Source organism: Artibeus jamaicensis, unplaced genomic scaffold, assembly GCF_021234435.1.
Source record: "Artibeus jamaicensis isolate MK-2021 breed Jamaican fruit bat unplaced genomic scaffold, CSHL_Jam_final scaffold_474, whole genome shotgun sequence".
NCBI lineage: Eukaryota > Metazoa > Chordata > Mammalia > Chiroptera > Phyllostomidae > Artibeus > Artibeus jamaicensis.
The window spans coordinates 3635883-3771875 of record NW_026522046.1 but is presented as its reverse complement, the minus strand read 5'-3'; the positions used below and the strand labels follow the sequence as shown (position 1 = coordinate 3771875).

General features: G+C 43.6%; 2 protein-coding genes and 1 long non-coding RNA gene across 7 annotated transcripts; 2 read left to right on the top strand and 1 right to left on the bottom strand.

Moving 5' to 3' along the window:
- Positions 1-2550: 2550 nt before the first annotated feature.
- Positions 2551-5020, top strand: RTP1 (receptor transporter protein 1). The gene is made up of 2 exons (XM_037131735.2): positions 2551-2828; positions 4501-5020. Exons 1-2 carry the CDS (start codon positions 2551-2553, stop codon positions 5018-5020), a joined length of 798 nt encoding a protein of 265 aa, XP_036987630.2.
- Positions 5021-14555: 9535 nt separating this feature from the next.
- MASP1 (MBL associated serine protease 1) lies at positions 14556-74290 on the bottom strand. 4 transcript variants are annotated; one of them, XM_037131770.2, is made up of 17 exons: positions 74200-74290; positions 67413-67454; positions 67075-67306; positions 48446-48623; positions 47524-47655; positions 44802-44998; positions 43267-43414; positions 41890-42008; positions 40832-40910; positions 34363-34500; positions 33438-33512; positions 25074-25211; positions 21674-21787; positions 20622-20807; positions 19577-19644; positions 18276-18375; positions 14556-17834 (listed from the first exon to the last, which is right to left on the bottom strand). In XM_037131770.2, the coding sequence occupies exons 1-17, from the start codon at positions 74202-74204 to the stop codon at positions 17644-17646; spliced, it is 2142 nt and encodes a 713-aa protein (XP_036987665.2). In that variant the 5' UTR covers positions 74205-74290; the 3' UTR covers positions 14556-17643. The 4 variants fall into 4 exon arrangements, with proteins under 4 accessions (XP_036987665.2, XP_036987662.2, XP_036987663.2 ...); XM_037131767.2 differs by lacking the exons at positions 14556-17834; positions 18276-18375; positions 19577-19644; ... (1 more) ...; positions 21674-21787; positions 25074-25211 and adding an exon at positions 26971-29415; XM_037131768.2 differs by lacking the exons at positions 14556-17834; positions 18276-18375; positions 19577-19644; ... (2 more) ...; positions 25074-25211; positions 67413-67454 and adding an exon at positions 26971-29415 and having other exon boundaries at positions 74200-74280.
- LOC119039110 (uncharacterized) lies at positions 73864-87721 on the top strand. Of its 2 annotated transcripts, none has more exons than XR_008390161.1 (5): positions 73864-74104; positions 74703-74852; positions 76561-76651; positions 85436-85498; positions 86451-87721. It is a non-coding gene; the product is annotated as an uncharacterized LOC119039110 (long non-coding RNA). The 2 variants fall into 2 exon arrangements; XR_005080552.2 differs by lacking the exon at positions 73864-74104 and adding an exon at positions 74499-74587.
- Positions 87722-135993: the final 48272 nt, after the last annotated feature.

Genomic DNA, 135993 nt, shown 5'->3' with positions numbered 1-135993 from the left:
AGGGCAGATGTGACCACCTACTCTAAATCTTCACTGAACAGATGAACAAACTGAGGCCAAGAGAACTGAGTTGCCCAAGGTCACAGAACCAGCCAAGGACAGAGCTGAGACATATATTCATATCTTCTGACTTCCAGTTCAGTGCTCTGTACAGTGAACCAGGATGCCTGTCATCAAGTGATTATGGCTTTGCAGAAATGGTGAACCTAGAGATGGCTTTATGCACTGTATAGTCTTTGGTAAGATTTCAAGTTGAATTTTCGTTTCAGCTCTAAAATACTGACACTGCACATCAGGAATCTGTGGACTCTGTTGCTCCCTTAGGTTCAGCAGCGGAGGTGGCATAATAGGAACAGGGAGCCTGACTAGTCAAATATAGCTCGCTCCTCTTCCTGGGGGCTACGGTCTCAGCATGGCCTAGTGAGCCATTTGCTGAATGGATACACGTTTTAATTTTTGGAGTCTGGAATGACAATATCCAGCTGATGAAATGTAGAAAGATACATTTATTTAGCACATATTTTTAGATTCCATGCTGGGCAGTGCAGTGATTAAGCTGGAGCTTTGGAGACACTCATATGGGTTCAAATCCCAGTTCCATTAATTATTAGCTTTTGATTCTTGTTCAAGTTATATAACCTCTCTGCTTAACTTATGCATATGAAAAATGGAGCTCTCGCTGCGGTTACGACCTACAGAGGTTATTGGGATAAAACAGATTAACATGCACTCAGAACTTAGGACAATGCCTGATATCTAGTCAGTACTATGAGTGGTTGCTGTTCCTATACAATTTAGAAAATATATTTACACAAAACAAAAGCACCTGTTTTGCCAGAATGAATGACACACATTAAATATATTAGAATAGCTACCTAGGAAGATATAAGGGGATTACAAAGAACAAAACAATCTCTCTCCACCCCCACCCACGCTCAAAAAGGAGAAAACAAGCTAACAAAAACCCAGGCAAGGGATTCCAGAGCTCCTGCTTTTAGTCACTACAGATACTGCTTCCTAATCACCCTACTGCTAAGATGAATACACTGAGGCTAAAATAAAGGACATCGAAGCATCAAGCACTCATATAGAGGCAGGGCGAGCATTTGGAAGGTGGTCTCCAGAACCAGATGGGAGAGTTAGACCCTTCTTTACATCCCTAAACTTCAGGAGGTACAGGCTGTCCCTAGTCATGTTGTTTGAAGTGCCAGCTCAGATTCTTCTAGCCACACAAAGCTTCTGCAGAGAGTAAAGTGTTTTCCAACTGCAGAAAGCATTGTCTCTGATGCCTAGAATGCACACCCATGAGTCTCCTATGTAAATTTTATACAAATAGGTAGCAAGAGTGTAATTGTGAGAGATTAAAAAATGTATGCCTCCAAATAGAGGACTGACTAGATAAATTATGCTCAAACACGTAACAGGACATAGGCACCAGACAGGTGGAATAATGTTAAAGACCTAGAGAAGTATTCATGAAATATTGTTACTTAAACAATAGATCACAGTGTGTATAGAATGTGTGTATGCACACCCATGCATGCATACACACACGTACAGAAAATGGCAGGCAAGGTGTGTATATCATAATATTAACAGTGATGATCTTGAGCATGGCTATAGGGAGGAGTCTTACTTTTGCCTTATTTTATCTATATTTTCCAATTTTTCTACAATAAACCTGAATGACCTTTATAAAGGAAAATAATTTATTAAAAAACAGCAGGAGAGGCACCTAGAGTAAAGGCTGCTTTCCCCATGGATATTGTGTTCCTCCTCTATAGTGAAGTTGAAAATCATCTTTTCTGCTCCTGCCAGGCTGATGCAATGGCTCCCACCCTTGGACGTAGGGCTCCTCTTGTAAAGGGGTGTCACAGCATGGATCCTGTTGCATTCGGTTAGTGGGAACATTCCCAGTTACAAGCAGTTGGCAGAGGGCCTGGCATATGGGTACGTTTGAAATGAGTAACAAATTGGTAGGGGCTTAATAACTTGGATTTGGATACAAGCTCTGCCATTTATAAGATAGGTGAGTCCCAGGCTCCTGGTCTGTACAGTGGCAATAAAAATTGTGGATCAACAGACCTCCAGTAGTTTTTGTAACTGGCAAAGTGCTGTTCACAAGATGGGTAGAGGTGAAGAGAGAAAGAGTTTATTATTATTGCTGCGTCTATTAACAGGTTTGATCTTCTCATCTCTTATTTCTCTTTGGCTCCCTAAGGCATCATGGTTACCATAGCAGCCAGATGCTGATGATTCCTCCAGGGGCAGCAAAGTGGAGCTGAGCAAGCTCCCGGGTCCACATCTCTGCATGCCCTTCGCAGGCCAGAGTGAGATAGTCTGACACTCAGCCTCCTTTCAGGACCCCCATTCTGTCTTGGGTCATTAGACACACAAAGCTTGCCTCCACAGCCTCAGGGCTCTGAAACACCCTTTCGGAGATTTTCTTTTCCCCAAGCTCTATCTCTGGCGCCCTGCCTGGTTGCCGTGGAAACAGGTTCCTCTGCGGACAAAGGAGGGAGCTGGTCCTGCTTCTTCCTGGTCCTGTAGATGAGGATTTTTAGACCGTGGAGGCTACGCTGCCCTGCCCTGCGCCTGCCATCGCTTCCTGTGTTCTCACTCAAGTGCAGCTTTCCCTCCCTCACCACCGACACTGACGAGACCATGTGCAAAAGTGTGACCACAGGTGAATGGAAAAAAGTCTTCTATGAGAAGATGGAGGCAGCAAAGCCGGCTGATAGCTGGGACCTCATCATAGACCCCAACCTCAAGCACAATGTGCTGGCTCCTGGCTGGAAGCAGTACCTGGAGTTGCATGCCTCAGGCAGGTGAGTAGTTTAATAAATAGGGGCCCCACAGGCAGCTACTGGGGCACCTTCCAAGAGGAGACAGACACATGGGGAACCCAGGTACTAAGAGTCAGTCTCGCTCTTGGGTGCATTCAGGCTGGAGGCAGAGAAAGAGTCCCTAGCTGGGAGTCGGGACACTGAAATTTGGTTTCTGCTCTTCCACTGAGCCCCTGGGTTAACCTTCCCTACTTGAGCCCAGCTCGTCCCTTCTATAAAAGAGGTGGAATGTATTAATTAGTTCTAAACTCTACATTTTACATACTCTCAGGTTTTCATCATCACTTAACATGGTTAAGAGAAGGAGGGCTGGAGATTTATTGGGGGTCAAGTATTCTTTTCCTGGGACAGTTTTATTTTAATCTATTTAATTTAGCTTGACTTAATATAAAATACTGAACACAAGAAGTGTGCTAGAAACTGGCTCTACTCTTAGCTCCAATGCACCTCAGCAATTCAGTTTCCTTCTTGGATCCCACTTTCCCATTTACAAAAGGAGGGGTTAGCCTAGATCCTTACTTTGTGCTTCATGGACCAGCTGCATCAAAATCACCTGGAACTTGTTAAAGATGAAGAGCTTGCATCCCAATCTAGTCAAAAGTCATCAAATCTACTGAGTCAAAAGTCATCATTTTCATAAAGGCCCCTAGGTATTACAGTATATTGTACAATAATATCCAAGATGATTCCATCACTCTTGACTGGGGGTCTATTATGTAAAAACTTACCTTTTGGACATAAGACAGGGAGGCTAAATGGTGTTGCCAGAGGGTCAGAAGCAAGACCTTCCTGCCCTGGTTCAATCTATTCAACTCAATTCAAGAAACATCTATCGGGCACCTGCAATGTGCTAGGTACTGGCTCTGTGTCTAACAAACTACATGTTTACAAATTGCTTTCTTATTCTCTCTGCCTTAGAGTATAACAAAGGTCTGGACATTTTCCAACCCAAGTTTTGTAGTTCAGTCTGAGAGAGGGCAAACAGCCCTCAAAGGATGTGAGTAAAATAGGAGATGAGAATGAAAACTTGAAGCCCCTAAATTTGTTGATAGAAGGTGTGTAAATGACTGGACACTTGGGGGTGCTAAAGGCTGGACACTTCCTGGTAGGGCCCAGGAGCTTCTACAAGAGTGGGAAGGCTTGTGGGGCTGAGGAGGGCTTGAGGTCCTCCAGACTGGCCGGTGACCTGTGATCTCCAGCTGGCCCCAGCTAGCTCACTCTGGAGGCTGAGAAATGACAATAGTATCATTACCTCCTTATTGGATCTAGCCAGATTTGGATTGGCCAATGTTGACTAACACTGGTAAGAATGTGTGGATAGATCATGCAATTCCTATATGATGCAGGTTACCCCCATTCATGTGGTGCACTGGCATGTTTTACAGATGAGGAAAGATGCCCAGAGGCAAAAGCCCATGGGCAAGGCCTGAGTGCACTGGGGTGGAGGAAGTTGAGGCCTCTGCAGCACACAGAGGAGGTGGCCCTGGTGACTGACGGAGAGTTGCTGAATGCTGGGTGCATCCTAAGCAGCTTGCTCTGGGCCTAGCAGCACACACACGGGGACCGGCTGGGCAGCCTCCGCAAACATAACGCCTAACCCGCTAACTGCAGCTGTTGCCACTGCTTCCACTTGTTCTCTCCTCAATCCCTGCAGATTCCACTGTTCCTGGTGCTGGCACACCTGGCAGTCGCCCCATGTGGTCATCCTCTTCCACATGTACCTGGACCGTGCCCAGCGAGCAGGTTCAGTGCGCATGCGTGTTTTCAAGCAGCTGTGCTACGAGTGCGGCACGGCGAGGCTGGACGAGTCCAGCATGCTGGAGGAGAACATCGAGACCCTGGTGGACAACCTCATCACCAGTCTGCGTGAGCAGTGCTACGGTGAGCCTGGTGGTCACTACCGCATCCACGTGGCCAGCCGCCAAGACAACCGACGGCACCGTGGCGAGTTCTGTGAGGCCTGCCAAGAGGGCATCGTGCACTGGAAGCCCAGCCAGAAGTTGCTGGAAGAGGAGGCGACCACCTACACCTTCAAGCCACCGCCTAGCCCCTCCAAGCCGCAAGCCGAGACGGGTTCTGGCTGCAACTTCTTGTCTGTCCCCTGGTGCTTGTTTTGGGCCACAGTTCTACTGCTGATTATCTACCTGCAGTTCTCCTTCCGCAGCTCAGTCTAAGATTCCTTTCGTGGGCCCCAGGGAACTGTAGGGACCCAAGGCCAGGGGGCCAGCCAGCTAGTGGGAGGGGCGAAGAGAGACCTGGGCTGGGAATTTGGTTAGGCCCTAACACTGATGCCGCTACCGACTCATTGGATTCCCTGGAGAGACCACCCAGCTTTTCCATCTATGATATCATGGGGTTGGGCTAGAGCGTTGGTTTTTCCAAGTGAAACGCAGGGCCCCAGGTTTCTGCACGGGTGCCTCAGGGACTTTTGGATTTGGAAGGCAGACCGAGTGCGTGGGTCTTCCTTCCTGGGGAAATCACCCGTCCCCAACTTCTGCCGCCTCCTCCTGTTTCTCTGATCAGAACAGCTCCATCTTAGATGAAGTTCCATTTAAAATTTTGTTTAAAAAAGATGAACTGCTTTAAAAAAGTTTGAAGATTACAGGACTAGGAGATCTCTAAAGGCCTTTCCACAGGGATGAGTGCAACCTTGTTTCCTTGTTAAGTCCCACCCCTACCCCCTGTTATCTCCATCTGGAGATGCAGCCTTAGATTCATGTCTGCCTAGTGTACAAGCCTCATCCACAGCTCTGCTTTCATGCACACAGCAGAAGTTCCTTTTGAAGAAAGAGAGGTGGGGTCACTAGGTTGTCCTTTTGCTGCTGGGTCCACAGGGTCCCTTGCTTCTCTTTTCCAGGCTCCCAGCTTCCAGCTTCCTTTCACTCTGGGTGAATTCTGGGGTCTGCCTGGCTCAGAGATGTTGCTTGGGGTGGAGTCCCATAGACCTAGGCTTCCCACCCATTGTACTTGAACTGGCAGAGAATTTAGGGGAAGATTAGATGGTGGAGTGTTAGAAGCAAAGTACAAATCCCTAGGAAACAAATACAATGAATTTCAATTGTAACAGGCTTTTCAGAGTTCAGGAATCAAGTCTGACTGATTCTCAGAAGTTCTGATGGCTGAAACACTGGACCAGGGGCCTGGTCTCCTGGGCTCTTTGCTGAAAACCCAGTTCAGAGGTCTTCTCACTTTGGGCATGCATGGGCTCTCTCACCAAGATCAGCTGTCCACCTAGAACTACAGGGATGGGGGTCATCAGCAATAGAGGCAGCATGAAAGATGTGCCCATACACAAGTGCTTAGATATGTGGCAGGATCTTATACCTTTCTAAAATGGGATGTAGTATGGTTTAGAGTGGCAGGAGAAAAGACTTTCTGATAATAGGGTTATAGAGTGGGGTGTGGTGGGAGGCAGAAAGCAGGAGATGGTGTGCCACCCTATACTTTTGAGGTTCCTTGTTCACTTTACCTCTCTTAATTATTTGGCTCTTTTCCCCCTGTCCCCCACTGCTCCCCTTTATGATGAAAAGTCACCACCATCTACAGCAGTGGAGGGAAGAGGGCCACTTATATAAAGATGGGATATTTTAATAAAGATGGGATATCTTCAATTGGGCTTAGTAGTCATTAATGTGTGCTTCAGAGTCACCATACTGTCCCTGATCTGTAATGGGCTGTTGGACACATCCCTTCTCCTCTCTTTCCTTTCTGGGATCCTCACATAAGGCTTTATCTTCCATCAACTTCAAGGTCTAGTCCACATGTATCCATAGTGAAGAGGGATGCAGGCAGCCCTTGGTCAGGGACTCATACAAGGTCATTCTTATTCCTCCCTTTACTCTAATTCTAGTAACTGTCTGGTGACTTCTTTTGCTTCAGTCACACACAATTCATCTCTTTGTTCAGGCCACATATCCTGAGCACCTTGTATCTGGCAAGCCCTGACTTGGTTGTTGGGATCCAGTGGACACTAAGGGGCAGAGCCTATCTTTCAGAGATCTCTGCTTACAAAAGTTCTCAGCCCTGCCTGCACTGGATAAATCCTGGGGAGCTTTTAAAGTAATATCAGGGCCCAGGCTCCACCTCAGATCAATAGAATCAGAAATTTTGGGAGTGGGCCCCATGTAACTGACTTAAAATAAAACTCCCAGGTAATACACCTGTGCTGTCTGGTATAGTGACTTCTAACGGAGGAAGAGGCTTCCATTGGCAGCTGGTCTTGTAATAATGAGCCCTAAGATTTTTTTTAAATGACCTACCTTGGATTCTGTAGGATTAAGGTTCAGCTTCCCCACTCATTCCCCCTCCTTACCCTGGGGACTTTACCCTTTCTCAAACCTTCTTGCTCCTGCCTGCTACGATAGCTTTCTCTTGCTCTCAGAGCCTCCATTACTGGCTCTACCATCCTTGCCAGATGCTTATCAAACTTTGTTATAATCACTTGTCTATGGCTATGCTCCCTGCTGGAATGTGACCCCAATGTGAAAGCGACTTATCTCAGGTCTCACTGCCAGATGGTGTCAATAACAATGAGTTAACCCCTCACTTTGTTTTAGTTTTAGCCTAGAACTCTTTCCTAAAACATTAAGGCTCTTGCCGTTCTATAGGAAGATGTCTACAGTCTATGGAGACCCACTCTGTCTCTTTTATTGTTCCTTAAACTTGCTATAGATGGAAGGGTCTAGGCTTGTTCACCAGCTTAGCCTTGTCTTGCCAAAGACTTCTTTGGAGCATTTTTTTTCTTCTTTAATTTTTCAAATTTGTTTGGGACAGTTCTTTATTTGCACACATTGCCACATGCCACATAATGAACTTGTTAGATATATTCTAGGTGTTAGAAATTAACTCTTCAGGGACATTCCAGGATCCCAAGCCCCTCCCACTGGAGCTTCTGTGCACTGGTCTTGATGTTCAAACCAGGAGGAGACCTACAGGCACTGAATTGTGGTTCTAGAGTCTGAAATCCTCTGCGTGGGGTCAGCAAGGAGTGCTGCCTTGATCATTTTCCTCAAACTTGTTGGGACCATGGACCAGCCAAGAGACTCTTCCTTTCTAGGGGACAGGAGCATTGAGAACCAGGAAGATCACTAATGATGGTCAATTCCCAACATATTAAGTCCATAGACTATCAGATCAGTAAGATGTATTAGAGATACCTCGATCTTGGGCCCTTATGTCATGGAGAAAGTAAAGAACTTGACTAGCATGGTACAGCATGAATTAAAGGAAGACCATGAAATTTGGGGCTAAGAAACACTGGATACTTGGTTTTGCTATTTACTAGTTGTATGGCCTTAGACAAGTTACTTAAATTCCTCAAACCCCATTTTGCTCCTCATCAAAATGGGAATATACTATGTGCACTGGAGGGCTATGGTAAGAAATAAAACATTATCTGTGACTGATCAAGAGCACATGCTCCTTCTCTTTCTCCCCTTTTCACTTTCAGTTGACAGCCCCTCCCCTCTTTGAGTCTCAGCCTCTTTGAGTCTCAGAGTCTCTTTATGACAGACTCTTTCTCTTTATGATTTCAGCTCTGTAGGCAAATGCTTAGGAAAAGCATGGAGAGCAAGGTTTAATTTTTGTATCACAAGGCTGAGACCGGGTCTATTTTAATATATGTACAGTCTTTTCTGTTCCTCAAATGTATTTCAAAGCAATGACTTTATTTTCTATCAGCATTGTAGCCCCTCTTTATTCTTCAAAAATAGATATTTTAAGAAATTTCCCCAAACAGAAAACACCAGTGATTTTGGGCTCCACTCCATTGGCTGAAATACTCCAGAAGAAATTTAATTCTTTTCCAAGTGTCATTCTGGTTCTCACTAGGGCTCCCAGCTAAGGAATTTCCTTTGGAGTTATTTTTGGCATTCTGTGGGTGCTGCCACATGTACCAGGGAAATGAAATATGCCTGCTGTACGGCTATTTGGTGACAGACCTTCCTTGTGAGGGGGGTGAAGTAGGTATAGGAGACAGGTAAACCTGGGTTTCAGCCTTACTGTAGCCATTACATAGATATCTAGGCTGCTGACTTTGGGTGACTTATTCTTTTCCCTCTTCTGGATCTCAGTTTTCTCATTTGTAAGGCAAAGATGGAAGGTGATCTGAAGGATCTCTGCTAGCTCTGACCTTGTCACAGACTGCTGCTTGGCCCTATTTGTACTTGAGTATTTGGGGTGGTGCCAAATACTGATCTCTCCAGCGGGTCATCTAATTGTAACCCCAGGATTTTAAATTGCCTAGTTCAGTTTGGAATTTGACCCTCTTAACTTAGTAGTCATAACATCTTTCTTTTCTTTCTGGAAGCAAACTTTTTATAAATCTTACTCTGATTAGACTTCTCTAAAGGTGTTCATATTTTGAAAGGAATACCTGCTTCCTTGAGAAGTGCTGCCTTACACAAGGACTTGGGTGGTAGTGATGGAATTTCAGTCTGTATTTTATCTCCTCATTTCTAACATTAGCCCAATATTTTCGCTTCTATCTTAATAGGGTCATAGTGATATTCTGAGGACATAATATATTACCTATTTTCAAGATTCACTTATTCGGCAAATGTTTATTGAGTTTCTATTATGTGCCAGACATTGTTCTAGGCACTGCGGATATAGTGAAGAGCCAAGTGACTGAATCGATTGAACTTATGGATCCTGGAGGAACTAGGCAATAAAGACAATAAACAATGTAAGTAAAATGTGTGGTATATGAGATAGTGGTAAGTAGTAAGGAGAAGAATATAGTAGGCAGAGGGGATAGGAAGGGCAGGATATAGAATTATACTTTTAGATTTGGTAAGTAGGGAAAGTCTTGCTAAGTGACATTTGAAAAAAGATGAAAGAACTGAGCAAAGGGAATGACATGTTCGAAGGCCCTGAGACAGGAGCAGATGGGCTGTTCAACCGCGAAGAGGCCAGTGGCTTCAGTTCAGGCTTAATGGTCATTATTATGTGGTGACGGGGGGTCAGAGCCTGTAAATCATACATTACTGTCAGGACATTGGCTTTTAATTTGAATGAGACAAGAAACTACAGGTGGGTTTGAATCATAGAGTGAAGAAAGAGGTGTGTTCCAGGGCAGTGGGCTGCCCCAGGGTGGTAACCACTGGGGTTGAGTCTGGATCTATTTTAAAGATAAGCTGAGAAGATGTGCTGGTGACTCAGACGTGGAGTCTGAGAGAAAGGAGTCACAGAGGCCCCAAGTTGTTTTATGGCCCAGGGCACCTGGAAAGATAAATATAGTTGCCACTTTATGAGGTGAGGAAAGTTGTATAGGAAAAGATTTGGGGGCCATAGGAGAAGTTTGGTTTTGAATGAGAAGTAAATTTTGAGGTACGTTTTAAACATTTTGTTACAGATTAAATGTGAGAAATGTCAAGATGGCAGATGGCTCTTTATACCTGCAGTTCAGGAGAGGCCCAAGCTGCAGATAATATTGAATATCACAAGATCAGGTGGGCTAATTCATACAGAGCCCTGAGGCTCTCCCTGTGGAGAGGCTGAAAAGAAGGAGAAACCCACAGGGAAACTGTGGGAACTGAGGCACAGAGGGCATGATTCACTTGAACTTTCAGAGCCAATAGGCAGCAGAGCTTGGCCTGGAGCCCAGGTCTTCAGAGTTGAGCATCAGAGCTCTTTCCACTGGCCCAGAGCACCTTCTCTCTGATGGTACAAACTCACTCCTTGGACTGGAATTCTGTTCATGTCCCTCCCTGGGACATGTTTCATCAAGTCTGAGCAGGACATGGATTTTTGACTCTCAGTGTGTTTGAAGTATTTCATTATTTCAAAATGCACTAAAATTAAAGGCTTGGTGGGAGGCCTAGAGTGCCAACGTGGATTTAGGCACTAGACATGCAAACTTAGACCAAAGGGAGATGTTGTCGGAGTTGTTTAAAGGGAAGATTCTGTTGTCTTGGATCCCACTGACAGGCCTGGGCCGCATGTGAGCGTTTAATAAGCCAGACAGTCCCGGTAGAAGGGAAAGATGGAATTATGTCATAGAATAAACAGCTCAAGGGGAGAAGAGAGTCCTCACTTTCAATGTAGGTCAATGTCTTCTGAAACTTGGGCCTGGACTGCATCCGCACATACCCCTCGGGTCTCCTGAGCTTGCCCTGGTTGATGCTGGCCCGTCGGTTTGGATTGGGGATCATAACCTGTTACTTTGCAGAGGCCTCCACTGAGACTGGCAGATGTTGGTGGGGAGATATGTTTCCACCCACACTGATCTGTTCATCATTCCATATGCTCGCCCTGGGCACTGTCCAGTCTTGACATATTTTCTTGTCATAACACTGTCTTGTCTTAACACCCCATTCCTCACAGGGAACTCCCTTGGCATCTTCATGAGCTGCCTAAGTGTTGAAAGGGTCCTGGCTTCTTTTCCTGTGATCAGAAGCTCATTGCTGGGAATTGAGTCTGTGTTTTTGCATCCAAATGATAGTTTCCTTATCTTCTGGGGGAAGCTTTTTGCTAACACATACCAGATGCAGGGGATGGCTGTAAAGGCCTTGTTTGTCATTTTCCCTTGAGTTCAGATAATGCTGTTCCTTCCTTTCTGGAGACAAGCACTGACGCCAGCAGGCCACAGAAAGACCAGGGGCCTCAAAGCCATTACCCCTTTTGGGTTTCGGTCCCTGCCCTATTTCCTCTCTATTTCTCTACAAGTTCACCCTGGAGTGTTAACAGAGGCTGGAAATCTGTTGACACTGGCTTTTTTTTTTTTTTTAAGGGCACAGCCCTTGGTTCTCAGAGGCAAAGGAAGCAGATTTCTGTCTTCCCTCTTCATGGGCCTGCCCTAGTTCAGGGCCAGAGGGGTCCCTTGCCTGATGTTCGTGAGTCATCTTAAGTTTTCCTGCCTTTTGCCCCTTCTCCCTCAGCTGACTCTGCACTGTTGCTTCATTTGATCATATCATGTCTCTCCTTGGTCCCCAAACTTCAAATGTCTTTCCATTCCCCAAACCGAGCTGAGCATCCTAGGAGAGATGCGAAATCTTCCTCGTGGAGTTCTTTTTTCCTCCCAATCTGTCTGGCTCTCCAGGGACACCAAGTCATTCAGTTTCCCACAAACCCACTGCCTTTTCATCTCCTTGCTGTCACAAATGCTAATCCCCCGCGCCTGGAATGCCTTCCCCTTCCTCAGTTTACCACTGCAAAGTACAAGAGACTGTTCTTTCCAGGAAAACACCAATGCAACAGAAATTTCTGAGTGGGGGTGTTGCTGGGAGTCACGGGAAAGTTCTGGATCATGGCCTAGAGCCTCAGGGCTCCCACATCATCTCTGCTCCTCACCAACCATGTGACCTAACTCCAATACCCAAGCTTGAGTAACAGAGGCTGCCGATATTCTTTAGGGGTCTCATACTAGCAGGGTAGCCTAGACACATGGTTCTCAAAGCGTATGCACCTTAGAATTATCTGCAGAACTTTACCCACCTCCCAACCCCCCATGCTGACTAATTATATTTGAATGTCTGGGGGTGGGACCCAGACATCAGTAGTTTTATAAACTTCCCAGGTGACTCCCATGTGCAGCCCACTTTGAGAAGCCAGGGTGTAGAACCAGTGCCCTGAGGGCCTGGGCTCCAGAGTCTATCAGAACTGGTTTCAAATCCCAGCCCCCTCACCTCCTGAGAGATCTTGGATTATACTTTTTAAATATGTGTTTAATTTTAGAGTGGTTTTAGATTAACAGAAAAATTATAAAGATGGTACATAAAGTTCCCATATAACCTTCACCAATTCCCTGTATCATTAATATTCTACATTGATGTGGTTCATTTATTATTCTTAACTAAAGTCACATGATGATCCCTCCTGTTTCTGTGTCTCGCATCTCCTCTCCTTATAGGGACACCAGTCGGATTGGATTACGAACCTACCTTACTTGAGTCTGACCTTCTCTTAACTAATCATAACTGCAATGACCGTATTTCCAAATAAGGTCACATCTGGATGTACTAAGCGTTGGGACTTTAACATTTTTGGAGGGGATACGATCCAACTTATTATAGGCTCCTCTGGGCTATGACAGTTTCTCCAACTTTTCTTATTGTTGATGACCTTACATCTGAGGAATATTGGTCAAGTATTTGTAGAATATCCCTCAATGGGATTTTTCTGGTAATGTTTCTCATGATTAGATGGGGGTTATGAGAGTTGGAGGGGAAGAAAAAAATGCAAAGGTGCAGTGCCACTTTGATCACAGCATATCAAGGTCACATGCTATCAACGTGACTCATCACTGTTGATAGTAACTGTGATCTCCTGGCTGAAGTAGCGTTTTGTCAGGTTTCTCCAAGTTACTCCTCCCCCTCCCCCATTTGGATATTGCATTCTTTGGAAGGAAGTCACTCTGTGCAGCCCACACTTAAGGGATGGAGAGTTATTTCATCTCCTTTAAGCAAAGTATTTACATAAATTATTTGGTATTCTTCACAAGAGGTTCATCTATTCTTCCCTGTTTATTTATTTATCATATTAGTAATTTATTCATATAAATATATGCTCACAGATATTTACTTTATACTTTGGGTTATAACCCAATACATTTGTTTTCTGGTTTATATTACTCTACATTTGGCCACTGGAGCTCTTCTAGTAGCTCCTGTGTCCTTTCAACATACTTTCATCATTGTATGACTTCCTGACTTTCTAAAACAAGATGCTTTAGGCTCATCTTGTACCAGAAGTACACTCATAATATGGCAGGGTATATTTCCTGCCCTGGCTTCAGAATTAGCCATTTAATCAAGAAATTTATTTTATTGAAAAATACTATTAGAAACCAAACTTTGAATACTATGTGTGCTTGTTGCTATGGGGTGTTATCTTTTTAGGCTGGGCCACATTTTTAACCTCATTGCGCTTCAGTTTGCTCACCTGTAAAATGGGGATACTAAAGTACTTTCATCACAGGCCATTGTGACAATTAAATTTGAGAATCATGTAAGACCTTAATGTAGTTTCAATCATATAGTAGTAAGTGCTCAAAAATGTTAGTGACTATTTCCTGTAGAATTGTTTGTATGTGAGCTAAGTTAGTCGCCAAAGTTCTTTCCCATTTGCTATTTTTTCTGATATAGTAACCCTCAAGAGGGGTAGGGCAAAGATTTTTTTGCTAGTTTATAGATGGAGAAATTTAAATGAATAAGGGATTCAGCTTATGGTGCCTTGGAACCTAAGTGTCTTGGTTTCAAGGCCCATTCTAGATCAGACTGGCCACTCTCTTTGCTACCTGAGTGGGATAACTCTCCTATCCCTGAATCTTGCTTAGCTTTTCTTGAAGGACTTCTTGGTGGTGCTGATTCCTAGATCCATGTCACTATGAAATATTAAGTCATAGCAGAAAGAAAGTACTCCAACCCATAACAGGCCACTTGTAGACATGGTGGCATATTTTCTGAACTAAACAATTGAATACATAATCCAAAAAAAATTTATGTTATATATGGATGGCAATCAAGAAATACAATTTGGATGCTGAAAAATTGGCATCCTGATATTTTGATAATTTACTGGAACAGTAGGACAAGCTATTTAATCAGAACTGACATGCAAAACTTAAGACATGCTATTGTATTGACAGTATGACCTTCTCATCATAGTCTCTCTCTTCATGGTACAGTGTTCCTAATCAGATACAGAGAAATGTTGATGAATGAAAACAAAAGTCACCAGAATCATCAGTGCATGCAAAACATAAGCCAAACAGGATGCTTTGACTCAATGCAGATGTTTATTGGAACAAATGCGTAGTCACCCACAAGAACAACAGCTTCTGTTGCTAATGAAATTGGCATGATCTTTATGACAATAACAACCTTCATGGTATAAAGTCATAGCTTTACATATAAAACTATAGTCTAGGGAGGTGGATTTGGTTGCATAGAAGTGACTTTTGGAAGAGGCAGCTCCTGTTGAAGTGGGAATGGACTGCATTTGGAGGTCATGGATTTCCCATCTCCAGAAATGTTCAAGAAAGAGGTCATGGATCAAGACAAGATGGTCCTAATAGACATGCCAACCCTCTGCTTCTGTGGCTCTGTGAGAGATTTAGGTTTCTTGCACCTTAGCAGCAGTGTGGGGGCTGATAGATCTTTATACAGCACATTTAGATGTTTCCTCGGGAAAAGAATAAAATTGCAATTGGAAGAATAGATGGGATAAACTGTGTCCACTCTGAAGTTGGTACAGACAGATATCCTCTGCTTTTTGAAGGTTTGATTTACTGCACTTCACTTTTACAAAAAAGTGCATTACATTAGTACCTGTTCCACTAACCAAAAGAAATCTGAAGCGGATTTTCAGTTTTAAGGAAAAAAAGGTGAAAAGCAAAAGTAGGGTTCAGAGTTTGTTTTGCAGCAAGCTCTTACAGAAACATCGCACACTCTGAGTGGTAATAGCAGCTGGCCAAGCTCCTTTCCCGGGAACCAGGCCCAGCCTCTCAGTGTCAAGGTGCCATAGCTTTGAACGGTGTCTTTGAGCACCTGTGCTTTACCTGGATATATTTTGTGCATCAATTAGGAAGATGTGTCCTAAGGTAATTGTTCCTTCACTGTACGCTATTTTGGCTTATGAGAGGCTTAATAGGAAGGCTCTCCTTTTGATTAGTGGGGGTGGGGGGACCAGTATTTGTATACAAATCTTGAGGCCAAGTCTCACTGTTGTCTCTGACTTTAAGGAGAAAGTCCCCTTAAATGTTGGTTCTGATTCCAGAATCAGAACATGAGTCTACTAGACGTAATTTTTGTGAGAGAAGATAGTATAATCTGAGGAAAGCCTCAGGGAACATTTGTTTGCTCTGCTCTCTTTCCACCTGGAAGGCCTCCTTGTCTTACCTGGGAATGCCCACCCTCTTCAGAGTTCAGCTCCAGCATCACATTGTCTGGGGTGCCTTCCTGATGTTCCTTCCTCCAGGGCCTCTGCGCTGCTCCGACACATCACAGTGATGGGGTGTGGCAGGGGGGTTCATTCTGTTCAAGGTGGGCACCTGTGTATGTGTCAGTTCTGCCCCTTTGGAGCTTCTGGAAGGTAGGAATCATGTTCCCCTCATCTCATCAGTCTCTGGAGCAGTTAGCACAGCCTGGTACATGAGCACTCCCAGGCAGTGCTGCGGATCAGGGAGGAATGGAGTTTTGGAATGTTCTAGGACAATTCCAGAGGAATTTCCTAGATCACAATTTCCAGCATCACATTTCTTCTTTGGCGCATGAAAAGGATCTCAAGCTTGCTGGACAAATGTCTGATGGAGTTGAGTCTCACTGTCATCTTCCCTTTTCAGAGTAACTTGCAGGGCACAGAGAGGTAGAATGACTAGCTCATAGAAGCAGAAGCAGGCTGTGACCTGCTATCCCTGAGCATTCAGCCTTAGGCTTAGTGTCCATAAGTCTCATTCAGTCTCACTCCTTGTGCTTTCTTTCAGCAAGAGACCCTGAATGATTCCAGCAGCACCAGTGCAAGTCAAGAACTGAAGTCTGCTGCGAAGACCAATTTTCACAGAACCAGACAGGGACTTGGGACTTCTGATGCCTGGATGGGCTTAAATCTCAGCGTTCTGCAGGGGCGAGTTCTCTAGGAACTTCCTGAGACAGGAGCTGGTTCCCTGAGGAAATTCTGCATAGGAAACTTATCACTGTGTGGGGCTAGAGTGTTCAGGGTAAGGAACAGGGGTGAGGAATCGGGACAATGGCTGTGTGGGGGCAGCTGTGGACACAGGGAAGGAGGGTTCAGGGCCCCGAGTCTAGCCTTTCAGGGCTGACCTTGTGTAGCTCAGATTCTCAGAAAGGGAAGGGGGTTGGGGCCTAGGACTAATGCTATGTTTAGGAATAAGGGAAGATTCCTTGACTGGCACTTTGCCTGGGCTATGTCTTCGGGAACCAAGGCGTGGTGAAGGGTGGAGGTTACTGCAGCAGCAGTATTTTCTCTGCATCAAAACTCTATTAAACTCTAAGGTAGTCTTTGCCTTTTGGTTATTTGGCTTTAACTCATCTCATCAAGGAGAAATGGCTTCTTTGGATCTTAGATAGTCAGAGCTGGAAATAGCCAGATAGTCCTTTGGGAAGAGGGGTAGTCCTGCTTATAGTCACACGAAGAGCTGGGGGCAGAGCTAGTTCTAGGGCCTGGTGTCTGGCTTCCCAGCTGACCATTCCCAATCTCCCTCTCTGCCCTGCTTCTTGCAAAGTTCTCTCGCAATTTGGTGTCTAGCTCATGCATTGCTGTGGGACTTTTCTCTTTTTCTTTTATTATGGGGGGTAGGGGTTGGGGTTGGAAAAGGTGTGTGGTAGCACAGAAGCACAGCGTTTGGGGGCAGTTGAAAGAAGTGGTCAAAGTTGAAGGGAAGGGTACACACTGGTCATCCTTAAGAACCAGCCAGGATTTGTAAGAGAACTTTGCCTTCCTGGTAGACACACTGACTGCTAAGTTACACATGTTGGGCCCTTAGTTTATGCCTGCACTGCGCTAAGTGCTGTATATATACTGGTTAATTCAATACTCATCAAACTTTTATGAGGTAGGTAAGGTATGTGATTTTCAGAATACAAAGAGATTGAGGTTCAAAGAGGCAAAGTCGCCTGCCCAGCATTACAAACGTATTGAGTGATAGAGGCTGGATTCAGCCCTCTGTTCTGATCACTCAGCTACTCCGCTGCTTTAAAGAAGGAGAAAATGGGGCTGAGATGGCCCCATTATTGGCCAGTAATGGGCTGAATGAGGTGGGCGAAGGGCGAGGGTGTCTTGCATCAGATAATTATCCTCTGCTGCTGACTGAGCACGGGCAGGTGGTGCAAAACTGAATTCAATTTCTCATACTGGTGACTGTCTGGATCCAGTTCTTGTTGCTGTAGATGTAGGAATATACTCCGTAGCGGTCCTTCTTTCCACAGTCGTCGCCCCAGGACACCGTGCCCACCAAGTACCAATGGCCTCTCTCTTTATCCAGGGTTACCATGGGACCTCCAGAGTCACCTGCACAGGAGTCTTTCCCCCCTAGATCAACAAATGAAAGAGATACTGAGGTTAAAGTAACTGGTCTCCTTCCCTAATCCCCAATCCAAAGGAGCCTCCTTCTTCCCACTGCTGACTTGCACTTCAGAGAATTGGGCACGAGGGGGCGCAAGCAGATTATTTGACTCAAATCTGGGCTCAAAAGTTCTAGGTCAGGCCTCCTCAGAGCCCAGTGATTTTAGGAAGGGCAGGTTAAGAACTCTCTTGTTTCATAGATGAAAAGTTGAACTTGGAGAAGGGAATAATGGAAATTTCTTAGCACTCTACTCTCTGACGCAGCTTCTCCAGCAGAATCCTTCCTTTCATGACCTTCCTTCCCCTCTCTCACTGTTCAGGCTCCGAGGTCTCCAGGCTTTCCATTGCTGGTCTCCGCACCACTTCCTGGCATGAGGTGCCCTATTATATGCCAGCCTCTTCACTCACCTTCCTTATCCCCAGCACAGATCATGTCCCCGGTCACTTTCTTCTTCACTGGGGCATAGGCATTCTGGCAAGTGCGGTGATTAACAATTGGGATTTCAATCTGAAACACAAAGCCATTGTTGGTCCCCGGTCCAGGAAGAGGAGTTCCTGCTGTTCTGACACCCCCTACAGCTGGCTCTTCCCCATCCCCATCCCCATCCTGGATGAGCCTGGGACTCCCTTAAACCAGGTCTCAGAAACTGCCCTGTGGTACAGGTGAAGAAACACTGAATGGAGAATCAGGAGATGCACGACCAGATACAGTCTCAGTCATGAACTTGCTGTGGAACCTTGGGCAAGTCATTGGCCCTCTTTGAGTTCCAGTTTTGTCGTTTGTAAACTGGTGATGATAATACTTGTCTGGCCATTCCAGAGCATTTCACATTTTTCCATCATCACATTTATCACATCAAAAACTACATTGTGTACTTGACTATCAGCCCCAAGAGGCCAGGGACTAGGGCAGTCCTTTTGTCCCCCAGCGCACCTAGTAACTAGCACAATGTCTAGTACCTGGGAGGCACCAAATAAACATCTGAGAGTTAATGAATGAAGGATGGATGGTTGTTGTAAATTTGAAAATTTTAAAGTACATTAAAATAACAAATGTTGAAGGATTTAGAAACTAGCCACGGCAGTCATAGGATCCAGTCATGTCAGAGACAGGCAGCTCTTGGAGAACGTCCAGTGTTGCCCCTGACTTTGCATCTTGAGATACTATTCTATCGTGTAGAGAGACAAATTACTTGCTACCCAGCAAGTCAGTTGCAGCCAGGACTTGGAGCCATGGCTTCTTATTTCTAGTTCAGTGTTCTTTTGTTGATGTGATGTGAATGTAATGTAATGATGTGAATGTGAAGTGCTAAATGCAACAGTCAAGTATATACTGTAAGAACTGCAGCTCTCAAGAGCCTATTCTTTGGCCCATTTGTGTTTAATCTGCTATACGAGTCTTCATCATATACAGATGGACCATCCTTTTGGATCTTCTAGTCTGATGTTTTCTGTAAGAATTTCCATGAGCTGAGCTACAGAAACAGCCAACAATGTTTAGAGACTGGAGACCCATGCTGTACAGACTAAACAGATCAAGCTTGTTGGGATTCACAGTCCCAGTGAACTTTGAGGTGAGTGTGAGCCCCTGGTGTCTTCCTCAACCACCCTCTGCTCAAGCCTCTAAGTCCCTGAGTGGCGACATGGAGCAGGAAGGTCCCATTCAGGGCAGAGATGTCACACTCTGTAGGGCATAAGTTGAACTTCACCTCCATCAGGGTCTCTGGGAACCTCTGTAAGAACTGCTTCCCCCAGCCACTGACGATGACCATAGCCCCTGGAGGAGAAAAGAAACAGTGGGAGCAGAGAGGCTATCTGTGGGGTTTTCAGAAGGTAGCATTCTGCAGCCCGATCCTCCTCTGCCTGAGGAGGAAGGGCTGCATTTGTACCCTCTGAGAAAGGCAGCTTGGTGAGGAGGAAGACTGCTGGGTTGGAGGTTACCTGCAACAGCAGTATAGGAATTTGTTTCTATGAATTGTTAGCTGGTTTGCTTAGTTGTCTATTCTCCTCACTGCCAGCTGGCATGGACCCTGGGCTCCATGAAGGCAGTCATCTCCTCTGTCTTGTGCACTGCCATACCCCTATGCCTGCAACAGTGCTGGCACATAGTAGGTGCTCGATCAATAATTGTGGGGATAAAAAAAGTCTAACTTAGTCCACGATATATTATGCTACCTTTAGCAAGTCCTCACTCCTTCCTCCCTCCCGTTCTGAGCCTCAGTTTCTCTATCCATAAAATGAAGAGGCCAGACCTGGGATCCTCTTACTTCCCCACCTCCCAGCTCTGATATTCTAGAAGTCTATAAAGTTGTCAAATCTCAGAGTGTTGTAGAAATGGGTTGTGCATTGAGAGAGAACTTATTTATTTATTTGAAGAGAAAGCCTGGATCCTGAAAACAGCAGTGGACTTTTAAGCTGAAAAACCTGGATTCTAGCCCCTGGATCTGCTCTTACAAGCTGTATCTTGGGTAAGTCACTTCACCTTGCTGACCCGCCATTTTCCCATCTGGAAAATGGGACTACAATACCACTTCACAAGGTTTTTATAAGTGGTAAATAAGTTAATGAATGTAAACCTTCATGTACGTGCTACCTTGGAACCAGTTCTGCCGTTTTAGGGGAAGCAGCTGAGGAATCATGCAGGCACTGTCAGCTACTTTCATTGGCACCCGAGCCTCACTGATGCCAGAGAAGAAATCTCTGTGGAGGCAACTGCTATTCTGCAGAGGCAAGATCAGGGGTAGAGAGAGGTACCTTCCTCCGGGGGCCGGTCTGGCAGACAGATGGGCATCACAAAGTCATTCAGCACCGGGCCCTTTAACAGCTCCACCAGAGCCACGTCATTCTCAAATGTGTTGGGATCATACAGGGGATGGAGGAAGATGTGTTTGACCATGAGATGCTGTTCAGTCTCATCTGACCGGGACCTCCAATGCTTACCTGGGCAAGAATAAGGCGCATGAGACATGAAGATAATGGAGGCACAAAAAATAAGGTCTCCTCTTGCTCCCTATAGCCCCCTGTCCCATCCAGCTTGTGTTTCCAGCCTTAACTCTTTTAGTACTTTCCTTCCCACCTTTCCCAGCTATCCTGCCCTACCTTCTTTTCCATACATATTCTCATGGGCTTCCATGTCTGTCTTGCTTCACGAGCTAATCTCATTGCCTTAAAATACTCATTCCAGTGCTCATTGCCACATGTTTTAATCATATAATCACCCTTCAGTGCCTAGATCCTGTGTTGCCACCTTCACGAAGCCTCTTCAATTCTTGAGTTGGATTCTTCAGTTAGAAGTCTTTTTTCTCTGGAGTCCCAAGACACTTTGTCTGTTTTCTCTCCCACAGAATTTACTGCCTTTTTTCTTATACCAGGGGTCTCCCTGCTCGTATTGTATTCCTTTATTAAGCTGTAAGCTCCTTGTGGGCAGGAACTAGATCCTAAAAAATACTTGTGTCCTTAGATCCTAGCATAGTGTCAGTAGGGGACTGAGTTGAACCAGCTGATGGTCTTGGGGAGGGGAAGCTTGGATTCTATGTGTATGGTCCACTTGAAACCATGAATTCATAGAAGCCTGAAGCATCTTTGGAAACTAGACTAGGCCCTTTATTTTCCCATTATAAAACTGAGGCCTAAGATTCACAGACTTGCTCCTGGCCCCTGCACCTGGAAATCATTGCCTTGAGCTTGGACTCAGGTCCCTGGACTCCAGTCTCAGCCAGGTGTCATGCCCTGATGAATGAGTTCGTGGACATACCCCTTTCCCAGAACCACAACTGGCTTCAGTAATCAGTTTGCCCCTCACTCACCAACGATGATTTTGAAGTCAGAAGGGGTGAGCCTGTAAAAGTCATGGAAGACTGGGTCATCTGGATCCAGTGAATGGTGGAGGCAGTGAGCCGCGGTCAAAATCCAGTTGGAGCCTGAGAAGAGAATTGTGCACACACACTGCCCTGCACTGCCCCCACCTGTCTTGAGCTGAGGGCCTTCAGACCACTCTAGGATACCCTTCTCTACTGCATTTCAAGGCCCCTAGTCAGACACTCATATCCTAATCTAAAGAAGAGCAGTTAAATCTGTGATTTTATCTGCCTATTCCAACCAAAGCCAAAGCCGAACATCTTAAACTGGGTTTCAGGTCTCCCTTAAACCCATGAGGTTGGTGAGCTCCCATCAGCCCAAGATGGGTCCACACAGAACCTTGTGCTTATTGCCCACCTCTCTGGCCTTGTAGTTCCTGGACCAGCATCAACAGCCTTGTCTGGAAACTTCTTAGATATGCAGACTCTCAGGCTCCCACCTCAGATCTACTGAATCAGAATCTGCATTCAGTAGGAAACTCTGGGAAATTTAATAAGATTCTCAAGTAATTCCTATGCACACTAAAGTTCGAGCACTGCTTTAGCATGGTGCTTCTGAACTGTGGATGAACCTTAGAATCACCTGGGGAATGAAAAAGACAAACACCAAAACAAAACAAAAGTAGTACCTGGGCCCGGAATCAGACCAGCTAAGTTATGGGAGTATGTCCCAGGCACGAGTATGTTTTAAAAGTTCCCCAGGTGCCCCTATGTCATCACTGCTCTGATCCTAACCACTCATTTTGTAGATATAGATCCTGAGGCCTGGAGCAAAGCAGAGAAGTCTAGGGTCACCCAGAAGGTTAGTGACAGGCCAGGGCCAGACCCTAGGTCTCCTGACCATTAGCCTAGAGCATGTCTCCTATCTTGTCTGTCTCTTCCACTCAATGGACAGGTTCCTTCCCTTTGTTTAATATGTGGTCAGGCTTTGGTTCACCCTGTAGGTGAAGCAGGTTATAAACCCATAAATAACTAAACCTAGAGGTATAACCAGGATGAACCAAAGAGAAAAAAGGCACCAGGGTTTGGTGGGGGGGTATCAGGTCAGAGTTCAGAGTCCCAGGCAGAGGCATTTTTGGGAAACAGGTCCCAGGCCCTACTTGGCTCCCTTGGGACCCACTCTGTGCTATGGCTACTAGGTTCTGAGTAGAGCTCCATGTAGGCCACCCTCTTTCACTGGAGACATTTTTTATTTCTATCCATAGCCAGGGACTGTTGACCAAAATTTCCAGGTGGATAAAGCGGGACAAGGTAGCTAGGTAGGAGAGCCTGTTTCAGAGCAGGGCTCTGGGCCATTTAAATAAACCCAGGTGTGTGTTGTGGTGAGTCCAGAGATGTGACTTTACCTCCCAGCTCTGCAAGAGTCCCTGAGCCAGGCTCCCTCTACCCAACTTTCACTGTGGGCACCACAAATGTAGTGCTTTCCCTCTTTCCTCCATCCCTTGGCCCCTTTCCTGCCTCTCTGCTTCCTCTCCCACCCCACAGTCCCTCTACAACAATGAGTACCAGGAGGAAGAGAGAGATTCTAGGTAGGAGAGCCAGGCAGTGTGGAGCATGAGAGAACGTGCAGCTTGGCCAAGGATAAAGAAGCAGAATTCTAACAACTTCAAAACATAATAGGGAATAAACATGAAGTAGGTACAAATTAGCATTGAATATTCTAGCACTGAACTTAAAAATTCGAGGCTTAAGAAAACTGAATTCTTAAAACCATGGGCACATAATCCATCTCTTTCACTCACATTCTAATGACATCGGCAATGGCTGACGAAGCGGTCTTGCTTCCCATTCTCCCCCCTGCTCCTCCTCACCATCTCTCTGCTTCTCTTCTGACCTCTTCCTCACTTCTGGTTCCTCCATGCTTTTCTGTCTTTCCTGATTTCTTCTTTCACTTGGGCATCTTCTGTCCTACCTGTCTCTCTTCCTCTCATCATATTTGTTTATTTTTATTTTCTCTTTTACCTCTCTCGAGTTCCCTCTCTCTTATTTTCCAAACCTGTCTCCTACTCTCCATGTCTCTTTCTGTACTCTCTATCTCTGTCTCTCCATCCCCGTTGCAGTTTCATTTCTTTGGTCCTCTCCTCTGTCTAGTCCCCACAGGGCTGCCCCTGTCACTCGTATCACTATCTGTGCCCCTTAGAGAGGCTCCATAGAGTGGGAACACTCAGCTTGGTGTGTGGCACTGCTAGGGTCACTTCCTCCTCGAGCAGTGCTCATGCCTGGTTGCAGTTTTACATCTCCCAGGGTGGCTGGTGCCTCCCCTTAGGTATGGGTCCCTGATGGGAGCTGTCCTCACCTGACTGAACCCTGGAGGAGGTGGGTCAGTAAGGGGTGAGGCCCACAGCCCTGGGAGCTGTCCAGGCTCACATGGACCCATCCAGACCTTTGTTCTCTGTGACAGGATCAAACCAGGAACTGGCTGTAGGCTCTAGAGTGCTATTAATTTTTCTATGATGTCAGAGATGGAATTGACCTTAGACAAAAAATTGCAGTAGGAAGCAGCTGCCAACCATTCCTTTCCTGCCCTTACTCCTACTCCCACCACCTTTAAACCATTACAAAATTCTGATGCTTTTGCCCTAGACAGGTGGCTCAACCAATTGATGTTTCTCTCCTCTCTGTCTCTCTTTCTTTGTCTCTCTCTCTCCTTTTTTCTCTCTCCAAAATTAAGAAACATAACCTCAGGTGAGGACTTAAAAAATCCTGATGATTCCACTTTCCAGTGCTTTTCAATCTGCCTCATTTCCATCCTTTGTCCCCTTATTCTGAAGCTAATGACTTCCCTCCCACTATTGCACTAGTCACCTTACCAAACTTCTGGGCTCCTTAGTCACCCTCCTTTTCAATCCATATTGGAGATAACTCCCTGGAGAGTCCCTGAAAAGAACTTTCCAGAGAACATGCTCATCAACCTGCCTTCGTGTTCAGAATAAAATTTAAATTCCTAAGGAGGGCATTTGAGGCCTTTGTACATCTCCCTTCCCTAACTTCTCTAGGGTGGATTTCCTTGTTCTCCCTGATCCTGTAGCCCTGGTACACCCTTCCTTTGAATCACATGTTGTTATCCATGTTTGAGGGGCTGACTCTATGACCCTTCCGAGTGCCAGCGACTGGCCAGAACTCTGTAGGTGTTTGTTGACTAAAGGAGGCAGCTAGAATAGGAGTACACGTCTCCTGGAACCAGCTAAGGGCTCTTTCTACAATGCCGTACTTCTGGGCCCTGCTACTAGTGTAGACAGTGTTTCTTTATGAAGAAACGTTGATCTGTCTCCAGAAAGAGGGTTGGGTACTTTCGCTTCCACCCTGGCCCCTAGACTGGGTCTCCTACCCCCTTCCACCTTCTCCTTACCTATAAGGGAGCCTCCACAGAAGGGCTGCCCACTTGGGTGCGTCAGCATGGCAATCCAGGGGGTAGTGCCTTTCTCAGCTGGGCGTCCATTGATGATCCTGGCTAACAGCTTCCTGGAGAACTTGGGGAGCCCACACACTGCAGTCAAAGGAGGGAGGGACACATCATACTCTTGGCTCCATCTTGCCCTTTGTCAGAGCTACCAGTTCATTTCTCTCTATTAGGAACAGCATCACCCTGGCTGGTGTAGCTCAGTGGATTGAGCATGGGCCTGCAAACCAAAGGACTGTGGTTCGATTCCCAGTCAGGGCACATGCCTGGGTTGCAGGCCAATTCCCAGCAGGAGACCCACAAGAGGCAACCATACATTGATATTTCTCTCCCTCTCTCCTTCCCTTCCCCTCTAAAGATAAATAAGTAAAATCTTTTAAAAAAGATACAGGAACAGCATCGCACCACCTATATATACCCTGACAGATTTCAGATCAGTGTCTCAATCTGCTCAATCCTGTTAAATAGCTTTTCTTTACATCTCCAGCTGGATTGCTCATAAATTTCTCAAGCATAGCAAAACCAAGCCCTTGTCTCTACCCTTCACCAACCTTCTCCTCTTTGTTATTCAGATATCTGTTATTGCCTGCACTGGCCTCTCTTTGTTGCCTCCCTTTTCTTTACTCCCATATTCAGTAACTAAACCAGTTTTTAAAAAATGACCAGGAGAAGTAGAGAGTAGTGTGTGTCTTCTCCGCCATGTGACATCATGACCCCTCGGTGTCTCAATATGTCAAAACACACAATCCAAACATCTAGAGGAAAGTCAAAATCTGAAATGTAATAGAACATAAGACATGGTAATCCTTGAAACCAGCTACGTATAAACTGTAAAACATAATTTAGAATTGTTGTAGTTCCAATGTGTAAAAAGCATGACATTGTCATTATAATATAAACTCTAAACAAAGGCACAGCATGACTGCATCCCATGGAGGGCCCTCACCCACAGGCTAGCTTGTGCTGCCCCCGCACCCTGCACCTCCACTCTTTCTGTGCCTAGACACCAAGCCCTGCTGAATACATCACTGAAATGTTTTTAAACTCCTCACCCTTACACTTGGGCCATCATAGCCCTAGGCTTAGTAGATTTTCACCATCTCCCTCCAGAATGATTGCAGTAGCTTTCCAGTCTCTCCCTCTAGCTCAGTCCCTCCCCACAAGTCACTTTCCACTCTATGCTGCCCACCTTCAGCCCTGCTAATTTTAGAATTTCCTGGGAGAGACTCAGGAATCTACATCTCTGAAATGGATCTCAGGTGATTCTCAGATACCCCAAGTTAGAGAATCACTAATTACAGGACAGAGTGCAAACATAGTATGGCTTTTAGGGCTATTTCTGCTCTCCCTTGATCCCCACTGCTCCCACTCTATGCACACACGTTTTCCTGCTTCATCTTTGCCCACTCTGCCCTGTCTTTCTGTCTCCCAGTGCGGCCTTTGCAGACCCGCTGCAGAGCTCCCCAGGCCCCCTCCAGCCATATGGACTTCTTGTTCTTTTTAAGTTTCCATGATACTGGAATCTCCACTTCTCTCATGACACTCACCTCCTTCTAGGCCTGTGTGAGAGACCTAGAAGCACAGAACCTTGCCTTGCATGTTAGTTTGAGCTCTTTGAAGTTAAAGACTTGACTAGCAGGCATTGCAATGAAGGGACGTGCAGGTGTGAGGACACATACCGGTAACCAACCCCATTCCTCATCACTTTTTCTTGGATGCTCTCTAGATGACAAAAAATTGTACTTTCTCTGTAATGTGAGGGGTTTTGGCTTTATGAGAGGCAAGTTTCTTTTTACAGAGTCAAAACAAACAAATACTAACAATAACCAAACCCCCAAATAAAGGCTGTTGATTATCCACAGAGGTTTTATTTCCACTTTAGACCCCTGACAGAAGAAATGGAGTGCAGAGGCACCTTACAGAATAGTGAGCTTGTGATATATAATATACAATATATAGCATCCTGTACATGCACTGCTCATAGACAAAGGAGTGTGGCTTCATGAACCTATTAGAAAAGTGGACACTCGCCAACTGTTATCTTGAAATCCCTCTCAGGGCTTCTCTGGCTGCCTTTCTCTGGTGGAAAGTCCCAGGAGGACCATCATCTTTGTGAGGGCCAAGCAGAGGCTGTTGGTGATTGGCAGCCCTGAGTGATGGAGCTAGAAGGACCCTGAAGGAGATCTAATACCTTCCTTTTACAGATGGGGAAACTGAGGCCCCCAAAGGGGCCTTTCCCTTTCCAAAGGGGAAAATGATTTGTCAAAGGTTATATAGCTCGTTGGAGGCAGAGCTGGGGCTAGAGCCCAGGACTCTTGGCTCTCTGTCTCTTCTCACTGCCTCTCACAGGCAAGTCTCTGCTGCCCTTTATGAAGATCCTGGAAGCCGGAGGAGTGCATCCTTCTGAATATCCATGCTGGGTGGATTCTCTGAAGAGCTCAGACTCCAGGTATGCTCGGCAGCCTTGGTGGGGTGAAGTCACTTCGAATGTCCCTAGCCCACTCTTCTTCCATTTTCCTGCCAAGAAGCACAGCAGGGCACATCAGGGGCCTTCTCTTTTTCCAAGCAGTCCAGATGACTCTCCATGCCTGGGCCTGGGGCTCAGGAGAGCTTTTCAGATGATACATTTCCAGGCTAGAAGTTTGCTTCATGCTTGTCTGGAGCAGCAGGTATGGATACCTGACTGCTGCCAGCTGGTATTTTAGAATGACATATGCTCCCAAGTGACATGTTCTGAGCTGACAAAAGGAATTTAACAGGGTTGGGGAGACTTCAACTACTATCATCCTCCCCATGTTACCCAAACTTTCTCTTTTTCCTTTGAAATCCCTTGAACAAGAAAGATTCAGGCTAAGGCTTAGACTGCAGGAAGCTTTTGGGAGATAAACCTCAGGGCAAGGGTTACCCTGGGAGAGAGGGGCCTTGGGGTATGATCTCCATCTTCCCAGACCTGAATGGTTTTCTTCTAGAGGAGGAATCAGACTTGTTTGTGCCCAAATGACAAATATATGGACTCAGAGTTCAGTTCAACAATCAGGCCCAGTTAGGCCAACAGTGGGTTTGATAAGTGCATAGGAGTGAATGAGGCCACTAGGTTAAAGCAGTCCTGAGAGGAAGGAGTGCTAGGACTGGCCCAGATATCTAGCTCCCTTGTAGTGCTGAGGACAGTGAGGCCTGGAGAGGGCAAGGGACTTGCCCAAGGCCACGGACCCAGGTCTCCTGTGTAGAAACTTTCCCCTATACCACTCTGCTACCTCTCAGGGTCCTGGGGCTGCCTCAGGGAGATGGGAGCAGCAGGTTCCATTCCATTTGGTCTGGTGAGTAACATGGAGTGTGCTGTCGGAAATGTGTGGTCAGCCTCACTCGGGCTGGGGCAGGGCAGGCAGGCCCGGAGGAGGTCAGTCAGATCACCGCTCCACCTGGAGCGCCCCCAGACCTTGTGGGGAGCCCATTTGCTCCCACACCCAGTTCACGTAGTTGGAGACCTTCGTGTAGACCCCATAGACCTGCTTGCTGCCACATTCTTCAGGGCCTCCCCAGGACACCAGGCCTTGGGCCACCCAGGTCTGGCTCAAGTCATCAAGGATGACAAAGGCCCCACCACTATCTCCAAGGCATGTATCCTTGCCACCCTCATAGTATCCAGCACAGAACATATTCTCAGTGACGCTGTAGTTGCCCAAGCGGGACTCATAGCTGGTTTTGCACTCGGCATGTGGTACCACAGGTAACTTGACATACTGCAGGACATCTGACAAGGTCCGAGTGCCACTGCTGATGATCTCATCCACTGTCACATTAGGATTGGAGATACCCCAGCCTGCCACTAGGCCTAGCATGTGGGGCACTGGGCCTGCGGGCTCAGGCCTTGGCAAGCAGATGGGCATGACGTGGGGTCCCAGTGGCACAGGTTCCTGCAGCTGTACCAGAGCTATGTCATGGTTGTAGTTCTGGATGTTGAAGTCTGGGTGGAGTACCACTCGGGCAGCTGAGCTGTTCACAGCACCCGATTTGTCCCGCATGTCGTGTAGGCCCAGGTAGACAGTGATGTGCTCCTTGGAGACTGGTGTCACTGTGTTGTCTCTGCGCTGGGAGCGCAGCACATGGGCTGCTGTGAGTATCCAGGACTCAGAGAGCAAGGCCCCACTCCCAAACCACTTGTCATTTGGTACCCTTGAGGTGTCCTCCACTACTATCAGAGCTTGCCATGGGAAGAGGCCGGGCTCGGCATTCCGGCCCCCAATGATCCGCTTGACCAGGTTTGGTAGGGAGCGGGAGGGCTGACCACACACTGTAAGGAGAAGGAGGGAGTGGGGACAAAAGACAGAGACTGGTTAGGTCAGCCATGTGAAGAGAGCCACTAAGAGAAATTCACATCTCACCCACTGTAGATTATACCACCACAGAACCCTACTCTACCTACATCATGGGGCCACACTAGCCTGGGAAAACTCTGTGTGGGGTCACGTTTGACCTAAGTCTTTCTAGCCTGGCCAGCCTGTAGTCTGGACTTTCTGTAGCTAGGGCCATCTATAGGTCTGACCATTTCATGCATGGACTGTCACCACCATGAACCATTTCTAGCCAGGATCATTTCTGGCCTAGACTTTGAGCCAGACCTATCTCTAGCAGTGGTAACCTCTTCCATTTTTTCTCTAGAATGGCATCTCACATTCAGAAGTGGTCCATACTGTGGGCACTCAGAAAACTTCTGAAAATTGTAGGTCATGGGCTTTGAGAGATAAAAGGAAACTAAAAGACTATTTAGCAGGTCACAACAAACACTGGACTGGGAGCCAAGACCCCGGAGGCCTTGACCTGGCTTTTCTCTCCTATGTCTTGTGTGACAAGACATAGAAGTAAATAAATTGCCCTTTCTAGATTTTAATTTTTGATTTGCTAAATGAGGCAGTTGATGGTCGCCATGGATATTTCAAATTCCTTTCATTTTTAGTTCATTTGCCCTGGCCACCTCATTTTATAGGTGAGTAAAACTTTACAGAGGATAAGTGACTAGCCCAAGGGCACATGGCTAGTAAGATAAGTGGCAAGGGCCTAACTAGATTCTAAGATTGATGTACTGGCCTATATCTTACAATGCCTCATTACATGTAAAGATCATATGGCAGGCCCCTCTAATCTTTTCGTTTCTAGGACAAAGGACTAATGCTGTGAAGGATGCCCAGGGCATCTAAGGATAGGGAAAGGTGGCATAATCTACAAGCAATGATGCATGGGCCTGTTCGGAGCCACGCATCATTGCACCCAGGAACCCTGTAGTACCTTCAGGGGAAGAAGAAAGGTCTGATCAAACTTCGTTCCACTGAGTTGTACCCCGAGCATGCACATGCACCACCAGCCTCCTGCAGCCAAACACCTTTGGCTCATGAACAGAAGGTCTTCAACATCAGACCCTGCTGGCTAAGAACGAGTTCACATGGGCCCTTCCCAGCCTGGTGCTTGGGGCTGGGAGGTAAACCTGGTATAAACATTGGCCTCCTCTTTGTTCAAATGTTCAGGCTACACTTCTTGGCCTTGGAAACTATCAACAGTCCTTTAAAGACCAAAAAGCATTTGCGTATTCTTGGCAACTTTGGTAGGTCAGGCTTTCATAAACTTAATGCTTTTCAGATGTTCTTCTTCCTGATGCCAAATGTGTCTTATATAATCCTGAGGCACCCTGTGTTCACCCCAGGCCAGATGTAGCTGGCCTTTGCTAACTGTCTGTGGTGTGGCCTTTCACAGTGGAAGGCCAGACTCCCAAATACAAGCAGCAGCCTACAAGTTGACACCTCAAGGCAGGTCTGTGATTAGCTCACAGAATGACTCATCTAGTGCCAAAAGGCTCTCATCTGGTGAAAGACAGGCCTGTGGCTTAGTCCATGATCATAACAAAGCCAGTGCTGAATGGTGCCTTTTTCCAACTAAGGTGCCAATAGCATAACTCAGGTCACAGAATGTCAGAGTTGGGGAAACATGGAGAACAGCTAATTTACAGATGGAGAAACCAAAGTTTAGAGAAAGTAAGTGACATATTCAAAGTCATTAGTGGCTAAGCCAGAAGTAGAGCCCACGTCTTATGACTGTAGCTTCATTTTCTCTACAAAAAAACTGATTTTTTTGATATGCTGTTATACTTTTGAAAGGTTGAATAGTGAAACACGCTTTTGAGAGAGCTCATTGACATGGGGCTATTCTTTTAGGCCGACGCCATTCTATATCCTGTCTTTCCTGGGAGAAAAGAATTTTCTTGACATCCTATGGCTTCTGTGCTGAAGTCAGACTTGGGTTCTAGGGGACTGGAGGCGCTGAGGGAGGACTTTTAAAACAAAAATTTGATAGTCTAAAATTTTGGGTTCATGAGGATGTCATAAAATATAATCAGAATCAAGAATGGCTCAGGGTTGCTTGTGCTGACATCAAAAGTCTTGGGCTCGCCTTCTAGGTCTGCCCCTGACTTTCTCTGGGTATCCTTGCATAAACCATACCTCAATTACTCTTAGTTTCCTCGTCTGTAAAGTAAGGGACAAATACTATTTGCTTAACAGTGTTCTTGGAAAGGTACATATTATGATGACCAATAAAATGGTTTTCTCCATCCTGGCTTCCCTCTGGGTTCAATCTCAGTGTTTTAGGAGGAGAGAATTTATATATCTCCAGCCTGGTACAATGATATACCATGTTTCCCAATGATATACCTTGGTTTTCCCAACACCAAGTGTTAAAATAGTTTTATGACTCATTATATCTAAGATATTTTGTATAAATATAGAGGATAATGACCACTAAAAGTTATAGAATGTCATGGATCACCTGTTTCTGCTCCCTCCCTTCTGGGGTATGGAATCCTAGCCCCAGAGAGGTGATATTACTTACCAAAGATCACAATTAGGAAAGAACAGAAGCAGGACTAGGACCCAGGCCCCTGACTCCCAGCTCAGTGCCTCTTCCCCTTTCAGAGGTTGCAGCCTGGCTGCCCAGGATGGAATCTACCTGCAGTGCTGTTTTATTTGGCCCATATGGTATTTTAGCAAAATAGAGATTTGCCCCTTCAGTCTGTCACAGTTCCACCATTCCCCATTTTCTCTGAGGCTTGACCAATGGTAAAACTTTGAGTATCTTTCTGGCTAAGCCTCAGTGAGATGATGGGGATCAGTAAACTGTGGGTAAGTTGACCTTTCTCCTGTTTTACCACCTCAAGAATTCTTTCTTGAGCGTAAGGCCCTCCTAAGTGAAGTCTTCCTAACCGGCCCTCACCCCTCCACTTCCAGACAAGCGCATGCCATTACTTCCTCCTTCTCTGGGATCTCATAGCTCCTGTGATGGCCAAAATGGAATCCCAAATGCCAACACTTTCTTCAGTTCTTAAGGGTAATGGTAGATGATTCCATAGCCTTTCCATTTTAATGTCTAGAATCCTACTGAGTGTTATTGAGGGTTATTAAAACATAGCAGTCAGATAATAACATTATATCATTCTACCTAACACTCAAATTCAGTAAAATACCAGTGCTACCCATTACTTAACCACACCGTGAAGCTCCTTATAGGAGCAAATGAGCAGACAGAATCAGTACTGCTCTTCATGCTGTCTTGAATGGTTTTGTCTTTCAATTACTGCTATTCTTGCTTTTTTAAAAGCATATATTTCTGTGTTGTGAATATTAACTTCAATTTTTGTGGGTTATTTGTTTAACCCTACAGTGTGCATTTAGGACTAGGATTTTCTAATAAGTTGATTGCAATATATACATATGTGTACCATGATTGTGATGCAAATCATCCATACTTTTAATGCTGATGCAACTATCTACAAAATATCCCCTAAATCCATATGCATGGTGATGCTCTTTGTTACCAAAAGTCTTTTTTCCTTTTAAAGTGGGTCAGTAGGTAAGCTACAAGGAGGCAGCAGTTAGTAGAGTTGAATGCATTGATCTTTGAAAGAACTTACTCTGTTGGTAGTTGTTACCTGATGCTATTTGTTTCCTCTATAGCACAGTGAGTGCTTGAGGATGGGGTGCCTACTTTCTTGATTTTTCCAACACATGCAAACTGTGTGGGATAAAAACTGGGTGTTCAGGGAGTGGAACTGCAGAGAGAAGAGAAAGAAAGGCTCCTAGCCTGATATAACAGGTTGGTTTGAGAAGGTGTGAGGCTGGGCTTCTCTGACCTTTGACCCACAGAAGGTAGCTTTAAAAACAATCAAAGCATCATGCCCTTTACTCCCCTGCTACACTAACAGCCAGAGCACTCAAGGCCCAAAGGCCTTGAATAGGAGACCATGAGGCAGAGGACTTGAGCGTGAGGTACCTGGCAGGCAGGTGGGCTGGTTTCTTCCAAGTACTTCATTTATCCAGATTCCTTGGGCAGAACAGGTATATATACCTGGGAGAGTAAAGAAAAAATGAAGTAAAGGGAGAAATGATTGATGTAAAGCACATGAATAATTGATCTGTGTTCCTAATTCCTGTATTGTGGATCATTGCAAGTCTTCCAAAATGTCTTTCTAATGCCGTTCCCTCTGAGCCAGTCCTCTGCAACATGAAGGTTCTTTCTAAAAGGAGATTCTGCCCATGTTCTTCTTCTGTTCAGTATCACCAAAGCTCCCCATTGCCCTCAGAAACAAACACCACACACTTCAGCAGGGCCTGTGCAAGGCTCTGTGCAATCTGACTCCCACCTGGCCTGTCTGGGGGCTGCTCCATCCCCTCCTGGCTCTGCTCAGCCCCTGGCAGGCACTTCTCATCATTAGTCACACAGGCCTTTGTTCACACAGTACTCTGTGGTATACATGCCCTTCCCTTCCTTCTCTACTTAACAAACTCTTTAATGAATCACACTCATGTCTACCATCTCATTTGAGTGTTAAAGTAGCTTTGTGAGCTATATCACTGCTCCCTTTTTGAAGTGAGGACTTGGAGGCCTTGAGAAATTGGGAGAATTTTATTACTGCTAGTCTGTGGCAGAGGCAGAACTGATCAGCCTTGCCATCTCCCTGAGGGTTCCTTCGCTGTGGCGGGCTGTGGGTGTGTATATGTGGATATAGGGTTGGCATATGGATACACTCTTGTGGTGCAGGCTTGAGCCAGGGAGAGGCAAGGCATGTCTCCAAGTGTTTTTTCCTTCCCATTCCTCCCAAACTGTGGCCAGCTGACTGGCTGTTTCAGGTCCAACCTAACCCTGAGGCCCAGAAGGTGTGAGGTGGGAGGGGGCTGATTTAGCATGCAGGGCTCACCTGTGATATTGTGGTACATCTTATAGTAGGGCTGCTGGCAGGAGTATCTGATCTCAGATTTGTATGTGGTGAGGTTGTTCCTTGTAGAGAAGGTGACCAGCCCATGTTCCAGCTCTGCAGGGGATCCACAGTCAGCAACTGAGAGAAAAGAGAGTGAAATCCTTCAATTACCCTTCGTTCTTCCTGGGGCTATCTGGTATGTCTGTCTCATACAGGTGTATAGGTTGTGCCCTGCACACAACTTCAGTAAGCTATGTTATAGTGCATGAGAATGATGCTTTAGGGATTGTGGAGGGCACAACCTGTGCAATCACCAGTGGCCTTGCTTTGGGGGCCTTTTCCATCTACCATGTGATCAACTCACCTGGCCTGATGTCAATTTCAGGGCAAGGGCAGGTCTGCTGAGATTTAAGCAGCCCCATCTTCTTCCCCCCAGGACCCTTTCCTTGACTTCCAGGTCTATTGTGCAATCCTCTTCGTCTCTCCTGCCTAAGCATAAAGCCTACAGCTTAGCCAAAAACTTCTGGCTGACAAGAGCCAAAGAATATTCAGTTCTTCCAGATCCAACCACATGCTGAGTAAGAGCCATTAATGTGCTCAAATAAGTTTAGCCAAAAAAATTGACAGAAAGAAAACCACCATAGTACCACCGTGCTGGCTCTCTATAGACACAGAAGTCAGGAGGTAGGATCAGGGCAAATCAGCTTTTAGTCTTCACCCGCTTCTTTTCTCCAGTCATTGGTGTTTGGACATTGGGCCTGGCTACAGGATGAGATCAAAGATGCCTGCTCCTCAGAGGTGGTCTTAGGGGAGATCATTCATCCAGCCATGTCTTGGGGAAGTTTCCAGCACTGGTAGAGTCCAGTAAAAGTCTGCCAGGAGCCAGGTAGAGGCTGAGGACCCAACTTGTCAGTGTTTCTTCATGAGGGTGGTGTTTCTCCACTAGGGTGTGGTGTTCATTTCCAAGGAAATCCTTATCTTGGGTCTAACAACCCCTATCAGAGTTGAGGAATCATAGAGGGATCACAGAGCTTCATAGTTGCCAAGAAACATTAACACAGGTAATCTAGAATATCATCTTCACTGTAGAGATGAGCTCAGAGAGTAGACTTGACTCATCTAAGGTCATATAGCATGTATGATCAGGGAACTAGACCTGACCTTATACTCAGTGGTTTTTAAATAAACCAAACTGGCCATTCTTAAGGATCTATTTTCTAGTTGAAACTGCCTATAATCATATTAGCTGGATAATGATAGACATCGGTTGTAATCTTCTGATAACCTCAGAAGACTGCATTCCAAGGCCCTGTTGGTATTTCCAGAGTTTCCTTCTTGCTGAATTTTACCTGCTCATTTTGGAAAGCAGAGAGGGGGCAATTTACTCTTGAAATACTATATTTAGATATTATGACTTTTAACTTTAGCACTCCAGATTCAACTGTTTGATTGAACAGAGTTGTCAAACTTAAAGTGTAGTTAACTTCAATGTCCTCAAGGATGATGCAGGGGGTGAAGGATAGGAGTAGATGGAGGTCCCTCCTACCCATGAGGAAAACAAAAGCCAGGAGAACTGGGGAGTGTTTTGTCCTGGCCTCCAACCTCTCTGGACAAATTGTTCCAATTTGTGTCCATCACCAGTGTAGACACACTCTTCTAGTCTGTGAGGAGAGCATGTGAAGGTCAGCAGTAGGACAGCAAGAAGTGATTGTATTTATTATTGAAATCTATCAACGGTTTTAAATGTATTTTCCTGCTGAGTCTCAAATTATATTTTTCTTCCCTTTTTAGGAAATGCCATTGATTCGTGCCTGGATGTTGGTATTAATCTTGTCTACCTTAACTTTGTTCTATCAGTTCATTTTGCCTAAGGTAGCCTGAAGACCTGATACCTAGTTCCAGGTGGAGAAATTCCACGGTGGTCCTAGACATGGCGAGATGGTCAGGCTATATGACGTGGCCAGCACTAGTGTGGAGAAATTTTCTGGGTAGAGGATCTGCTCTGCTTTCACATCACTCCAGAAAAGTAACTTTGCCTACAGTTAAAGCTGGTTCTATAACTGTATAGAAGAGGTGAATGGAGTGGAAAATGGAGGTCACTTCAGCTTGGGTAGAGTGAGCAGGGAAGGGGGTGACAATCTCCCCCAGTCTATGTGGCAGGCAAACGTCCATGTCTTTGTGTGGCCTGGCAACAACTTCCCTTTTTGAGAGTTCTGGCACCATCAAAGATGCCATATCCAGACCCTGCTTTCTTAGCTACTCTACTACCTTCTTGGCTTTAGGAATAGTTTCATCCTTTTCTCTAAATCTTCCTCTGGCCACTTCCATGCTCTGGAATTAAAGTGTCCCTTCCCATTATCTTGGCTTCCCTTTCTCATTATTCTCTGGGATGGGATACACCACCCTCTGTCTTGTCTCCATTGTCATTTTTTCTTGACATTTATTTTCTTTCAGACACATGTTTCTTGACCTGCCACCTTGAGCACTCTTTGCCATAATTTGGGGGCTTCCTAAAGAATCACAGCTGTTGGCTCAACTCAGGGATGGTCCACTCTCCCACCCAGCCTCATCTCTGTCCTCCCTTTTGGTGTATGTATGCTCCAGCATCACAGACCCTTTCTGTACCTCTCTCGCCTGCTGTTTTCCCCACATGGGAAACTCTGTGTGTCCATGCTATGGCCACCCTCCAAACCTTACAGATTGCTTTTTGTTGAAAGCCTTTTCTTTCTTTCTTTTTTCAGTTTGTTCAGCTAGTTTCTTTTTTTGAAAGCCTTTTCTTATTCTTCTAATCAGATAGGGCTGCTTCTAGATTTCTCTTTGCAGAGCACTTTATTTATTAACCTCTCTCTGATGGATGCACCTTATGTTGCCGGTATTACAATTATTTGGGTCTATTTCAAACCTTCTGCCTAAATTATAATTCCCTCTAGCACATTGAGTACAATATTTGTTATACTTTGCGGGCTTAAAAATACTGATTCAACTGGCACTTGTATTTTGTGCTATCCCATGCCCTGTCTTAGGGGCACTCCTGCCGTGCACTGGCTCCTCAGTCTCTGGACTGTTCCTTGTCCATCCTTGCAGGATTCTGCCCTCCTCAAGAGGCCATTTCATTACCAAATTGACTAGTAGTCACCATGCAATGCAAGGCTTCTCTGATGTGTGTATCCAGGTTTTGTTCAGGCTGAAGCAGAGATTTCCAGCATGCTGGCTGCCACCTGCAGCCCTTGTCACTACTTATGACCAGGGGTGTCTCATGGCACCTGAGCTGAGGACTGCTGCTTTCAAGTATGATGCCTATTTTTTTGAAAAACTTTAATCAGTGAATTTTCAGAAATGCAAAATGTGTAAGCCCCAGAAGAAAGAACCCCTGATGGAGGACTCTCAGCCCTGTGTTTTGTATAGGTGGAAGGGAAATTTTTAGGCAAGAGGATATATCTAGACTCCCTAAAAATCTAGGCTACATGAATTATTCCTAGTTCCACCTACTTATGTTAAGAAAGTGGCAACAGGTAAAAATAGTAAAATCATAAACTCATAGGCATTCTGGCCCATTTAAACTTGGAGTGCAGAGTGGATTGGACAAACCAGGACCCACTTTGACCTGGTCAATCTAAGGCCATGTGATTGTATATTATTAAATCTTGTGTCTCTTGGACTGAAGTAATTTTTCCTTTGGGAAGAATAAAGTCCATTTAGAGATGCTAAAAACAATCTCCCATTGTCTTTTCACTATGTTCTAGAGTAATATTTGAATAATGAGTGAAACCTCAGAAGGGATTATTCTTATACACACACAGGAGTTTCAACTGCTTAAGACTATGTTGCCTTATTTAGCATCCTTTCTAATCCACACTGAAATGGGGAATGGAGTGTTGGTGGGTAGGGAGGGGTGGAGTAGCTCTGGGACCCTGGGGGTCTCATGAGTGGTCCATTCCTGGATGTCTGCATTGTGTAGGGGTCCAGTCATTCACTCGGTCACTTGCTCTGACTTGCTCTCCACATCCATTTCGGTATCTGCCACCATGGTGAAGATCAAAGAGGGATCAGTGGGTCCAGAGAAAGAAAGCAGGCAGAGGAAGGGAGAGAGAGAAAGAAGAGAAAGAGAAAAATTAGCAAGCAAAGCAGAAGCAGTTCATGCAGGAAACACAGAAATCACTCCACCAGGATTGATTGAGAATGCACAGTTCAGGCACAGCCAGTGTGAAGGACAGTTTCATATTGTGGAATTTGTGCCATCCAGAGAATTTGCACAGCTGTAAATGCTGGCTCAGGAAGATTATAACATTCTACTGCTGGAGCAAGCTTCTGATTCATCTGGTCCCAACCCTCATTTAACAGATGGCATTCAGAGTGGAGCAGGGCTTGTCTGGGGTCACTGCAGCAAGGTGGTGGCAGGGCCAGGACAACCAGTAATGTCTACTTCCTGTTCTGGTACTGGTTTACTCCCAACACACACACTTCCTGTATGTTCCCAACCCCTTTCCCTGAAATCCCTATGGACTCACAACTTCTGAGTCTTGCTCATCTTTGCATCTCCCCTAGGACCTGGCACATGTCCGGGACAGAGAGATATTCAATAAATACCAACTCAGTGAATGAGCAGAGGTGCCAGGTTTGTCTAAATAGGAATTCTCATAGTCCTAATCCAAGGTGTTCTGGGAGAACCAGGCCATATTGGGGGGGGGGATATATTTTTTTTGGTACAGAATGACAGGCTCTTTTGTACATTAACAAAAGTCACATAAAAGAGTACCATTGAATATAGTAGTGCCTTATTCTATCAACACTTCTGTTACAATAAAAAGTGTTCCATCAGGGAAGAAAATTGTTATTAAAGTTTCTTATTCTCCAAAAGCATGAATGAGAGAAACCAAAACACTTCCTAGTGAGGGAGTTGAGTGGGGGAAAATAAACTTTTATTGTATTTTTACTTATTACTGGTGCTCTTCAGTAATGATATGCACATTAACACAGTCCTCAGAATAATCAAGAATGTAGAAAACCAAATCCAAAAGAGTGTGAATACACTGCGTAGAGACCTTCAACTGTCTGAGTCTGTATTTGGATCTAGAACTTTCTGACTCCAAAAACACGTTCTGCCATCTATATTGCGCATCTTCCTTTACCTCCTCCTTCTGAACACCCTCTTGTTTGGGTAGCACTCAGGCACAGCACTACACACGAGTCACATGCTGGAGGAGGTGGCAGATGTGTCTGTTGGCATTTGAGTTCCTCCATGTCTGAACCTGGTCTTTCCCATATGATTTCCCTCTAGATCTTGGCATAGGCATCTAGTAAATGTTCGTATAAACATTTTGTTGAAGCCATAAAATGACCAATCCCCCCTTGCCCACACTGGTCTCTGACTCCATCCACATCATCATATTAAAAAAAGAAACTTAAAAACAAACCTGCTCTGTTCCAAAGTTATGCCTGGGATTTGTCTCAGGGGAGCCCCACCCTGACAGTATCCCCTTAGGGCAGTGGGAGTGGATCTGCCAGCTCAATGGGTATGAGCCACTGAGGAGACAGGGGACAGGGACACCACCCCAAATTTTGGATGGAGTCATGAATGAGGAGTGGGCAGGACCCTTCCTAATTCTTAACTTCTCACCTGTTCATTCTAAAGCAAATCCTTCTTCCCTTCCTCCGTCTCTCCCTTTCCTTCCCTTTCTGTCCCTGTGACTTCTCTTAGTACTGTTGACATAGATGAGTTTCCTAGAACTGTGGTCCTTACAAGCCTTGCATCAAAATAACCTGGGGAGGGGGAGAAGGGGTAGTGGCTAAAAATTTGTATTTTCACAAAACTCACTAGGTGACTGATATGAGCTACATTATGTTAGAATCTCCAGGATATATTCTAGAATATTAAAGCTAGTTTAAACTCTTTTATTTTACCACTAAGAAGGACCTTGTCGTCCATGGTCACAGGGTGTGTTGTGATCAGAGACAATGCAAGAATTCTAGGGGCCCCAGGAGCCATGCCAAACTGTGTCCCCTGCCTCATACATGCCCACTGTGCTGACACCACAGCCCTAAAACATAAGCTGTCTCAGAAGACTTAGTGGCTATGGCTGATGGCCACATAAAGACTGGCAAGGTCACTTGGCCGTGGGCATGGGGGACAAAATAGTTTCCTGAATTAGCTGTTACCAGAGCTAGTTTCAAACCTGGAGACATGCTATTTGTTTAGCAAGTTTGGCAACCTAGCTGCAGGCAGAGGGAAAATTAGTATTTAGAAAGTACATTGGGACCCACAAGAAGTTTCTTTTGGACTCCTAATGCCTTATTGCTGAAAGGAACATTAATAGTCTTTTCTGTCCAACTCTCATGTGTCTGTTGAATTCCTGGCCCCTTTCTCTTAAAGTGCACCTGTCAAGCTGTCTCCCTTGTGAGGTCTCTGCTCGAATCCTACCAGTGCTGGGGATCTCATGGTCTTTTTAATCAACCAGTTTTGTTTTCTTACTTTTACAGGTGGGAATCTTGTTACTCCATGTGCCATCCTTCAGACACTCAATCTGGAATGTGTCCATTTCCACATTATCCTAGGAAGAAACATGAAGAAGGTGTGGGGAGAAGGAAGAGAGGTGGGGTTGCTGGTGGTTTCCCAGTAAAACCAACTCAAACTACAAACCTGGGTGTCCTAAACTGAGATTTTCTAACCAAAAGCCTCCAAGGGCAAGCTTGACAATAAGGAAAGGATGCTGAGTTTTATTTCCCATTCCTACCCTGGAGAGAGTCAAGGGCTGGCTGTGGGAAGGGGTTTGGGAAACTCTCCCTGAAGGAAAAACTATACCCTTTGGCCATTGTTTCAGAGCAGTGGCTCCCACACCTGAGCAAGCAGCGGCATCCCTTAGCGCTTTTGCACAGGTTGCTGGGCCCTGCCTCCCAGTTTGGGATTCATTGGGTCTGGCCTGGGGGCCCAGCCTTTACACTTTTAATAAGTGAGGTGATGCTGCAGTGGGGACCCCACTTTGAGAGCAGTGATCCTCTAGCTTGGCTCATGTCAGACTCGCCTGGGCAATATACAGAAACACCGATCACCGGTACCATCCCAGAGATTCTGCTTTCATTGAGCTCAGGTGGGCCTGGGGGGGCAGCTCTGCTTATTAAATGAAGCAGGTGATTCCTAGGAAAACCACTGTTTCATCGGGTGGGGGAGTAAGCAGTGCCTCTCTGCCACCTCTAAAATCTCTGGTTTCCATCCCCATTTCCCTCAGCAAGCCTCAAACTTGTTAAGGGTATTTGTCCTGATGGTAGGGCTGAGCAGATCTAGATTATTTGAAATTCAAACCAGCCCACGACCTGACAAAAGACTTCATACCACTTCCAGAAGTAAGAGCCTCTAACACATGCTCTAAATTTTCAGAAGACTGGAATTTCTGAAACATCTTGGAGATTTATGGGGAAGCTAGAAAACACCATAGTGAAACCATTACAAGCTCCAGAAGCCTGTGTGGTCTGGGAGGCTCTGGAGAATTTCTCTGGCCTGGTGGGTCCCACTCCCCAGGCAGGACCCTGTACCTTCAGCACTTTGTAGCCTGTGTCACAGCTGATGAGCACCTGGTCTTTGAAAAAGTACTTGGCTTGCAAGGGCTCAACTTTCCCATGGACTGGAGGCTGTAGCTCTGGGCACTCCTTCCCTGGTAGGGAACAATGGAAGAGCAGCGTGTGAAAAAACAAGCAAAAGACCAGCAATGAGGAGCCAGTCCCTAGACTGCCAGGTGCGATGGAGGTGAGAAAACCACACACAGAACTGGGCATTAGGGGCCCGGACCTAATAAGCCATGAAAAAGTCTTACTGGAACCTTGAGTAGGTCACTTTTCAACTTGGACCTCTGTTTCCTCATTTATAAAATGAGGTGTTGGCCAGAAGATTTCATCAAAACTCTGTGTTGGATAGCATATTCAATGTCATTGAGTGCAACCCTTGTCTTATTCTTTTAAAAAAAGTCTCCCAAAGTAGATGTTAAACATATTTGCATTCGTACAGTGACAGGGAGCTCAGCACCTCCCAAACCTGTACCTTTTATACTGGATTTCTCTGATTAAAGTAAGAGGAGTTTCATATTGAACTGAAATCTATACCATTGTCATTTTTACTCATTGGGTGTAGTTTGCCCTCTGGGGGAACTCAGGAGGATTCTGATGGCTCTTTCTTCCCAAGACCATCCCTCAGTGATAAACTGTGATCATATGCCTCTGAGTCCTCTCTTCAAAGGCTAAATCACAGAGGATTCCAAGGTCTGGGGCTACACCTGACATTTTTTCCTAGACAAACTCTCTTTTGTTAATATTCTCCTCACTTTTGGGCACTGAATTTGATAATGTAGGCCAGGCCAGGATATTGGAGTTTATGAATTGAATTAGTCATGCCCATCTGTGGTCTTGTCACTGAAGTCCCACCTCTTCTTTTTTAAGTTATTGCGTACCCCTGGGGTCAAATGGCTTTATCAGCATTTGGGCAGGGACTGGCTGCCTTGGGGGTATTGGGGGCTGTGGGCTTGGCCAGTCTGGGAAGCACAGGAGGTGAACTGCCATAACAGAACATGTTGAGCTGCAGGCCCATGCCCACATTCCTGCCCAGACTTACAAAAGGCTGGAGCTGGAAGGGTCCTCTCCAGGTCCAATGAGTCACAGTATGAGCGGGTGCAATTTAAAAGCCAAGTTTTGTTTTTTTAATCCGCATGTGATTCTGAGAAACAGCAAGTCCAAATGCATCACCATTGCTGTCCTTAACCCCATTTTACAGATGAGCAACAGAGTCCGAGGAAAGCATGTGCCTTGGTGTACTTGGTGGCAGAACTGGGAGTCCTGCCACAAGCTCAGAGGAGTCCCAGGCCTGCACCCCCTGTCCCTCAGCCTCTGCTCCATGAGGGTTGAGCATGATGACCAAGTTACCTGTCGCCTTGTACGAGATTTTCCAGCCCCGGTTCTCGCCTGAGTTGTCACTGCGGAACAGGATCATGATGTTGTGGGTCTGGGTATTGATGGGTTCTGGGGCTTTCTCTCCACAGAAGGGTCCCAAAACTTTTGGGCCAGCTTTAATCTGCAAGAGGCAGGAGAGAGAAAAAGAGGGTCAAAACAGAGCAGTAGTGGCTGATGCAGGGACCCATTCTACACTGCACCTGGGGTTTTCTGGAAGCCTTCGTGTGAGCCTTACTATATATTTACATTTATAGTGGGCGTTACTATTCACAAGATTGTTCTACCTCCACTTTCCCATTTACAGTGTACAATGGCCCTGACAGTGGACAAGGTAGGCTGATAATCCTCTGTTCAAAGATGAACATCATGACTCAGAAAGGTACAGAATCTTGCCCAGGTGCATAGGATAGAAAAGGCCTCTGCTCTCAAAGAACATGGAGTCTAGTTTGGGGATCCTGACAATAAATATATGCTATATGTTTTTAATTTATGTAGTAAAATCTATGTCACCTATAAAATTCATCATTAGTATGATAAACAATAACTTTAAATAGGTGGTCAGGGAAGGCCTCCTTGAGGAGGTGACATTGGATTTGAGACATGTAGGATGAGTAAGAGCTTGTCATTGGAGGAGGAGGGAAGAATACTTTCCAGGCAGAGAAAACAGCATATGTGAATGTGAAGGCCAAGGGAGGGAAATATCTTGGAAAGTGTTAAGAACAGAGAGAAAGCCAGTTGGTTGGAGTAGAGGGAGTACCATGGCATGCATGAGATTGAAAGGCAGGCAAGTGCCACAGTGCGTTGAGGAGTTTATGTTTACTCCCAAGAGCAATCTTGATCTAATCTGACTTTCATAAAGATAAGCCTGGATGCTATAGGAGAACAGAAGAAAACCAGCTAGGAAGCTTCACAGTCGCCCAGGAAATGATGGGGTTTCCACTAGGATAGAGACAGTGGGATAGAGGAAAGGGAATAGGCACTATTAGCTGACCCAGATTTCCCAACTCCCAGTCCTGGGTCCTTCCTATGTCTTTAACTCTTCTCCTTCCATTTCTATGGATGAGAACTCTTTAACCTTCATTCAGTGACTTCTACAATCCTGGGTGATATCTTCATCTTGTCACCCTTAATGTAGAGAGAGGAAAAAGTAAAGCCCTAAGAGTTTAAGTTCCCGGATAAAGCTTACTGCAGAACCCCTGGAAGTTCTGCATGGTGGGCAGAATTCTGAGGTGGTCCCCATGACCTTCAGCCCTTGTGTTACTTCATGATGATCTTATGTTACATGATAAAAAGGATTTTGTGGGTGGCCAGGCAGCTACTTTTGGATTAAGGAAGATCCCTAGACTGTATCTGATTAAACTGGTAGATGTTATTTTAAATAATTACTCTTTGGGAAATGAGCTGCTTGGCCCCCTATCCTAGGAGAAGGTAGAGTGTAAGAATATCAATTTTCCCAATTCAGCAAGATTTTCTAGCATTCCCAGGGTAATGTTCCATTGCAGGCTTACCTTGATGTAGTCATAGGGACAAGACACCTCTGGATGGTCCTCAATGTCAAAAATGTCCTCAAACTGCAGGTTGATCATGAAACCTTCCTCCAGTCCAATCACATACAAGCATTCAGAGCTCTTAGGGTAAGGGTTGGGGAAGTCAGGGCTGGTGATGACTCCAGTTCTCTGGGTAAAGAGGTTGTCACTGCACTCCACTGTGGGAAACACACCCGCGCAAAGTGACACACCACACCATGGCCATAGACACTCCTTTCTTATCTGTTACTGCATGGTTTCCCAGTGGTCCCAAGAGGCGATCAAAAACAGGAATCATTATCCCCATTTCACAGATGGGGAAGCTGAAGCTCAGTGAAGTCACATGCGTAGTAATTTGCTGAATCAAAACTTAAAGGCAGCGAGTGTGATAAGCTTTCTCATCAGATACTCTGACATTGGTGGGAGGGAGGGGAACTAAGATGGAAAGATTTTGAGATGGATTGGTTGGTGGGGGGATGTCTGGACTGCTTTTGTCCTGCGCTCCCCTCAGCTCAGAATTCCATTAGGTTTCTGCTTAAAGCCTGCCTTGATCTTTCACACACACCCTCTCTCTCCCACCCCGGCCTTGCTTTGTATCCCTTCATGCTGCTGACTACTACTTGCCATTATGTGATGCATTTGTTTGTGGACTCCCTTGCCCCCACTAGACTGTTCCTCTGAGCTCAGGGATTCTGCTGTGTCCCCACTGCATTTGCTGCACCAGAGAGTTAGTGTCCTGGGATTCTGGCCATGGCTTAGTGCTGCTGAGGTTTATTTGCTTGTTTGTTTGTTTATTTTAATCCTCAGCTGAGGATATGCTTATTGATTTAAGAGAGAGAGAGTGATCGATTGCCAGTCAGGGCACATGCCTAGGTTGCAGGCCAGTTCCCAGCAGGGGACACACGAGAGGCAACCATACATTGATATTTCTCTCCCTATCTCCTTCCCTTCCCCTCTAAAGATAAATAAATAAAATCTTTTAAAAAAAGAGAGAGAGAGAAACATCAATGTGAGAGAGAAACATTGATTGGTTGCCTCCTGTGTGTACCTTGACTGGGGATTGAAGCTGCAACTTAGCTATGTGCCCTGACTAGGAATAAAACTTGCCACCTTTGGGGGTATGCAATGACACTCCAACCAACTGAGCCACCCAGTCAGGGCATCTACCAAAGTCCTTCTATTTGCTACTGAACCTTTGTCCTTGGGCTGACCCATCCTGGATCTAGGATGTCAATTCTATCTAAGCACTTGTTTATCCTGTTCATTTGCAAAAGAGTAAACTATGGACCAGAAAAGGGGCATAACTAACTTGAAGTTCTACCACTCTAGCTGTAGAACAATGTTTAGGATGAGGTTACCTGAATTCCCATCTGTTTTTATTTTCTGCCCCAGGCATTCTCAGGGCGATGATATTGCCCCAAAGGTGGTTAAAATTGGTCCTTGGTTGGGGGGCAAGTCTTACTCTTTCTATGGATTTACATAGATAGGTATATAGTATATAAATAATACACACAGCATATCTGTTGTATTAACATTTCATGGGGAGGGGCAGATATTAGGGAGATTAGGAAGACAATGTTTTAAAAAGCTCCTGGAGGCACAGGTGGAAATAAGAAAAAAGGTCAAGAAACCATGCTCATTTTTAGCCTCCATGTACTGACCACATAGTAGATACTGAGTAAGAGCTTACTGAATGGAAACCATAGAAAATATAACTCTCTAGTCTAGAAGGTAATTGCTCTCTATGTGCCTGCTCTCTACTGATGAGTCATACAGTGGTTTTATTCAGAAGAAGGTAGAAGTGTTTGAAGGAGAAAGGAAAAGAATTTTTGTTTCAAGCCTTGTCTTTCTCCAGTGATACCTCACTCAGCTTCCAAGGGATTTTTCCAAAACACAGATCCTTATCCTGCACTTACACTAATCTGTTGGTGATTCCCCAAATATTCTAAACTCTATCAGAGCTTGGAAGGTTTGCAGAAGCTATTCTCCCTGCCTAAAATGCTCTCCTTTTCCTTATTCTTTTGTGTCCATCAGGGTCACCATTTCTGGGAAGAGTTTGCCCACTCCCCAGGCAGACTCAGTTCTGATCGTGCTGTGGCCGCACTTCTGGTACAGCATTTACTACTTTTCACCATTTGCTTGTGTCACCCACTCACCAGGATGGTCTTCCCGGAAAGTAGCTGAACCCCTTTGTGTGCCCAGCTCTGCCCAGGCAGAGATTATGGCTGAATAGGCATGTTGATAAGTGATGCAACAGCAAGAATGAGATGTTTTCTCATTCTCTCAGTCTTTACTTCCCTCCTCCCTCTTCTTTCCTTTGGACCACGAGGTTCTCTTTGTCACAGGGGCACTTGGGGACCAGGGAATAGAAGAGAAAAAACTACTTCTGATGAGGCCTAGTTCCTGGTCAGAGCGAGGGGACTGGGAAATCTTTTCTTCTTAACTTGGCCTGACTGATGACCTGCAGTGGGAGAGGAGAGAGGGAGAAAAGGGCAGAAATTTCTGCTGCCCAGGAAGGAAGAAGGCCTAGTGGCTAGGGCTGCTGGGCATTTCATCAGCATCTTCTACGTAGTACCTGGAAGCACAGCTTCCTGACTTCATTTTTAATTGTTCCTACTTCGTATCTGTCCTTCCTCCAGGCCTCCCTCATCTGATTAGAAAGTGTCACATAGTGGTGATGAGTAGGATCATCCCTGGGCCCCACCTCGGCAGGTCCTGTTGTCCGTGTGGAGGATGTAGCCAAAGCGGCAGGAGCAGTAGTAGCCGCCGATGTAGTTATGGCAGTAGTGGTCGCAGGACAGCTCCTCGTCCTCACGCTCGGTGCACTCGTCCACATCTGTGGGACAGGCAGAGCCTCTCAGTGAGTCCATCCATGTGGGATGATGAAGACAACAGCCAACATACACAGAGCACCTAGCATGGACTATTCACTACGCTAGGAGATACAAGCATTTTGTCATTTACTTCTTGCATGAAGCCCAGAAGTAGCCCTTATTTCTGTTTACGTGAGCAAACTGGAACTCAGAGAAGTGAGATGCTTACCCAAGATTACAGAGAGTCAGGTTCAAATCCAAGCAACCTGACTCCTGATGGTACTACTATCCTCTAAGAATTGTGATAACAGTAAGCAGGACTCTTACTATGCCTACTCTATAGATTATGAAACTGAGACTTAGAGGCATTAAATAACTGACTCCCAGGCACACAGATAAAAGTGGTGGAGAGAGCAGGCACTCAAATCCAGGGGCGCTGGCTCCCAAGTGCAGGCCCTTAACTTCTACCCCATGCCATCTCTCCCTTTCTATGTTGCTTATAGGGATCAAGCCCTGTCATGAGCATTGGAAATATAAAGATAAAAAGGATGTAAGTTTTCAATTCAGTTTAAAAATTCGAACATGCATTTTCCCCCAAAGGATATATAAATGGCCAGGAAGCACATGAAAAGATGCTCCATGTCACTAGTTACGAGATGAATAGATACATAATAGAGCAAATGCAGTAAGACATTCATGGTAGAATCTGTGTGCCGAGTGTACATATGTTCATTGAGAAGAAGAGAGCACACAGCACTTATAATCCTCAGTGAGAAAGGGAGACCTGGGGATGAGCACCAACTTCTCACTTACCCACAGCCACGTAGTGGGCTTCAAAGCCTGTGAATCGCTCCTCATCAGAGAAATCTGACTGGAAAGTGATGGACATGAAGGAACCAGGGGAGAGGACCACTTCCTGGCCAGGGGTATGCTCAGTGTCTGTGTTCTCACTGCCACAGAAGATTGCCAGCAACTGGTCTTCAGTTTCTACCTTTGAGGTCAAAGAGAAAGGGAACGAGATGAATAGCTTTTCAAATTAGCTTCTCTGCTGGTCTCCTGTAGAAAAGAGGGAGGGGCTGCCCATGAGTAGACCAGGCAGCCTAGGAAACCCACAGAGTGGGGATTAGGGATATTGGGATTTAGGGAAAGACACATACTAGGTTAAATCAAAGTGGCCATTCAATCACTGTTTCATTCATTTTGTTTAGATCCATAAGGAGTAGCTTGACCTTTGTCATTCCCATTGAGAACCAAATGGCTACATCATTCCTGTTGACAACTAAATGGCTTATTTGTTGATAATAACTCCATTTTAAAATTCAAAAGAGTTAAATAACCTAATAGATGGATTCGATATACAACAAAAACTTACCACATTTCCAAAGAAAAACACTATATACAATATGTCATTCATTGAGCATTCAGAGTGTGTCTGACACTGGGCAAAGCAGATAGTGGGGATAATAAGAATGAGATAAAGAGCTGTGCATGGGGAGATAGTGTTCAGACTGATGAAAACACACGTAGAGCTGTTATACAATGTGATGGGAGGTTTAATGGAAAACTAGCTCTGGAAGTGCACTCAGAAGGGGAACTATCCCCATCAGAATGTAAGCTGCAGGACAAGAAGACTTTTTCTTTACAGATGTGTCTTTGGTGCATGGAACAGGACCTGGCACATAGCAGTTATTTGTTGTCAAGAACTCAAAGTACAACACTCATTCTGAAAACAATGAGAAGCCATGTAGTCTGTGGGGGTTGTAGGAAATGCACTTAGAAGGATAAGCTGAAATTAGATTTGGGTTGACCTTGAATGCCGTAATGATAAGTGATTTTCCTTCTGTGAGTAAAGGGAAGACATCAAAAACTTTTGAACAGGAAACTCATGTAATCAGAACTATATTTAATAGGAAGTTTTAATAATACCAAAATTACTGGAATCATCCAAAAATAGTGCATTTTTGTGTATGTTTGTGTTAGACCCAAGTGCAAAAATTGCCTGTTTGCTGAAGGAATTCACTACATTGGAAGAGCCAGAGGCCCTGTGTAAATTCAGAGATCCAAGCAGAGATCTTAAACTAGTTGTCTAAGCTGATTGTGTGTGTTGGTTTGGGAAGCACAGTATGGCAGCTGGTTTGTATTATTTATTTGACCACAAATACTTGGCTTACTCAGGACTCTATCATTTACACCTATCACAATTCTTTTAAGCTTGTATTTGTGTTTGCAACTTCTAGACTGATGTTTTAGGCAAGATGCATAAGAAAATCTCTCACCAAGAATGGCTTCTGCTGCATTCCAAAGTCATTAAAGGAACGTTCTCAGAGGCTGCCGATCTCTAGTAGATTCTAATGAATTCATTGTTTTGTTCTTTAGTTTAGTATGCCAGATTATCTTGACATTTGGCACTTCTGTTTTGAAACTAACGATTTATTTATTTAAAATAAGTGGATGTTTTAAAGGAAAACAATTTGCCCTGGCAACAAAACACGAGGACAATTAATCACTAACTTTGAGAATTGAAGTGTAAACAGAAGATGAGATCATGGCTTTGCTATTTATTTCTTTCTTCTGCAGACACTGGCCAAACTTGCAACAGACTTTTTACTGTATAAAGTGCCTATCTGCACGCAGCTGAGATGTCACTTCCTTGAACATCGCAGCTGGCTTTTTCATTTTTGTTATCTGAGTTTTCCAGACAGCTAAAGTTTTACTTAACTATAATTAACAAATTTAAAGCAGTTTTTGTTGTAATACTATTTAAAGTGCTTTATACATTTTATATATATACATATATATATATGAAATATGTATCTTTATATTTCCAATATAAAGATTTATAAATCTGCTTTCTTAGGTGAAACATACTAATCCATTCTTGCAGATTCAGGGACACTGTTATGAACATCAACCATCTTGGGGATATTGTGTTGCATAATGTTGTTTGGCCTGCATCGAACATCCCCAGACAATAATGCTTTAGCAATTCTTATATCTTTTTATGTGCTGTTTTATTTCCTGTATTTTTATGAGTTTATTAGCTGTAATATGTTATAAAACAGGAAACAGTTAAACTGCTCTTCTAAGAACTTAATAAAAATAGGACTAAGTAGGTTTAGGATGCAGTACTGGGAAAGTGTTTTTGCTATGAGTGACTGACTACATGAGCTAGAGTGGACTGTCAAAGTGATGGCCACTACTTTGGAATAATGGAAGGTGTGGCTGGAGGTCCTGAACCCTATTCCTGATCGGCAGTTAACTATTGTATGGCCATCTCCTCTTTAGTTCTCATTTATCTACCTAACAAAACAAGGGTTTGAAATAGTTAAGCTCTGTGTTCTTTTCCAATTCTGACATACTAGTATTTGAACAAGTCATTATTATACCCATACATACAGATCTATACATACATACTAGAAGATGGTGAGCAGGAGTTTCAATACACAAACTGTTTCCTGCTGAAGGATCTGATGAGCTTAAACTTGCTTGTGGTCTATAACCATATAACACAAAATAAATTACTAATGAATACTGATGTCCTAAGTGTTAACACTTCGAGACACCATAGCCTCCTTCCTATAATTTGGGATCCTCAATGTCTTTGGGCTTCTATAATGCCTTTAACATGGACACTTTCAAGGGAAACCGATCAGAGATCATTTGCATTAGAGAGAGACCTTGTCTTCCAGGTTTAGGGAACTTTTCAAGTGGGCAGATAAATTGTCATCACCTGCAGAGCAACGTTATTTTAGACAACGTGTGGTAAGCATGCCACAGCTGAGACCCATGGGAAAATCTGAGCCATGTACACCTTAAGCAGAAAGAAAAAGAAGGCCCTGGGACTCTGTGAATTCAGCCTGCAGTTCATAACAGAGTTCTGGAGAAAGAGGTATATTTAAGAGGTATTTCACATGCCCTTCTAGAGGAAACTGAGGTCTACAGAGAGGAAGTGGGTAAGTGACTTACTTAAGAGTAGAGAGATAACTACAAGCATTTTCTTATATCAATTGTACTTTGGGAATGGTTCTGACCCTGGAGAAAGAAACCCACCAATCCAGGGCATCCATGACAAAAGACATAAACACTTTGACAAACAATTTTTCTGGCTCAAGGGCTTCTTGAAACCTTATCGTGGGTGCGTGAACTATCTCCCAGAGAGGATGTGGCTCAGTGACAGTTCCAGCCATAACCTAAACAGAGGGGTGTCACTGGCCCTGGTTAATATTTGCAGCTGCTGCTATGAATTGTAAAATTTTATAAACATCATTTATCTCTGAGTACAGGTGAAAAATTGAGCCCTGGCTTCTCTTTGGATTGTTCCATTTCTAGGGTCTTCATGTTACCATGATGGAGGGAAATACCTTATCACATGAAGACATAAAATTCATAATAACAGAGAACTAAGAACCATTCAGTTAGGGATCACAGACTCTTCATTTTTTAATACCTTATTATGGGCAACTTTGTCCTTTTAGGTATTGTTATTTAGGGCAGTGATGTGTGGATGCATGTCCTCAATTTGGTTTCTTTCAGCTTAATTCAGAAATTATTTATACACCAAGGTCTGTCTAGACTATAATGTGGAGAATGCCAAAAAATACTTATTTGTTGCATGAGCTTAATATGCAAGTCCCCTGCTTCTTCCAATGTGAAATTTAGTAGGACAATAAGATAAGCACTCAAGTGTATATGTGTTAGGGCATGTCAGGATAAAGCTATTGCAATGAAAGATAGGAAGACCCAGGTGTTTTAAAAAGGGAAAAGATATCACCCAGCTGAAGGGAATCAGAAACATTTAGGAAAAAGAAAATGTTCTTTGAACTGGGGACTGAAAAGTGAGTGGGGTTTAGGCTCGTAGAAATAGTAGATGGAGAGTTGAGGGATCATAGAGAGAATATCCAGGCAGAAGGAATCAATGGCCCGGAGACATCCAAAGCCTCAACCATCCCTCCCTTCCCACTACCGCCTAATGTAGGAAAGAGCTTCCACTGAGGACAGAAGAAAGCTGGAGAGAGAGAGAGCTAAGGTGGAGAAGCCCAAGTCTGTTTTCTATAAATTTTCTACTTCAGCAGAATTGGCACAAAACTCCTACAGAACTAAGGCAGGGCAGCAGAAAAGTTGGCCAAATTTCTGTGGGAGAAAAACTACAGCTACTCTCCACATGTCCATAAAGTTATCAGAATTTAACAAATACATTGATGGCTACCCATTAGTTCCTCGGAACAATGGATAAAGAAGGTAGCTTAGAAGTGATCATTCTCATTTTGTAAATAAAAAACCTGAAGCCTAGATGATGCTTAAATGAATCAGACAAGGTCATTATTTAGTGAGCGAAGGCTCCTGGTCCACAATTGCAGCATCTTGATTCCATAGACAATGACACTCGTGTCTTTTTAAGGCATGAGGCCAACCAACAAAGGCTGTCCTACAGACCCAATGGCTCAAGGCTTTGTTGGTCATTGTTTAAAAGCTATATCCTGGAGCCCCTCTGATAATTTCTCTGGGCCCTTGAAAAGGTTTTCAGAGTTAATTTAGGAAGACATTCAGAGAGTGTAGTACATTGTCCAATTGTCTGTTAGTTAATCTGGAAACGACATTCCCAGAGTCTCCTTCACTGTATAGTTCCAGGGCAGGGCTGGCCAAAAGAAGAACTTGTGTGAATTGAGAATACAACAGTTTTTTTACTCTCCAAAGATTCTTACATGATAAGATACAGAAATGAACAGATGTAGATGTACCAGATAGGTCATAACTCGTCCTCACTCTCTTCTGCACCCAGCTCTTTTTTTCAATTGCTGTCTCTGATGACAAACAGTAGCCCAGACCTACCACCTGGTGCTTACAGATGGACCCACAGCCGTGGCAGCTGCTCAGAGCCAACAGCATCTCATAGACCTCCCCCCATTACTCCCCTTTCACAGCCCTATTTTAGTTCCTTAGATGGGCTTAATTCTTGGATTCCTCTGCAGACACCCATGCCAGGGGTTCAGGACAACTGATAAGGAACCTTTTTGTGGTCTTCCAACTCTCTATCTATGAGAAGCTGGGACCCTCACTTTCCCAGCTCCTCCTATAATTATATGAGTTCTAATGCCCATCAATAGCCATTATCTCAATACTCACAGAGGCTGTTTCCCTGACTGTACTCTGACAGATACCTTTGTTGACATCAGAAGTAGGATGTCAATAAAGGTGTCAAAACTGGCATTTGGTGGCTTCAGTTTGGCTATCAGTGAGGAAACTGCTATAGAAGACTTCACAAAAGGTGACCTGAGTGACACAGTGGTGAAACAAGTGGCAAAACTTGCCAGTTACCACTTAGAAGATGGAAAAATATGCAGTAATAAACTCGTGGATCTGGCTGAGGAGATCTTTATGCAAAATGTTGTGAGTGTCAGTGTATGCTTCTAGCTGTGGATGGCAAGGTACTTCAGGAAGAAGTTAAGTCTTTGGTGCACAAGCAAAAATTCGAGGAAATACAAGGGCCCAGGACCAGCTGGGTTGAAAAATTAATATTATTTCTCATGTCTAGTATCTATACCAGCAAAGCATTTTAAAAACAAAAATGGCCTAAGGATAAAAATCATGTCAAATCTCTCTTTGTATGATCCTTCATTAAAATGTAGAAGATTTAAGGCAGTGCTAGAGCTCCCTATCAGCTAGACAAACGGATACTGAAGAATCTTAAGAGCACTGTCCCATTGCACCTAAACATGTTCTTCAAAGTGGAGAGAAAGGCCTATTTTGAAAAGAACCATGGGTATTGTTTTTGTTTAGTTGAGTGAACTATAGTCTGATATGTGAGACACCAAAAAGTTTTAAAGAGAGATGAACCAACCAGCTGGGACTAGAAATGACTGAGACAATTCAAAATAGCAAGAGGCCCAGGTTCAAAGCATAAGAAATAGATGGAAAGGACTACTCAGCTGCAAATGGGCCATTTCTTATGGAAAAGGAAGGCTGTCTCAGCAGATGAAGCTGAGAAGCCATGGGGCAGAGTAAAGAGCCACAGAGAGCAATAGACTGGGAACCGCTCTCAGGGAGCAGAACTAGGCTGTAATCCAGAACTGGGCTCTGGAGCAGGCAACATGTGCCTGGCTGGATTTCAGATTCCTATGGATCATAACTGTGATATGCCTCCCACTCCTCCCATTTTTCAATGGGAATTCTATTGTGGTCATCTTGTGCTTGTGTCACCTAGACAAGGAGATGATGGGTGGGTGTAAGTGGATGCATGAGGGGAAACAGAGGAATTCCTTGGTGTGGAATTCATGAAGACTTTGGGGGTAGGAAGAGTTGAGAGAGAGAGAGAGACAGATAGAGAGAGATCAGTGAGGGAGGGATCGAACATTTAGGAATGTCATAAAAACATCTCCCCTTTATTTTTTGTTTGTTTCTCAAAAGAGTAATTGAATTGTGTATTGATTTCAATATTTTATATTTCCTGTTTTTTGCATGTAACTCCTTACTGAGACCAAATCATGTGAAACGTCATCGTTATATGAGTTGAACATGAGTCTTCACCAGTTATTAGATATCTGGGAAATAAATTATCTTTGTAGGTTGAATTGTATTCCTCAAAAAGATATCTTCAAGTCCTAACCCTTGGACTTGACCTTATATGGAAATAGATCTTTGCCTATGTAATTAAGGTGATAGCATACTGGATTCTCTTGGATCCTATTCCAGTAACTCCTGTCCTTATAAGAAGAGAGAAACTTGAACACAAAGACACACAGAGGAAAGTATAAAGACAGAGGCAGAGACTGGAGATGTGCTGCACACTTAGGGAATGCCAAGGAGTGCCAAAGCTAGAAGGGGCAAGGAAGGATTCTTCCCTAGAGACTTCAGTGGAAGCAGGGTCCTGAAAACACCTTGATTTCAGACTTCTGGCCTCCTAAACTATGATAAAATAGACTTCTATTGTTACAAGCCACTTGGTTTATGGTTGTTTGTTACGCCAGTCCTAGGAAACTAATAAACTCTGAATTCAGGTTTTCTGATCTGTAAAATAGTGAAAGAGTATTTGTATCACAGGAATGTTGTAAACACAGCATGAGTTAATATATGTAAAACATTTAGAAAGTTACCTGAAATATAGTCAGCACTCAGTAAATTAGTGAGAACAGGATTGCTGAAATCCAGCCAAGTGAAATGATAGCTTTCTGAACTTGCAGCTGTCCCAGTAGGATGTGGGTAATTTCATGCATTTAAAGAATTAAGAGACTGGAACTGGCCCTGGATATATCTTTTTGTTTCCAAGTTCTACTCCATTACTGACCTCACTGAAGCCGTAAGCACTGACTTCCCTTTTTGTGAGACTCCCAGGTCCCAGTCTGATGGAGCAGAAATGGAACCCAGAGATCCCTCTCAGCCCAGCCTCCTTATTTGACAGGTCCCTTTGCCTCTTAGGTCCCTTAGGTCCCTTTGCCTCTCTGTACTTTACAAGCTTCCTCACAGTCCTGAGAGGTGGGTGGCACAGTGAGGATCTTACCCTTATTTCATGAGAGAGGATGAGAGTAATGCAAGGGATCTCTAAAAGCTTCCACCCAAAAGAAAACAGTATTAAGTCCAGGAATCTCTTCACTTTCTTGCGTTTCAAAGAGTTTTGCTAGATGCGTGAATTTAGGCAATGACTCAGTGACAGCCCTGGGCCCAGGGCTCCTGACTCACATGTGAGTGCTCAGTGCTCCTGAGGTCACCCTCAGTCGCTTCCAGGGACTGCGCCAGGGGTTAACAGCCCAATTTTGCTATTTTACCCAGTTCAAATTACAGGCAAAGATGATGAAAAGGAGCAAATGAAAGGTACTGGATGCCGGCCAGACAAGAACCTGGGACTGGAAGAAAAGAAGACGTGTGTGCATGTGTGTGTGTGTTTTGTATTTCAGAAGCTCTTGAAAGCCATGTAAGTAAAAATAGCTCTTGAAAGTCATGTCAGTAAAAAAAAAAGTCTAAGATGCAAGATGGCCTTGGTTGATGCTTCTTAAGTTCTGGCCCAAGTCATTTAGCCACAAAAACAATGAAAATAATAATAACAACAACAGTTGTATTATGTTAGCAAAAAGTCTGTTTAGTTTTTTTTCTGTAAAATAAAAGACATATTTTTAATTTTCATCAATAATTTGATTTGGATATTTTGAGTATGTCAACCATCTCCAGCTATTGGCTTCTAGTGGGTAGAGGCCAGGGGTGCGGCTAAACATCTTCCAATACATAAGACAGCGTCACAGCAAATAATTATTCAGCTAAAATGTCAGTAGTACAAGAGACTTTGCAAACTCCTTTTGACACATTTGATCAGTCATAGCACCTTCTCCACACAAATCTTCTCTGCACAAATCTTTTTTTGTGTTTCAATTGCCTTTTACCTTTCTTAAAGTAATAAAGCATAATATGCCCCAAATGTTGCATATTTTCTTCTATCTTCAATATTAAAATGGTTGTGTGAAAATTCACGAATTTTGGTAAGTTTTTTTAATGCATGCTGATATGACAGCTGTCACAATACAATCTAACAAAATTGTTTCAAGTGAAGTTAAAGACAGCTAAGCACTACTAGAGCCATGGTACAGAAAGCAGGCATTTTGGCCAGCTCGTTGGTAGTAATAGGACCCTGTTCTGTGTGAAACTTTCCACTTAGCAGGTTATTTTCATGTTTATATGATGGCAGCCTTGAAATGAATGTACTTCAGGCAGTTGTGATCTGGGCCCAGAGAGGTGATGTGAGTGCCTAAGCCCACATGTCCTAGGAGTAATAGACCTGAGACAAACTCCAGATGTCCTGTCCTCCAGCCCTGGTCAGTCACTGGAATCAGACAACCACAGAATGTCGGATACAGAAAAGACATTAAAGGCCATCAAGGCCATCTCTTTCCTTTCTTAGGTGGGGAAGCTGAGGCTCAAAGAAGTAAAGTAAACTGGTTCAAAGTCACAGGGCCAGATAACAGCAGACCAGGATCAAGACCAAGGTATACTGACCGACCTAGTACAGTGTTCTGTTTGTTAGTCAGAGTAAATATCTGCAATGTGGAACCCCTAAGAAGGTCCTGTGTACAGGCACATGCTAACAACGTTAATGTTCTGAGGGTCTGAGACACAGACCCTCAGAGCATCCATCCCTTCCAAGTCCTTAGAGTCGGAGGTGCCCACTACTATGTCAAGGATTGCCCATTTGAAGGGAGGGCTCTGGCCAGAAAAGGGCATGGTCTCCAGGCAGCATGAACAGGGAGAAGAAAGAGCTGGCTGGGGAGGAGTCACTGGGAGCCTGGGAAACAGGCTTCCTGCAGGTGGGAAGCTGGCAGTGCCCACTGTCTCAGCATCTCAGCAGGAGCAGGGTTGGAGGCGGGGCCGGGGGAGAGTTTAGGAATGAGGCTGGGAAGGCAGGCCAGGAAGGATTCATACCCTTGTGGGCCTGTGAATGGTTCAGACCCCCATCTGACCCCTCGATGACTTCAGGCCCATTCACATGCAAATTCCCTCAGGGACTGGAGGCTGAGCCCAAAACAGTGGGAGACAGGAAAATTGCTGGAGGACAGCTTAAAACAAAGCCTGGCTGTCTCCTTCCACAGCAGAGGCAGCCAGGCTCAAGGTATGTCACAGTCTGGACTGGATTAAGTTAAGTGCCCAGTAGAGAGAAGGGACCTGCCAGGTGCCGATGTCAGCCAGCAGTTTCCAGGAATGTGTGAGCTGGTGTGTCTCTCTGCCACCTCCCTGGACAGCGCTGCATCCTAGCCCAAATGTACCTACTCAAATTTTCCCATGGAAATCCTCCCGGAGAGCCTCCATGGGGACTGAACAACCTGGGTTCTGGTCGCTGCTGAGCCGCTCCTGTGCTATGTCAAGTGTCACTTTAACCTCCCCAGTGCCTGGAGCTGGCTGGCCCCAGCTCCCAGGAACCCACTGCCAACGTTTCAGGGCTTTTTGTGACCCTGTTGTTAGATACAGCTTTCACGAAAAATTAAGTTCCATAAACTTACATATAAATAATATATGTTAAAAACAAATTATATACAAACTCATCACCTCCTCACTATTTTAGCATTCTACTATTATCCGTGCTCTTGAGATACCAGTGTCTGGTATATGAGTGCTGAGCAGTGTACCCTTCTCCTCACCTTCCCAGCCCCTTCGCCCTGCACTGCCCCATCCAGATCCAGTTGTTAATCACTGACAAGCACACAATTGTGTTCAGGCTCAGTTTTCATAAACATACATGGTGGACATTAATTCATTCCTCAAAGAGTCAAGAGGTCAAATGAAAGAAACATTGGTGTGAAAACAGCTTGTAGAGTCTGTCACTGCCTGTCAGCATTTAACAGGGACCCTATTTCCCAGCCCTCCTGATGGTCACTCTCCACCCCTGCTCCCCACCACACCTCTCTCTCTTCCTTGCCCCCCTGGTCCAGCCACACCGCCACCCCTGCTGTTGTTCAAACACACCAGGCACTTGGCCACCTTGGGGCTTCTGCCCCAGCTGTTCTCTCTGGTAGAAATGCTTTTTTCCAGAAAGTCACACATCTTGGCTCAGAAGCTACCTTCTCAACGAAGACTACCGTGACCAATGTATCTCAGTCATAACCCCCACCCCAACTCGAGGGGCTCCTGCTTTATTTCATTTCTTTTCCCATCACCTTATGACACACTATATAATTTACTTATGAGTTATGTTTAATGTTCATTGTCCCCCAGTGCAATGTAAGTGCCCTACGGGCAGTGATTTTTTCTTTTTTAGTTAGTGTTATACCCCAAGGTCTGATAAATAGGCATTCAATAAATAAATTAGTGGAGTGAATGAATACCTCCTATTCCCTAATTTTTTCCTCTGTGAATGAGCACACCAGAGTAAATCCAAGTTTTGCTTGGTGTGTCTGAGGTGCATCTGAGAGCAGCCTGTGTGCCCACAAGCGCACAGGCTTGAATGCCAGGTGTATCCACGCCCCCAAGCACTCCCACCTCACACCCCCACACTCGAGCACACTCTCTGCCCCAGCACTGTGACCTTCCTTCTGTTTTTCATCACACCATAGCCTGTGCTGTTTGCACTTCCTGCATAAAATAAGCTCCCCCCACACGTCTGAAGCTCATTTTCACTTCTTGATTCTTCCAAATTAGCTAGAATTGGTATTTGGGACTTGGTATCACTGGAGTGAAAGAATTCCACCAGGAAATACAATTAACATTCACGAGAAACATTTACCCATTTCTCATTTCTCTTTTTTTCAGGATTCAAGGCCTCCTGTCCACTCCCATATAATTAGCAGAACTACTGCAGTAGACGGGGTCAGCCACAGCCTGAAGGTTGAGGGCGTGAGAGTTCTGCACAGAAATCAGGGGTGGGGTCAGAGGAGTCAGTTTAGAGCTGGAACTCAGCTGTTGGTTACGCAGCAGGATGCAGATTGACCCATGAGGCCTGGGGCAGGGGCAGGGGCAGGGGTGGTGGCCTGGGAGGTGCAGACCATCAGGACTGGGTGGGCTTGCAGAGGCCAGCCAGTCCAGTGTTCTCACTGGGCAGGTGGGGAAGCTGAGGACCAAAGCAGCAAGATGACTTGCCCAACATATCAGCAGAAGTCAGTGGCTAATTTCTAGACTAGAGCCCTTTCCCTGATGCTCACTACAAGGAGACATGAATTTTTCTGTTCTGCCCCAGGACTGTGCTCACTGCTGGGGAAAAAAAAAAACACAGACATGGGACCTGAACTCATGAGGCTGATAGTCTGGTAGAATGACCTTAAGTTCACCCTGAGAATTTGTGTACCACAAACAGATAAATCTGGCATTTCCCATCCTTCATAGCACAGACTCCATTTCCGTCTTTTTCTGTAAAATATTTTTTCTTTCAAAATCTGAATATGAGTTCTTTAACAAAATCTAGACAACAGAGGACACTCGATCTTCTTCTGTTTTAGTAAATTTTACTAAATTACTGTCACAGGCAGTATTGCCTTGGAAAAAATGCATAGCGAGAAAGCATATCAAGGCCTCCTCCATGATAAAAACCTGTTCTGAGAAGGGCCACATGATGATAAAAATCATGACTCGGGAGTAAGAAAACCAGGGACTGAGACATGTTTCTGTGGAGACTGGGATAAGCCCATTTAGGTTTTTCTGTGCTCAGTTTTCTTTCCTTTAAATTAAGTGTAATGATCCCTGCTCTTCCTATTCCATGAGAATGAAGCAGTAGATAAGAAACTGCCATAAATTTGTGCACTACAAGGTAACACACAGGAGAAATAATCTCCTGGATTTGGACAGTCCTTTCAAAGTACCTTTCTATAAACTGTGTGTTAAGAGTGAGGTCGTGGATAGTCAGTTGGTGGTAGAGTCATAGTAGATGAGAAAACTGACATTTACTGAGCATCCAGTGATACCAGCAGTCACTCTATCATTCACACCGTTGCCATCATTACCACTATAATAGTATTTATGCAGCTAAGCACACATGTCTTGGACATGTATCATTAAAGCGTTGATCTCCCTTGGCATTCACAAGAAGCCCATGAGCTAGGCATTATTATCACCTCATTTTACTCTAAGACGAGGAGGCAGGACCTGACCCCAGGAGTCTGACTGGCTCCAGAACTTGACTTGTGAACCACTGAATGTGACTGCCTTTTGCAGTGTTCATTCCACTTACCACCATTATCTCATTTAACCTTTGAGAAAAGTGCTGTATCATTATAAATGTTTTTTCTGTACTCATGACAAAAGCAGTGCTTAGGGAAATTGAGAAGCTTATATAATTTCACTCTTGAATTCCTAGTTACCCCTCAAGACTTTTCTCAAACATTAACTATTTCCAAAGCCTTTTCTGAACACCCAGAAATGACCACTCCCCAACTTATATACTGCTTTATACCCCTTGTGTTAATTTCCCAGCTTAAATTTACTTATGCACTTGTCTTATAAAACACTGCAACAGTGTGAATTTCTTGAGGAGAGTACATCTTCATGGGCCCCATCTTTGGTGCAGTGTCCAGTTCATAGTAGGTTTTAAGTAGGATTCTTGGACTTCACTCCATTGATATTGTGGAGACAGGGAAAGATTTTGGGAGTGGCACAGTCAAAGCAATATTTTTATTTTGGACACAGATAGAGGGTGGACTGGTTGGGGAGAGACTGACAGTTGGTAGACATTTAGGAGACTATTACAACAGACTAGGTGAGAAGAATAAGAATTGTAACTATGGTGCCGACAGTGGAAAGAATAGAAGAAATGTTGAATACCTCAAGGATACAGAGATAACAGAAAAACAGTGGTGTTGCATCATGAGCACTCAACAGATGCCAACTGGGCTATATGAACTCAGTGAGTAACAGAGAGAAGAGAATAAAAATAGAATGCAGGTGTTTATTGTCTCCCTTTCCAACCAGCGGATGTCATGGAGTAAACTCAGAAGTAGGATGTATACATATGCTGACCCCTTGGTGGTTCTGGATTCTAAGAATGCACTTCAGCAACTGCAGCTCCAGGGCTCCTGTCTCAGCACAAGTGGACCGCTTCCCCTGATGCTCAACCAGAAGAATGTAATTTGTCACATTTCTGAGGAGAAAGTCCCTTCTGGGAATATTAAAAGTCAGTATTCTACCATATTTAAGAGACTGAGTAAATTTGACTATAGACAATATTTGCTTTTCATTATTCTTATATTACATTACCCTTAATATAAAGTGTAATGTAATGTATTTAAAAAAAACCTAAGTATCCACAAAATGGGACTCCACTGTCATTTATTTTTTTAAAGGAAAAGACTGAGAATCTTGAGATACCAATTTTGGTGCCAGCGTGACCCTGGCCAATGTGATGCGCTTCCCTAGGCTTTTGATCATAATGTTGCTAGAGCGGAACTATGATTTTTGTCGTCTTAGATGCATACATATGAGGGCTAGATGGGCCTTAGAGACCATCGTGTTCAACCTCCTGTGTTTGAGAGAGGAGGAAACAGAGTCTTCTCTAGAAGTAGTCACTTGCCCATGGTTTACGTAGTTAGTAGAGAATGGCCACAAGAATGCAGGCCTACCGACTCCCTGGCCAGCATTCGTGCTCTGCCCCTCATCTGCAGCATTAACCAGCTATGATTTGTATGCTTCATCTGTGCACTACAGGAATTCACACACTGTAGACATATTCCAAAAATCAGAAGCTGTCGTGCAGATGTGCATGCACCTTAAAGACCAAGGACTGCGGGAAATCAGGCCAGACAGAGGAAGTTTCATAAAATGAGAGCATCTGGACCACAGCCTCGGGTCCTGCTCTTCTTTAAGCTACTGCTGTGCACTGTCAGCAGTGTGGTCATCAGTACCCCTGATGGGCCAGGGTGGGAAGGAAAGTCCGTGGGCTGGGGCTGCGCTAGGTTCCTGTGAACTAGAGCGTTTTTTAAACCCACTTTAAAGCTGCCAAGGTGATTAAGTCACAGTACGATAAAGCCTCAAAACAGGGGATATTATCACATCAAATGGAAATCAGTGATACCTGAAACTGCTTGGAGAAGGACAGCAGTGGCACAATGTGCTTACACATTTTCTTTAAATGGCCTGTCACTAAAGCGCCCCCAGCAGACTGCAGGCTCTTATTGGAGTGCTGACGGCCATGGAACTGTGGGAAGTGGCCGTTGTGACATATTACTGTCAGTTTCTGGCCTTATCCTAACTAGGAAAATGGGAGTTTGGTGGGGTCATCTGGAAAATTCTGGCAAGGAGGATTAGGATTATAATTCTGGAATTCAAGGGACTTTAAGAATCATCCCATCTCCTCCCCTCATGGAACAGATGAAAAAACGGAATGTGGAGAGAAGTATTGACTCACCCAGGCATGGGGCAGCATACCCGTATATAATGCAGATATAAAGGGAAGAGCTTTCTTCTTATTTGTAGCAGGGAAGATATATATTCTGGGGGTGAAGTGTGGGGGGACATTAGAAAAAATGAACAAGTTTCAACTCTATGTGGAAGGTTCTGGGTTTAGCAGTCCAGAAGCCAGAGTGCTAGTCTCATTCCTGAACACTGAGCTTCAGTCTCCTTTTCTGTCCGCCGGGAACTTAAGCAATAGTCTAACTGTAATTCCTGAAAGGTGTGACCCTCAGGGTGACCAGAAGGATGAGTGAGCAGAGTGAACTTCAGAGCCCCTGGGGAGATAATATTTGAAAAACAACAATAACAAGCAGCAACATGGGACTAAAGGTGTCTCCAGAGGGCCCCGGCAGCCTGCTATTCAGTGAGTTCTCAACTCTAGGAAGGGGACTCTGATGGGGCATGTGTAGCCAAGGACACAAGACCCACCTCCACGTGAGCTCTACTTGTGAACTGACCAGAGCATAGTGTCCGGCAAAGGAAGGCCCTCTCAGGCCCCATTGTTGCTGGATCCCTTGTAGGGAGGCCAATGCTGATGCTGGGATGGCATCTAGAAGGCAGTTAGCTGGGCAAGTACAAGAAGAGAAATGCATCTTGCCCTCCCAGCTCAGTATGTTATTACCTGCCTCCAAAGATTTTGGAAAAATGTATCAGGATCAGAGATACAAGGATTGTAGGTAGGCACTACAGTCCTTGCACTTTAGGTAGGCAAATCAATCTCTGCATTGCTGGTTGCTCTTTTGGTTACAAGTCTGATTTTGGAGCAGAGAAAGTGCTATAAGATTTTCTTGTCCACTCACAATCATTGGGGAATTACTGGCAGACATGGGACCAGAACAGGCAATTTCTGAAACCCAGGCAAAAACCCAAGACTATGTTCCCTGTCCAGAAGGTCTAGTTCCATCTCCTTGGGCTTTCATGAAGGTGTTTCACCTCCATGGTTAGAAAACATCAATCAATTTCCAAAATAGTCTCCAGTCAAAAAGGTCAAGCTTTGGGTAGAAATATATTCCAGTGTCCTTAATTCAGTGTCAGAAAAGTTCTTCAGATTCTGTTCATGCCCTTGAAAAGTACCTTGTCATTTTTTCCACTACCAGATGCAGCTGATGTCATCTCTTTAATCTGCTTTGCCAGGAGACTGCATTTATTTGGGGCAAAGGAATAAGTTAAATCCTCTATTGTGTGTTTATCATCTTGATAAAGGAGACCTAACAAAATCAAACCCAGCATCTGTCTAAATAAGAGGAAAGCTTGTGAGGAATGACTGCTCAGTGCATATGAAATGATAGTCAGTTCTGGGGGTGGAGAGGGAAAATAACAAAAATAAGCCATTGTTATAGCTAAAGAAAAAAATTTGTAATTTCATGGTCGTGAGGTTGCAGCTACCAATAAAAGTGAGTGTTTCCACTGACACACTTTCTAGGTGGTTGACATGTTTGAAAGTAGAGGGGGAAAGCAGTTAGAAAGTTCACATCTGGCCTTGTCCAAATCTATGGAATGTACTGTCTTATTAAGGCAATATTTGGTCACTTTCCTGCTGGTTAAGTCTATGTTCCAACCCAAATATTTAAGAATGTCTTGGTTTTATGACCAGCTGTAGTTGGGGAAATGGGCTGGGGGATTCTGCCAACCTGATGTCCCCACCCATAGTCCTTCTTCTCTTGGAGTTTGGTTCTGGCAGAGGCTAGATTATTTCCTAAAAGACATAAATGACTTGTTTGTCAGAAATTTTAATTTAGGATGATGAACCCTTACTTGGAGAAGTGCCCTTGCCCTTTCCTTGTGACACAAGAGGTTGACTCCATTTTTCAGTCTTTTATTGTCATCACTCTTTTCCATCTTGTGCAATGGCTATTTTTCTGGGCTCATCTCTCTCTGTAAGGGGCCAGACCTTTTGTACCTATAAATTCTCACAGTCCCCAGAACAGAACATTCAAAGAGGAGCAGCATCCCACAGAGCAGAGGCTCTCAGATGGGGACATTTTGCCTCTCTGGAATGCTGTCAATGTCTGGAGACATTTTTTGGTTGTTAGAAGTGGAAGGGAAAGTGCTATGGGCATCTCGTGAGTAGAAGCCAAGAATGATGTTAAAAATCATATGATTCTCAAAACAGCTTTCCTCAGCAAAGAATTATCTGGCTCAAAATGTCAATAGCACTGAAATTGAGAAACTTTGCCATGGAATACCAATTTTGGAAGGTTTTGAAGTCACAGAAACCTCATTTCAAGTGAGATTTTTGATGCAGACCCAATATAAATAATAAGTAACATCCAGCAATTAAAATGAGTTTAAGCAGGGTAGGTGTTCACAGCCCTGCTTACCAGGCCTGCCCTGCCCCTAGTGGCCCTTGTAAACCCCTGTAGTATCCAGGGGCTCAGGGGAGCACAGCTTGTAGAGCCAACAAAGCATGGGATTGACAGTCATAAGACATGGGCTTAGACCGTGATTCACCACTTTCTAGCCATACAACCTCAGGTGAGTTGCTTCATTTCCTTGGGTTTGTTTCTTGGCCTGTTAAATGAGATAGTAGTACCTGTCTCATAGGATCGTTTTAGAGGTTGAATGAGATTATAAGTGTAAAAGCACCTTGTAAAATCTCTACTTTGCTGTTGATCAAACATTGTGGTTAATACAAGGATAACTTGCTGAATTTCTGGCTGTGGGAAAATGAGACAACGATAACAATATGCAAAGTCAACTCTAGTGTGGTTTGGTGAGAACTTCTTCTAGGAAGTCAGAGAAAGTATAGAAAGTAGGTAGTCATTTTTATGAATCAGATACAACCTTAATTAATTTGATCTCTTAAAAATACTCCAACCATATTTTTTCATTAAAAAAAAAAAAGAACTTCAACCTTTCTCAGCACCACTTTTAAAGAACAGTTTCCCATCCATAGCCTTGTTTCTGGGTTTTCTCTAAATTCCCAGGACCATGGGAACCGGATAATGTGTTGATTATTTTCTGCCCCTCTTCCATGTTTTTTATTAACTTCACCTCTGTTAGTGACCTCCCTCCCTTGCCTATATACCCTTTGCTCATAAAATACAAACTCCTTAGCATCACATTCAAGGCTCTTCTGAATCTCTCCCCAATCCAACCTTCCAATCTCACCTCTCACTATCTACCACCACGTACCCGACACTTCCCAAACACTTGATCGTTACTTAGGGCACTGGGCAATGCTCTCTGAGGCCTCAGATTTGGACATAATCATGGATGTGTTTCAGTCTGATTAATGTTTACTCTGGGGTCCCTGCTCTTTTATGCCTTTTTTTTTAAATTAAAGGTGTCCTTGGAGCAGAGATTAGTGAAAACATTAAAGACTTTGAGAACAGTAGTAAAAAGGGGAAGCTGTTTGGCTGAGCTACACTTTCCCATCCTCAGTTTACTTCGTGGTCCTTTTTAGGTTTATGTACTCAGACTGTACCTGGCGTGCCACCCACACCTTCATTCATCATGTGCAACCTTGTGTATCTCCCTCACTGGGCTCCACCTGGGAGGGTAAACACAGAGTCTAATTCACCTATGCTTCCCTAACTCCCAGCAGATTCTCCAGTAGAGATCCTGGTCCAGTTAGAGAACATCAGGGGTCTCACCTTCACATAGTCATATTCACAAAGGTAGGAGGATTCCAAGTTGAAGTGCATGAAGTAAAGCTTGATCCGAAATCCCTCTGGGACAGTGATATTCCAAGTCACTCTTGAATCACTCGGGTAGGAGTCTGGATAGCCAGGCGACTGGATCTGGCCAAACATGTTGTTAAGTTCCACAGTGTAGGCCAAAGCCTTCAACAAGGAGAAGCACAGAGCATGATACAGAGGGAGCCACCTGGAAGACACAAATGGTTCTGCTTACACTCATGGACACAGGTACCTCACCATTGAACTGATCAGCAGCCCAGAGACCAAGTTCCCAGCATGTGTCCGCCACTGACCTTCTGTCACTACTTTTCCCCCGTTGGCCATGCATGCTCGGTCTAAAACACAGGAAAGTGGTAACTCAGTGATTCCTAAGGTTTTTTCCAGTTGTGCTCTTTTCAAGATTTGATTATAGTATTAAAGTTTCCCAGCAAGTACTGCATTGGGGACTCTAACACATATCATTTTTCTGTTAAAAATGTAAATTTCATAATTAGGTGAAAGTTATCATTTCTTCAACTCAGCTTCATTTAAAACTCATAAATTCTTCTATTTTCTAAAACATAAGTAATAGTAATGTAGTAATATTGGGGTGAAATTTACACTCACTGATCGGATCTGCAGTACCTTAAACAAAGTTAACAAAATTAATCAAGGTATGGCCCCCTCCAATTTTTTTTAATGAGAGGTATTTTCTGACCAAACAGAAACTCTGCTGGCTTTCGGAACACTGCCAGGAAAGCCCTGGGAACGGGCTGCAAAGAATATTTGCAATTGCTGGTCCTGGTGCCACATGTCATAACACTCAATGCCAGGGCTTAGTCTTAAACATTTGATGGAAAATGTCACTGGGATTTTGGCTATCCCTAGGCAAAACTGTGTTTTTCAAAGTTTCTGGAAGTTTCTGAGAAATGGTCTGAATTCCTGCCACTGAAGAGACATCACAGTGACTTACGATGATGGAGTTTTTAGTTCTTCAGAGAATTCTTATTGAGGGCCTCTCTCAGCACTTCCTTTGTCTGGGAACTTAGCTGCTGCGGTGCAGGGTTCTGGTCTTTTCATATGAATAATGTGACTGAAGAGCTCTACTGTCTAATACACCAGCCACTAGACACACGGAACTATTTAAACTTAAATTTAGATGAACAAAAATGAAAGGGAGCTACACATTCATCTCAGTTTCATTAGCCACATCTCAAATTCTCAGTAGCCACATGTGGCTAACAGTTGCACATTGGATGACACAGATTTAGAGTATTTTTATCATTGTGGAAAGTTCTTTTGGGATGATGCCGTTAGGCTGTCTGACTCACCTGGGACATCCCTAGATTATACGCATCGATCTGGTATAATCATTAATAGCACCCTCTTTCACTCTTGTGGCTCACTCTTGATGTCTTGGCTGGAAAATATAACTTAATAATGAAGATGAACTTGGCCACCATCTCCACATAGCTCCCCGAGCCACCAGTCTTTGCCAGGACTTCCCTGAGACACAAAACCTTTTGTCTTGATGAAGTTGGCGGTGTCAGCAAAGCCCCTGTCATTTTTCCTGATTCTTCTCTGCTTGTCAAATGTAACAGTGTTAGTAACAGAAAGAAGAAAAAATCCAAGTGAGGGAATTATCCGTTCTCCCAAAATGTAGGATTTATTTGTGAGCAGTTTCCATTTTGCTTTTTATTTCCCCTTGCCTCAAAGAGTTAGGTTAACTCTTTTGCCCTGAAAGATGCCAATGGGTCACGGAAGAAGGGGATGGACCTAACTATGGCTTTTCTTCTGAGCTCCCAGGCCCAGTGTCAATTCCAGGACACCTTAGCTCATGGCCACAGGCCACCAGGGCCATCCTTTGCAGGCCTTCACTCTTGTCTTGCCCGGCAGAGGGCATATGAGTTTTTTTCTTTTTTAACTTTAATATTTTTAATTAATATAGAATAAGTAGCCATGACCTATGTGGCTTAGTTGTTTGGGCATCAGCCTGCAAAGTGAAAGGTGGCCAGTTTGATTCCTAGTCAGGATGCATGGCCCGGTTTCAGGTTCAGTCCCTGGTTGGGGCGCACATGAGAGACAACAGATAAATGTTTCTCTCCCTTTCTTTCTCCCTCCATTCCCCCTTCTCTAAAAATAAATAAATACAATCCTTTTTAAAAAAATAAAAAGAATGAGTAAAACAAGTTTTTTTTCTCTCGATGCATGTTTTTATAAAAGGATCAAAATCCTATCATTGATTTCTAGTTATAGGAATCAAAGATAATGGACTATTACAAGAGTTGCATAAGGGATGAGTAAAACTCAATAAAACTCACAGAACGCGCTTAAAGTGGCTGATGCAATAAAGAGGCAGAATGTCCAAGGTTGGTCAAAGCCCTGATAGTCAATATACACCACACCAGGGATCTAATAGATTGACCTCCTTTCTCCTGCAGTGAGACCTAAGGACCTTGAACTCAAACATCACAAACCTGGTTCATCAACTTCTCTTGTAAGTTCTATTTATTCTGCTACCCATGGTCAATTAATTTAAATGTTCTAATGTAGACTAGTGCTACTGCATCCTCAGTGATTTCCCTGCCCCCACTTGTTACCATTCAGCAATCTTCCACAAAGTTGATTTTCTAAAACCCAGATGTGACCACGCTGCTCCACTGTGCCTGCAGGGTAAAACATCTGCTCCCAGGGTGGCTGAGGAGCCCTTTTTGATCTGGTGCCGATGTGCCTGACTAGCTTCATCTTGGTGCCAGTTGTGTTCTGGCATGCCATTCTGGCAGCATGCCGTGCCCATCCATGCCTCCATCCCATTGCACATGCCAATCACTCCTCACTCGATGGTCTTATTTGTCCTCCACCACTGAGCTCAAAGCTTCCCAGCCTGTGGAGTACCTTTCACTCCACAGCTCTTGGCAGTACACGCTTCCATGAGAGCATGTACCAAACTGCACTGCTTTAGAGACACACCCCTGAAGTTAGATGTATTTGGGTTTAAATCCCAATTCTACTACTTACTGGCCATGAAATCTTGGGTAACTAGTCTCTCTGAGCTCCAATTTCGTCATAGATGAAATTGGGACTATAATCTCTAGTTATAGGACTCACTTGAGCATTCAAGATTTTATATATGTATAACTATATATGGTACAGCCTGACATTCAGTTGATGACTGAATGACTAAGAAGATGAATGAATGAATGAATGAATGAATGAATGAATGAAAGAGGGGCCACAGTCTTGCATAACCAAAAAAGTCAATGCTGGGAAATGAATGAGCATTTTAGGACTAATAGTTGCATCTTTGCTAATCAGGAAGCTGTTTCTCCCCAACCTTCTGTACCAAGTGTACAGATGCATATACATGACTTTTTGAGTGTGTAAATACAAGATAACTATATATGTATATATACACATGTATATATTATCTAGTTTCTCATACAATATTTACATAAAAGGTAAATAGGTAAGTGCAAAACACCTAGAAGGATATCAGCAGGGTGTGAACAATGGTTATCACTGAAGTGGGAATATGAGTATTTTTAAGTTTATTGTTGTGTATGCAAAATATTAAAATCTATTTAGAAGGACCTGTACTATTTTTTCAATAAAAAGAAAACAATAAAATTATTTAAAATTTTTCCAAGTCCCCTACAATAGCAACATGTGAGATGCAACTAAAGAAACAAAATATTTTAATCCAATTGCCAGGGTCACCATTTTTTAAAGCACTTTGTTGGAGGAAGGGCCTAAGAGGCAGAGAGAAGGGAAGGCATGAGCCCAGGTCTCCCATGGATTCACAGGAAAGCTGAGTGTTGAAACTCTCACTTTCAGGGCCCAGGCAGCCCCACTTTCAAGGGAGGAAATGTACCAGTGTCAGTAGGGGAGGGAGCTCTTGGTCGGTGCTGCCTGGGGTGGAGGGAAGGTGGGGGTGGGGGGCAATGGGGAGAGTGCTGGGTCCTGGGTCGAAAGAACTAGGTTCAAGTCCAAGCTTTGACTTCATTTATCTGACTTATTTTGGGGAGGTCATGTAAGGTTTCAGTTTCTTTATCCATTTGGTGATAATAATGACTTCCCACTAGGGCTGCTTCGGAGTAAAGGAAGGTTAGAAAGTATTTTGTTAACTGTCCAACCCTGGGCAAACATTAGTTATGATTACTTTATCATGCTGCTTCCCGAAAAGCAAGGGGTAGGAGTTAGCATTGGCTCCCAAAGCGGATTTCCCTGCAGTGGTGACATCCAGATTATGCAAGGCTGAAAGGTCAGCTTTCTTCATCTCTGCTTTTCCAGACCACATGGAGGAGACTCTGAGCCTCCTAATGCAGGTCTGTCAAGGGCTGGCTGCTGACAGCCCCAGAGGCCCTGGACCGTGCTGTGTAGACAACTGGTTAGCGTGGGAGGAAGGCCTGTGAATCTTTCTGTTCTATTTTGTTTGCATCTCAAAACAGTTGAACATATGAAACAAATATCTCCTTGCGCATAATGGGCTTGAACATATGTTGCCTTGCTTTAGGGTCTGCAAATCAAAGAATGCAAGTGGCGGCTTTCATTCTGCATCACGTTCTCTGAGAGTTTTTGGCTTCTTATGCACCAGGCACCGGCTGTACAGTTTCTGACACCTGCTATCTATTCTCTCACTAATCAAAAAAGTTTAGCTACATTTGCTCAAAATGTCAAGAGCAACGTCTAAAGCTGAAATTTCATTGGCTCCACTGCCGGAGCAGGCTACTGGGAATGCACGAAAATGCCTGCCTAGATCAGTGACTGTGCAATGCATGGTAGTTTCTATCCTCTCCACTGAGTCCCCTCATTTCAACCTACACTACACCCAGACTGTTTCTGAATCGAAGAGTTGAAAGGGGCTGTATGGATCCCTTTGACAACACCCTTAGTTGACAGATGATGAAAAGGATACCCCAAGAGGTGACATGTCATACCCAATACCATATGGTGAATTAGCTTCAACAGAAGAAGGGAATAACCAAAGCTCACAGAGGAAGCTGGGTCCATGCCCATATACCCAGGCATCTGGCCAAAGCAATTAATCCTGTGAAAAATAACTCAAAAAACCATTGCTTTATGTGAAAAAAAAATTTAAGATACCAATACCAAAGCCCCTGCCCAGCAGATTCTAGTTTAATTGGTCTGAAGTCAGGTGTAGTCCTTGGCACTTTAAAGCACTACAGATGACTCTAATGTGCAGTTAGGAGTGAGAGCTGCCAGTATAGAATATTACACTTGGTTGAGAGTCTGATAGAATATAGCAGAAAAAATCCTGGACTGGGAAACCAAAGATCCGAGTTTAGGTCTGAGCCTTTCAAAAACCATCCATGTGGCTTTGGATAGATTGTTACCTGCTTTTACCCTCACTTTTCCATAAATCCTTACCTTATCCCAAATCTGAAGACCAGATGAGACAGTGTCTATAAAAAAAGTGTTCTGTAAACTCTGAAATGCCCTTCTATGTAAGGCAAGATTCCTTGAGAACTTCTAGTGGAGCATTTTTTCAATAGCACTTTTACTATTTAACAACCGAATTCAATTCAGCCGATATTTATTGAACGCCTAATAGAAAACAGAAATTATGCTAGGTACTGGGCATACAAATATGAACAAGACATAGATTCTGTACTTTAAGAAACATTCAGCCTTGGAAGGGGTGGCAGACTTTTATACAAAGACAGGAAGAGATGTAGCCCCAAAGGGGAGAGATAGCACAAAGGAAGGGATGCTTACTCCGGGGATGGTGGGCTAGGAAAGAGGAGGTGATGTCTGACTCCGCTGGGACAATCCCATCCTTGAGGTAGAAAATGAGGGGAAGGGGTGTTTGGGGTTAAGGAAAGAGTAAACACAAAGACACAGAACTGCTGATGGGCCCTGCAGTTTGGTATGACTGAGGCGCTGGGTGGTAGGGCGGGGTTCAAACAGTGACAGATCAATCAGATCGTCATTGCATGGAGATGGCATAAATTTCCTCTCTTTTAGGAGAAAGGAAAATGAAGTTAGATGGCAGATCTAAAATTACAACGGATTTAAAAAGAACAGAATGATTGAATTAACCTTAAAAACCTGATAACCCCTCTGAACTATGGGTAACCTGAGTTCCAAGGGTCCACAGTGACCCCAGAACCGGGAAAGTTGCTAGGTGACTTTGCAAAAGAGAAACAAACAAAACCCCTTTTTCAATTGAGAAGAAAATTAATGGCAAAAGAGGTGATTAGGAACCTAATAAACCTGAAGTGTTTTTCTTTTCTGTTTTGGGGGGTATTTTTAACAGCATTAACACTTATAAGTAGTAAAAATAATTATAGTGTTAGGGTTTTGAGACTTGCAGAGGAAAACTTATAAAAAATGTCTAGTAGAAAGGATCCAGTAACTATAACTATGGGATGAGGAATAGGAAATGTTGAGGAGCATAAAAAGAATTAGAATTTAAAGTCCTAGGTTCAGAACTCCAAAGGCTTCTTAAAAAAAATTGTGGTATCCCTTTAAGAGCCATTTGGTGCAATTGGTAGCCTGATTCATGCCACCAGCTGCCTCTGATTTCAGTAAGAAATTTAGAAATTCATAGGAAACTGTAAAATGGGGACAGGGTTTTAGTTTTTTAAACTGAGGCTTTAACTGGCCAAGTCCTGCAGGTTTAAAAAACCACAGAGCTGAGCTGTGGGAAGCTGGTTTCTTTTCCGGTCAGAACAAATAAACATACAAACACATACCTAACTCACAAAGTGTTGGGGGAGATAAACCAATGCTCTTTGCAGAGGAGGAAAACAAAAAATGAGCCTTGTGGGCAACAGGAGGAAAGCCACATTCACCAGCCGGCAGCACCCCACGCTGGCAGGGGGAGAAATCTGAGCCTCAGCAGCCCCGAGCAGGATTTGCACAAAGTCTCCCGTTTCAAGTTGCATGTCTCTGGCGTCCCGGGGAAGGCACTCCAGCCCACGTTAGCCTCTCAGAGCCCCAAGAATTGATAAGAAACCCTTTGTATTACCCACAGGACACGAAGGTGAGTTAGCCCAGAGACAAGGTCAGATCCTGCAGGGCTACTTGACAGCAGGTCCCTGAAGGGACACCCATGCCCACTCCTGCCCTGGCACTCACCTCATTTTCCTGTCTTGGGTGCTCCTGGCTGCCTGCCTCTGGTCCCCCCGACCTGAGCTGTCTGTGAGCTCGTCCCCGATGTGTCAGCGATGCCTTATCTTTGTTCTGAGGTCCCTGTGTGTCTCTGGAATTGGCTGGCATTCTCCATTCAGGTCACGCCTTCCCCTGCCTGCAACAGATCCCCTCTCCCCCTCTCTCACTCTGCCTTTCTCTCTCTCTCTCTCTCTCTCTCTCTCTCTCTCTGCTCCGACTCCCTCTTACACACACTCTGAAGAACCTGACAGAACAGAATCTGTCTTCTTTAAGAGATCTGTTCCTCCAGTTCCCTCCTTTATCCTGTGTGGCTGGCTTCAGTCCCTGAGAGAAAATAACTGAGACACTCAAATAGGTATTTTTGTCACTGTGTGTGTGTATGTATGTGTGTGGGGGGGTGGAGGGGGACAAAGTCTAATTTCTCTTCAGTCTCCCTTTCCAGATGGCTGTAGCTTTCTGCTCTTTTTCAGGACACCAGCAAAGGGACACCGATTAAACAGAAATAACCAACTAAGAAGGCACTTCTAAAGTCTACGCTAGGAAAGAAAACAGATCCCAATCCCCAAGTCTGTGGACAAACACCACAAGTTTTCATGTGAGCAGAGCCACTGGTCCAGAATGTGAGTGAGCACAGGTCCTCCACTGGGCTCCTTGTTCTTCCCACTGAAACACAGAGCTCGTGCTGTTTACCAAATCAGACTGTGTGAGGTCTGCTAGAGAGGGTCCTTCACAGCATGGACACCCCACACCCCGGGGTGCAAGGAGAGCCAGGCCTGTGCACGGGTCTGCCTGCAGGTTTGTGGGAAAATCAGCACCACATCTACTCTGAGCCAAATAAAAAGAAAAGCACTTCCTTCGTGGCAAAAACAATGAAATGGGTGTAAAAACTAGATTTCACTGAGCAGCTTTTCTATGTTAGGCACAGAGCGATACACAAATATCACCTCAATTGCTCCCACAAACTTGTGAGGGTCATACCATCATGCTTACTTCACAAATGAGGAAAATGAAGCTCAGAAAGTTTACATGACAAGATTACCCAGCTCTTTGTTATTGCTTACTGCTATTTCCACTAACAGTTAACATTTATTAAGCGCTATTATTGTCAAGCACTATTCTGGCAATGTGTTAATTCTCTCCGATCATCTTTATACCTCATATAGGTGGGTAGCAAGAGTATCCCCATTTTATAGATAATGAAAATACTCAGAGAGGTTAAGTAATTCACCCAAGGTCACACAGCTAGAAAACAATGAGGGAAAAGTCTGAGCTCTGACTGATTATATGCATCATTATTACAATGCATATGACATTTCAAGTTCTTACAACATTCACAGGAAAACTCAGTTTAAGGCATTTCGAAAACAGTGTTAGACTCAGAGTGAGAATTTGGTTGTGATCTATCCTTTCTATCAATGCCAGCTGTGCACTTTAGGCACAGTGCTAACATCTTTAATTCTGTCTTCTTATCTAGAAAATGGGGGCTGCTGTGGGGCTTAAGTGAGATTATACTTGTGACATGCTTTTCTAGCTAGCTAGGGGTGTGCTCGATAAATGGCTACCACCTGTGCTAACCAAGATTTCACACGAATGTACTCTACACCTTGCTTTGCACATTTTAGGGAACAGTTGCTTGAATCTGGCTGAAATTCTCCTTGCTCCATTTTCTCTTTAGTTTCTCTATTTTGACACATTCAAATACCAGCATTGCCAAGCCTGGCATTATTAAAAGACTGTGGTTGATAATGTGGGCACAAGTTCATGGGATGAGAGAATAGGTTTGTCCTTAGGCACTGTTTCAACGGAATGTTGCTTTTGTGTTTCAGGCAGAACAGAAAAAAAATTTTTAAGTCCCATTAAGCAGACTCACAACCTCCTTAGACATCAAATAACTTTCACAAAACAACATTTTAATGATTTAAGTGTAAATGAATTAAAAACACATGGACTACATTTCTCTTGGAATACACAAGGGTTTTAAAGCTGAAGGAGACATAACTTGGCGCAAGGCATACTGTGCTGTGCAGAGGGCTCTGCCCATTGAAGACATTCCCTCCATTCACGCTGCAGCTCAGCTGGCCTCCCCTAATTTAGGGCACATACTGGGAAGTGTAGTCATTTACCCCAGGGCAGAGGGGGAGAGCTTGGGAGCGAAAGCCATCAGCTTCTCCTTGTAAAGTGTCATAGAGCAACTGGGGCTCCTGTAATTATTTCCTGGCCATGTTTTTTCAAGGCTGCCAATGTTCAATGCGAGGCATTTGAAATATGTTCTAAGCCAAAGTTCTGCCAATGTACAGCAGATCTAATATGTGCTTTCTTGGGTGACAGCCAAGCCTCTGATGGAATCTGCATGAAAACAAGAACGTTGTGGCTCAGGAAGTTTCCCATTGGGTTGGACTACATTAGTGATACTGTCCTGGTAAGAACTCCCTGTGGTGTCATTAATAGATGTGGGAGTGGGAGGAATGGAAGCACAGGGGTCTGAACATAGGCTCAATATTGGTAGGCTAACTCGAACGAAACCTTGGGCAGGTCACCTGGGTTCTCAACTGGGAGAGGCGGAGGAGAGGCATCACTTTGCTCCACTATGAAATCGGGATTGAACTCTGTTGAAATTATGAACGCATATAAATATGGGCTGGAGGACTGTGGGATGCTGGCACAGTGAAGGTGGCCAGGTGAATTGCTAATGACCTACAAAGCAATCAAAGAATCTAGAGTCACCCTCTAATCTTGACACTGGCTTTAACTCTTGTCATAATAGCATCCCACTAATCAGCATTCAAATGCAGGTTTTCAAAACAATACTTTTTAAGAATATTTAAGAACATTTTTTAAAGTTTCACCAAGAAGTTTAAAATATGCATAGAAGTGACTAAGGAGTAACTAACAGTATGTCATTTAGGATCATAAAAGCATAGAACGGCAGATGTGGGCTCAACACCTGCAGGTTGTAGTCAGGGTGAGGGACCAGAAAACTATTCCACAGAAAGGCAATGCCACAGCATTTCTACTACTAGGAAAGACTTAGTTTACATGTTCCGCTGAAGTATTTATTACATATATCTCCTGAGACTGGACCTTCTGGAATTCCATGAATGTGTTAGAAAATGTAAGGAATCTGGGCAATGGGTTTTGTTGGCAAAGTCTGAAATCCAAGCTTCCTATAGAATATCCAAGAAACTGATAAATAGCCCCAAAGAGCACAGCTTAGAATTAAAATTTAAGTTGTTCAACACCTGACCTATGCTGAAAATCATTGCTTCGGAGCCTATCAGGTTATCTGAATAGTCTGGGGCATTTAAAAAATACCAATTCCTGAACTTCAACCCAGATTCCTGTGTAGGAGTCTGGGGTGGGGCTCCTAAGTCTGTAACTTAAAAAACTTCCACGACTCCCATGGCACAATCTTGCCATTTTGGGCACATATAACACAAATGGTGCATCTTATAATTACTGGGACTTTGGATTTGATAAAATATTCTCAGTATGTGCCAGGTAGTTCCATTACATTATTACATGTAATTTTCCCATCTCTTTACAGATCATGCTACTGAGGTTCAGAAAGACTAAGTGTGTCAGCAAGAGGGTGACCAATATTTAGAGCCCAGTCTTCCTGACCCCAAATTAAAGACTCTTTCCTCTCATCTGCAAATTCCCGATCCTCCCTGTGGACTTTGAACATTCCTGAGCCGAGTTATGTAACCACAAGTTCCCAGGGAGGAAAAAATAGGTTTTATTAAAAAAATAAACTTTTAGACTCTTTTATAGGCTGAATTATATCCTCCAAAATTTATGTGTTGAAGCCCTAACTCCATGTACCTTGGAATATGACTGTTTTGAAACAGGGTCTTTAAAGAGTTGATTAAGTTAGAACAGGGCTGTTAGTGTGGGATCTAATCTAATCTAACGGGGGTCCTCATAATAAGGGGAAATTAGGACACAGATAACACAGGAAAAACAAAACAAATACGTGAGGAGACAGCAAGAAGGTGGCCGTCTGTGAGCCAAAGAGAGATGCCTCAAAAGAACACCTTGATCTTGAACTTCTAGTCTCCAAAACTGTGAGAAAGTAACTTCTGCTGTTTAAGCTGTTCAATCTGCAGAATTTTGTTATGGCAGCTTTTGCAAACCAGTACAGGCTCTCTTACAGAAGGGTCTCCCAAAGCATGAAAGACGTACCACCAGTAGTGTCAAGCTTATCTGGGGTGCCATATACATGGAATTAACAAACAGACCAGTTAAGATTCTGTTTGGTAAGTAATAAGAGAAACCTTGACTAATGCTGAAATAGAATTTGTTTTCTTTACATAGCAAGAAGGGAGGAGGTAGTTCTGGGGCAGTTATTCAATATTTTTTTCTTTCTGTTCTGCTAGGCTTAGAATTTGGACTTTTATGATCGTGCTTGTCATCTCATGCTTACGAAATGGCTACAGTAACTCCAGATGTAGGTGTCTAAGCAGAAAAAAAAAAAAGAGGAAAAGGTAGCATTGGGATGCTTTTCTTTATGCCTCACAGGCCATAGCTAAATTCTACAGCCACTGCTAACTTCAAGAATTTGATAGGCAGTAAAGACAGGGGCTGGGAATGGGGATTGTATGGGTCAACCCTCAATGTCCATCTCCATCATATGTCCAAAAAGTCCCGCCTTTTAAACTTCTCCTTCACTCCTGATGCCGTAAAGAAGAGAATCTCAAGGCGGGGCATTTTGCCATGACCACTATTTTCCTTTTTACCTGGTGTGTCAGTTTCAGAGTCTTGTGGAGGCTAGAATTCAACATTTTTTATTCATTATTTTTATATTTGTGGCAGTACCATGTTTTCAAGTACATGGATTTTAGTTGAAAAATAAATCCAAATTCAGTTTAAATAAAAAATCTTAAAAATAATAATATAGGTGGTACTTATGTATACGAAACAAATTGTACAGGCAAATGACTGTGTTGGAATCATCAGTCTGGAGGGTGGACTCCCGGGGAAGAGGACTGGCCAGTGAGTCCAGGTGCCGGGAATGGAGGCCACATTTGCTCCAACCCAATGTGAAGCCTTGAGCTTTTCATCTTCCCTCCTGAGTTTCAAGTTTCTAATTCACACTGATAATGTTAGACTAGGAGTTTTGCTTTATTTTTTAAGTATGTTCCTACTCAAACACTTCATGGCATCTCTGTCTCCGTGTGTGGAATGATATCTATTGCATTACTATTAAGACCAGGTGGAAGCTTAGAAGATCCTAAAGTAGTTTTAAAAAGAGGGTGACCTCTAAGTCAAAACAGAAAAAGGTCTCCCAAGAAGAATGCTTCACTGTTATGACTCATTTTATTTTCAGAATAGCCAGTAGATGCCATAAATTATCACCTCTATTTTATATGCATGATTAATAATATTGAGAAGAAGTAACTTAGTTCCTGAGGAGAGATATGCATTGTGCAGGGTTGCATAGAAATTACATGGTGAGGTTGAGACTGTGAACTCAGATTTCCATAGCCCTCAATCTTTTTTCCATTTTTAAAATTTTTGTTTTTATTGTTGTTCAATTACAGTTGTTCCCATTTTCCCTCATTACTCTCCTCTGCCCTACTCCTGCCCCACATTCAATCATTCCCCCCACATTGTCTTTGTCCAAGGGTTCTTTATACACGTTCTTGACTTGACCCCTGGTTATAGACCAGTCTATTTCAGGCTAAGTATTTTAAACAAAAACTTTTTTTGAAGATCCTTGCCTGGCCAACACAGCCTGGCTCTCTACCATACAGTACTGTAAAGTGAAGAGGTTCTCTAAGGTGCTCTGACTTCTCTTGAGGAGCAAAATCTTCATGTATTCTTAGCTGCCATCAAGCTTATGGGTTATAGAACCTCCTTGTCATCTATGTAAGAGGGAATTCCTCCTTCCTTTTCCCACCTCTCAGCCTAACTTGATTTCTATTGTCTTCCTCCTTCTTCCCTTAACCAGAGTCTAATTTTACTAGTGAGCAGTGAAAATGAGTCAACCAGGCACACACACCAACTTCTGCTTTCTGCCTCATTTCATTCAGTGAAAACAAAAACTTGGAACCAGCTCCTTTTAGGTAATTCTGGCTTTCTCTTTGACCTTGTTTCTCATGGGCCTGGCCAAAGGATGGGAGGAGGGAAGATTAAGATTTAAACTAGCAGGAGGTGGGGATAGTCTACTTGAACTTCTGACCAAAGAGAGCCTTGTCATCTAACCAATCTTTACTGAAGAGCTTGACTCTGTGAACCTTATAGTAGCCTAGCTGGTAACACAGGGTACCTGGTTTATTGTTTGATTATTTCTCTTCATGGCTATGTTGGGGAAGATGATGTATAAGAGAGAATCCTGGGGTTCTTAAGAACTTGAAACATACATAATTTTTCAGGGGCTGAATTATGCCCCACCCAATTAATATGTTAAAGTTCTAACCCCTAGTATCTCCAAATATGATTGTATTTGGATACAGGAAATTAAAAAATATGACTACATTAAAAGGGGATTCTTAGAGTGGACCCTCATCCAATATGACTGATGTTCTCATAGGAAGGAGATTAGGACACAGACAACACAGAGGGATGACCTTGTGAGGACACAGCAAGGAGGCAGCCATCTGTGAGCCCAGGAGAGAGGTCTCTAAAGAAACCAAATCTGCCAACACCTTGAAGATCTTAGACTTTCAGCCTCCAGAACAGTGAGAAAATAAATTCCTGCAATTTAAGTAACCTAGTTTATGGCATTTAGTTATGGCAGCCCTAGGAAACTAATACACCATACACACGTCCCTTACCTTTGCTCGCCTAAATCCATTTTGTATCTATTATAGTTGCTCTCCATTCATAGTCAATATTCTCTCTCTCAGAGGTTTCTCAGATGCTAAGGTCCCATGGATCAAGTGGATCAAACCACAGGGTGGGTTGAACAGGCCTTAAAAAACAAATGAAGAACTGAGCTGAGACAGCGCAGGGGACAGGACTCAGACCACGGAGAAGTCAGGGCTCTCATTTCTCTAACTCCCTGTGGATATTTTCTGACCATTACTTTTCCACTTTCCTTGCAAATTCCCCTGCTCTTTTATCACTCTGGCACACCAGACTCATCTCTATGAATGACCTTCCAACCTCTTACTCCTATCTTTTGTTCTTTTCATTAAGATGTCAAGTACAGAGCACCTTGCTTACTTTTCCTTTCCATTTTCTCCTGGTGTCCTGAGTGATGTTGATCCTTGACAACCTCATCCTCAACAATGACTTTTCCTATTTCAACTTAGCCATGCACTATACCCACAGCCATATCCACCTCTGAAATCTGAAACTCATTATACCCTCTTCTTTGACCACCATCTTCTTTGTAGATCTGTGGCTCCTTCAATAACCCAATAGTTAGACTTCAACCTTACCAACACATCCAGTCACTTGACCCCACTCCATTTTCTTCCAATCGATCAGATTCTTTTGGCTTTACATATTTTCTGAACCCCACAACCAATCACCAGCATTCTTTACTAGATTATTTTTTGCTACCTGTTTCTTAGCCCTCTTCTTACTTCAGAGGAATCATTTTTCATTTTTCTGGTGAATCACTGAGAATCTAGCTAATGAAAGCTAGGTCCTCTCTGTCTGGAATACCCACCCAAAACCCTCAGAGTTCACTCCCTCAGCTCCTTTGGTTCTCTCTAAATGTGTCACCTTTTCAGTGAGTTCCTGCCCAACCACTGCTCTACTAATTCTAGTCCCTCCCACAGTTGCTATACCCATATCCTGTTTTACTTTCCTTTATGTCAATAATCACCACCTAAAATAGTATTTATTTTAATTAATTATTTATTTATTTGTTTGTTGCTTGCTTTTCACCCATTAGAATAACTCAGTCTCCAGGTGGACACATTTTTTCATACTTTTTGTTTACTGCTGTATTCCTTGTACCAAGAATTGTGTCTTTGATTTGTACATAGTAAGATCTTAATAAACATTTGTAAAATGGGTCTTCTAAGAAAAATTTAAATCTTCACATATTCTTAAAGTTGGGCATATAATTTCTGATGCTTAATGCCCTCTGTGAGGTGAGGAAGCTCAGAAACACAGTTTTAATTATTCTTTCTGAATATTTCTCATATACTCTACCACTATAGTTTTAAATACTGTTACATAGTGCTCATTTAGAAACTTATTTTTTACCCCCAAACCTTCCCATGGTTTCTCATGCACAAATCAAATGTCTACTCCCACCTTCATCTGAGGGTTACAGTGGACAGAGGTTGTTATCTTTTCATTTCCAACCTGCTCATTCTCCTGCACCAACTGTGTTCATGAATCACCATCAACTCAGAAACCAAAGCCAGGTGTTTTACTGTCACCCTGATTTATATTTCTCTTTCTTCTCATATGCCATCAATCAATGCCCTATTGTTTACATATAAATATCTATCAAATCCATCGTCATGCATGTCTGCCATTCCCCATGCTCTTGCATTTGTGGAGGGCTTCATTTGGTCTCACTGGATTATTTCAACAACCTCCTAAATTGGTTTCTCTGCTTTCAGTTCCACTCTAATAAAAATACAAGTTTTATTTGTTCTTTTTCTCTGCCAGACTTTCCAGAGTGTTCCTTTGTTTACAGAATAAAATAAAAATGTCTTAGAATAGCATTTGAACCTGACTCATGTTGACATGAGGTGTCATGAGATTGAAGTAGCCTGCAGGGCTGAGTCAACATGTGGAGAACAGCTGCCCTGAAGAGTAGCCTGGGACCATGGCAGACTTTGTATGAGTTAGAAAGAATTGCTATTGGAAGCCATTGAACTTCTGGTATTCTTTGTTACTGCAGATAATCTAGCCTATCCTGACTGACACAATTCTGTTACATGGGACTGCTATTTTACCTCTATATTCTCCCCTGCAATTGGGAGAGTCAGCTTCCAGCTTCCCAGTGAGATCACAAAGGCTTCTGCATGGTCAGGATGGGTTCCTACTGCAGCCTCAGCTCCCTGTCACAGGTAGCTTCTCCTCTCCTGCCCTCCTTTTACAGACTTTCCCATTTTCTCATCCACAGATAATTCCTTTTCTCTACTCTGAGCACAGCTCTTCCTTTATTAATCTCATTTCTATGTTTTTCTCATTATTTCTATGAATTGGGTATAGGAATGGGGAATTTCCACATGTTGAAATCCAGGTTATATAGCCCATCATTTGAAAACACTGACTCTTCACTAGCTAACTTGTACTCATTCTATTCAACTTAAATACCACATCACCATGACTTGTAGACTACTTTGTATAAATTAGGCCTTTCATAGAACTTTGAGACTATAAATTATTCTCTCTCATAGAACTTTGTTCTCCTCCTACATATCACTCACCACAATTTGCAATTACAGATGCAATTGTATGTTTACCTGTCTTGAGAATGACATGGATTTTTAAAGATTAGTTAAACCTCTCATGTATTTTAAAAAGCATTTATTTGTTCAAAGGTGCAAAAATATTGTTGAGATCCTTGAATTATTGTAGTGAAAAATAACACAAGAAGACAGATGTTTGCTGTATAATTTGACACATGTAATAACTTAAAGTATGTGTAAGAAACAAAGTAGTGTTTATTCCTATGGTAGTTGATCGGGGAAGATTTCCCAGAGAAGCTGACATTTAAACAAGATTTCAAAGGTTAAATAAGGGGAAGTTCTACAGACAGATGAGGGAAAAAAATACCATTAAAGACCAAGGGAACCAAGAGAGGTATGTGAGTTCATGCAGGTATGAAAGACCATGATGGCATCTGGAATACTAGACATTAACGTGTATGTCACTGCATTGGGAGCTCAGTGCCAGGCTAGATGAGGCAAGTTTACCACTGATCCAGAATCTTGAAAGGATTGAGGATCCTTGAATTTTTAGGCAATGGGGAGATGAAAAGCTTTTAAAATGGAGGTTAATATACGAGATAGTGTTTTATAAAGTTTATGTTTGATAGCAGTGTGGGGGGTGGAACCAAGTTGGTGAGAGGCTGGAGAATAACCAGGGAGCCAATGACATCTAAGTACCCAGGCCTCCTAATCTCACACCACCCCCAGGCCGGGGAAAGATGTGATGAGACTGAAGCAGTGGGAAAAGAGCAGGAAGGACCTCCTGGCCTGGAGCTGGTCTTGGCTGAAGCTTAGCGGCATGTGGAGCACATGGGCCTTGTGGTGGGGGTAGCACTCTCAGGCCAAACCGCAGGACAAACTTGAACACTTCAGTTGTCACAACACAGCAAACCTGGGTGACAACAACTTTTTCAAAAGCTGTTTTGAAGAGTTTTAGCTCTTCAAAAGCTGTTAAAAGAGTTTTAAAATAAAAATACTTCACACCCATATACACACTACTCTCAGGAAAGCTGGCTATGCCTCAGGCAAATTTGTTTATTTTTTTGCACTTATTTAAAATTTTAGTTTTCAATTACGGTTTACATTCAGTATTGCTTTGTGTTATTTTCGGGTGCACAGCACAGTGGTTAGATACTTATTTAACTTGTGAAGTAATCCCCTGATAAGCCTAGTACCCATCTGTCACCATGAATGGTTATTACAATATTATCAACTATATTTCCTACACTGTACTTTACATCTCCACACCTGTTCTGTAGCTGCCAATTTGTGCTTCCTGCTCCCTTCCCCCTTTTCACCCAGCCCTCCAACCTCTCTCCCCTCTGGCAACCATCAGTCTGTTCTCTGTATCTATGAGTCTGTTTCTGTTTTGTTTGCTCATTATTTTGTTTTTTAGATTCCACATATGAGTGAAAGCATATGGCATTTGTCTTCTCTGTCTGACTTATTTCCCTCAGCATAATACCCTTCAGGTGCACCCATATTGTTGCAAAAGGTGGCTGAGCAGTATTTTATGGCTGAGTAGTAGTCCATTGTATATTTATACCACTTCTTAATTCATTCATCTCTTGATGGATGCTTAGGTTGCTTTCATATCTTGGCTATTGTAAATAATGCTACAATAAACAAAGGGATACACATATTTTTTTTGAAATTAGTGTTTTGGGTTTCTTTACATAAATGCCCAGAAGTGGAATCTCTGGGTCATAGGTAGTTCTAGCTTTAAATTTTTGAGGAAACCCCATACTGTTTCTCATAGAGGATTCACCAGGAAATTATTTTTATTCACCAGTTAAGAAATACTCTTCTTTCACCTGTTCTACTTTCTCAGTAGCTCATGTTATTTTATTTTTCAGACTTGCTTTTCTGAGGAGTATTTGATATCAAATAAGCTACACAAATTTAAAGTGTACCATCTGGTAAGTTTTAAAATATCCATACAGCTATGAAACCATCACTGCAATCCCAATAATGAGCATATTCATCATCCTTGAGAGTTTCTTGTATCTCTTTGTAATCTCTCCTTGTTGCTCCACCTTGTCCCTCCTTCCCTAGAAAAGAACTGATCTTGCTTCTGTCAGTCTATATGAGTTTGCACTTTCTAGAATTTTATGCAAATAGAATCATACAATATATACTCATTTTTGCCTGGCTTCTTTCACTCAGCATCATTACTTTGAAATTTACCCATATTGCATGTGTCATGTGCCATAATTTATTTATTCATTTACCTGTTAATAAGCATATGAGTTGTTCCCAGGTTCCAGCTATTGCAGATAAAGCTGCTGTGAACATTCACATAAATACCTTGGTTTGGAATTATGCTTTTATTTGTCTTGGGTCCATCTCTAGGACTGAAATGGCTGGATCATAGGGGAGATGTATGTCTAATGTTTTAAGACACTGTCAGCCAGTTTACTAAAGTGATTGTGTCAATTTTGCATTCCTACCAATAGTGAGTGAATGTTCTAGTTGTACCATTTTCTTGCTAATACTGAATCAGGTCAGTTTTTAAAGAAACATAGCCAATTATATGTATGTATGTAGGGGTATCTCATTGGTTTTTAATTGCATTCCCCTAATGATTAATAAGTAGAATATTTTATGTGTTTATTTTTTACCCTTATATCCTTTTTTGTAAAGTGTTTATTCAAACTTTTTGCCTATTTTAAAAGTTGTATTATTTGTTTTCTAATTAAGTTAGCTATGTATACTGAGTCCATTATATACACAATTCCATCATCAGAGGTATGATTTGCAAATATTTTATCCTACTCCATGGCTTGTCTTTTTGTTATCTTAATGTTTTTTGCAGAGAAAATTTTTAAAAATTTTAATGCAGTACAATTTATCCATTTTTCTTCTATATAGCATGTTTTGCTGATGTATCAAGAAAATCTTTGCCTAAACTGACCTAAGTGCCATACTAAAATACCAACTACTGAGAAAAAAATCAAGTCATTTGAGAGTCATTACAGACTCTTCCTAGGAAAATGATCTTAACCAGAAACTCTGAAGCCCTGTGAGTCCTTACAACACCCCAGAGATGTGCTTATAGAAAATGCAATCAATGAAGCTCCACAACACAGTGCGTCAGTCATGGCTAGTCACCACCACCCCAAAGTCATTCCCAGAGCCTGAGAAAAGGTCTATAAAATCAGCCACCGGGGGTGGGGGTGGGGCAGGATGGGAACTTACAGCACATGAAGGAGCCTTTCCCACATATCCTCAGGGACATGGCTGAACTGGTAGTGAGACAGGGAACAAAGGATTCTGGTTTAGTCCAGCCCTCACCACTCTTTTGGGTGGTGTAAACTATGACAAATAAGTTTTCTTCCCTGAGCCCCAGCTCCCTTCTCTGCAATACAGTGATAATAATAATACCTTTCCAGGCCACCCCTTTGGGTTTTCCTGGACAATCAAGGAGATGTAGGGCAAACATACATGTAAAGCCCTCTGAATTTCTCATTTGTTACCTCTTCCAGGAAGCCTCCCAGCATCTTCTCCTCGAAGGAGTTCTGGGGCTGGTTGAATGAACACCTTCTCTTCATATTCCTCTGTACTGAGGACAGTGGGATGAGACTCCTAGTCCCTCTGGCAGGGTGATCTTAATCTTTTCTCTTGACTTCTCAGAACATCTATGCCTTGTATCAATCTTTAGGTAATCTCCAAGGCCCCTTCCAACTCTGACATAGTCTTGATTCTAGGCGGACATTTCCTATGACTAACACACTCATATGAAAAGAGACCTGATTGATTTGGGGTGGGGCTGGGTAGATGGTATTGGGTAGACTGTTATGCTCTTTCCTCAAGTGTTCAATATAAGCATTATGGTACAACACAAAGAGCCCTGGGTCTGCACCCATGCTCTCTGGATGGATGGATGGAGCTCTAAGAACTTGAGCATCTCTTGTAAGTTGCCTGGGCCAGTTTCCTCATCTATAATGAAGAGACATGAGTTGCTGTTCTGTCTACCCTTTGGTGCAGTAAACCTGAAAAGGATTATTATTATTGTCATTGTTTTTCTGAATATTTCAGGATTCTGTACAGAGATATAGTGAAGATATTATATATCACACACAACAAAATGAAATATGCCAAAAATACATTTTGCACCAAGTTAGAACTTGAAGGAGAAATTGATACAGGGTGCAGCCAGGGGGGGGGGGGGGGGCAAAAAAAAACAGATTTAGAAAGGTGTCCAGAATTCAAAGTGTATAGAAATATTGGAGAGACATATAAGATGTCCTTACCGCCCCCCCCCCCCCGGGGGGAAGGGATGAATGGAGCCAGGCCATTGAGAGCTGTTTTGCATAGCAACAGTTTTGCAGCTAACCTCTGGAATGATTATTTAACATATCTATAACCTTTAACTGGTTTCATAGATATGTTAAATAGCAGTGGCCAAGTTTGGAGCCAGAGAGAAGGAACTAGCAGGGACTCAAGATGGAACTAGCAGGGACTGAGGATGGAACTAGGAGGACTCAAGATGGGAACTAGGGGCTGCTCTCCGGAGTGAGAAAGACTGGGACTCAGGAGGATGTAACTAGGGGCTGCGCTCCTGAGTGAGAAGGCCTGTGTGAGAGCTTGAAAAAGACTGGCTCCAGGACATGAAGGGTCCCCGCTTGGCCAGATGAGAGAGAGCCACGCGGTTTCAGCAGAGTGAGGACCCCCTCTTGGTGAGGTGAAAGAGAGAGCCATGCGGTTTCAGCAGAGTGCGGACCCCCTCTTTCCCAGGTGAAAGGGAAAAACCATGCAGCTTTGCCAGAATGGAGATCCCTGCAGCCAGGTGAAGAAGACAGCCACATGCTTTTGGTGGAGTGCGGACTCCTGCAGCTTTGGTAGAAGAGGCCCACGCGGCTTTGGGGTGCCCCCTTTGGCCGCGGAGCCTGGAAAGCAGGAGAGACTTTGACTGGAACTGGGTACAAAGGACTCTTGCCAATGGACCATGAGAGGGTACCACAGTACTTTGGATTAACTCGAGATCCTGCACAGTGACACAGCTGACGGTGCCAGCGGTCTGAAACACAGACGTGTGCTCTTTTCCTGATTTACGGTACCCGGAGTTGGGATGGTGGGAGAAGGGAGTGCTGTGTGGGTGTGGGTGTACAACCTAAAGGACTTTGATATTTTAGTGGTGGCATTAGGCCTGAATAGCATTAAATAAACATTTTGTTTCCTTTTCACAAATCTCTGACATTAAGAGATGTCTTTCCAATTGGCGGCGGACAGAAGGGCCCAGTAGATTTTAGTATTCTGTTTTTGGGAGGGGCCCCTGTTGTATAGCAGTTTTGGGCATCCCTAGGTGGGCCAAATATTGTGTTGCCCCTCCCTCGGACCTCCTCTTGTTGTTCGGTAACAAAATTACTTATCAAACAAATATTGCTACTGGGCATGTTTTGGTTTTGGATTAAATTCTTTTTAAACTCTGGCTCCATGGTATAATGGTTTTGGAATCAGTGATATTAAAATATCACACTGGTAAGGGTTTTATTTAAAGCAGGACGAAAATGTTAACCCAGTGGTGCCCAGACCAAACATAAGACTGCTAGGTGGTTACCCTGTGGGCATCAAAGGCCTTGTTCATTATTATTAACCTTAAGGTGGGTGGTGGAGCCTCACCCAGCAACCTGCATTTTACCCAGCTGTTCCACCTTACTGTTTTGTGTATTCCTTAAAACTCTTTGGGGAATATTTGCCATCAACTTTTGTTACTGGAAGAAAAACTATGGCTCCGAAAAATTGATTTGGTCCAAGTCACTCAGCTTGTTGGGAGATGACAGAGCCTTCCAACCAGTGGAGAGATCAGGGGTGGAAGTCAGGCATCAGCAGGTGTGAGCACCTGTGCAGCCTGGAAACACTTACTGCGTGTGACTGGGGATAATGCCTGCTTCATGGAGATAAAATGCATACGGTGCTCAGCCCAGGGCTGGGCACTAACCTGAGTCCTTAATAAAAGTTGGCTCTTCTCTGTCTTCCACCTCACTGTCTACTGGAGCACATGGGCGTTGAAGAACACAGCCATAGGCAACCTTCTGCTTCAATGTGGCTCCCCCAAACCACCCAGGAGCATTCACTCAACCAACCAGTCTGGAATTGACTGAGTTTTCAACTCCCTCCCAGATTCTGCATCCCGGGCTTTGGAAAATTTTCTGCGCTCCTGTCTTTCTCTCCCTCAGCCCTCACAGCCAGCACCTCAGCCCAAGCCCGACCTCACCTGGCCCTGCCGTCTTCCCAGGGGTGGGAGAAAGGAGGTTGTGAGGCTTCATTTCTGGTGGGAAGGAAGGAAAAAAGAGGAAAGACTGGAGCAGCAAACTCCTCCCTCTACCCATCTTGAGAGGGGTCCCTACTCTGATCTCCAGATGCCCTTGTTTTGGTCACCCTCCCCCAGGACTTTGTTTCCTTCTCCTCCTTGGCTCCAGCCCTGAGAGCCCAACTCCCGAGCAAGTCTGCTTTCCCTCTGGAATGTGGAACATGTGTTGTCCTCTAAGCTTGCAGAGAACCTGGGAACCTGCTAGAGAGACATGTCTCTGAAGTCCTGCCCTAGACCAACTGAACGAGAGCTCTGGGGGAGGGGCCGGCAACCTGTGATTGAACCAGCTCCCCAGGTAATCAGAAGCATCCAACATGTGGAAACCATCGTTCTGGGGAAACAACTGAGGACCCGACCTTTCCATTTAGCTTCCCGCCCAGCTAAGTTAGAACCTCCCAAGTTGCCGTTGAGAGCTGTGTCTGCTCAGGGGTCAGGGGGTGAGGATGGGGGGGAGGGGGGGTGGAACTCTGACTTAGCGCACTTGGCATCCACTGGGTCCTTTCATAATTACTTTCACAATTTTTTAGAGTTCATTTTGTTTTTCCCTGCAACCCAGATGGGGAACCTGAGATGCTGGGCTGGGGAAAAGGTGAAGAGAAGAGGGTGGGGGTCACACAGGTGCAGGGCCACAGAGTGGACCACAGGAGGGGTGTGACATATCCGTGAAGAGGGCCTTGTTCAACACCTTCATTTTATAGATGAGGACACCGAGGGTCGGAGAGGACAAAGGATTTTCCCAGGGTTACGTACAAAGTCAGTGTCTACTAATTCTTCACCCAGCACTCTGCCCCTGCTTTTAAACTTTTTGTTTTGAAGTAATTTCAGATTTACAGGAAAGTTCCCTCACACTCATCACTCTCTTTCCACTAAAAGTAACATCTTGCACATTTATAGTCTAATTATCAAGAACTTTTAGGGAGTTTAATTAAACGTTTTTATTTTGAGGTAGTTGTAGATTTGCATTTGGTTATGAGAAATGACACATCCCATACCTGGCACCAGCCCAGGAGTGGACTTGTGAACAGCATCTTTCCCTGTCTCGCTTTCCCCTGCCCTGCACTTTCACACAAGAATGTGCCGTTCACAAAGCAGGAAGAGAAACAACAGAGTTCCTGTGTGTCCGTCATGCAGTTTTCCCAATAGGAACTTTTTATCCAGAATTTTAATGCTTGTTTAAGTATTTTTGTTTTATTCTTCAGGTTCATCCTCTTTCAGGAGAAAGTTCTCAGTTCTCTTCTGAAGGGACAAAGGCAGAAAATAAAGTGAATAAGAATGGTACTGGTTTTCTCTTCAGGAAAGATGGGTACCTGCTGCTTCTACACACCCACTACCATTAGTGGGGCGGAGGGGAACTATGGCCTTGTTCCAGGAATCTACAACCTCATGGAAACTAGTACTTGGCAGAGATCTGGGAGGTCAGCCGCCCATCCTCCCGGAGTCTCTATCAACTTCTGCTTGAATGCTGCCAGAGCTGAGAACTCACCCCTATTCAAAAGGCTCGATAATGTGGAGGCTGGAAAGTTCTTTCACAAGATAGGAGAGAAGGACTGTGCTGTCTTGTTCGTTGTTATGTTTTACCCCTACTCCCACGGGGCTCGATAAACACTAGTTGAATGAGTAGAGGAATGAATGAAGTAATGAGCAGACACCCTGCCCAGCCTGTGAGGTTGGAGGCACAGTGTTCCTCTGAAGGAGGCAGCCGGGAGCTGCCTGGGATGCGGCCATCACCACCAGGCCCAGCTTGGGAGGGACAGAGCCCAGCGGGCCTGTGCCTGGCTGAGGGTAGGAGCCCTTGGAACTTGAGAGGGATGGGACAGCTCCAGGGTAAGAAGTCCTTGGGGAGTAGTGGGAGGGATGGCTCTTTCAAGTGCTCTGAGTGCTACCACCAAGTGGCAGCCCTCCTCCATGGCCCTGACTTACTGCATTCCTGGGTAAGTTGAGGGAAATTCGATCCATATGTTTCTGAGTTCTTTACACGATTCTCAGCAAGACGCTGCTGTTGAGTAAGAGCCACTTGACGTCGATGGTGCTGCTTTCTTTTTTCCATTCTGAGAAGTGTCCCTGAAGAAAAGCCAGCTCCACTGTCCCTGGAAAGGGAGGGGCAGGACCACAGGGAACAGTCATCTTGGGGCAGTGCAGGGCCTGAGAAGACTGTTTCCAGGGAGTCTCCAAGGGGAGGCTGAGGAGAAGAGGGGAGACAGGATACCTGGGCACCCTGTCCAGATGCACGCCCACGTGGGCTCCCAGCTGCTGCCGGTAGGACCTCAGTGGAGGGAGAAGAGGTGGAAACAGCTTAAAGAGTTGCCCAGGAGCGGGGCGGGACAGCTGGCACAGTGGGAGGATGGGGTTTCCAGGAGAGGCACCGGGGTTTGCATTTGGGCAAAACTTTAGGTAACTGTTTCCCTTTCTGCAAAGAATGATGCTGCATTCTGCATCAGGATCTTTGGGGTCCTAACAGCCTCTTCTAGAACCCCCTTTTTGATGTCTTATTATGAATGTTATGTGGCACTGCCTGGACAAATATTTTTCAAGAAAATATTTTTACCATTATCCTCAGTAAGCAACATTTTACCAGTAACCTAGTGTATATAACTAAACAAAGCTTTCACAAGTCCATGCTTACCCTTTCTACAAAGATAGACGTAGATCACTGGAACAGAAGAGAGAGTCCAAAAAAGAAAAAGAAAAACAACCAAAAACTGAAAAACCTCTGCACATTTACAGTCAGTTGATTTCCTACGAAGGTGCCAGTTCAGTGGGGGAAAGACAGCTTTTTAAAGTGGTGGAAGCAGAATTGAATATCCATATGCATACATACATAAATAAATACATAAACCCAGACACTCGATATGCAAAAATGAATTACAAATGACTTACAGACTAAAATGTAAGAGCTAAAATAAGGAGTCAACTCTATGTCTATATAACATAAAGGATGGTCTTCACAAACACATTCAGTGAAAGAAGGCAGACATCAAAGACAATATTTTGTGTTCCGATTTACATGAGATTTCTAGGAGAGGCAAACCATTAGAAACAAAAGATGATCAGAGGCTTTTGTGGGCTGCAGGGCTGTTAACAGGTGTGAGGGGCACTTTGTGGGGTGATGCCCATGATTCGTACCTGGGCTTACGACTGATTGCACAGCTGTAGCCGTTTGCTGAAAATAACCAAACGACACTTACAATGAACCAACTCTATGGCAGGTACATTATAACTCAAAGAGACATGACAACCAACAAACCTAAACCCAAAGAGGAAAGATGATAAATGATTTGCTCAACTGCGCTATTTTTTAGGCACGATGAGTTCATTCCAAACCACTTCTTCAGAGCATGCACAGCATCATCACACACAGAGTTTTGCTCATAGAAGACTAGTCATTTAAAAAGATTACAAAAGAATAAATATGTAGTGATTGATGTATATTGAAAACCACTTTTTTAAGACAAAGATTGTATAAACCTAAGCAAGTCTTCCCACACTTTGCATGCCATCCCAACCAATGCCTTTAGTAGACTGTAGCCAGCCCCAGTGTGAAGCATGCACGTTTCTCGTCCTCGCCACAAGCACCATCTAATGGTTCTCAGTGCTTGTGGAGCACAAGGAAGAATGTTGTCTTTCCTTAGGATGGGAACCAGATACCTGCAAAGATTTCCTACCCAGTTCAGTGGCTTCCAAACGTAACTGGTCATCAGAGGATTTATGGCCAGCCCGTCTCCACCAAGTCCCACACAGCCAGAGTCCCGAGGTGGGGAGGCAGGCTTTAGGACTCTCCATTCTCGCAACATTTCTCTGGTTGGCAGAGAGACTTGTGAGTTTCATTTGGTGAAATCAGTGTAATTGGTTTTGAGATAGATTTCATAGAACTGGTTTTTAATATAGTTAAACATCAAGGTGTGCAAAGAAGTGACTTTAAGAAAATTATAAAGCGAAGTATAGACGGAGGGGTTGGAGCAGTCATGCCACCCGCTCCTCCTCGCCTTCGTGCCTTTAGGAAAGAAGGGGTGGAGTGACAAAGAGTCGGCAGGCCAGAACTCTGCAAACCCCTGGGACTGGTCCCCAGTTGACCATTTCAGAGTCTCAGCTTTTGAAGGCCTCATAATGCCTTTTAGTCAAATGGAGACTGTCACCAGTTAATTTTTTAACTGTTGGCTGCTGTTCGGTCAAGTGCCCTCCTGTGTTTGGGGAAAGCTCATTTTTAAACCAAGCAAAGAGTTTACATGTGCACTACTGCAATTAGATTTTAGCTCTTCCCTCTTGACTCTTAATGTCTTTTGACTCTTTCAGTTATTTAACAAACTCACTATTTCTCCCAGATTTATATGAACTCTCATTTTGACAAAATGAGTCTATGTAGTATTTGTTTCCTTTGCCTCTTACTTTAATCACCCTGCAAACCTATTTTTCACTCACTCTCCCCTTTTCCCTCTCTTCTTGCCTCAGGAAAGGAGGGGCCCCCCTCCTGCTGTGGGGGGTTTGGCACATTTCCCCAGCTGCTCCTTGCTCCCCAGGGGCCTCTCTTGCTTAGCCACCTCTATCATGAATCTTCTGCTGGAGATCTTGGTCCCCTCCTCCTCCACAGCTTAGAAAGAGAGTCGTCTTTTCCCTCCAGAAACCAAAACCCTTTTCCAGCGCAATAGCCTCCTTCCCATCCAGCCTCCACCCCCTTCCCATTTCTGTCCCAGCCAAGCTTCTGGAGAGAAGAATACCTCCTGGTACAAGTGTTCTTCAACTCCAGTTACTGCCCACTCCTCTCCTCTCTGGCTTTGCTTCCCATTTTTCCAGTAAAACCGCTGCTGGGTAGAGTCATGAAGGACCATGTGGTTGCCCAAATCTAATAACCCATTTTCAGTTCATACTTAATTTAACTTTTTTGTTGAGTTTGCTTTGGGAGCCATTCTCTCTTTAAAACAGTTTTCCTTCGGTTCTTCTGGCACCAATTATTCCCTCTTTCTTCACCCCTGCCCCCCACCCGCCCCAAGCTGTTCTTTTGTGGTGACCACTGTGAATGTCTCTCTCACTTCCTCTCCCTCCCTTGTTGCCTTCTGCCCTTGGTTCTCCCCTCTTCTTATTCTCTAGTGGTTCTTCAAGTGTGGCTGTTATTTTTCCCCCAGAACACTCAAAGAGCTTGCTTCTGGCTGAAAATCCACTATTCAGATTCCTAGGGCTCTAGGCCAGACCTACCGAACCAGAACCTCTGGAGGGGCCCTGGGGATCTGCATTGTAAGCTCTGTCTCCTGGAGATTCTAAAACACAGTAAAGTTTGAGGACAACTTCTAAAGGCTTTCCCCAGGCCATACTAATTTTTCCCAATTCACTGTCCCCACTGTAGCCCAGACCCTGTCTCATAGTTCTAATTAAAATCTTCCATGGGGATCTCACTCCTAGCTCCCCTATCTCAGCGTTAAAAGGTCTTTGTCACCTGACCCCTGTGCAGCTGCTGGGTGGGGCTCCCCTCTTACCCCCACTCTCCAGTGCAATCCATACTCCAGGTATACCCTTAACACACCTGCATGCTCACGCCCCTGGGCCTGGCTGTTCCTGTTGCTCTAGTGCCCTCCTCCAAGGTTCACCTGAATTCACCTTCAAGTCTCTGAAATGACCTCGAATGTTCTGCTCTGAAACTACCTTGAGCTTCACAGCCTCACACCAATGTTCGGTCTCTGCCCTAGGGCACCCGGGTGTAAGATTCTCTGCACAATGTCCTGACAGTGACTGACCTCCCCAGGCCTGACTGGAGCTGCGCACAATAGGGACCATGTCTTGTCTCTTCCAGGACCCCAGAAGTGTAGGGGCTCTAAGGCACTGAACAGGAAGTAGTGCACAGTGGCAGGCACAGCAAGGGTGCTCCCGGCCCAGACATTTGTCATATCCCTCACCTTGGTGATGGCTGACTTCACACATAAATTCATATGTTCCAGGCCCCAGGATGGGCCCTGGGGTCCAAAATGTGGGCAGTTTCTGCCCTCAAGTGACTCCTGTTGAGTGAAGGGTACAGAAAAACCAGTTGGGATAATCTGGGGAGAGGATAGCGTTACAGAGGAAAATGCAAAGGATGGTGGGAGCTCAGAGAAGGACGGTTAGCCTAGATCTTGGCTTGAGATGGAACGTTCCTGTCCAGGGAAGGGGCAAAATGGTAGGAAAGCTTAAACAAGCAGCAGCGTTGCACAGGGTGAGAGAGACTAGAACGAGAGTATGAAGGCCTAAGCCTCCATCCGGGCTCTGCTGAGGGTAAACTGTATGACATATTGTTTATACTATCACTGAGCCACAATTTGCAAATAAATAAAGGAAGGAGTTTGAACTGAATTCAGTTTCCAAAGCCTTGAGAAGATCAGAAATAGGCACTTCGTACAAAAACTGTTGTGAAAGGTGCGTTAATAGTAATAGCCACCAGGTGGCACTAGAGGATCTCTTTCTGTGGAAACATGGGTTTGTCTTGTTTTGTTGTTTTTTTCCTCTATTATTGAAGCCTCCTCCTGGGGGTAGTTCACTAGAATTTTGGGCTGATGGGTGCCACCAGCTCCGGGTCTGGCCTCTCTATGTGAGGGTCTTCTGAGACATATGAGCAGAAATTCTCATGAAAAAAAAATCTCACTTTGGGGAACTATTTATTAGTTGCTTTTAAATACACAAATTAAAAAACAACCCATTTGGTGTTAGCTGATGCATTTGGGGGGTTATTGTGGCATTTCTATGCTACAGCTTTGGTTCTGACATAGGTTGGACATGTGAAAAGAGACATTTTGTCCAGGTCCTTGTGGGGACAACCTGCCCCTGTCTCTGTGGTGGGGGGTGGGGGGCAGGCACTGATCACTGAAACTTGCAAAGGGCCATTTCCAGAGCTTTGAGCACAGCTGGGTAATTGAGGTCATTCTAGTTCCTAATGTGGCTGTATTTGAGTCAGATACTTCTGCGAGGATCTGATAAAAGGCATGGACCCCGTCTTCTAGAATATTTATAATATGCATATTATTTCAGCATCTTCTCAGACCTCCTCTCTGGGGACCCAGGCCCTGGACCAGGCAGAGTTCATTTCAGCTATAAGAACCAAAAGTTGTGTGGTCGCTCTGATGGTCAGCTATACACATCAGCTCCCATTTTGTAGAAAGACTAAACTCTTGGTTATTTTCTTTGGAAAAGAGATGGTAGAATGATGAGTCCTCAGTCTTATTGTGGCTAATTCCTAAATAGTGGACCATGCAAGGAGCGTGAATTACTCTGATGTGTTTTGGTTTCGGTTTCGGTTTCCTGGTGAGGCGTTCAGCCCGCAGAGAGGCTGCATTCTGAAGCTCTGCTGCAGGGGAGGCTGGAGAGCTACACATGTCCTGCCAGTACCTGTCTCCTGCTGAGAGGGAGCCTTCGCTGCACAGGAAAGACTGGAGCTTCCTGCTGGCTACCTCCATGCCCACATTTCTGTCCTGAGTTTTCTTTGCCAATCTGTCTTTGTGCTGGAAAATGCCAAAGACTCTGCTTGCTTTTCTGTGCACCGTACAGCTGCTTCACACATTCCTGCCTCTGGGCTTCTTTGTTTCCAGAAGCTAGCGGCTTAGAAGCACAATGCGACAAAATAAATAGCAATGATTTTGGATTGGGAATCTCGGTCTGGCCCTAGCTCTGCCATTTATTAATGGTGAGGCTGTTGCGCTCAATTATAAAACGGGAATAGTGACTTTTCATCAAGTTCATTTATTCAACAAATACACATTGAGTGCCTGTTAGCTGCCACTCACTGCTTCAAGCACTGTGGATACACAAAGGAGACAGACATAATTTCTCTGTCTTGGCAAAGCTGATAGTCCAGAGTCCTGTGAGAATCAAATCAGAAAACATATTGAACACTTTCTGTTAAGCAGGGCAAGCCCTGCCGATTACACACTTGTCCTACTGTTTTTGTTTGCATGGTTTTTGTTTTAGCAGAGAAACAGCCTCAGGTTTACAAACATACCAAACAGAGTTAAGGCCCTCACCCCCAGTGGGTCATGGGGCTGGTTCCTCCTGTCCTCCATGTCTCCTTTGTAGTCCTTCTCCTAGAAGACAAACTGCTCAGACTGGCACCTCCACTATCCAAACAGAACACAAAATTCTTCACTGAGGTTTGGGCAGACAAAAATGGTCTTTTGGGGAACGTAGGCAGGACGTTGCTGGAAGTGCTACTGTTGACCTTGCCAGGGTTATAAACATGCCCAGCATGAAGCTCTAATTCTACTTTTTTTACTCCTTAAAGAAGGCACATAGGAAGGGGATGGGGCGGATATTACTAGAGGAACAGCCTCGATGGCCCCTTGATTCAGACAGAAAACAAGGGATCACCAGAAAATCGTTTTAACCCAGATCCCCTCTGAGCACGGCCCCAGCACTGCCCTGACCCAGAGCTGTCTGCAGGCTGTTGCAGGGGCTCAGGGCGGAGCCAAGGCTCTCTCCTGGCCACGACTGCACCCTTCTGGGGTGTCCGCAGCACCGTTCACAGCCACGTGTCTTGTGCACTCTTCCTCACAGCTCTGAGCCTCCTGGGCAAATTGATTCCTAAAACAACCAGCACAAGGCTTCCATTTCATGCTACAGTTTTAGGGGGGTCCTAAATTCTCACAGCTGTAGGTTATATATATAGTAAATTAATAGTAGTAATGAGAAGCCGGGAGACCCTGGATCCCCATTTTCTACACTGTCCCCTTTTCATCTCCAACGAGGGCCTTCCCCCAACCGGCTAGGGCTCTGCCTTGGGCTGAGGAGCTCTCTGTGGACAGGATAACGCTGAACAGCTGCAGAGTCCACAGTCCAGCAGGCTCTGGACCAGAAAAGGGGGTCCTCCTCACCCCTAGTGTTTAAAAATGCAAAATAATCTCTCTGCTCTTCCCAGGACAGCTCTCAGTCATCTGAACAGCCATCAGTCTCACTGGTTGGGCCCCAAATCCACACGGGGTCATTGGGACAAGACCTGCTGCTCCAGGGCCTGACTCCACGCAGGAGGGCGTGGAGGGGTGTGTGACACCAAAATCTGGGCTTCATGGCGGGGGGGGGGGTTAGACTTGAGATATTTTATTTTGTGAAAATTCAGGAAACAAATTTTCCTGGAAAGAGTGAAAAAGCAGGGGAAAGAGAAATTAATGGTTAAGAATTCTGAAGGTGAACTCGTTTCTTCTGAGAAAATTGAAAAACATTTGTCAGTTCTGCTTTAAAGAAGACATGTGTGTGATGTTTGGGTGCAAAAAATCTTATTTAACGCAACCCTTCCTCTGCCCCCCCACAGTCTCTGAATATAAGGGTTCCCGCGGGTCTGGGGAGGTGCCAGGAAGGCTCCCATCCTTGCTGGACCCCATCCTGACACCGTGTTGTTGCTTTTGACCCCTTTCTTTCTCTCATGCGACAGATCCAACCAGTCGGGAAATCTACTGACTCTGCTTTCAAAATGTATCTGGACCCCAGCCATTTCTCACGTCTTCCGCTGCTGCCCCTGCGACCTGAGCCATCAGCATCTCTCACCAGGATTGTTACGATTGCCTCCTAAGTGGTCTCCCTGGTTCTGCCCTCGCTTCCTGCCCTCTATTTTCAAAATTATAGCCCGAGTGGTCCTGTAAAACAACAGCCACATTAAGTCGGTTCCCTTGCAAAACATTTCATCAAAAAAATTAAAAACCATTTGTATTCTCAACTGATCATTGAAGTGTCCTAATAAGCGAAGCAGAATCTACCTGTCCTTTGTTCAACTGCATTAACTGCAGTGACTTGTGGGTTGGGGACTAATTCTTTTATTTCCTCTTAAAGGCTAAGGATTCCTGGAGATGAGGAAACAGTAGATACAGGCTGAGATTTCTCCGAGGTTGTTAATATTTATTTCCCACCAGCTAAATTAGGCCCGAGGCTCTCCTGAGGGGCGCAGAGCAGTGATTTCTAGCAGAGCCCTGCCAGGGCAGGTCCGAGGGAGACATCCAAGCTGGCACAAGGGAGCAGTTGCAGGAAAACAGAAAGAGCCCATGAAAATCAACTGGAAACAAACGAGCCCTGGATATGCTTCATTAACCTGCAAGTTCCCCGCCCCCCCCCACCTCGCCCAGCGTCTTTCCTTCAAGGGGCACTGAGCCAGCTGTGTTCCTAGATCATCTTGCAGCAAAAGCTGATCTGAATAATGGGAGGTAATATAGATGATGGTTAACAATTACTAAGCACTGATTTTGTGCCTGATACCACTGTAAACATCTTATATTCACTCAGTCAACAAATACAGGCGGGGCAAAAGTAAGTTTATAGTTGTTTTTATGGAAAATAATATAATAATAAATAACGATATACTCTGTAAACCTACTTTTGCCCAACCCTTAATTTATTGAGCACTTATTACACATGTAAATAAATAAAATAGAAAAGTAAATTTCTAACCTTCAGAGCTTACATTCTGGTACAGAGAGACAGAAAACTATATAAACATAATGAGTAAGTACATTGTATTGTATATTGGGAAGTGACAGGGAGGGAAGGTCTTCTGAGATGTGTCTGACAGCAGGTACATGGTCCAGGTGGACCTCACTGAGGAAGTGACATCTGAGCAGAGATGGGGGTGGTAAGGACATCATCTGTGTGATAACCTGGGGGCCAGTATTCCAGGTAGAGGCACCAGCCAGTGCAAGCTCTGGGGCCAGGGTGACCTGCATGCTCTAGGACCAGCAAGGAGCCCATGGAGAGAGGATGATGGAGGATAGAAGTGATGAGGTCAGAGATGTAAGAATGGGCAGAAGCCATGAAAGGCTTAGGGGGTCACTGTGAGGGCTCAACTTTCTCTCAATCAAGTTGGGAGCCACTGGAGGACTTGGCTTAATGGGCTTATGTTTTACAGAATTTCCCTGACTACTGTGTTGAGGAGAGAGTATAAGATGCAAGGGAAGAAGTAGGGAGACCCGTGAGGTAGATATTGCAGTAATTCTGGTGAAAGATGATGATAGTGTGGCAGAGGTGAAGAGAAATAGCTGGATTTCAGACATATTTTACATGTACAGTCAATAAGATTTTTAGATCAGTGGCATGAAAGATAGTGAGGAGTCAGAAATGAACACCAGGTTTTGGTCTGAGCACCTGGAAAGATGGAGCTGCCTTTAACCGAGACAAAGAAGATTGTCGGTGAACAGGCTTTGGGAGAAAGATCGAGAGTTGACTTTGGGAAGTGTTAAGTTTGTGGGATCTGTTATAGTGGGCAGTTGGTTGTGAGTCTGGAGTTCAGGGCTGGAGGTGTCAGTTCATGAATCTTTGGCACACAAACGACAATTACAACCTTGAGCTTGTATGAGCTAACCCAGGGAATATGTATAGATAGAGAGGAGGACCAAGGATAGGGCCCTGGGGTCTTTCACACCCTGAGTGTGGGAGACGAAAGTGAGAAGGACTAGTCAGAGAGGAAGGACAAAGTGAAGAGGATGTAGTCCCAGAAACCAAAGAAGTGCTTTGACATGGTGGAAATGATCTCTCACATAAGAACAGAGCTGAGGACTGACCACTGGGTTTAGCAATATGGACGTTGCTGGTGACCTTTTGTGGACTAATGGGCATAAAAGCTTAGTTTGAGTTTGTTTAAGAAAAAATAGGGGGAGAGAAATGGGAGACAGTGAGTATATCAACACAAGGATATCTGTTGCAAATGTTGCCAGAGAAAAGAGGTGGTGGGAGGCAGGAAAAGTGGGTCCCAGAGAAATAAAAACTATATATATATTTTAAGATGGGACAAATAACAGCTTGTGTGGATGCTGATAAGTATGGTACAGTAGGGGGAAAGACTAACTATTGGAGAAAAGACAAGGACTGCTAAAACAGTATCTTTGGATGGTCAAAACGGGGCAGAATTTAGTCACTTTTGATGATCAAGGATGGGTTTTGTCGTAGTTTCTAAGGTTGTCATAACAAAATGTCGCCACCTGGGTGGATTAAACAGTGGAGATTCACTGTTTCGAAGTGCTGGAGGCTACACATCTCAGGTCGAGGTATCATCAGGGTTGGTTTCTTCTGAGGTTTGTGGGGGAGAATCTGTCTCCAAACTCTCCCCTAACTTCTGGTGGTTTGTAGGAAATCTTGATCATTTCTTGCCTTTTAAGCCCTTCTCCCTGGCCTTGCCTCCTTGTTCACATGACATTCTTCCCGTGTGACTGTCTGTGAACAAGATTTCCTCTGTGTCAGGTCACCAGTCGTATTGAATTAGGAGCCCAGCTTAATCCACTCTGACCTCATCTAAACCAATTACATCTGTAATAACCCTAATTTTAAATCAGGTCACATTCTGAGGTGCTGGGGGTTAAGATTTCAACATAGACATTTCTGGAGGGCACAGTTCAACCCATAATAGCTGCAGATGGGAGATGGACAATTTATATTTGGCAACAGGAGGAGAGATAGAGCACACGTTTGAAAACGATGGCGGATTTAAAAATATGTTTGAGGACATTTGTGGAAATGCTCTTCTGATTGCTTCAGAGATGTGGAAAGCAAGGTCATTAGAGAGCGTGAGAGACGGCGGGATAAGGAGGGGAAGTTGCAAAGCAGTTTCTAGCAGGGTGCGAGCCTGAGTTAAGTAAACACAATGTGGCAGTGGGGCCAAGTCAAGGACACACCTGTGGACCTTGGTCCTGTATCTAAAGCAAGACAGTGAGTGCTGGTGTGAGTTTTTCTCAAGCTCCCCTCAGCCGCATGAGGGCAGGCAGAGAGTGTGGGGAGAGTTGTGATTCGCTAGGGTTGTGGGTTTGTCAAGCGAGTGCCTCATGCAGAGAGGTAGGAGGGACCAGGGAGTTGAGAGTAAATGCAAGGAAATTACAGTGATGCACAGTGGAAATAAAATTCAGTAAGAAGGAAGAGAGGACCCTACATGGAAATAGTAGGATTACTCTGATTGTATGAATGAGAAAGTGGTGGATAGAGAAGTGAAGTACTTTTGGGGGCTCAATCATTTGTCAGAATCAGAATTCAAACCCAGGCTGTGCAGCTCAGAGCCCATGTGCTTAGACATGGGACCAGAAAAGTGGGCAGAAAGGATAAGCATCAGATGAGAGATATGAGACTGTTCTGCCCGCCGACTCGCCTTGTAATTATAAGCAAGGCATTCCTGTTCCCATAACACAATGTTCTATGATTCCAATTATTTCCTTCTCTTTGGAGAAGGACTTTTTTCTCTTCTATTCTGACAGATAATTCTCTTATTTAAAACAACAACCCATTTCTCTACTGATCTCCTATCTTCCCATCCTTTTCTCTCTTAAATATATAGAACATTTTGTTGTTCACAAAATACTTTTATATTCATTTTTACACTTTGTGTCCACAGCCATCCTGCTATGGCAATTGTTATTTCTATTTTCAAGATAAGATCATGAGGCTTAGAAAAATAAAACAATATAAGTGCTTCTCAGATAAGATCAGATTCAAGAAGTTCATCATCACCAAGCCCTTATTATATGAAATGTTAAAGGGACTTAGCTAAGAAAAAGAAGATAAAAAAGATGAACAGTGAAAGGACAGCAAACTCACGGTTATTAAGAACCACACCTAAAATAAAAGCAAACTAAGAGGACAGCTAGATCAGGAGTGAACCATAGAAATGAAGATCCCATGGAGGGTTAGCAACAGGGGAGTGGGAGAAGGAGAAGGGGGGAGAAGGTACAGAAAATAAGTAGCATAGATGGTAGGTAGAAAATAGATAGGGGGAGGGCAAGAATAGTATGGGAAATATAGAATCTAAAGAACTTGAGACACGTGGTCATAAACTAGAGGGGGGAATGGTGGGGGAGGGGTGTGCAGGGTGGAGGGGAATGAAGGGGGGAATAGAACAAGTGTAATGGCATAATTAATAAAATATATTTTAAAAATAATAAAAATATAAAAAAGAAAAATAAAACAATAAACCCCACAGCCCCTTAATGGTAGATCTGGGTTTAAAATCTAAACATTTAAATTTAAATTCAATCTCTCTCACTTTCCTAAGATACTTTCTTTTAAAAATACTGTTTTTCTGAATTTGAAATAAGGTGAATTGGAGAGCAGGTATGTCTCTGACACTGGAGAAGTTCAGAAACCTAGACTAGCAACACTCTTCTGGGTTCTGTAGAATAAATTCAAGCAATGATTTTGGTGTTATAGTAAAAGATCCCTCACATGCCTTCCACCCTTGACTCTGGGGTAAGTCAGGGAATAAGTGTCTGAGTTAATGGAAGAAAGGCTATTTAAATGATAGTTATGGGGTTCTCTATGGTTTACATCATGTTTTACATGGTAAGTCAAGTTAAGCTTCCTTCAAGCATTCACTCATTCATTCATCAAACTTTCACTGAGCCTTTCTATGTTCCTGGATAATGCTAGGTTTTGGATCCTTGCCCTCAGGAAGTTCATAATCCACCAGGTAATATGGACCTGTAAACCAACCAATACCCTATACGTGCTGTAGAAAGAAATGTGCCTGAGCAAAGGAGGGAAGACTTCAAGTTGGAGGTGACATTTAAGCGTCTTAGAAGAGTTTGCTAGGTAGTACAGGGGAATAATTGCATAGCACCACAGCCTCTCCCCAAGACTGGTGTTAGCGTGGCCCCTACACCTGTAAAGACAAAACACATGCCACACTGACACTTTAAGACAAGTGAAGAGCAAAATGATTTCCAAAGCTCTAACAGACCGTAGAATTCAAGAGACAGTCATCGGGGTGACTAGCACAATTACGGGCAGGAAAGAACTGAGCATTCATCTGAACCTCCTGTGTGAGGGAGCAACTCTACTCAGGTGTGTGTTCCTCTAGCCAACAGGAAGAAAACAAAGTATCTTTCTGTTTCAGAGAGAAGTACAAGAGGACTGGTATGGAGAAAACTCCGCCAATGGCCTGCTGACAATTTCTCCTCTCTGGACCACAATTCATAAATTATAGAGCTGATATTGCTAATTGTGATGGGACTATGGACAAATATTTTTATTTATGCTTTTTTAATCTTTCTGTACTTTTCATACTTTTTAAATGAAAATATTTTAATTAAGCTTAAAAATAGAAAATGAAGGGACTGAAGTAAATGTTTGTTGAGATTCCAACTCAAAATCTGATTTTAAAGAAAGAGTAGAGACAGAGAAATGAGCAGGCTCTTTATGACCTTCTGGTGAGGGAACACATACTGTTAACAGGTTTTTCTTCATAGTAGCTCCTATTTATGGAACACTGTGTCTTGTGTAAAACCACTTTATGTATTTAAATATATATTATGTACAGTATAAATATTTAGATGGATAGATAGTATATAGATAGATAGATAGATACCTAGAATAAGGGGAGGCAATATGGTAAAGTGATTAAGGTCCATTTGACTTTGAATTAGGTTCTGTCTGAGTCTATATATTCCTCATCTGTCTCTGGACCCAGTGCTCCTAACACTCAAAGAGAGGCACCCTTCCTCTTTACCTGAGCATCAGCAGTGTGCTCACCTAAGTTCTATGGTCTCAAGACCCACTGCTGGGACTGTGTATCATCACTTCCTCCTTTCACTGAGCCTGGGCGAGTGCCCTTAGAAAAGGATGGGGCTAAAAGGCAGGGAGTGCTGTGACCTCTGGGACCAACTGGGAGTCCCCACACCCAGAAGTCTGGTGCAGGCACAACTCATTGCCCAGAGCATTCCCTCCCCTCCACCACGTGACTGGTGTCAGATTTCGGTAGAAAACAAACAAATTTTAAAAAACCCACCTCCACTCTCAAGCAGCCTCAAAATCAATCTCTAATACAAAGTTAAGCATTTTAACAAGAATTGCTGAAGATTTAAGAAAAACAAACATTATATAAGAAAGGCACACAACTCAACAAATGGAAAAAATAGCACCCTAGGAAAAAGAAAGTGGAGTCAATAAAAAGGACAAATTAATTAATATTTACATTTATAAAACAGAAACAGGGTGTTAAGAAAAAGTACTAATTAGAAATGTTACAAATAAAAGTTTGCTAAAAAGAAAAAGTCAATAAATACAGTACAGAGAACACTGGTTATAACTGAAGAGAAAATTAGTGTGTCAGACAGAGCTGAGTAATTCTGCCAGTTCTTAGAACAGAAAGACCAGGAGACAAAATATAGAGAGAAAGTTAAGATACTTGGAGGGCAGAGTCAAGAGGCCAAACATATCTATAATAAGAGTTCAAGATGGAGAGAATACAGACAAAATGAATGGGAATAAATCAACAATATCAGAGGAGAAAATATTGCAGTGCTAGAGAAAGACGTTTTAGATTGAAAGGGACCATTAGGCTTCTGAAAAATGTAAGTGGGCTAGTTCAGAAAAGTGAAAAAGGAATGCAAGAGAAAATCGTTACAGAGAGAAACATTCTGGAGTAAAGAAACAGAGATAGTTTTTAAATCCATCTTAATAGATGTTGTCTATAAAAAAATAAATCAATGTTATGGTAGATCCCAAATGATCCCTATGTTTAATGTGGGGAAGAGAAGATTAACATTTTTGTTGCTATAAGTAGGGGAAAATATAGATACAGGTTAAGTTGAGATTATAGAAAGTTATTTATTGTGTTGTTTTAATTGCAGTAATAGTGTGAATTGCTCTTAAAGTTTGAAAGGAGAGTCAGCAAAATATGTATAGAAAAAAAGAATTCTTCATTAAAATGGGAGTAGCATTCTTAGCTAACACCTCAGTTACTGAATGACTTTAATTTCCTTCTCATACCTATTGGTTGACTCTTTAGCTAAGATTAAGAATGCAGCTGTGTCTCTATCCAGCTGGCACCAAGCCATGAGCATCTCTCGGGACAGTTGGCACAAGCACCGCCAGACTGGGGGCAAGAGAAAGACCAATCACAGAAAGCAAAACTGTGAGTGGGGATGCCCAGGTGCCAACACTAAGACTGGCCCCGCCACGCACACACAGACTGTGTGCAGGGAAGCAACGAGCGGTACTGAGTCTTGAGGCTGGATGTGGGCAACTTCTCCTGGTACTTAGAGTGTCACACGCGCACACACATACACGGACTACTGATGTAGTCTACCCAAGAACAAAGTGGTCCATGCGAAAATACTAGTAAGGAACAGCATCGTGCTCATTGACAGCACACCTTGCCAACAGTGGTTCGAGTGCCACTATGCACTTCCCCTGGGCCGCAAGAAAGGGGGCCAAGCTGACTCCTGAGGAGAGATTTTAAACAAAAAATGATCAAAGACAATTCAAAAGAAATGGTGAAACTAAAAGGAATGCCCAAATCAGCAGTCTTCCAGAGGAGCGGTTTCAGCAGGCGGGCTTCTTGTGTGTTTCACTCCAAGACCAGGCCAGTGGCGGAGCAGTCGGCCATGTGCTGGAGGGCAGGGGGTTCCACCTGAGGAAACTCAAGGTGCAGAAAGAAAAATAATCCTCTTCTCTCCTATCTTAGCTCATGTAATAAAGGTGTTTCTTCTCAGTACTTGAATAGTATTTGTCTTTTAATACCCAGGCCTCACTATGTTTTAATTAAGTCAGAATCTCTGGGGTTGGGACCCAGACAAGAATAGTTTTTAAATCTCTTCAGGTGATTCCAATGTGCAGCAGAGTTTGCTAACCAGGGGGCTAGAGGACAGCACTTCGAGGGAAAAAGTCACACTCAGGTGGGATTAGGGGGCAGAGAACCGTGCGAGGGTCCTTGCACCCTCAGACATTTGTTTAGTCCATCTCTGAGCTGAAAGCATAGGTATGGAGGAGTTCTATGGGCCCCACCAGAGCTGAGGAACTCTGTAAGGTCAGTTCCAGAAAGAAGAGAAGTTATTTACTCCCTCCTAGAGTGTACCACATGGGACCAGGATGAGTAAATAGCTCACTCCTTCCTGGTTGTCAGAGCTGGTATCCAGGCTGTTTGCATTGTTGTATTCAAACAGAACCCCCTTCTCATTAGGAGCTTGTTAGGTGGCTGCCCATGGCCATAGGTCAAGAAGGCCTATACTGAGGCCTTCTTGGCCTGTGATGATGGTTAGCAACCTTGCTGACTACTGCCGATGGGTGCTGTGCCAAACCTACAATCCCTTCTTTTCTCCCCACCGATTCAGGACACACTGACTTCTCTGGGAAGACAGTGCCTCTTTTCTTTCAGTCCCTGCTGAATACTGTCTAAATGTTAGCCTTCCAGTTATCATTTCTTTTTAAAATCCAAATCATTGTTTGATTCAAAATCTGGTATGATGAAGAGATATTTAAACCTGAGGCCTCTGAGTCCATTCCCACCTTCCAAGGTGCAGGTTAGTCTCCTGAATCTTCCTTGTTTACATGATGAAATCCACATGCCTTTGCATGACATCTATGCTCTTCACAATGCAGTACTCATCAGCCTAACAAAATACCGTTCTCTGCCTTCCAGTAAATCCATCTCCAGCTTTGCCTCCAAGGTTCCACACCTTCACTGCTGGGAGAACATGTGACTCACGCAAGTTCTCCATTCATCTGCTCTGTGAAGCTCCTGGACTCCCCATTCACAGTTGAATTTACCTGCCTTTGTGCTCCCATGATATTGTTTTCCTCCCTCTGTGATAATCTTTATGTATTATAAATGCATTTCTAATGTGTTAGTTCCTCTTGCTAGACCAGGAGGAACCATAAAACAGACTACCAGTCCCTGTATTCACCTATGACTAACAGAATACTTAATGATTAATACTTATCAGATGAATGAATCAATGAATGGCATGATTCAAGACCCTAACTGACCTGGCACAACAAAGATCTTGAACTTGGCTAAAAATCAGAAGTAACATGAGAGTTTGTTAAAATGCTTATTCCCAAACGTCAGTCCAAATAAAAAATTAGATTTAGTAGGACCAGGGAGAGGCTTGGCAATCTGCATTTTAAGAAGCCTTCCGAGTTGAGTCCTATTTTACAGAGCTGAGGACCCCCCAGGGCGTTGGGGTTTCTTTTTGGGGAAGTAATGTGATTTTGCCATTTACCCAATGCTCACAGCCTAGAAGCACAGGGCTGAGCCTGGGTCTGCTTAGCCTCTCTCCCTCTTCAGGAAGGCCAGAGAGGACAGTTGCCCCTCCAGCATCCTGACCTCCCATTAAGAAACCTTTACATTTCTATCTGGTGTGGCTCACTTGATTTAGTGCAGGCCTACGAACCAAAAGGTTGCCCTGGGTTCGATTCCCAGCCAGGGCACATGCCTGGGTGGCAGGCCAGGTCCCCAGTTGGGGGTGCACTGGAGGCGGCAGATCCATGTATGCCTTACACATCAACGTTTCTCTCCTTCCCTCTCCCCCTTCTTCCCCCTATGTTTAAAAATAAATAAATAAAATTAAAAACATTTAAAGCCTTTACAGCTTAAAATTTTCAGAGAGCTGAGCCCCGAGCAAGGCAGAGACATGCACAGTCATGGGGCTCAACTGGCAGCAGATTTGCATTTTGACTGATTTCTGTATCCAAGATGGTTTGAGGAAAACAGAGCAGCATTTTGCTATTGGGTTCCTATCATCCTGTTATTCTTCTGATGTGACTGACAACCCTGGTATGAGCAGTCTGCTTTTTAGCCTCCGTATTCCTCTAAATGAATACTGATGCTATGTTTACCTTCAATTAATATTCATTGCGGTAAAGAAATTATACTCATTCAATTTTAATTATATCCTTCTTGCACAAACAGGCTTTTAATAACAGATTTTCTGGGGTGGAAAAAAACAAGCTTTCTGCCCCTAGCCTGGTCTGATGCCAGGAGAGCCGCCTCTGTGATTGGTAAAGGGGATTTCAATGCGTTACTTGGTGCAGTGGGAACAGCTGTGGGTGGACATCTGAGCTGTGGGTTCTTGGGTTAATTCCTTTCCCTCCCATGCTTCATCTTCATATCTGAAAAAAGGTCATTGGACCATTTTCAATCATTCTCACAATGAGGCTGCATATTGAGGTCACCTGGGGGAATTATTGAACAATAGCAAAGCCCAGGCCCCACTCCAGATTAAAACAGAGTCTCTGTGAGTTGGATACAGGCACTGGTATTTTTAAAGAGCTTCTCAGATGGGATTCCTTTAATGTTGATAACTGCAGATAGGGACATCATTGCCAGACTTTCAGCTGCTTGTGGCTTTTGCCAGGGTTGTAGATTCCACAGGACCAAGAAGGAAGGCCAGCATCGACCTCGAGATCCAGCTCAACTCTACCCCTGGTGCTTCCCTATGCTAGCAGCTCATGTCCTGGGACAGGCTGTACAGTGTTCTGTAGGAGCAGAGAGGAAGGAATAATATTCACTGAGGACCTGCTGTGTGTGTGTGCCAGATACACCCAACATCTCATCTTTCGATCATCAGACACGTGTCTCACATTTACTATGCTCTAGGCACGGGCGATTCAATGTTGGTAAGTAAGGCAGTTTCTGCTCTCAGGGACCTGATGGACAAGGAGAGAAGAGAGACTTTCAGCTGATAATTCACAGTGAAGTACATGAATTTAAAGAGCACAAAGGAAAGTACAGGCTACTATCATGGCACATAGCAGTGGTGGAGAAATGTTGGTAAGGAAACCTGGCTTAGGAAGCAGTGTCTAAGACCTGAGGCCTGAGGATAAGTAGGACTAGTTCAGTTGATAGATGAGAAGAAGAGTTTGAGTCAGAGATAGTGCTCTTACAAGGCAGATAGATGTTGGTACTCCTGCTTTATGGATGAGAAAGCTGAGCTCAGAGAGACCCTGTGCTTTTCTTAAGGCCCAAAGCAATCAGCCTGGTAGTGACTTTTCAGTTGGGAGGGGTTTTAGAAACCACTGAAATTGCACGGTGGGGCAGAACTGGTCAAAATGACCTTACCTGTGGATGGACAGAGTGAGAGTCAAGTTGGAGTGGGGAAGGAACAAAGATGTAGGTTGAAGGCCTGCCTGCTTCAGCAGGCAAGAGGCCATGTGCAGTCTTGGGAACGAAGCTGAGTCACAATGTCAAACATGACAAAAGGAGGGGTCCAACATCAGGGGTATTTGGATGACCCCAGCAGGTGGTCCAGAGCGACAGTCTCAGTCAATCGCAGGTCTCTTCCCATTAGTTTCAAGCTCAAGGACAAAACCCAGACTCTGTGAAAAACAAGGCAATGCCCTGCCAGTCAGGGCTGGATGAGCCTGCAATGCAGCTCCTTTAGAGGACAAGATGAGGCCACATCTTGATGGCTGGCCAGAGCTCAGAGGCCAGACTAAAACAGGAGATCTGAGCCAGCTTAGCACCAGGGGGTTTGCTGCTGAGCTCCAGAGCTTTGGTCTGAGGACAGAATCAGTGGTGGAGGCCGTGGGCAGGCTTATCCTGAGGCTGGAGATCAAATGGCTCCAGCCATGGGGGGAGCAGGTATATGGAGGTGAGAAGCAGGTTGGAGCCTGACTTTATTTCAATGATTTTTAATGAGCATGAGATTCTAATACTCCCTAAGAATCTACTTCAATATGAAGGGGACCCCCCAAAATGGAATTATCTTCTGCGGGCTGGGCCCCTTGTAGTATAGGCTTCCCCCAGTAGGTGAGTGTTCTGGGAGCCCATCTGCATTGGTGTACCAGCTGGCAGTGTAGGGAGAAGCTGGGTTTGGCCTCATTGAACTGTTTGGGAACACTTAATGCATTTGCCCATTTCTTGATGGGTAATTTATGAGCATACCTGCACACACCCTGCTGAGTGGTCAGCAGTTTTTGACCAAAAATAGCATGACCCTATCTATACCCTACCCTCCCTATTCACCTGACCCCAAAGTTTTTTGTTTGTTTCCTTGGATGAAAAAAGGCCTCAAAGGGAAATGTTTTGCTGATGTGGAAGAGGTGAAATAAAAAATGGCAGAAGCACTAAAAGGCATCAAAATTAACAAGTTCAAGAACTGTTTTGAGCAGTGGAAAAAATGTCTTGATAGGTGTTTTGCATCAAGTGGAGAGTGCTTTGAAGGTAACTGAAGTTAAACATGTAAGAATAAATATACAACTTTTTATAAATCAGTATTTTGGGGGGGTTCCTCCTCAAACAGTATCTGGACTGGGGTGTGGGCTCCTGCATTTTTAAGATGCTCCACGGGCAATTCTAGTGTACAGTTCTGGTTAAGAACCACTGATCTAGACCAATCCCTTCAGTTTTCAGACGAAGATGCAGGCCTAGAGAGAAGTGAGTTGCCCAATGTCACACAGTTAACTGTACCAAAATGTCCAGGTTAGCAGTTAACATCAACAGCAGCAACAACAGCTCCTTCCATGCATACCCCAGTGCCTCTAATATCATCTGATCTTCCCAGTAGGCATCATTTATGCCCACATAACAGAGAAGCAAAAGAAAGTGGTGTGAAATGCAACAGTGTGCTTGCTCACAGCCATCTGGGTAGGCTGAGATAAGAGAGTATTTATTCTTTCTTCCTAGTCCCGAGATATTTCTCATGCTTCAAACACCAGATTACAAAGCTACAGTTTAGGATTTTCTCCCAGGAGGCAGGACCTGACCTTTCTCCACCTGGACATTCTAATGGCCTCCCATCCATTTCCTGTGCACGTCCCCAACAATCCCCTAATGGAGAGTAGCAATAAGGCTAAAGAGGGCCAGTAATTAGTGGCCTAGAGGCATAAGTGATGTTTGGACCACTGGCTGGCTTGCTGCAGTGCATTTGGCACCCCAAGGGCTCCAGAAACTAGAGCCAAAGTGACCAGCACATTAAATTCAAGTGTCACCAAGGTCTGAGCCCAGCTGCTCCCTTAGCATTTGCAAAAGGTCCTGCCCATACTTTCCCCTCATGTCGTCCCTTGGCCATTTTCAGGAGCAGATGAGCTGAGGTTATATGCAGCTGATCCCAGACCTGCTGGTTAATTATCTTGGCCTGTAATTAGTGTTTTCTATTCCTCTTGCCAACTCCCACAGCTAATGTATCATTTCTTTCTTGGCAGAGACTCCACTGGGAGGGCTTCGAGGCCACAGAATGAAAATTTGTGGCAGTGGAAGCTTCTTGGAGATGTTTCATCTGCTGACCCATCATCACCCGTTGGTGTCATCCCTGATCTCTCTCTGTACCTCAAAAGTTTGCCTAAGTCACCAACTTCTGAAGATTCCTTGAACACATCTTTGTCTCCAATACATATGATGGAGATCTTTGTGCCCTTTGCTTTGCTCAGGCCTCATTCGCTCTCATTTGGACTCCTTCCTGTCCTGGTGCTACAAATGTCTTCTCTACAATGCAAGCAGAAAAATCTTTCTAAATTGTCAACCAGGCTGTGTTACTCTCCCATCTAAAGCCCAACCTTTTCATACAGTACAATGCCCTGTGCAGTATGGCCTGCCTGGTTTTCAATCCCCTCTTTCACATGGCTTTTACACTCCACTAACTCAGAACTGCCGAAATTGTCTCTTCTCCCTCCTCTACACATCCCAACATGTATGTGCATGTGCATGAACACACATGCACACCATCTATGCATGATGCTCCATGGTGAGAAAAACAGAACATTGGGCAGGAAGTGATCTGACTGACTGGTGCAAGCACCCTAAGACCCACTGTGAAGAGACGAGTGACTCATTCCATGTGAGTTTGGGAGATCAGACTAGAAGCCGTTAAGTTCACTTTAATATACTGAACAATTAGTCAACATTTGAAGCTGTTTGAGCACAAAGTGGGCTTCCCCAGGAATTAGTGAGTGTGTCACCTGGAGCATTCAGGCAGAAGCCACCTGTCCAAGATGCTGCCGGTACATTTCCTACACTGGGCACCATCTGGGAGCCTTTGGCGCTCAAATGACACTCTAATTCCAGCATTGTGTAAATCGCTAATAAAAAATCCACAGTAAGTTTTGCTAGTTCCACAAAGACTTCCTTGTTTGGGAAAAATCTCACCTCTCCGTTCATTTATGCTCAAGTCCCCTACACACACACACACACACACACACACACACACACACTCCATGCACACCCGACACGGACAATCTCTACTGGGCAGAGAGAACTTTACCACACACTGCCTCAAATTCTCTCTCTCACCTATCTGGTGCAGGCACATCTTACACCCAGCCTGAGGATGAAGAAGAGTCGGAAGATAATTTGAATAATATGGGGAGGCCACTCTATAAACAGAGCCCCTAGGACAAGCTGAGTGTGCGATGGGAAGTGAGAGCCTGCCACATCCTCAACGTGGTTTGTTTCCTACGTGCCACTCAGAGTTGTAAGGCGTCTTGAATCATAGGACTGCTAAACACACCCCAGCTACTTCACGTGAGACATCTCCAAGAAGCAGAAATCAGTTCCAGCTCTGCAGCACCAACAGGTGTTGTTGGATTCAATGAAAGACATTAAGTCAGCTCCTGTTGTGTGGGCTCCCTGAAGGAGTTCAGAGAGAAATTTTGGTGCTGTCTGGTTTTCTCTCATTTGCCTGTATTAGAGGGTACTAAGGTGCAATTCCACGGCAGGAGGCATACCACCACTTCTAGTGTAGACCACGTGATGGGAAGGGACAAAGTCTCCCCTGTTGTCATCCCTCAGCACTCTGAGGAAGCGTGGTGCCGGGCAATGTGCTTCAGGAATTGTTACTAATTGTTTAGAAAACAAAGTTACCTCAGTCTTTCAGAAATTATGTGGTAGAAGGAACATGAGTCTAATTGTTAGTGACCCTTACCGGTTTTGTGAATTTATTTGTATTTATGTATGTGTGTATTTATTTATATTTTATTTCATTTAATTTAAATTATTTTATTGTTGTTCAATTACAGTTGTCCATATTAGGTACACTTCTTTTTCTCTCTGGAGCTCAGCCTCTTTATTTGCGTGTGTGTGCATGTATGTGTGTGTGACTTGCGGGTGGGGAGCGGAGAAGAGTAGGGATTAAATGAGCTCCATTCTTCCAATGTGAATATGTTAGAATTCTTTTATTTTTCTATTTTAATGGTTGGCAGGCTTTTTCTGTAAAAAGCCAGACCTTTTAGGGTCTGCACACCACACAGTCTGTAGCAACTGCTCAGCATTGCCATCATTGCAGGAAAGCAACAATAAATGAATGAATGAGCATGGCTTTGTTTCAATAAGACTATTTACAGAAATAGGTGACAAGCTAAATTTGATTTGCTGAGCCCTGATTTGTTGTCCCTTGTTCTAGTCTATTCTATCTATTCTCCACATAATAAATAAGGCTTTCTTATTCAGTCTGAAGTAAGGGGTGGAATTTCATTCTACACCAGCCTGTCTCATGAAGGGACTATCCCAAGCCCCTGACCCTTCCTCTCCACAGTCAAGGTGTTTCAATGCACAATGAGCTTTTCTTTAGATCTTCTCAGAGTTCTGCTGAATGCAGAGCTGAGATCTATGTGCTGAGGTAATAGCAGTTGACCATTGTCACCTTTGTCAAAGAAGTCTAGATTTTCATGATTTCCTAAACCACTATGATGAGTGGAAAATTTAGTCACTGACAGGCTGGTTGAATCTTTTTAATAATGAGATGTCTAGAGCAAATGTCTCAACAACAGGAACACTGGTCTCCTAAGCTTGGCACCTAATGCCTCTTGATCTAGGATTCGTGGCTGTTACATAACCTCCTATAATCACCACCAGGCATTGTACCAATTCTATCACTGCTAAACTGTGTGACTTTAAAGAAGAAACTCAACCTCTCTGTGCCTCAGTTTTTTCAACCAAATGGAATAATTTGTTTAAAGAACTTTGCACATCACCTGGTATACAGTAAGCACTTGATAAATGCCATGTATTAGCTCCTTGTTCCATGAATGCACCTGCCTCTGGGCCTTGGCTCACCGTTTTCCTGGCACATCTGTATACTTCTCTTTCCTCAAGACCGAGCTCAAATACTGACCAGCCAGGAAAAGTTCTCTGATTGTCTTGGTAAAAAATAAACTTTCCATGTCTCAGCCACCCCTTAACTGAACTGCCTGCTTCTACTCATTATGATCATTTTATATTTTGTCATATTTTGTTGGTACCTATTACAATAAATATCCGAGAGACAGAACTTGTTGCCCGTTCTCTCCTGGATCCCTGACCTGGTGCTGAGTCAGGTGCCTGCACACTTGAAGGATTCTCGGTGACCGCTGGTTGAGTGACTCAGTAAACCAAGCAAGCTTTAACAGCAAGGTGGGCTGTCCCTTTCCTTCTGCATTCTGACACTTTGGTTTCATGAAAGTGAGGCTCTACAGTCAGTTTCCAGCATAAGTGTAGAAATACTCATTAGTTTCAAAATACTTTGGATATAAAACCTGACAGAACACAGTTTTTACTCAGTTTTCATTTGAGCATGGGTGGATGGTTTTTCTTGGTAACTTGTAGTCTGTGAACTCATCCATTTATACCACTTCTGGGCCCAGAACGGAGCCTTGGAGTTCTGAGCCTAGGAAGAAGAAGGAGCAGGTGGGCTTAGAGCACAGGGCTCAGGAGAGAGGCTTTGTCAAATTTTGCTAATGATGTCTGGGATCCCTCTCCCCCTCAGCCTACCAAGGTGATGTCAATGAGCTGCAGTAAGGTATTTTACTAGAGAATTCCCATCATAATTTGTTTTCTGTTATCAGTGAAAAAGAAGTCTGTGTGCACTAGCCACATATCAAAGCTACATTTTACCCCAATTTGGAATATAACATTTACTCTCACTTTATTTAAATTCATGGAGTTGAGTTTAACATCAGGGAAATCATGGTTCCCAGGCCTATGACATCTCCAAGTGCTAGAGAAATCATAGCCTTGTAGAAAATTAAAAAGGGACTCAGAGATTAATATTCTAATGTCCAATGCACTTGTCTCCCCAAACATCTTTAAGAGAGGGTTGTGCAAATTCCTTATGAATGCTTCCAGTGGCAGGGAGTTCTATCACTACAATGAGGCAGCCCATTTCTATTCTATCATAACTCTAATTCTTATTGGTAGTAGTAGTAACATTAGTAGTAAAACATTCTCATGATTTACTTCCAGGAAGGTATTTTCACATCCATAATGTTTGATTTTCACAAGGTTGTTGGGAAGAGGCCTCAGGCCCACTCTACTACCCCTACTTCACCCATCAGGAACAAAGGCCTGGCTGGTTCAAAGCTGTAAGTTTTGTGTGGGGTCTCGGACCGCACACAAGAGGTGATTCCCATTATGCTGTAAGTTCCCTTCTTAAAAATAACAGCTACTTTTACCTTCAAATTTTAGGGGGTAAAAAGATCCTAAATGTGGTAAAATTGTCTCTCAGATGCTAACACCAAAATCCATATTAAATATTGACATACTAAAGATATTTTTATTTTAGAGTTTTTATTTTATTTATCTTTTCAGAGAATAATTTTAATAAGATTCTTGGGAAGTACAGATACATGTACCAAGTTCTTACTTGTTAAGAATATCTTTTCCCCCTGACAAGTGAAAAAACTTGACTAGATAGATCTTTCAGCCTTGAATCTTTTTTCCTTTAAACTCTACACAACAGTGTATCAGCAAGAAAATGTTCCTGCTCATGGAGGAGATGATAGCAAAGTTTTACATGTCTGAAAATGTTATAGTAGAAATACCATCTGCCTTGGGAGCACATGGGATTGGCACTAAATCCAGGCACAGGGAATCAGTAAAAGGTTGTTTATCACAGAAAAGACATCTTAACTAAGACTCAAGGGATGCATAGGGTTTTCCAGGATAAGGAGGTGATGAAGGAGCCTTATAGCCAGAGAAAGCAATATGTGGAAAGGCCAAGAAACGAGCGAGCCCTGGCACTGTCAAGAGCACTCACAGGGATGCAGAAGGACTCTTTTGCATCCCTTAACGTAGGTCCAGAGCCCTGATCCAACCACAGAATGTCAGGACTGGAACTGAACTTGAAGACCATCTACTTCAATTACTTTATTCTGCAGAAAGGGACCCTGAGGCAAGGAGGTGAAGCAACTTGTCCAGATCATGGCAATCTGCCAGTGGCACAGCCAGAATTCAAGTCCAGATCCTCTCACCCCAAATCTGATCCTCTTTACGTTTATCAAATTCCCTGGAACAGCATTTTCTTTTCCCTGAATATCTGTGCCAGAATAATTTTCAGCTCAGTTCCACATATTAGAACTTGCAGTATTTATTTCCCAAACCTCGGGAGCTTAATAAGAGCCAAGAGTGAACCCCAAAATTAATCCATTATTGGGTGACACGGATTATAACAAGTACAAAGTAGGAGACAGTGCACAGAAAAGTAAAACCTGGGAGTGTTTATAGCCTTATGACATCCATCAGGCTGCAACCGAAATTGGGCAGGACAGGGCATGACAAATTGTGGGACTACAAGGGAAGAGCAAGGAGAGAAAATAGTGCAATAATGCTGATGCCTCGAGTAGCATTTATCACCTGTAATCTCCAGCGTCTCTACCTCCTCCACCTCTGGAGCGTGTGGTGTGCACAGTGGGTTTTATTTCAAGGCTGGAGCCCTCACTCATCCCTCTCTGCAGACCTGACACATGTGACTGATACCCAATACTGAAAGAGGCTCTTGGGACCAGCCAAGCCCCTCCTCATTGAAACAGGGTTATAATGGATCTGGATTTTCAAAAATAAAATGAAAAAATATCTCTGCAGAGTCATCAGGGAAAGACAGCAAGTTGACCTCTTTTTTTCCCAACAACAATGAAAAATTTAATCTTTATTCTTGTGGCTGAGGGTGAAGAGTGCCCCACAGAGATACACAAAATAGGCCGTGAAAATGACCTGTTGGAATGAACTCAGGAGAAATCAGTAGCTTCAGTGGAGAGTATTTCAGCCTGAATTTTGTGAACTCTCCTTGGGAGGACAATTCTGAATCTCTACAACATAGCTACACTGAGATTGAGATCAAGAGGCCTTAAAAACATTCAGCATACCACCCTTAGGAGAGCCTGTGGCTTTGAGCCTGTTTGAATCCTGCTACTAACCTGAGGTCTTGGCTGCTGTTTGCACAGGTTTACAATTCTCACTGACATCATGAGGGAGCTGTGGGGATCTCATCAAAATGTGAGCTGCACTCTTATGGCCAGACTGAAGCCACACAGACACGAAGTCAAGTTCTGCTGATAGGTATGACCATCAGCAGGCTGCACAGCATCTTCCCAGCTTTGCATTTCAATGGCCCTGAGTGATCTGTCTCCATTTCTTGTAGCTGTCCTCCCCGGATCAATGGGCGCTGTTGTTAATTAAATTCGTACATTAACACTGTGGCTGTCTCCTGGGCTCCATCCACCAGAGAGCAAGCAGCTTTCTCGTGCCAGGTCAACTCAGCCATTATGATTAGACTAATGAAGGCTGACCTTGCCTCCCAGAATCACAGGGTGGAAAAAAGAACGCAAGAGGGACTTACAGCACCTGGCTGCACCTCCTGCCTCTGCCATGCCTGTGTTAAATCTTAGCGAGTTGCTCAAGCTTCCTGAGCCTCCCATTTTTAATGTATAGTGATCTTTAAGCAAAAGTGTGTTTCAGTACTATTCTTGGAGTTTCAAAAAAAAATACATACTCTCCCCAGCCCAAGATGTGTTGAATCAGTATTTCCAGAGGTGGGCTTGGACAACTGTATTTTACAAAGATGCATTAGATGCCTCTATTGTGAAACATTCTTTATTAAGAATCATAAGCCATTGGGTTATTGTACAGATCACATAGATATGGGGATAAAGGTACAATCTAAGAAGTAAAGTGCTCTAAAATTTAGTCATTTGTTTTATCTGCTGCTTTTCTCCTCTATATCACACAGACACAAACACTTTCTAGGTTCTTGGTTTTAATATTTCTCTGCTTTCCATATGCAGGAACTTATGTCTTCTTTACTCTTTGAATATTAAGTTCAAGTACTTTATTTTATTCAAGTGCTACTATTTCAAGCCTCTACTTATTCTTTTTTAAAATATTTTATTTATTTATCTTTAAGGGGGAAGGGAAGGAGAGAGGGAGAGAAACATCAGTGTATGGTTGCCTCCTGTGTGTCCCCTGCTGCGAACTGGCCTGCAACCCAGGCATGCGCCCCGACTGGAAATTGAACCACGATCCTTTGGTTCGCAGGCCCGTGCTCAATCCACTGAGCTACACCAGCCAGACCTCTACTTATTCTTTTTTAATGAAATAATACTATCTGAAATTTTGTAGTTATGGTTTATCTCTATATCATATTGGATATCATATGATATCATATATGTGATATCATATCATATATATCATGAAGCCTAATGGGATGGGTATTCTTATTTCTGTTTTATAGATGAGGACATTAAGGCTGAAAGAGCTTAACTAACTCAGCAAGTGTTGCAGATGGAACATAAACCTTTGTTTTCTAAGTCCAGTTCTGAGTCACTCTAAAGAGACTAGGTGAATTTTTATTTATAATTTAAGTGTTAACCATTACCAAGCATGCAAGTAAAGAATGGAATTAAGAGAATCTTTAAAGTCTCTCCCAAGGCTTGGAGGTTATATAATTGTGGTTGTTGACATCTGTGAAGTCAACCTTTACAGATGACTGAATTCTTTATTTCTCCCTTAGATATGATGAGATAAATACAGAATCGGTCTGAACCGTGCAGGATCTGGCTCCTCTTCCAGAGAAGAACACAGGTGTGGCCCTGCCTCTTCGAGCACATGCCCTGCTTTCCTCTCTCTTCACTGCAAGTGTAATGAGCTTTGTCCTCATTACCAGGTAGAAGGGGAATCACACACAGGAAGGGGTAAGGTAGTTCCTGTGGCCCACAGTGAAGGCTAGAAGGGGTTGGCATTGGATATTCCCTCCCACCCCTAAGGTTGGTTACAGTTTTGTAATACCCAAGCATTATGCTGAAGTGAAAAAGTTTCTCTTGAGGTAAGATCTTGTTATAAAAAGAATTATGAGTATTATTTAAACATTGTCATTTTTCTCCTCCTTTGGCCAGAAGCACAAGACAATTTTTCTCCATCTTCATGGTGAAAACCTGGTGATGTTCCCGGAGGTCAAACTAATGAAAGAGTGAAAACCCTATTCAGGCTGGACCCCCCTGGATTGTCTAATTCTCACACTTTGCTTCAATGAGCCTCTAGCAATCGGCCAAAGACAATGTAAAAAACTCCCTTCCATAACTGGTTCCAGTGCTGACTTGTGCTCCTGGGCATTTGGCTCCAACAAGCTGTGATTTTTTGTGTCCACCGTCTAGCTCTTCAGTTTTCAGGGCTGCGGCTGGCCCCATGACCTGAATTCTCTGATGAATCTGAGAAAAGTTGTTGACTTTCAGTTTGTTGAGCTTTTTCCTCTTTGGTCTTTGTGCTGGTTGGGATTCTTTTGAAAGCACATTCCAAGACAAGAGCTTGCTGCTGGTAGTTACCGTGAGAGGTAATTCCTGGGGGCAGGAGCAAGGGATTGGGCAAAGTGAGTCAAAGATGGGAGAAAAGTCAGTCAGAGATGTAACTTTAGCCTGCTTGTGTGGGTGGTGGTTTGGGGTGGGTCAAGTCACTGCTTTAACGCGTCTTCACCACAGCGTTGGACTGCTACCTGGAGAGTTCTGATTCTAGACCACCTGTGCTGTCAAAGAAGTGGCTGTCAAGGATGGGAGTCAGAGACTCTATTTGCAGGTGGCAATGATGGGCTGGGCAGCCTGGGGTCGGTCGTACTTCTTTCTGGGGCTCAGCTTTCTCTAAACTCATTGAAGTTCTTTCTTCCCCCTGATATTCAAATCTTTGCGTATGGAGGCAAACCGCAGCATCCCAGACAGATAGTGTGAAGCCTGAAACCAAGTAGGTTTTCAAAGAAATTGTGAGATGAACTGCCCCTTTGAAAACTCGTGAAGTTTTACTTTAGTTCTTTTGACTTCACACATTTCTTCTGGTTCTTTCTAAGAGGTTCACTTTATTGTCCTTTTAGTGTGATCTTGAAAGGTATCCTCAGCAGGCCAACCTTTATTCTGAGCAGTACCCATCTCTGGATACTACTTTACTTCCCTACTTACAGGAGAGCTGGCCATCAAGACAAAGGCCATATGTGAGTGCTTGGGAATAGCCGGCCCCTCCCAGAGAGGTACAGAGAGTGGGGCTGAGGGTTAGATAACAAGGCGTGATAGAAATGTGTATCGCTGCCTAGGACAGATTTTGTTCTGCTCTTTGAGTTCATATATATACATATGTGTATGTGTGTGTATGCATATTTATAGTTTTTCCCCTGTGCCATAATTTAAAAAAATATTTATTTGTAATTATATTTTGCTGTATGTCTAACATGTTTAACAAAAGACTTCACAGTAAATTAGGAAGAACCATGCAACATAGCAACAAAGACAAAAACATAGCAAACACATCTATTTGCTCATTAAGTGCCAATAACTATTTTTAAACTCACTCAGGCCTCACCATGGCCCTGTGAGGTAGATGATATTATTATCCTCACTTGTAGAAACCAAGAAACAGATAAGTTAAGGGACTTGCCCAAGGCTGGTAAGAGCATACGTTGTGGGCCTAGAACTCTGCCAGGGAAGGCTGACTCCAAATCTATGTTCTCAAGTAAAAGGATAAGCTGAGGAAAGTGACATGTGGGGAAATGAAGGTGGATGCTCTCTGCATGCGTCTGTTTTGGTAGACTGTACCCTGCCTGAGAATAAGGACTAGCAGATTACAGGGATTTGATAAATGTGCTCTTTGACTTTTCCTTTTTCACAAGAGGGATTGTAATTTCACTTTACTTTTATTTTATTTTATTTTAGTTTCAGGTATATAACATAGTGGTTAGACAATTATATAATTTGTGCAGTGATCCCCTGGTAGTTCCGTTACCCATTTGGCACCATACATAGTTATGACAATATTATTCATTATATTCTCCATGCTGTACTTTACATCCCCATGACTATTTTATAACTTCTTACTCCATTCAATTTTTTCGCCCATCACCCCACCCTTCCCAGTTGGCAACCCTTGGTGAGCTCATTGTATCTGTGAGTCAGTTTCTGTTGTGTTTGTTCCTTTATTTTGTCCTTTAGATTTCACATATTAGTCAAACCAGATGGCATTTTTCTCTTCTGTCTGATTTACTTTACTTAGTAGAATATTCTCTATGTCCATCGATGTTGTAGCAAATAATAAGATTTCATGTTTTTTACAGCTGAGTAATACTTCATTGTATATATGTTCCACTTCTTCTTTATCCAATTGCCTATTAAAGGGCACTTGGGTTGCTTCCATATCTTGGTTATTATAAATAATACTGAAATAAACCAAGGGGTTTATTGATTTATTTCAAAGGCATATATCTTTGCAAACTAGTGTTTTGGATTTCTTTGGATGTATTTCCAGAAGTGGAATTGTTAGGCCATAAGGTAATTTTATTTTATTTTTGAGGAAACTCTATACTTTTTACTATGGGGACTGCACCAATTTTTACTATGGGGACTGCAACAGTGTATGAGGGTTTCTTTTCTCCACACCCTTGCCAACATTTCTTACTTTTAAGATTTTATTTATTTATTTTATTTAGAGAGAGGGGAACAGAAGGAGAAAGAGAGGGATAGAAACATCAATGTGTGGCTGCTTCTCACAAGCTCCCCCCACTGGGGACCTGGCGTACAACCCAGGCATGTGCCCTGACTGGGAATTGAACCAGTGACCCTTTGATTTGCAGGTCCACACTCAATCCACTGAGCTACGCCAGCCAGGGCTCATTTCTTTGTTGATTTATTGATTTATCTATTAATAATTTTATTTAGTTATTTTTCAAGTACAGTTTTTTGTCTATTTCTCTCATCCCAGCCCTCCCCCTGCCCCGTGCTCCTCACCTCCCTCCCATTTCCACCCCCCTTAGTTCTCAGCCCTGTGTCCTTCCTCTTTGTTCCTCCAAATCCCTCCCCTTTTTCCCCCTTAAATTCCCTTCCCTCTCCCCTCTGGTCACTGTCCCCTTGTTCTCTATTTCAGTGTCTTTGTTTTTATTCTGCTTGCTTGATTATTTTGTTGTTTAGCTTCCTGTTAAAGGTGAGATCATATGGTATTTGTCTTTCAACACCTGGCCTATTTCACTCAGCATAATGCTTTCCAGTTCCATCCATGTTGTTGCAAAGGATAGTAGCTCCTTCTTTCTCTCTGCAGCATAGAATTCCATTGTGTATATGTACCACAAATTTTTGATCCATTCACTTCCTGACGGCACCTAGGTTGCTTCCAACTCTTGGCTATTGTAAATTGTGCTGCTATGAACATTGTGGCACACAGGTTCTTTCAAATTGATGTTTTAGGATTCTTAGGATATAATCCTAGCAGTGGAATTGCTGGGTCAAAAGGCAGGTCGATTTTTATTTTTCTGAGAAAATTCCATACTGTTTTCCATAATGGTTGTACCAGTCTGCAAATCCCACCAACAGTGAACTAAGGACCCCTTTTCCCCACAACCTCTCCAACATTTGTCGTTTGTTGCTTTGTTTATGATAGCCATCCTGACTAGTATAAAGTGGTATCTCATTGTGGTTTTAATTTGCATCTCTCTGATAGCTAATGATATTGAGCATCTCTTCATGTGTCTCTGGATATTCTGTATGTCCTCCTTGGAGAAGTGTCTGTTCAAGTCCTTTTCCCATTTTTTAATTGGGTTAAATGTCTTCCTAGAGTGGAGTCGTGTAAGTTCTTTGTATATTTTGGAGATTAAACCTTTGTCTGAGGTATCATTGGCAAATATATTTTGCCATTCAGTTGGTTGTCTTGCTAATTTAATACTGTTTTCTTTAGCCACACAGAAACCTTTTATTTTGATGAGATCCCATTTGTTTATTCTTTCTTTTATATTCCTTGCTCTAGGGGACATATTGGTAAAAATGTTGTGGCGTGGAATATCTGAGATTTTTCTCGCCAGTGTTCTCCTCCAGGACTTTAATGGTGTCATGGCTTATATTTAAGTCTTTTATCCACCTTGAATTTATTTTGGTGTATGGTGTAAGTTGGTGCTCAAGTTTCATTTTTTTGCATGTAGCTGTTTGGTTCTCCCAACACCATTTGTTGAAGAGGCTATCTTTACTCCATTTTATGTTACTGCCCCCTTTCTCGAATATTAATTGACTGTAGAGAGTTGGGTTGATTTCTGGGCTCTCTGTTCTGCTCCATTGGTCTATGTGCCTGTTTTTATGCCAGTACCAGGCTGTTTTGATTACAGTGGCCTTGTAATACAGTGTGATATCAGGTATTGTGATCCCTCTTACTTTGTTCTTCTTTATCAAAAGTGCAGCTGCTATTCGGGGTCATTTATGGTTCCATATAAATTTTTGAAGTGTTTGTTCTATGTCTGTGAAATATGCCATTGATACTTTAATAGGTATTGCATTGAATCTGTATATTGCTTTGGGTAGTATGGACATTTTGATGATGTTAATTCTTCCAATCAATGAACAAGGTATATGTTTCCATTTGTTTGTGTCTTCCCTGATTTATTTCTTTAGTGCTGTGTAGTTTTCTGCATACAGGTCTTTTACCTCCTTGGTTAGGTTTATTCCCAGATATTTTATTTTTCTTTCTGCTATATCAAATGGGATTTTTTTCTTGATTTCTGCTTCTGCTGATTCATTGTTAGTATACAAAAATGCCTTTGATTTCTGGATATTGACTTTGTATCCTGCTGTTTTGCCAAATTCATTAATTAGTTTGAGCAGTTTTTGGGTAGAGTCTATAGGATTTTCCATGTACACTATCATGTCATCTGCAAACAGTGACAGTTTTGCTTCCTTTTTTCCTATTTGGATGCCTTTTATTTCTTTTTCTTGCCTAATCACTGTGGCCAAAACTTCCAAAACTATATTGAATAGAAGTGGTGAAAGTGGACATCCTTGTCTTGTTCCTGATCTTAGTGGAAAAGCTTTTAATTTTTGCCCGTTGAGTATGATATTGGTTGTAGGTCTCTCATATATGGCCTTTATTATATTGAGGAATGCTCCCTCTATTCCCACTTTGCTGAGTGTTTTTATCATAAATGGGTATTGTATCTTATCAAAAGCTTTTTCCTCGTCTATTGATATGATCATGTGGTTTTTGTTTTTGCTTTTGTTTATGTGATGTATTACATTTACTGATTTGTGAATGTTGAACCATCCTTGCATCCCTGGGATGAATCCCACTTGGTCATGGTGTATAATCTTTTGGATATATTGTTGGATGTGATTTGCCAATATTTTGTTGAGGATTTTAGCATCTATGTTCATCAGCGATATTGGCCTCAAGTTTTCTTTCTTTGTTGTGTCTCTATCTGGTTTTGGAATTAGGATGATGCTGGCTTCATAAAAAGAATTTGGGAGTTTTCCATCCTTCTGGATTTTTTTTGTAATAGTCTGTGAAGAATAGGGGTTATCCCTTCCTTAAATGCTTTGTAGAATTCTCCTGTGAAATCATCTGGTCCAGGGCTTTTGTGTAATGGGAGTTTTTTGATTACTGCTTCAATTACTTTTGCTGTTATTGGCATATTCAGATTTTCTGTTTCTTTTTCATTAAGTTTTGGAAGATTATATTTTTCTAGAAATGTGTCCATTTCCCCTAGGTTTTCAAATTTCTTGGCATACAGTTCTTCATAGTAATTTCTTACAATCCCTTCTATTTCTGTGGTATCAGTTGTAATCTCTCCTTTTTCATTTCTGATTGCGTTTATTTGAGTCCTCTCTCTTCTTTTCTTGATGAGCCTACTTAAAGGCTTGTCTATTTTGTTTATCTTTTCAAAGAACCAACTTCTGGATTCATTGATCCTTAGGATTGTGCTTTTAGTCTCTATGTCATTTAGTTGTGCTCTAATCTTGGTTATTTCCTTCCTTCCACTTGCTCTGGGCTGTCTTTGTTGTTGTTCCTCAAGTTCTTGCAGGCATAGGGTTAGGTTGTTTGTTTAAAATGTTTCCATCTTCTTTAGGTGGGCCTGTATTGCTATAAACTTCCCTTTCAGGACTGCCTTCGCTGTGTCCCATAAGTTTTGGGTTGTTGTGAGTTCGTTTTCATTTGTTTCCAGAAACTTTCTGATTTCTTCCCTAATTTCATTCTTGACCCATTCGTCGTTTAATAGCATACCATTCAGTCTCCATGATTTTGGGTGCTTTGGGTTTTTTTGGGGGGGTTGGCTTCTAATTTCAGTCCCTTGTGGTAAGAGAAAATGCTTGGTATGGTTTCAATTTTCTTGAATTTGTTGAGGCTCATTTTGTGTCCTATTATGTGGTCTATTTTTGAAAATGTTCCATGTGCATTTGAAAAGAATGTGTATTTAGCTTCTTTGGGATGAAGGGCTTTATAGATATTAGTTAAGTCCATTTCCTCTAGGGTGTTGTTTAATGCCGCAATATCTTTGTTGATATTTTGTTTGGAAGATCTGTCCATTTTTGACAGTGGGGTGTGAAAATCCCCTACTATAATTGTGTTGCTGTCAATATCTTTCGTGAAGTCCTCTAAGATTTTCTTGATATATTTGGGTGCCCCTATGTTGGGTGCATATATATTTACAATGTTAATGTCTTCTTGGTGGATCCTTCCCTTGAATATTATGAAGTGAATTTCTGGGTCTCTCTTTATGGCCCTCTTTTTGAAGTCTATTTTGTCTGATGTGAGAACTGCTACCCCAGCTTTTTTTTCTTGTCCGTTTGCTTGGAAAATTTGTTTCCAGCCTTTCACTTTTAGTCTGTGATGGTCTTTTGTCCTGAGGTGGGTCTCTTGTAGGCAGCATATGTAAGGGTCATGCTTTCTTATCCATTCAGCTATTCTGTGTCTTTTGATTGGACCATTTAATCCATTTATGTTTAAGGTTATTATTGATAGGTACTTATTCATTGCCATTTTTGTACCTGTGTTCCTCTCTGTCTCTCACTTTTCCTTCCTTTTCTTAAAGCAGTCCTTTTAGTATTTCTTGTAGAACTGGTTTGGTGGAGACATATTCTCTTAGACTTCTTTTGTCTTGGAAGCTCTTTATTTGGCCTTCTATCTTGATTGAGATCCTTGCTGGGTAAAGTAGCCTTGGTTGTAGGCCTCTGGTTCTCATTATTTGGAATATTTCTTGCCATTCTCTTCTTGCTTAGAGTGTTTCCATTGAGAAGTCAGTAGCTAACCTTATTGGGGCTCCCTTGTACGTTACTTCTTTTTTCTCCCTTGCTGCCTTTAAAATTCTCTCTTTGTCTTGGAATTTTGCCGTTTTGATGATGATGTGTCTTGAAGTGGGCCTCCTTGGGTTCCTCTTGATTGGGACTCTCTGTGATTCCCAGATTTGTGTGACTTTTTCTCTCATCAAATTAGGGAAATTTTCTAAGTCACAGTCGGTAGAGAGGAGATAGGCGATCTTTAGGCTATATATTGTGTTAACCATATTCTTCAGCCCAACTTGCCACTTTTTCAAGAGGATGGACAAAAGATAAGCCTCTTGTTGGGTAGGGAAGTCTTGTTAGTTGTAACTAGAAAGTAGTGAGGTTTCAGATGGTCAAATTTTGAGGTAAGGTGAGTGTATGGAACAGTAAATAGGTGTAGTGTGTGAGCAAATAGAGTTAATCACTACAGTGATAGAATTCAGGGACCTGTACAATGTGCTAAGATGTGGGAGATGTGTTGTGAAGTATTTACTGTTGTATAGATCAGCTATTATTTACTCTAATATTAGAGCAGCACTCATATAACAAACTCTATGTGATCTGTCTGAGTATGGGGTATAGAGCTTTAGGTAGTGTGCTAAAGGGAAACAAGTGGCGTGGAGTTTAGAGGATTAGCAAAGCACTGTGAAGGAAAGGGCAGGGGGAGCCTGTCTAATAATGCATTATAACTAGTCAAGACTGAGAAGCCTATATAGAAAGAGGAGGAATACAGAAATATTATTAAAATATAAAAGAAGTGAGAATAATGAAAAAATATGCAACACCTCGTGGCTTCTCTGCTATAGGAAGGTGAAATTTGTCTTTCTCTCTACTGTTGAGATGCCCCCTCTTCGGGTCCCATTCTGGTCCTTTCACAGTTCCTAGCTGTTTGTATCTCTTGTGGATAAAAGGAAACAAAGCAACAATCAAACAAAAAGGCAGGAGAAGGGAGGCGAAAGTGGTGAGTTTAAGAGGAAAGGAAGAAGGACTAAAACAGGGGAAAAGAAAGGAGAGGAACAAAGTATAGAAAGATAAAGCAGTGATAAAATTAAAAAAATATATAAGATTAGTAAACAAATGCACAAAAAAGTTACCTAAAAAGGAAAAAAAAAGAAAGAAGAAAAAACAAAAAACAAACAAACAAATAACAACAACAACAACAAAAACAATATCAACAACAACAGAGAAACCCTTCCCTTTTTGGTTTCAAACTGTCCAGACTGGTTTTTCTGGTTGCAGCAGGATCTCTCTGTGGACTGGGATTCCGGCGCAAGTGCGAGCACCAGCCAGGCTACCAGACTGGGATGTGGGCGCCCGCACGCTCGCCAAGCTGCTTGGGTCCCACGGGTTTTGGTAGGGTCCTTCCCAGGCCTGTGGCGGGACTCAACCACTTCTGCGCTTGTGCACACTGGCCAGTTGAAACGGTCAGGGCGCTTCCCAGTCCTGTGTGGGGACTCAGAGGCTTCTGCACCTGTGTGCACCCGCCAAGCTGTCTGGGACCCGAGAAACCAGCAGGGCGCTTTCCAGTCCTGTGGTAGCGACCCAGAAGCCTCCGCGTCCGCCCGGCTGTCCCGGACACACGAAACTAGCAGGGCGCTTCCCAGTCCTCTGGCAGTGGCTCAGAGGCCTCGGTGCCCACCAGGCCGTCTGGGACCCAAGAAACCAGGAGGGTGCTTCCCAGTCCTTTGGCGAGTCCCCAAATGCCTCCACTTTCCCCCTGGCTCACTGCAAGGCCGGGTGGGAAGCAAGCCAAGCTGTCCTGGCAGGAGAACACCTCAGTCCACTTTCAAAAAATCCCCCAAAACCCTCCAGTTAGCCTGCCTCTCAGTCCAGCCCAGTCTCCAGCGAGACCAGTGAGGCCAATGCGTCTCTCAGTTCTCCCAGGCTTGCAACTCCACAGAGTCTGCAGTTGAACCAGGCCCTGTGTCTTTGTAACCCTCCCTGATAATGCAAGCAGGCAAGCAGACAGGTCTCTGCCTGGTGTTGTCCAGTTTTGCTTATACGGGGAGCGGGGGAGCTGCTGGCCCATGCTGGTGGCCTCTGGGGCTGCTGGATGCTCAGGCTCCTGTGGCAGACACCTCTGGTGTTGGTCTCAGACCAACTCTGGTCCCTGGCTGTAGAGGCAGCACTGGGGCCACCTGGCTGGGGGCGCCGCCGCCGCTTTGCCTTTACTCTGGTCCTCAAGACCCCACTGACCTGCCGCTTTCTGGTGTTTCAGAGTCCGTCACAATCTCTGTTCTTTTAATTTCACAAATGCTGGATAACCAATGGATTAGTGGGCTGCTTCTCTATAGATCTGCCAGGGTTTTCACCCACGAGTACGGGAGCTAGAATCCGCTCCATCCTACTCTGTCGCCATCTTCCCAGCACCCCCTCTTTGTTGATTTATTGATAATAACCATTCTAACAGATGTAAGATGATATCTCATTGTGGTTTTGATTTGTATTTCTCTGATCTATCCCCTTGGGAGAAATGTCTAGTCAGGTCTTCTGCCTAATTTATTTTTCTTTTTATTTTTGTTGTTAACACTAGTACAGATATCCCCATTTCCCCTCACCTTTGCCCACCACCACCTGCCTTTTGGCACCCCTTCTCTCTAACCATCATCACCATGTTGTCCCTGTCTAGGGCTTATGCATATATTATTTAAGTAGATTGAGCTTTTGGATAGGTGGCAGTGTCAAATTGTATGAGTTTTAAGTATATTTTGGATATTAACCCTATATCGGATACATCATTAGCAAATATCTTCTCACATTCATTAGGCTCTCTTCTCATTTTGTTTGTTACTTTTGCTGTGCATAAACTTCTTAGTTTGATGTAGTCCTAAATGTTTATTTTTTCTTTTATTTCCTTTACCCTAGGGAATATATCAGAAAAAAATTGCTAACAGAAATGTCAGAGATTTGACTGCTAATATTTTGTACCAAGAATTTTATAAGAAGTTACCTTATACCATGCCTTGGCCTAGTTTCTTTTTTTTTTTTGCATGTATCTGCCCAATTTTCCCAACACCACTTATTAGACTTTCTTTTCTGCACATTCTTGTCACTTTTTTCATATATTACTTGACCATATAGGTATGAGTTTATTTCTGGGCTCTTTATTTTGTTTCATTGGTTTATATGTCTGTTTTTGTGCCAATACCATGTAGTTTTGGTTACTATAGCCCTATAGTATAGCTTGATATCATGTAGCATGATTCTGTCAACTTTGTTCTTCTTTCTCAAGATTGCTATGGTTATTTGGGATCTTTTGTGGTTCCATATAAATTTTAGGACTTTTGGTTCTAGTTCTGTGAAAAATGGCATTGGTATTTTTATAAGAATTGCATTGAACCTCTATAGATTGGTTTGGGTAGTATGGACATTTTAATGATGTTAATTCTTCTTATCCATAAGCATGGTATATGCTTCCATTTGTTTGTATCTTCTTCAGTTTCTTTCTTCAATGTCTTATAATTTTTTGAGCATAGGTCTTTTATCTCTTTGTTTAAATATATTCCTAGGATATTTTATTGTTTTTGATCCAATTGTAAAAGAGATTGTTTTATTACTTTTTCTTTCTGGTAGTTTATTATTGGTATATAAAAATACAACCAATTTATGAATGTTCATTTAGTTTCCTGCTACTTCCCTGAATTCATTTGTCAGTGTAGTAGTTTTTTGGTTGAATCTTTAGGGTTATCTCCATATAGTACCATGTTATCTGCAAATAATGTCAGTTTTACTTCCTCCTTTTCAATTTGTAAGCCTTTTATTTCTTCTTCTCTGATTGCTGTAGCTAGAGCTTCCATACTATGTTGAATAAAAGGGATGAAAATGAACAATCTTGTCTTGTTCCTGATCTTAAAAAAAATGTTTTCAGCATTTCCCCATTGAGTATGTTAACTGTGGGTTTGTCATATATGGTCTGTATTAGGGTGAAGTGTGTGTCCTCTACTTAAACTCTGCTGAGAGTTTTTATCATAAATGGATATTGGATTTTTTAAATGCTTTTTATGTGTTAATTGATATGATCATGTGCCTTTTATTTCACTTTATTAATGTAATATATCACATTAATTTGTTTGTTGATATTGAACCAAACTTGTATCCCAGGAATAAAGCCAACTTGATTGTAATGTATGATCTTTTTGATATATTGATGATTGTGGTTTGCTAATATTATGTTGAAGGTTTTTGCGTCTATGCTCATCAGGACTATTGGCCTATAATTTTTTTTAATATCTTTGTCTGGTTTTGGAATTGGAAAAATGTTGGCCCCTTAAAATGAGCTTGAAAATCTTCTCTCCTCTTGAATTTTTTGGAATAATTTAAGAAAGATGCATGTTAATTCTTTGAAGGTTTGGCAAAATTCACTGTGAAGCCACTTGGTCCAAAAATTTTGTCGGAAGTATTTTGCTTACTGATTTGATTTTGTTGGTAGTAATTGGTCTGTTCAGATTTTCTGGTTCCTCTTGATTCAGCTTTGGAAGATTGAATGTTTCCAGGAATTTTTCCATTTCTTCCATATTCTCCAATAGTTGGTATATAGTTGTTCATAATATTTTCTTACCGTCTTTCATATTTCTATGTCATTTTGTATCAGTTGTCACTTGTTCTCTTTCATTTCTGATTTTATTTATTTGCATCTTTTCTTTTTCTTTTCTTGATGAGTCTAATTAAGCAGTTCAAACTTGTTTATCTTTTCAAAGAACCAGTTCTTCGTTTCATTGATCTTTACATTATTTTTTCCTAAATCAGTGGGTTCTAGTGCCTACTGAAACCTTCCTTTAGGTGTGCCAATTGTGGAGCTAATGGAGTGGTGTTGTGTTGTGATCTGAAGCTGGCCACCCAGCACGTTGGTTCTGGGGCCTCTTGGGAGGGATTCTGGTGCATGTTCCTGTCAGACACTGCCTGAGACTGCCCTGGGGCTACCTGTGAGGAGCTACAAAGAAATTTTCAGTTGGTAGCTGCTTGTGTTGGGCTCGGATACCTGTGGGAAGGGTTACACTGAGAACCAATGCTGGCTGCCCTGGAGCAAGTTAGACCCATCTCTGTTAGACAGTCACCCATGAAGCTCAGCTACTGAAAGAGCCTCAGGTGGAACAAAACTTGGGTGAATCAGGGTCTTGAGTCATCATTGTGGAGCTAATGGAGTTCACCAGGCTAATGCAGAATTAGGTTAGGCTGTGTAGTGGGAGGTCTCAAAGAAGGTACAATGGCAGCTATTTCGTTAGCTCTCTCACTGAAGCCACACAGTTCTGTTTCAACTTATATGTCTGGCATACACAAAGCTTGACTAGATTTTTTAAAGAAAATCTTTAATGTGTGCCCAGGTTGGTTGCCACTGAAAGAGCCTTGGCCATGAACAAGTGATTGGGTAGGATCTCAGGGAGCTAATCGAGATCACCAGGCTAACACAGGTTCATATTTGGCTGTGTATGGAGAGGGCTCAAAACAGCAAAGATGGCTCCAGTCAGCAATGTAGGAGGATTCAACACAGGGACTGTGGCAGCTATCCTTCCAGCCCTTGCATCAAAGTCACACAACTCAGTCTTTCCCCTTATGTCTCTAGTGCCCCTCTCCCCAATAGCCACCATCCCTTCTCCAGAACCTAAGATGAGTGCCTGCAAGCAAGAATTTGTGTGCTGGCCCTGTAAGAGAGAGCTTGAGTTTCTAGCAGCCTTCTGTCTCACCCTCTCACTGCCTCACCAGGAAGGAAGAGGAATCCCTGCTGATTTTCACAGCCAGATGTTCTGTGAGATCCTCTTCCCGGCTCTTGTGTACCAGGCTGGGGAGCTCCATGTGCAGCTGAGACCCCTTGCTTCTCAGGAGACCTCTGCAGCTGAGATATCCATCCAGATTCTCAATTGCCACATGTGGGTATGAGGTCAGCCCCTTTTGCATCTTTGCTCCTTCTACTAATCTCAGCATGACTTCTTTTATATATCCTTCATTATAGGACTGCTGTCCAGATAGTCTTTATTTAAATGATTATCCAGGTTGATTGACCTATAATTTAGTTGTAGTTTTGGTGTGTTCATGGAAGGAGTTGAGTGCAGTGTCTACTTACTCTGCCATCTTGACCAGACCCCACTGTTCTTTGATATTTGTAAGACAACTATAACACAACTGCTTTTCCTTAAACTTCACTGCTTCTTGTTGTAATTAGTTGTGATTATCCATACTGTCCAGTATAGGGGAACTAGCTTCTTCTATTACATTCTAGAATGCTGTGATCCTACTACCTCCCTTCTCCTCCAGACTGACCTTATGCTTAGAGGTACATCTAACCGGAACAGTCATTCTTCCAATGTGCTCTGGGGCCTCAGCCCAGGAAGAAAAACTTTAGAGGAGCAGCATGAAGACCCCACTCAGATTACCCAAAATAGCTCCCTGTGCCTCCTGCCTGTTCTTCTACCATTTGCAATCCACTTCTTCTTTAGACATGTGCATGCTTCCACAGGATTTAGTGTGATATCAGAAATTTGAGTCTTTGCTCAGCTATCTATGAGAAAGGTCACCTCAGGCTCTGGGAGTTGAAGATGTATCTGACATCACCAATACAGCAGGGACTCTGAGTTCAGAATTTATTTCTCCCTATTGTGAAACCTTGATTGAAGTGGGAAAAATGGACTTAGGTAAGGAATCATCTTGCCTCCTTGTTCCCCAGATCAATCACCATGAAATTTTCTCTATCTATTCTACAAATACCTCCAGAGCTTATGCTAACTGGTTGAAGAGATGTTTAAAATATAAGTAAAATTCTTGCTACATTAAGAACTACATTCTTGTTTCTTGTTTTTTTTCCCTTCAATTAAATCAAGTCCCTCCATTCCCTATCACCTGCAAGCTAAAGTAACTATAGAAATAAATTAACAAGTGGCTGATCCCCACAGGCAGAGCCTCTACCTCCTCTTTCAGTCTCACACCCTCAATCCCTCACATTCATGTGTATCTTCCTTTACTCCCAAGGCTAAAATATCCCCAGGAAAAACACATCTGTTTTTGGTAAGCTTTGTGCTAGACTTATCTGTGAAAGATCTTGTGAAAATGGGTGCATATCTAAGATTATGAAACTGATATAGCTCTAGTTATTGCAAATCTATCTTGGCTTTGGTTTCTGAAACTTGTAAAATAAGGGAGCTGGGCTATTGCAAAAATGGCAAAAAAAATTTTTTCATTTACCAATTGCTCGGTAGTGGCTATCCAGAACTGAGATGAAAGGGATTCTGAAGCAACACCCAGATCCAGAGAGGATTCAAGCATCGATTAGCAAGGTTGGTCTTGGGCAAGAACAGGAGAGAAGCATCACTTGCCACCCCAGGATTAGATTATCCTTTAGATTTATTCCAGCTCTGAACTGCTGAAAATTTAATATTCCCATGGCCTCCTTTCACAGAATTAACCTGTGCTTTGGTGCTTTGGGGATCCTTCCTCTATTCCTACTGTCTTTTTAGGAACTCTTTGACCAACCTATGATAAGGCACCAACTGTTGGTGAGAGTCTAGAGGTCACTGCCATCACACTGTGTGACTTGGGTAAGTCACTTCTACACATTGTTTCTCAGTGACATGGAGGAAGGGTCACAAGATGCTATTTCAGGTCTCTTCCAGAAAAGCAAATCCATGATTCTATTATACTGGAGTCACAGTTCCTTGGTACAAAGAAACTAGTGGCTTACAGTGGATCCATGGGGTTTTAGAAGGGCCATCCATAATTTTCTTCTCTTCCTTTTCTTTGTAGCAACAGGGAAGGTAATGGACTCCTTTCAGTCCTCAAATCTCAAATCATACCCATAGTCTCCCCACTTCCCTGTCCATTGGATCAGGCTGGCCTAGAGCTGTTGTGCATGTAAAGAAACACATGAAGCAGAGGCAGAGGGCAATGGGCAGGGAGTGCAATGGGTCAGTCAAAGCTACATTTTGGGGAAAATGACTATTGGAGGAGTCAGGAGGCAGGGTATGTAGTCATGCTCTGAAGATAACTAATAAAGAATGGGTTTGAGTTCTTAGATCCAGCAGAAAGCAGAAGAAAACTGTAGGGAAAGTACCTATGTATGGTTGGGGCAGATGAGCAGAACTCAGAGATGGGATGTCTGGATTCTGATCCAGTATTGGCACTAATTTGCTGTGTGACCTTGGGCCAAAGACCTCTTTCCTCCAGGTCTCAGTTTTCTTTACACATACTAATCAGGGGACAAATAGTACA

Excerpts from the sequence above, each read along its gene's own strand:
- RTP1 (XM_037131735.2), top strand. The coding sequence starts at position 2,551 with ATGAGGATTTTTAGACCGTGGAGGCTACGCTGCCCTGCCCTGCGCCTG. Across the intron at positions 2,829-4,500 it reads GAGTTGCATGCCTCAGGCAG|ATTCCACTGTTCCTGGTGCT; the intron begins GTGAGTAGTTTA and ends CAATCCCTGCAG.
- MASP1 (XM_037131767.2), bottom strand. Across the intron at positions 43,415-44,801 it reads GTCCCTATGACTACATCAAG|ATTAAAGCTGGCCCAAAAGT; the intron begins GTAAGCCTGCAA and ends TGCCTCTTGCAG. Across the intron at positions 42,009-43,266 it reads AATCTCGTACAAGGCGACAG|GGAAGGAGTGCCCAGAGCTA; the intron begins GTAACTTGGTCA and ends GTTCCCTACCAG.